The 144,179-nt window shown below is 44.5% G+C and overlaps 7 protein-coding genes across 28 annotated transcripts in view; 2 read left to right on the forward strand and 5 right to left on the reverse strand.

Annotated features, from left to right (window-relative positions):
• Positions 1-4,636: 4,636 nt before the first annotated feature.
• On the reverse strand, positions 4,637-41,254 carry LOC147033767 (uncharacterized). 19 transcript variants are annotated; one of them, XR_015055336.1, is made up of 9 exons: positions 41,123-41,254; positions 36,102-37,815; positions 33,167-33,239; positions 32,470-32,528; positions 25,198-26,128; positions 24,451-24,519; positions 19,949-20,016; positions 19,700-19,852; positions 4,637-7,154 (listed from the first exon to the last, which is right to left on the reverse strand). XR_015055336.1 is itself a non-coding variant. In XM_085870592.1 (5 exons), exons 2-5 carry the CDS (start codon positions 36,960-36,962, stop codon positions 24,508-24,510), a joined length of 1,005 nt encoding a protein of 334 aa, XP_085726718.1. In that variant the 5' UTR covers positions 36,963-37,815; positions 41,123-41,253; the 3' UTR covers positions 24,217-24,507. The 19 variants fall into 19 exon arrangements, 1 of the variants encoding a protein (XP_085726718.1); XR_015055335.1 differs by having other exon boundaries at positions 4,637-7,227; XR_015055334.1 differs by having other exon boundaries at positions 4,637-7,498.
• Positions 41,255-41,788: 534 nt separating this feature from the next.
• Positions 41,789-66,391, forward strand: LOC147033768 (exosome complex component CSL4-like). 2 transcript variants are annotated; one of them, XM_085870658.1, is made up of 8 exons: positions 41,789-41,938; positions 42,034-42,158; positions 46,248-46,322; positions 50,657-50,745; positions 61,048-61,081; positions 61,254-61,304; positions 61,541-61,622; positions 65,737-66,391. In XM_085870658.1, exons 1-8 carry the CDS (start codon positions 41,905-41,907, stop codon positions 65,841-65,843), a joined length of 597 nt encoding a protein of 198 aa, XP_085726784.1. In that variant the 5' UTR covers positions 41,789-41,904; the 3' UTR covers positions 65,844-66,391. The 2 variants fall into 2 exon arrangements, with proteins under 2 accessions (XP_085726784.1, XP_085726775.1); XM_085870649.1 differs by lacking the exons at positions 61,048-61,081; positions 61,254-61,304; positions 61,541-61,622; positions 65,737-66,391 and adding an exon at positions 54,568-61,041.
• A 2,015-nt stretch (positions 66,392-68,406) lies between these two features.
• On the reverse strand, positions 68,407-71,209 carry LOC147033769 (uncharacterized). Its single transcript, XM_085870636.1, has 2 exons — positions 70,533-71,209; positions 68,407-68,618 (listed from the first exon to the last, which is right to left on the reverse strand). The coding sequence occupies exons 1-2, from the start codon at positions 71,162-71,164 to the stop codon at positions 68,495-68,497; spliced, it is 756 nt and encodes a 251-aa protein (XP_085726762.1). The 5' UTR covers positions 71,165-71,209; the 3' UTR covers positions 68,407-68,494.
• A 5,630-nt stretch (positions 71,210-76,839) lies between these two features.
• LOC147033771 (uncharacterized) lies at positions 76,840-105,285 on the reverse strand. Of its 2 annotated transcripts, none has more exons than XM_085870603.1 (3): positions 104,764-105,285; positions 83,531-84,571; positions 76,840-79,550 (listed from the first exon to the last, which is right to left on the reverse strand). In XM_085870603.1, exons 1-3 carry the CDS (start codon positions 104,828-104,830, stop codon positions 79,501-79,503), a joined length of 1,158 nt encoding a protein of 385 aa, XP_085726729.1. In that variant the 5' UTR covers positions 104,831-105,285; the 3' UTR covers positions 76,840-79,500. The 2 variants fall into 2 exon arrangements, with proteins under 2 accessions (XP_085726729.1, XP_085726736.1); XM_085870610.1 differs by having other exon boundaries at positions 104,793-105,284.
• On the reverse strand, positions 76,840-108,559 carry LOC147033770 (uncharacterized). 2 transcript variants are annotated; one of them, XM_085870516.1, is made up of 4 exons: positions 108,416-108,559; positions 81,545-81,973; positions 80,790-81,424; positions 76,840-80,624 (listed from the first exon to the last, which is right to left on the reverse strand). In XM_085870516.1, the coding sequence occupies exons 2-4, from the start codon at positions 81,846-81,848 to the stop codon at positions 79,920-79,922; spliced, it is 1,644 nt and encodes a 547-aa protein (XP_085726642.1). In that variant the 5' UTR covers positions 81,849-81,973; positions 108,416-108,559; the 3' UTR covers positions 76,840-79,919. The 2 variants fall into 2 exon arrangements, with proteins under 2 accessions (XP_085726642.1, XP_085726632.1); XM_085870506.1 differs by having other exon boundaries at positions 81,545-82,004; positions 108,416-108,554.
• A 165-nt stretch (positions 108,560-108,724) lies between these two features.
• Positions 108,725-123,569, forward strand: LOC147033772 (exosome complex component CSL4-like). Its single transcript, XM_085870670.1, has 8 exons — positions 108,725-109,177; positions 109,273-109,397; positions 111,889-111,963; positions 117,195-117,283; positions 121,620-121,653; positions 121,825-121,875; positions 122,108-122,189; positions 122,929-123,569. Exons 1-8 carry the CDS (start codon positions 109,144-109,146, stop codon positions 123,033-123,035), a joined length of 597 nt encoding a protein of 198 aa, XP_085726796.1. The 5' UTR covers positions 108,725-109,143; the 3' UTR covers positions 123,036-123,569.
• Positions 123,570-132,989: 9,420 nt separating this feature from the next.
• LOC147033773 (uncharacterized) overlaps positions 132,990-144,179 on the reverse strand; it is a 17,360-nt gene continuing 6,170 nt past the window's right edge. The window contains exon 4 of the mRNA XM_085870622.1: positions 132,990-136,598. Coding sequence (XP_085726748.1) covers positions 133,296-134,123 — 828 coding nt within the window. The 5' untranslated portion in view covers positions 134,124-136,598 and the 3' untranslated portion in view covers positions 132,990-133,295. The remainder of the gene's footprint in view (positions 136,599-144,179) is intronic.

Genomic DNA, 144,179 nt, shown 5'->3' on the forward strand with positions numbered 1-144,179 from the left:
TGACATCACCACAGGGAGGAATGTTAGTGGTGCGGGACTTGATTGACATCACTCGTCAGATGATACCACAATTAGAGCAAACCCTGGTGGAGGAGACATTGAGGGAGCACACGGGGTTGTTGACGAATGAAACACATTTTGAGCAGGTCCAGCATGTGGAGCTGACAACCCCAGAGGAATGTGGCGAACCGATGATGAGCAACCTGCTGGAGAGAGGCGACCCGACAGAGGTGACTCTGGAACGAAGCAGGTACGTGGGTACATGCTTACATGGTGCGGATGATGAGCTTAAGGTAGAAATTGAATTTTATGTTCACGAAGAGACTCTGTCCGATGGGGTGCACGTATGCGTGACCCCTGAATGTGTGTGTGGAGTGCCTGTGAACGAATGCTGTGAGCCCACAGTCCAGACAACAGCACCGGTATGTGCTGCCGAGGCCGAAGTGTGTGTGGGTACTCACCTGGCGTTCGGGAATGTAGCCCTGGAGTGCGAGGCAGTTGGTCAGTACACAGGCAAGGTTGAAGGTGTGGAATGTCAACACATAACCTTGGAATGTGTGGAGCCTGCTGTGTGTGGGAGTCCTGAGCATGGAATGAGTGGTGACATAGGAAATAGGTTTGAGGTGCGAGGGGAAATAGAAATGCCACCAGGACAGAACTTGAGCCAGGGGACGGAAACCATAATGGACAGCTCCGCATGGGTTCTTAGAGTTAGAGGTGCTGCATCCAGGAGAAGTTTTAGATTGGATTTTAGAAATCCAAGTTAGAAATTGGATTTTAATTTCTCTATCAGCCTCACAGGAACTTGCAGATGTGGAGTGCAGATGAGTGGCGGGTGGCACTGGCGTGTGTCACTTGGTCTTCAGACCTTTCTGAGCACACGAGTGGTTTGGCTAGCTGAGTGGAGTTTATCTGTCTTCAGGGAGTTATGGAGAAGAGGGGGAGGCCGCCTCCCTGATTGGGGTGTACCTGATTTCCGTGAACCCTGGAGAAGAGGGGGAGCCCGTTCCACCTATTGGGGTTTCCCTGATTTCTGTGAACCCTGGAGAAGAGGAGGAGACCATTCCACTTATTGGGGTTTACCTGATTTCCATGAACCCTGGAGAAAAGGAGGGGGTAGATCACAGCCCCCATTGAGGCGTGACCCCTTTGAGCCGTGGCAGAAAGGCGGCGGGGTCATGTAATGGGTAATGAGGGATTCGTTCCCTCACTCCCCTTCCAATGAGCCAAAGAAGCAGGCCATATGGGGATGTGAAAATCTTGATTGGAAATTGCACCGAAAGTGATTGCAAATTGAGAGATGACAGAAGGCATGAGTGGCACGAGTGGATTTGGGTGATTATTAAAAAAAGTGGTGGAGACATCACAGGCAGTGTTAAACACACCTGAAACAAGTTGATGACAAAGAGTGGCTTGTTTGAGGAAGGATTGAAATGCCTGGTTGGAACCATGCAGAGGTTCCATGGGGTTGGTGAAGAGATTTTGATGTTTCGTTTAAATTGTTGGACATAAACGATTAGGGCAGTATGGAGGAGGCCAGCGGACGATGGACGTAATGACAAATTGATTGGGGTTTGATGAAAAAGTGTATTAGTTAAATTTGATGACCAAGTGGGATCCGAGGGACTGGTATGTTTTTGTTTTCACATAAACGTGAAAGGTGTTTGATGGTGTTGTGGACTGGGTGTGTGGCACTGTGGAATGAATGACTAGAGTTTGGGTGAATGGCGTGATTGTGCAGATGAGGAGAGTGAGTGCGAACAATGTACCCTGTCGGTAGGAGTCTCTTAACCAAGTTAATGTAGGTTAGGGGGACTTAGAGGATTTGACATGGATTCTGGCTGCTGTTTCATTGTGCAGGCGGACTGTGAGGGGTAGGTGCAGGCCAAGGTATGGGGTACTGGCTGGTAGTGTAACATGGTATTGGAAGTTGTTGAGTCAGGAAATAGGGCTGCAGGGCTTTGGGGGTTCCTGGCAGGTGAAGGCTGTCAGAGGTGCCAGGAGAGCACAGTATGGGTGCTATGAGAGCACAGTGTGGCTGCTGGGAGGGCACAGTATGGGGGCTGGAGAGAGCCACCCCTTAAATAAGAGCGCCAGAAGCACGCTCAGGTGAAGCCCGAGGTCGCTGGGTGTCCTCCACCCCCGATTGGAAGCAGGCAAAGAGGCCTAGTGGTCGTCACACTCCCCAGCCAGCGAGTTATGCCTGGCACCACCAAATGGAAAAAAAGACAAATAAGGGCCTTGCCCAGGTTTAATAGAATGGAACAGTGTGCCAGGTCGGGAAAAATGGGTCATTAGGATCATTCTAGCCATAGCAGGGGTTGTTGCATTGTCGAGAGCAAAAAGTAAATGGTTATGTTCAATGGACTCTCCTCCGCACCATTCATGTGTGACACCTGGTACGAGTAGTGTTGATGGGAGAAATTGTTGGCAAGGGCCAGGCTGGGTCACCCTCTTAGTGCCAGAGAGGCCACCAGTATGTCATGAGCACACATCCACGGAGATAACAGTTGAGTAAGAAACACACCATCCTGTCTGTAAAAGAAAATAAAAAAGAGGAAGTGAAACTAAGGGGAGGAGTTTGTCGGCTTCGCTGAGAGAGGTGTGCTCTTGTGTCAAAGCGAGCGAACGAAAGAGAAACTGGAGAGAAAAAGGAGTTGTTTGGAAAACAGTCGGGTTTTCGAGGCGTGCTCGGGGTGGCTTCGAGGCGAGCGAACGAAGACTTTGTAAAAGGGTTCAGTGTGTGGAAACAGTTGCTCTCAAGGCATGCTCATGTTTTTGAAGCGAGCGAATGAAGGAGGCAAAGTGTTGGATCTGCCGGGCGAGACGCTGAACCTGCCTGCACGTCAAATCTGCATTTTTGGCAGTAGGAGAGGCTGCCTGCACGTTGAGTCGGCGATCGACTCATGAGGAGGTGATTCTGCCGTGAGAGAGATGGCAGCCGGCTTTGAGAGGCGAGCGTGGAAAAGGAAAGAAAAGGTGATTCTGCGGAGAAAGAAACTGAGGACGGAGTTGAGAAGTCAGGCTTCGAGGCGGGAAGGCAAGAGAGAAAACGACGGAACCTCTGATGGTCCTTGCTCACCTGGCGGCTCGACACGTTTGCCGATCCGCTTGCCGGAGCCCGGCTCCCCGATTTGGGCCTTGTCTGGTGGACAGGCCAGGCCTGGATTTGTGTGCTGGACCTTGGGAGAGATCAGCTGAGGCCCATCGTCGACCTTACGTGAGGTCAGAGCGCGCGGAGACTGCGTGCGGTGCGGAAAAGAAAGAGTACGGCGCCGCCATCTTGCCACGTGGCGCGTTCGAGCTGGGGGCTCAAATCCGTGGACATCCGCTTGTTACGAGTGACATTCGTGCTTTTTGACACTTTCCTCTCATCCATGAAACATCACAAAGTACTCTGTCTTGTCTTGCATGCATGCTGTCTGTCTGTCTTTGTCTGCACGTTGTTTAAGGCATATCTCGGTGGGGACCCCCCTCGAAACCTGTCGTTCATAGTTCTCTAGTTAAGAATGGGTTAAAGATTGGTAATAAAAACATTGTCGTGAATGGTTTGCTTGTGTCGTGTTCCCCAATAAATCTGGTTGGTTCGTATGAAGTTGCCGCTATGGATTAATTCGTGTCGCATCGAGGAACGATCCGTTCCATTGCAAATAAAAACAAAATGGTTACAGACTGGCAGAAAACGCTCAGCATCTGACACAACCAGTCTGTAACCAGGGTTCTATTTCTCCAACTGGTAAGGTGCAAGGATTATGTTGGTATCGCAATTGAAGACGCGTGACCCGAGGCCTGTGCCGAGCCGGCCGACGTTATAAACCCCGGAGACGGCGGTGGTGAGGGTGGCGCCAAGTCGGGTGAGAATCCCACCACCCCGGATCCGCAACAGTATCATAGTCCGATTTGATTTGTTTTGCCACACAACATAAATTTTTGGGATATACATTCTTTGAAAGCCAATCATCACACACTTCTTCTGCCACCACATTACTTGCATCATTTTTGCCAATTTGATTATGTCTCTTTTCTATGGTCCTGCATAAATGAATCATTCGACCTGGCAAGTATATTCCAGGGTGTAGTTTCGATTTTAGTTCATATTCAGTCACTTCTTTGTACGTTTCACTAAACAGTTCTTTCTGGGCGCTGCTCCACATTTTGGAAACACTGGATCTTGATCCAGTTATGATTGATGATTCTGCAATGGGGGCATTCCACGTCAAGTGTACACACCCTCCCGATACTAATACCTCATTTTCTCCCCAATGTGTCATTTATTCACTTGGGTGAAAAAAACTAAAAAAAAAACCAACTTTTAGACCTGTGGGCCCATTTTAGCCCCCCCCGCCAAATTTGGGTGCCCCCGGCTGCCCCACAATCTTCCAGAGGCCATATCACAGGTTGTCGTGGTCCGATTTGGCTGATCTTGGTATCAAAATGGTCATAAAAGCAAGATCTTTCGAATGGCGTAAAGTAAAATCACTCCGAAACAGTAATTCAAAAAGTTATAGTTTGGGCCGCCCTTTGACTTTGGGCCCCCGCTCCACAGCTAAACCGATGGTCCCGATTTTTTTCATGTGAGAATACCCCTTCATATACTCCAACACCTCAGCATAAATGAAAATGGGATCTCAATGGGTTCAAGTGTGATGATGGTTTTATTGTTCGGGGACTCCAGTGCTGGACACACAATATGCCACAATACATAGCACAATATTTGAACACAAGATTTCCAATACACTATATTGTACATAAATTTTACACATGCACATGTAGTGGGGCAGATAACAGCAATTTTTGAGAGGAATCGTTCAAATGATGATACAAGCATCAAATTTGGCACATTTGTTCTCCAGGGGATTCTAATCAAATCTGCCTGATTGGCATTTTGAAAAAAAAAAAAAAACTTCAAAAAAGTCAAATCACGAATCAATGTTGGATGCTGGTTGAGATTGGTGAATGTTTCAGAAACATCATCAAAGACGTTCCAAGTCTGCCATGCAATTTCTTCCCTTTACCGCGGAAGGCAGACACGACGTCACATCCATTGAATGCATGGAAGTATGGGATCCCTCTAGCTTTCTCAGGCCCTATTGCAGAAACTACCTTATGGACTGGAATCCATCACGCCTTGGCTCCTTGGCCAAAGGCAATCCACATGCTCTCAAGACCTATTTCCTGTAAGGATGGCAGTACAGATATTGCTATGACGAGTACGTCCATGTCATTAGCCTTAATGATAATGGACTTGCTACCATCCGTCGTTGCATCCCTGGCGTGTACAAATATTCAAGTGTCAGCTTCTTCATGACAACATGGAGACACAGCATCCAGTGACTTCCTTGTGTTGCTAATGGCATCTTCTCCTTTTGTGACAATGACTGTGCTTGTCGTCTGTGCTTCACACGTCTTTTCCGCAAGGAAGTGAAACAGCTCAGTCTTGTTGCTGTCATCTCGAAGAAAGCTTCTCCAGTTACTTGGGGTCTTACTGGTTCCTGCCACTCTTCTTCTGATTCCTTGCCCCCTTTTCGACCTTGCCTCAGACTTCAGACTTGACTTCTTGTACACATCAAACACTACGTCCACCCTCTCGTACCTGGCACCATAGGATTCCACCTTTGGGATGATGTCTTCTTTAGCATAGTCATCAAATATCTTTGAAGTGCATGGAGGTAGGGCATTGATAAGTGCTGAGCCATCAATGATGACTGCATCTCCCCTTGGTTCTCTGTCTGGGATGTTCACTTGCGCTTCAAGAATTTCAGCCAGCTGTGACTTCAAATTTTTCAAAATTTGGATTTTCAAATGGCCAATCGGGCAGATTTGATGAGAAAGTCCTGCATAACAGAAATGCCAAATTTGATTCTTGTATCATAATTTGCACGATTTTTCTACTATCGACTACACTAATGCAGGAACTGGAAGCGATACAAGTATGAGTCAGAATTTTTCCTGGCATATTATAGTGGAGATCTTAGTGCACAAAACCAACCCAAGTGTGCACATCCGGATAAAAGTGTGAATTTTGGCACACAAGTAGTTTAGACCTTGACAATCAAAAAAAATTGATGGAAGCACTGACACACCCCTTTTATGGCCGCCATCAAAAACCTATTTTATTCTATATCTCCGAAACTAAACCAGCTGGAGAGTTCATTTCAGTGGCTACACCCACATTTATGGGGTCTAGGAATCGTATGGACTAACTCAAAGGGCTCAGGTGGCAGCCATCTTGAACAAGTCGAAAATTCAAAATGGCTGTCATTCGTGACTAACTTTTAATGATATCTTGATAACCAAATAAGCTAGGAAGATAAAATTGGTGTCTACACCCATATTTGTTGGGTCCAGAAATGTGATGAAGTCAATTTTAAATAGCTCAGGTGGCAGCCATATTGAATTTCTAAAATGGCTGCCATTAGCAACATAATTCAATGAAACCCTAATACCTGAACAAGCTAGGAAAAAAATCAATCTAGTATCATCATGCATATTTGTTCCATCAAGGAATCAAAACAAATAAAAAAATCTGTTTGCTTGTTACACAGTTTTATATGGGAAATCAAGATGGCAGCGACATGTGCCATAATTTTCATGATATGTCAAAGATACAAGCTAGTAAGGTCAATGAATGAAAAAATGCCTGGCATGATAACATTTCACTGACTATTTACAATAACAAAGACAACTGACATTCCCAACTTAAAACATATGTCTGCAAAAGGTAATGATGTACCTTACATCAATCTGCTTTAACACCGGGTGTTTAGATTCAGCATCAATGGAGCACATTCAAGTATGACAACTATTCGAATCATTGATCGGCTATCATTTGCACAACATTTTGAACAGTCGGGCGGCTATATTGACCGACTCTGGTCGGCTGAATCATCATTGACAAAGAGATGCAGTTCCAACAAATGTCAACTACCATTAGATGGTATCATTATTGATGCAACCACCTTGGCATCGGCAGAGGAGTGTACATCGCTGACTTGCTCTTGAACATTTGCAGTTGCCCCTGCAAACTTTAGTGCACCCACAATGAAAAAGCAGTGCACATGCTTTACTTGCATCTGGTAGTACAGTCCAGAGTGGAGCATTCACGTTGCTCTTTTCATCCTTCACCACCCCCAGTCTGAGGCATCAGGTAAGTCCTGTTGTGGTGAGACACCGATTCCAGATGTGAGACGCTTGGTAAAGGGCACCGAAAGCATGCTGCAGTAGTGCCTGTTGGGTAGGTGGGATGTTATCAAGTGTTCGAGTTCTTTTGGGAAAAAAAGCTCCTGACGATCAACATTGACACGAGAAGCATTTGATGTCTTGGCATACATCAAGATCGTGAACCTTGCCAAGAGCTCCATGTGGATACTATCAATGCTTAGCTCCTCTGGATGAGCCATCAGCACAGTTAGGGTATCTGTGATCTGCGGGAAGGCCTCCCATGTTGCCCGTGCAGTTCGCTTTCCAATACCGAAGAAGGGTGAGGTGGTATCACACCCTGTATAGGCATGGAACAGAGGCAAAGTGTGGCATTTCTGTGGTCCTAGATTTTGAGCGACTGTGCGCACTGGAATAAATTGACGATTCTTTCCGGTACCAAAGTCTATCCAAAGTTCCTGGAGTCCAAGTCTTTCAAATATGCTTATAGTGCAGCAGATTACTGAAATAATCTTTCACTTGGTGGTACAAGCACCAAATTTGGTATACATGTGCTCCAGGACCTATTCTCTCAGAAAAGTACGTTACCCACGTTGAAAAACAAAATGGCCGCCATTTGAAGTGGTTTGAATCTGTTTGAGATAAATTTTGATGGAATAATGCTATTTTAACATTCTATGCATCGAAATGTATGTTTTTGAGTTAGAAAAATCCATTTCTGCACTTACAAAATCGTAATTATTGAAAACTAAGATGATATGGCCGGAATTGAATGACGACAGGCTCTTTTAGCGCTACATTTTGCAAAAAGAAAAAAATGAAGAATAATATAGCATATACAGCAGGAAATTATTATCTTTTTATTCACGTGGTGGATTAGTCAATCATTTAGTCCTCACATTTGCATGCACACAACTGTGTACACTTGAGACTGAAGCGATAGCATTTACATCGCCCTCGGCATTCCGTCTTGCAGCCACATTTTGTTAACTGCTGACAACTCTGGGCAATGGGTGGAAGGGTCATCCAAAAGACTTGCCAGACCTCACCATCTTTCTGCCACCCCCAGATAGCAGGCAGGGCTTTCAGTTTGCATACTGTTGCCTGGCCCCATATGCAGCCTGCTTGGTAGGCAGACCGTTTGACATGCTGTATGAGAGCTGCGCTTGTCGGTGGAATGGCATCATAAGACCTTTGCTTCCGAGCGAACAAGTCCAGTCTTGCCTCATCACCTTTGTCCATAGTGCTGTTCTTGTCATACATGGTGATGACAAACTTCTCAAGGACGTTGTAGTCTGCATTTTCCATGACTGGTGGGTACTGACTTAACTTCTTGAAGACGGGAGTCACTTGAGGGTAAACCTCCCATGCCTGCCATGCAGTTTTTTTGCCTTTTCCGCGAAAAGCTGACAGAATATCACAGCCAGTGAAGGCGTGAAAGAACAGCATGCCACTGGATTTGTCTGGGCCAAGATTCGCCACCATGTCATGAATTGGCAACCACTTAATGAACTGACCCTGGTCAAATTCAACCCACAGCATTTCCATGCCTGCGTCTTGGAGGGTAGCAAAAACACTGACTGCAACAACGAGAACATCTGTGTCATGCTTTAATCAAAACAGATGTCACCTGTTGCTTGGCTGCATGAAAAGCATGAGTGAAGATTCTGGAGTCAGCTTCCTCATGGTTGCAAGGACTTAAGCCATCAAGACTGATGGATCTTTTGGAAAGAGCCTGATCTCTTTTGGTCACAACGACATTGTCAGGACACATGGTCACTATCTTATCAGCAAGGAACCCAAAGAGCTCTGTCTTGTTGTTGTTGTTGTCTCTCAGGAAACTTTTCCAGTTAGGTGGCAGCTTGGTTTTCTCCATCACTCGGCGTCGATCCCCTTTGCCTCTCTTTGATCTTGTTTCAGCCTTCAGGCTGGAAATCCAATAAACATCAAAAACTATGTCTGTCCTCGCAAAATTCGATGAGTACATCTGAATCTTTGGAACCACATCTAGGACAGCATATTCCTCAAAGGTCTTTGATGTCTTTGGTGGCAATGAATACATAAGAGAGGACCCATCAATGATAACAGCATCACATCCTGGTCTAGTGTCGGGAGGAGTAACTGTAGCTTCCAGAATTTTTGCAAGTTGCGACTTCTGACCAGTGTGGAGTTTCCCACTGTCACTCAGCGCCACAGGGAAAGACTGGTTTTCATGTTGGAAAAACTAAAGCAGGTCCCACTCTCGTGCTTGGCAGGATATAAAGAGTTGCGAGGTCAGGTCAGGTATGTGAGCATGTGCCAGAACAGCGCGTCGCTGCGTCCACTTTCCGCCGGTACTCCAGGGGCCTCCGTCTGGCCATCCCCCAGGCAGATGCCAGGCCCATCCCCATCTCCTTGAGATGATGGTCAACCTGCTGCAACCATGAGGCACGTGGTCGGCCCACTGGCCTCCTCCACTCATGAGACTCCCTCGCTGAGAGAATCTGGTGAGCAGGATCAGCGTCAGGAAAACGAGCCACATGTCCATACAGCCGCAGCTGACGCTCACGGACTATGCAGGTAACAAATCTCATCCGAGTCTCTCTCAGCAACCGCTCGTTGGACACAAAATCCGACCAGCGATAGCCAAGGATTCTCCGAAGAGACCTGGTACCAAAGGAATTAAGTCTCCGTCTCAGATCCTTGGTCAAAGTCCAAGTCTCGCACCCATAGAGCAAGACTGGAAGTACCAAGGACCTGAAGACTCGGACTTTGGTCCTCCCGCACAGGTACCGGCAGCGCCACACCCCATGATCCAGTGAATCCATGACTCCCCAGGCCCGACCCAGACGTCTATTGACCTCCGGCTCACAACCTGCGGAGACATGAATATCACTGCCAAGGTAAGTGAATCTATCCACGACCTCAACATCCTCACCACAAACAGACACAGACAGTACAGCAGCATCCAAGATGTCACCGAAAGCCTGGATCTTTGTTTTGACCCAAGAAATCCGTAATCCCAACGGCTCCGACTCCTCATTCAGCACCTCGAGGGCCCCCAAGAGGATGTCTAAAGTCTCCGCAAAGATGACTGCATCATCTGCAAAATCAAGGTCCGAGATCTTGACATTGCCAAACGATGCACCGCAACTTGATCTCTCCGACATCCTCCCAAAAATCCAGTCCATACAAGTGCTGAAAAGTGTGGGGGCAAGTACACATCCCTGACGAACTCCAGTAACAACTGGAAATAAGTCAGAGGCGGTACCACCACACTTCACAGCACTCTCAGTACCAGAGTAGAGTTCAGACATCAGATCGATCAGTTTCGGTGGCACCCCACGAAGACCAAGAATCCTCCAGAGGACATCCCGATTCACTGAATCGAACGCTTTACAGAGATCAACATAGGCTGCAAGCAGCCCCTGCCGAAACTCTCGTCTGCGTTCGGTGAGGACACGAAGTGCAAGGATACGGTCAATCGTTGACCTCTTTGGTGTAAAGCCTGACTGCTCTGGACGCTGGTGCTCAAGCAGATGGTGGCGAACCCTATCAAGAATTATCCGAGCAAAGACCTTGCCCGGCACTGAGAGCAGCGTCACCCCTCGGTAGTTGTTGCAGTCTTGGCGATCACCCTTCCCTTTCCAGAGAGGGACAACAAGGCCCCTCTTCCAGTCAGTTGGGATGATGCCTGTGTTCCAGGCAGAGCACAAAACTGCATGCAACGACACGAGTGCAGCATTTCCACCAGCCTTGAGAAGTTCGGCATGGATGCCACAGATCCCTGGAGCTTTGCCCCGTTTCAACTGGTTCACCGCAGCCCGTGTTTCCACAAGCGATGGTGGACCACAGTTGATTCGAGGGTCAGCAACAGGGATTGTAACACCCTTGACGTCCAACTCGACAGCTGGGGGATCAGCCTGGTACAACCGCTCGAAGTAACCGGCCCAGCGGGCCTTCACTTCAGACTCCTCTGTCAAGAGCCTACCACTCTCTGCCCGAACTGCAGTGCTCCGAGGGATGGGCTTGGATGAACGTAATGCGCGAATTCCCATGTAAGCGGGATGAGAATCACCTGTCCACAGGTGATGCTCTACCCCCTCACAGATTCCTCGCACATAGGCCTCCTTGTCCACCCTCAGTGCACGTACAGTTTTACGCCTCAGCTCCCTGAACAGCTCAGCTCTGCCATTCAGCCTGGCCCTGCGACTCTGGTCAATGGTATCCAGTGTCCCTTGAGAGACAAAATTCTTCTTTGCCCTGCGGTGAACTCCAAGGCATCCACCGGCAACATCAAGGACGGTGGTCTTGAAGGTGTTCCACAACTCTTCAGGACCCCCCAAAGCACCCAGACCCCCCAAGTGTCCACTCAGCCTGTTCGCAAACTCCTCAGCTACTCTCTCATCCCTGAGCTTGGCAACATCCAGCCTCGGCTGGGATGGTACCATTCTCCAGGATTTAAGGTGCAGCTTTAGAGTTGCTACAACAAGCCTGTGGTCAGTATTGAGGAACTGAGCACTCCGGTAGACCCTGCAGTTCTGGATCATCCTCCAACGAGTCAATGAGGACATGGTCAATCTCCTTTGCCACACCGCCAGCGTTGGAATACCAAGTCCAGCGATGAGCTTGTGGGTGCTGAAACCATGAACCAGCCACCCTAAGTCCATGACTTCTTGCAAAGTCAAGGAACTTAGTGCTATTCTGGTTCATAGTTCCTGACCCATGGGGACCAACACACACCTCATAACCATCCCTATCAGTTCCAGTCGATGCATTGAAATCCCCCAAGACTAGAAGTGTATCTCGTCTGGGGCACTGATCAACCACAGACTCGAGTGTGGCGTAGAATGTGTCCTTCACGGTAACGTCACTCGCCTCAGTCGGAGCATAAATAGAGACCAGAGAAATGACACCTAAGGAGTGGCGAATCCTTAATCTCATAATACGCTCGTTGACCGGTGTTACCTCAATTATCATTGGGGTCAGCTTATTGGACACAGCTACAGCAACTCCTTGGGTATGGTAACCATCAGAGCGACCAGACCAATAGTAGGTGTAACCACCCACCATTATCTCGCCGCAATCCGGTCTCCGAACCTCAGAGAGAGCTGCAATCCCGATGTCCAAACGCTTGAGCTCAGATGATAACAGAGACAGGTGATCATCCTCTCTTAGGGATAGGACATTCCAGGCACCCACCCGAAGGGACCGCCTCAGGTTAACCCAAGGAGACCGCCGTCTGGTGGACGACACATCAGCACCACTCCGACACACTCTCCCGCAATCTGACCCAGGGATGTTACCCCGTGGTTTCCCTCCTATCAAAGATTGGGGGTCCCGAAGGCTTTGCCCCAATCCCATCATCCGGTGAGCTGCCCTGCGAAGGGAAGCTGCACAGGAGGTACTCCCACGGAGTGGGTTTTCAGATTTTTTTGCGTTTTTGCGGAATGAAGCGTTTTACGGTGGCTGGAGTGCAAATCCTGCCACCAACCTCCTAATAAGAAGTAACCCAACTGCAGGAGGACGTCCGCAGACACAGTTGGGCACTAGATATGGATGGCCGTTGGCTCACAAGGAGCTCCTCCGCTCACAAGGAGCTCCTCCGCCCCGTTGCGAGAACAGACGGCAATCATCTTTGAGTACCTGCTGCTTCATGTCGCCAGAAGTTGCAGCTGCCTCTTGGCGAAAGAAGTCTGCTTTGTTCTTTTTGATGGGCTTATAGAAGGAAGCTCAGTCACCAAGACCATTGAAAAATTCTCGGAAGGCAACTTTACCTTTCTCAAGGTGAGTCCTTACAAGTTCAGCAGTACTGGGATGCACGATGGTTTTTGAGTCCAATGTGAGCAGGTCTTTTGATTCTTCCTGAAAAGGATTGCCCAGATCCTTCATTTCACCAAACAATTTCTGGACCTTGTCAGAGAAGGATTTCTGAGATAGGCTGGTTTGCTCATGGTGCGTAATATCTTCATTTGCCACTTTGGCCAGTGACGCCAACTCATACTGTGATATTAGCACGCTAACTTCTGGTCCAGACACCATCCACCTACTCAGTGCAGCTGGATCCTCAGCAAGCCCAATGACACCACCATCACCGTTCACTACTGCATTGGCCTGTTCATGTGCTTGGTCAATGGCCAAGTCAGAAAACTCCCTGTTAGTCTTGTGTACCACAAAATTTCCCAGTTGAAATTCATTAAAGACCTCAGGGTGAGTGTGTTCCAAAGTGACCATGTCTCTAAGATGGATGGGAAGCCATCTGGCATAGTTCACATTGTTGTTTACAAAGAACAAGGGGATTACAGCAGCCAGTGCTTCACAATACAAACCGAAGTTGGCCTCCCTGAAAGACCTGACCAACGAGAACGTCACCTATTCCATTGACAACACAAGATCCCAGAATTGAAATTGAGGACTCTCTTTTCTGCGTTTCTCACACCAGTCATCAAAATCCAGAGCTTCTTCATCATCTTCTACACAATGATGCTCATATGCTTCCTTTTGGAGCAAGTAGAGGCAACACGCTGTAGCTTGGTGCATATGGCGTGTTCTTGTGACACTTGAGGCAGAAAGAAAGGACTCTGTCATTCCAGAAGAAGCCACCCCAGAATTCACAAGAGCACCTGTCCACCCACTGCTTTGAAGTAGGGTTCCAAGAGACCTTAAAGCAGCCATCTCTATGTGGAGGCCCCCAAACATGACAACAAATTTATCCTCACCATACAGGTCAGGCCAGTGCCACTGGACTTGTTTGATAAGTGCATAAATAGGCTGGTCTGTGGTTATCACAGGGACCTGTCCTGGGTTGAGGTGTGCAATAGTATCCCTGACTTTGTTCATGGAGTGCCTTACAGTGGCAACTGAGTGAGCTTCATCATGAAGGAGGGGCAGAAGTGCTGTAATACTTACTTCAAATGCAAGACCTCTCTTTTTCTCTGCATGATGGGCTGACCAAGTGATGTTAACATTGTCATGTACTTCTTGTGTGAGGCTAATCTTCTGCAACCACTCATATTCATTGGTTAGGGGGAGACTTGGCAGAGATTCATATGTAGTCCATGAGCTGAGCCCAGTATTTTCATGAATTGGTACCAAATTGCGGGATAAAACGAGACACTGCTTTTTGGATAGGTCATGACCTATGGTTTGAGAATTTATTTGCTTGCCAGCTCAAACGCGTAGCTTTCTTGGAGAAATCCGCTAGGGGGCGCTTCAAGGGGGGTAAAATAGCGATTCTTTTTTTTTTTTTTTGCATATTTGTGAACTCGATGCCATGTAAAATTGTTCTAACTTCAGTGTCAAGCTGAAACTGTACTGAAAAGGGCAAAGAAAGGGAAATTTATTTGAATTTTTTTAGCTGAAATGAGTAGAAATTTCAAATTTTAAACACAATTTTCTCCAGTTTTTGTTTTCTTGAAGCCAGTAACTTCATAGACCAATTCCTAAAATATTGCTGTGCAGAATATACTGAGAGGTTTTGTTTGGTCTAATACTACACCTGTTAGTTAAAATTTGAGGCATGTGACAGCGTCAAAAATTAACTGGCCGGGTGGGGGGGGGGGGGAGGGTAGGATGTTTTAGAAGTTTACACAGACTTTTACACCGTAGAAGTTTGACGTGATATCGACATTAAATTTGTACTTGTAACTGACTGTGCATCACAGACATCCTTGCCATCACTATATAAATCACTGAAGTCCTTAATCTTAATCATCACTTTCATCGTTATCGGAAGACTCATCATCAGAAACGTCCAGAACTAAGTCACTGTCCTTTGTGTTGCTGCAATCCTTTAATCGGCATTCATCCGTACATGGAAGGTTATTGTCTAAGCAAACGCAATCACCAGGTTTGCACGCTTTGCGGCACTCACAGAACATGAAGTCCAAAACTACCTGGGGCGCTGGCAGTCCTGTCATCCAACATATTTCAAGTCAACAATCGTCAGTTGTGCGCCAGCCATGGTTTTCTGGAGCAGGCACATAAGGCTTTGGATCAAGGGATCGTCTCCATACAGCGGCCTGGTAATTTGCTCTTAGCATGTGTTGGTTAAGGGTGTCTGCACACGGTGGTAGTTTCCCGGATTCTACAACACCCTTTTTAGCGCACCATAGATTGAAGCGGAGTGTTCACTTCTGTATCATGGGTTCGGGATGCATACAGCTGGCATGTAAATGCCTGCAGAGTATCAATAACATCCCTATTTAATGTCCATTCACTCCCCAGCTTAGACAATGCATCCAAGAACTCCTTATTTCCTCGCATCAACTTCAGTCCCTTGATCTTGCCCATACCTGAGAATGCACTGACCGAATCGCACCCTGTGAATGCGTGTAGACCCAGCAACGAATTGCCATGAAGTGCTATTCTCGCTTCAATCGTGTTAATGCTAAAGAGTCGAATCCTTCCCTTAGACGAAAGTCGCATACATAAGCGGGTGCTAATATGAGCATTGAATGCCAAGAGAAGCACAAGAATATCAGTGTCTTCGGCAACAATGACGACTGATTTGAAACCCGATCGAGCAGCGTGTGACGCATGTAGCAAAACCCTAGTGTCCGCTTCCTCATGCGACGAATCAAGTTCACGCACTTCCATCACAGTATCCTGCGTAATTCGGAGGCATTTCAAATCAGCTGTTACGTAGAGTTCTTTCTCACCAATCAATGATTGTCTCTGCTGCCAGTCATTGGCAACGAATCGCGTAAGTTGATGCTTGCTTGCTGGGCTAGAGAGTATTCCTCTCCAGTTTCTGACCGTGTGAGTGGGCACTATCTGTGAAAATAAGATGCCCCGGTTAGCACCACGATTGACCCTTTCCGCATCCTTGATTGATGAGTCTAAGTATATGTCAAACACCACATCTACTCTTTTACTGTCCGGGTGACTTGCGAGAGCCATCTTTAGCAGCCTCTCGGATATATCCACAAATGTTAATTTATTTCCATCAAGTTTCTGAACAAGTCCCATACCGTCGATGATTGCTGCGGAAGGTCGAGGTGTAGTATAGTTTCCTCTGGAAGCACACCACTTTCAAGATGGTTAGCAAGTGCTGCCTTGGCGGTCTTTTTCAGAGATCCATCGTGGTTGGCCAGTACCCAGGGTATTGTTCCCAAAGGGTGCCTCAACACTTCCTGCATGTCCAGTTGCCTACTGCAACCAATGAGGAGCATCCTTCCGAACAAGCGGTTGTCGGCCTTCAGCATGATTTCTCGATTGCCAGCAGCTGTTTTCTTCGTCACTTGCATTGAGGCAAACGTTTTGAGCTTCAGCTTTGTTAAAGGGTCGTAGAACTTTTCTCCTTTACAAAGTCTTTCATCCACAAATTGCTTTGCAGCACTTCGACCGACCTGCTCTGCTCTTATCAAATCCTTTTTAACACCATCTGGAACTATGATTCCAGTCAAAAGGCTGGAGATTTGCGTATCTTCTCTGGCAAACGGGTGAACCCAGCTTGTTTGCAGCAATTGTGAAACTGCCTGGACATGTCTCTCATCCTTTTGCATTCTACGATTTCCAAGGTCTGGGTGGCTCACTTTTCTTTCTCCTTCATCCCCGTCTGTCAACTGTCGGATTTGCCTTAACACCACGCTACGGAACTCTGCGCCAAGGCAATATCTTGCCACTGCAGATGTATTCAAACCGAATCCCTTGGTTCCCCCTGCCGTCTGAGTGTCCTTATTTATGGTCTCCTCAAGCGTCTGATCCACTGGTACACGACCAAAAGGGTTGTTGTCACTCAGGTGCACAGAGAATCCTCCATCCATCATCTGTTTGTATATCTCTGGATGGTCATACACCAGCCTCGACATCTGTGCGAGATACACTAACAAATACCTCGCATAATTCACTTTATCATAAGCGAAACACCAGGGTAGCAGTGACCTTACTGAATGAAGGTGGAGGGACCAGTTGCCCTCGCGTGAAGCGCGAATCATGGCTAGCAGGATTTCAACAATGTCGACAAATGTCATCCAGAATGCAGCCATTGGTCCTCTCTCGTTCCGCATTTCGTCACAATACTGAGAAAACAGGTTCAGAATGCGAACTGTTGGTTGATGTGACAGCAATTTTTGCATTCACTATCTGGATAACTGGAAATGGCACCCAACTCTTGGAGTGCGATGTCAAGAACATCTCTGAGGCTTTGTTGGGATTATATCTCTGAGAAGAAACCCTGCCATAACAACCTGAGTAGAACCTCATACACAATCTTATGAAGACGGACCCCTCTGTTGTAGTGTCTACCATCAAGAACTTTCAATATTGAACCTTCTGTGATAATGTTGTTTTCTACAGCTAGATCACGAAGCCCTGCATCTCCAAAGCGCTTGCCGAGTATTGAAAGCAGGTTACACATAGTATGGAATGTTCCCATCCGAAGAATGATTGGACTGAATTGAGCCTGGTCATTCAACACAATCTTGGCCGCTTTGGCGTAGAGTGCCTGATCAAAAACACAAACTATCTCGGAGAGTTGCAATGAATTCATGTAACTCATGGCTTTAACCAGCACTTGATGCACCGTAGACATATTAGTAGCAGGTGCATTAATTGTTGGGAGGTACCCGATCGTATCCTTTGTGATTGAAGGGATGTCCTGGCGAGTCACAATATTGAAACCGGTCCAGGCACTTATCGTTTGGCCTGTAGGTTGTTGTTGTCGCAAAAGCGACCAAACTTTTTTTCCCAAGCCAACACTGAAGCACTATCTTCAAGAACTGTCAGCTCTCCTAGGGACACTGCTGGTGGACTCTTTCTCTGGCTCGTGTAGTAAGGTGGCATGACAACGTTCTGTGGTGGCAAAGTTCTCTTTCTCTCTCTGGGAAGGTTTTCTCGTCTTGGAGGAGGTAGAGGTCCAATCACTCTAGGCTGCACAATGATACCATTTACGCGATGAGATGTTCCAGCTCCGCCTAAGGTCTCTTCCAACCGATCGATATTATCAAAAGTAAGGACTGTCGGGACATGGGGGAAAATACCGGACGGCAAGGCTGTGCCACTGTGTTCCTCCATCCATAGCTTCTCCAAACACAAGGCAGTCTCCAATTCTTCGAGTTTTGTATATGATACACCATGTCCCAGACGATTTAGCAATCGAATTGTTTCTGTATTTCCTATAATGGACTTTACAGCCCATGGCAAGAGAACGTGTTTTGGTTGCTTGTTTCGGCCACACTCACATGATAAACTATATCCTGAGCAAGGGAGTGTGTAATCCTATAGCTACGGGAACTACATTTTTGGGTGTCTGAATGCCCGGTTAGCAAGACTGTGAGAAATAGTTCAAGTGACTGGGGTATCAGAATTGAGTCCTGTGTCAGTTCTTGTGGATACATGGGCCATTGCTGCGGGGTCTGTGCATCTTTGATATGATTCCGGAGACGCGCAGCAATTCTTGAAATGTCCCCCTTGGAATCAGAAGGATCAGCTAAAAGTAACCGCAACTGTTCTTTCATGGCAAAATTTTCCTTGGCAAGTGTTTCCTTGGTAAGGGCATTGGATGTCATCAGTACCTTGTTATTGTAGTTCACTATGAACTGAAGAGTAGACCCGAACTTTGTCTCAAGGACACGGCGTATGTGCTTTTTTGTCGATGGCTTGATTATGGCTATACCGAGGGTATGCATGTATTCTTCAAGTTTTAAGGTGAGTTGAGATAAGGGCACAATGTAGGGATTATCAATAAGCGATGTTTGGATATAATCAAACAATTGTTCATAACCATCCGATTCTGCAGCCTTGTATGCTGCCTGCTCGGCATCGTCCGTCTCCTGAGTTGGTTTTTCAGGTCTCATCCTTGTGTAGTCTTTATAACAGGAATGGTGGTAGTGAGCCTCCGCAGCGACTATTTCCCTGGATGTCAAGGCCAAAATTCTATTGTCGATTTCGCAACTTTTTCCTGTTCTGCCGGGCATTGCAATATTTCACACCGCAACTGACCGCAATGTTTCATCCACCCACAATTCGCGGCATTTAACGAGTTTTTCACGTGACCGCCCCTTTGCATATTTTGACTCCCGGTCGCAAAATATACATTTGATGGGGTAAACCCGTTCAGAAACATCCGTACATTGTCTTCGAGCTCGAGTTGGTTCTGTTATCGTGGACTGCGGCAAAACACTTCCACATTGACCTGCACGTTGAGCCTCAAGGTCTTTTTTGTTAGTAAAACGATTTCGGCAAGGTGTTTCGTATCTGATAGATTCTGGTACTTGTTCTATAGAATCGGAAAACTGCAATACAGGTTCATAATTACGTATTTTTGCAGCATTAAGCAATGTTAACCATGAAGATAAGTCTTTTGGTCCAGTTAATTTTTCTACTGCAACTTCCTTTTTACAAAGAATGCAAACACCACAATCAGGCTTGTGCCTCTTTGCAGGTTGGGAGCTTGTCGGGTCCATTTTTATGCTGTTCATACTCTGCGTTCACCTGAAAAATAATGCCAAATTTAGTCTTGAGAAAAAAGTAAAATGGATACATAATTCTAAAAAAATTCAATACTCATCTTCGAACCCAAATTCATTGGAGACGAAACACAAAAGAAGATTATCCATACCTCAATGATGTAGTTCTGGTGGCCATCTTGGATGCCATTTTGGATTTCCAACTGATTTTGATGATCAGCAACGACACCTATACAATGTCTCACGACTCTCACAGACGACCAGTATTCATAACATGGGTCAACATCCGTCAGGTTTTGATTATGCTGGAAAAAAATAGAATTTTTTAGAAAATCGCATTTGAAATTTGTAATTTCTATTCATTTAAGCTAAAAAATTGAAATAATTTGTCAAAATTTTACCTTTTACATTACATATATAGCCTCCAACTTGATTTAGGATGATTGTCCATTGCATCTAGTTGCAAAATCTGCAAAAAAAAAAGAAAATCAGTATTTTGTCCCCTCAAAGCGCCCCCGAGCGGATTTCCCCAAGAAAGCTATGCTTTTGAAATGGCAAGCAAGCGGATTCTTAAACTGGCGGTCATAACCTACTCAAAAAATGGTGTCTCGTTTTATCCCGCAATTTGGTACCAAATTTTGGTCTGGCTCATGAACTAATGTAACTTTGCTTTTGGGAGGAGAAGGGTTCTTTGTTGTGAAGAACACAGGATAAACATTTGTATACGAGTCGGGGATTTCTGGGACTTTCTTTACTTTGGTATTCTTAATTAGAATTGGTTCCCGTACTTCTCCTTGATTTCCTGATGTTGTATGTTGAAAGATGGATATGTTTGTTCCATAGAATGATGTCGCCGTTGTGGAAGAGGGATTATGGTCGATGTTATCCATCGCAGATGTGCTGAAAAGACCTTTCCTCAGTTTGGGAGGACAAACCACACCTTCCTCTACATATCTGGCTACAGCTGCATCTCCCAGCTGAGCTGATATGTCGAGTACTCAATCATATGGAATACTGAGACCATGGTCATGGAGCATTTCTACTAGGTGTCTTTCTTGTCTTAGCATGAACAGACATCCCTATGTAGACCGGAAATGGGGTTTCTCTGTCTCTGGAATGCCTGTGTGTGGCAGCACCTTCTTTGTATTTGGCAAAGCAGTTGTATCGAAGGAGCTGAGCCATAGCCAGGTCAGTTGTAGTTGCTCCAAACCTCAGTTGAGACTTTGTCTGCTCCATGCTCAATCATGCAGACAAATTGGAGCAAAGCTGGAGCTAATGAATCATATACTGAAGTCTCATGAAGATTGCCCTCATATTTACATTTGTGATCAAGCATGTGCCTACGCAATATCTTGGCAGCTTTGGCCTGAATGATGGCATCAGAGTAGGTTGATGCTTCTGACATGAGAGGACCTACATCCTTCTTGAATGTCAGAAAAACATCACGTCCATCCTTGTAGGTTTCCAACGCAGGTATTTCTGCCAATAGCTTTTCTTTCAGTCTGGTAGAGTTCACATCAGGTATATCTGTTCCAAATTGTTCAAGTCTTTCCTTGTAAAGACTCACCAAGTTAGCAAGTCGAAACGAAACAGGCCCATCACTGCTGTTTCTTGTCTCAATGACATAGGTAAGAAGTTCAGAGAACACCAAAGGGAAGACTTCCTTTTCTTGGGATGACTGGACTTTTTATTTGTTCTTGGCTGCAATGTGTGCCTTCTCTCTATGATGCAGAGCTGTTAAGCAAGAGTAGTGGTATTTCAGTTCCAGGGCAACCACATCTCCACCGCTCAAGACAGCCAAAAGCTTGCCATCATTAAGATTGCGAGAACATTCATTAAGCCTCTCATTTAGCTGCATGGTCATGGCTTGTCACAACTGTGACTTTGGTTGTATCTTTTCACATAGGAAACACCGTTGCACTTCCATGCTAGTTCTTCGCATTTTTGAGTGCCCTTCTCCTGGATCATTTTGAATTTCAGCTGCTCTTTTAGTGGCACGCTCAAGTTTATAGCTGTCAAACATTTTGCGACAATTTTGGTGGTACTTGGCACTATTTCGCCTCAGTGTATCCTCAATACCACCTCCTTCATACAATCTTGATGGGTCTAACCTGATCGGTAACTGGGGGGCTTATTAGATAACATTTGGGACACTCAAGTATACTACAAACTACAGTTTAGGTTAGTAAACTCCAGCTACAAGTAGTACACTGAACCCCATGCCGAGTCTCACAGCAGTGATGTCACCAGTGTGCCCTGGTTGTGCTTTAACATCACTCCTATTCACATAATGTAATAGAGCTTGACCGCATCTCCTCAATACATGATCACAGATGTTGCCCAGCAATATCTGTTATAATTTTGTAAGACAGCTACAAAAGTTCTGATTTTAAGTCATGCAATGGCCGCCATCTTGAAAACTGGTAACCATTTTCGAATATTAGTGCCAAAATATATTTCTCCAGTCAAAATACAATCTATTTAACATTTGGATCAATAGCATGTTCCTATTTATAGACGTTTAGCACTGAAAACCCTTTTTCCTATTCTATGAGATGGCCATCTTGAAAAATGGTGGCCATTTTGTTTTTCAATGTGGGTAACATACTTTTCTGAGAGAATGGGTCCTGGAGAACATGTATACCAAATTTGGAGCTTGTACCATCAACTGAAAGATTCTTGTGGGATACTGACTTAATCTACCCCACTATAATGGTGATAACAACCACATCACTGTCAACAATACGAACCATCACCTTGGAATGCCCTTCATCAGCTGAGACAGAGTACATGCAACACATGATCTTTGCTGATTAAGATCTGGTTCATTGTTGTTGACATCAGTCTGACTATAGTCCTGCAGCATAGTCTGATATCTCAGATCAATTGTTCAAATTTGCATAAAAGCACGCCAATTGGTACACATGTAGAATAATGTATTCCGAACAACTCCAGATATGGAGCCACCCGAGATTGTGCCTTGGTCAGCTTCGGCGACCATTTTCCAAAATGGCCGCCATTCTACTTTAGCGAAATTGGCTATATGCTCTTATTTTCTTATTGTATTGGTGGTAGATATAAGGAAAGTGTAAAATTCAGTAAATTGACCATGAAAAGGCGTATTCAAATATTATGAGCCAGTATTTTTGGTAAAAAAGCCATTATTTGATTTGTAAATTGCTGCTCTCCTGAAACTTTTTGCTGAAAACTACCCATTATTGCCTGGAGAACAAGAGTCAAATGATATTCATCACATTCAATGGGCTTGGGATCAACAAAAATTGCATTATAGATTACATACTTTACTCTATTTTGAAAAGGGAACTGATAATCGTGATAATGACAAACTCAGAAAATGTAGTCAAATTATTGAACACTTCACTTTGAAGTGGCTACGGTTTACTGTCCACTACCATTCTACCAGGACACATGGTACACGCATACATCAGTCTAGTACAATACGAGTTTCTGAGCTCAAGTGTACTGGCTCTGGATCAAGAAGCCAACACTTTAACAAGTAATGGGACTTTGCATTTGCACATTCTAAGCTAGGCCGATATCTCAGTCTGTGTCTATTGCGTCTGTCTACTGGCATTCTCCTTCACTAGCACACAGTCCAGTGGATTGCAGATTAGCCTTCTTGCATTTGCAGCGGTTTCTACAGCCTTTTTTGCAGCCGCACAACACCAGCTCGAAGCAGCTTTTGGAAGCCTCAGGGAGTGTGGTCCAGAGCGGTTTGAAGGACCCGTGCAATGGACAAAGCTGCCTGTCTGGAAGGAGAATCAAATTGATTCTTGATGGAGGGTCCATGCAGCACCATATTTACCAGTGAAAGTAGCACAGGTGGCACAGCCTCCTGCTGGCAGCCTTCCTTGAACGAGCCAGTGAATGAGTTGGCTTCCTCAAACATGTATCGACGAACTATCTGTGAAGCTCGAGCGAGGTGAACTAATTCACTGTCACAGCCCAGCTCGCAGGCTTTGCCAAGTGTCTCGGCAAAGTCCTCATCAAATGTCAACAGGACATCTCGTCCTTTGCTCTGTGCCCGTAGGCCTGGGAGCTGGGCTAGTAGGCGTTCTTTCAGCCTTGTCGTATTCACTCTCGTGTCCAAGGGAACGCCAAAATGCTCCATTCTGTTCGTGTACAGGTTTGCAAGGTCGGCAAGTCTGAATACAGGAGATGTGTCCTCTTCCAGGTGAGTATCTTCAATGTAAAGGGCAAGTTCTGCCAGCACAATTCCGGAGACCACACTTTCATGACCAGTCTTGTCTTCAGCATTGACAGAGGACTTTGCGCGATTGTAGAGGGACATTAAACACTTGGAATGATACTTGACATCAAGAGCTCGCATATCACCCATGCTGAGTCGTGCCAGCAGTTCGTGGTCTCCAATTTGTGTTGCACACTGCCGCACACGCTGATCAATCTTGAAGGTGGTGGCTTCATGTAAGGTGTCCACACCAGACTGTCTGCAGAAGAAGCATGAGGGTTGACTAGAGGTACTTGATTCTGCACTGAGTAACCTGGTGCGCTTTCCTGGCACGGCATTGCCTTCACCAGATGAGCTGCCTCCTGCTGGCCTCTTCTGTGCTCTTTGCAACTTTGTTGTATTAAAACGAAGCATGCATCGTTTATGATAGACAGCTTTGTGAGCAACCAGTGCGGCCTCGATGCCGTCTCCTTCATCAAGTCTATCAAGCTGCAGCGTTCTGGGTAGTAAGCCCAACTCTCCAAACTGCATCAGATTCCCAGCCAGTGTCTTGTACCCACTCCCTGCGTTTGGGCGTTTCGTATTTTCTGGGCAAACAAGGGACTCTGCTGTGTCCTCCTGGCATATGGCACACAGTTCCCAGTTTGTGTTGGATGGGCCAACAGAGGCACGGTCCATGGAAGAATGCACTACCTGGAACTTCTTTGACATGGTCACTCCTGCTCGTGTTGACTCTGTTCTTGATGATTATCACTCCATATTCTGCAAAGACACAAAACACCTTGTTACCACACTAATACGACTTACTACTACTACTACTACTACTACTACCCAAATATTACCAATTACAACACCACTTCCACCACTACCACCACCACAACAACAAAATACTTCTGAACCTGTCACTGATGCTGTGTGCAAAAATAGATTTTCCGATAAAAATGACCATTTTTTCCCCAATACAATGGTTGGAAATATAATAAATCAACACAAATGACATTTGTATTGTTTTCCTTTGTAAATGCACATCACATGGAGTATTTATCACCTCTGAGAAACCTACAAAGAGAATAACAATGACAGATATCCCATGTTGTTAAAGTGGAATGGTGGCCATTTTGGAAAATGGCTGCCAAAGCTGACCAAGGCAAAATCTCGAGTGGCTTCATATCCAGAACTGTTCAGAATACATTAGTCAACATATGTACCAATTTTGGTGCTTTTATGAAAAGTCGAACAATTGGTTTGCTATGCTGCAGTACTACTAGTACCAGTAGGACCTTGAAGCACCACATTCATGAAAGCCAATAAAGATTCTGGGATTGGTGACCCCAAACAGTCAGGATAGAAGTGTCCATCGAATGGCTTCTGTTCAAACAAAATCTGCTTGCGCAAGAACAAGGCAGTTTGAACAGTCATGCAAGCTTCATTGTCACCCACTTCATTTTGACTTTTCAGTTCAGTCTCAATAGCCGTTCCAGCAGTTTCCTTTGAACACAACATAGACGCACGACCCCTTCCTTGACTGGCTTCAATTATTTCAGGCTCAATTTTCAATAGCTTCTCTTTGAACCTCGTGGAGTGAATGCTTTTGGGGTCAACAATTCTGCCAAGGTCCTTCATTTTAGTGGTGTATCGGACTTTCAGTTCGTTCAAAGGGAAAACGCGCTTTGATTCAACAATATATGCCGCCAACTCTGCAACAAGTGGATGAAAAGAATGTTCAGATTCAGACTGTGTTGCAGATTCAGCTCGCTCCACCGATCGTGCAGCATTTTCAAGTCTGACATAAGTTCGGTGGTAATGGGCGTCCATTGCATGCAAATCTGAAGCTGTGGCTAGTTTGACCAAGAGTTCTGTATTTCTGGTTTTTGTTGCCCAAGACTTGAGTTGAGTCGACAGCATCTGTTGAAGCTTTGTGTAGTCTCTCCCCCTCAATATTCTGTCTACACAGAATGCATTCCAGTTCAACACGACTAACAGTTGCAGTGACCATTGACCTTGTCTTTTTAGTGCTCTGCACCTCAGAAGTTCTTTTCAGTTTGAGTTCAGCACGCTTCACCATCGTTTGATTATAGTTCGTTCTGCAGCTTTTGTGAAACACAGCTTTGTTTGACAGCATGTTGGAGGCCTTTAGCACTTCCATACCCTTTGGCAGTGCATTCACATTTTTGAGATCATACAAGTCCTTTTCCAATGTCTCATATGAAGTATGAAATCACTTGATTGGCAGGGCATCGAACGTCCTCATCAGTCTCTTGCTGACACAAGCAGCACAACTTCCAGTTCAAGGACTCTTTAGATGCAGCTTCCATTATGTACTACCTTTACTTTTCAGCAGAAAACTGTACTTTACACCATGACCAAAGCCCTGAAAAATATAAAATGAAGACATCTTGGTTAATTCTGAGATGATGACAAAACTGAATGTGTTAGACTTCCTAATATTGTATTTATATAAAATTCCTTGAGCTGAGAAATATGGGTATAGACACCAGATTGAATATTCAGCTTGTTTGGTTATTGAGATATTACTGATTGTACTTTGCAAATGCAGCCATTTTGAATTTTTAAGAAAGTCAATGTGACTATCAGCAGAGTTCTTTACAATATACATAATTATATTATTGGATTCAATCAATATGAATGATACCAAATTTATCCTCCTCACCTGTTTGGTGATCAAGATAAGATAAGCGAATTGCTCAGGCATTGAGATGTGATTGTATTATGTTGCTAATGGCAGCCTTTTTTTTTTTTAGAAATTCAATACAGCTGCCATCTGAGCTATTTAAAATCGATTTCATCACATTCCTGAACCCCAAAAATATGGGTGTAGACACCAATTTTATCTTCCTAGCTTGTTTGGTTATCAAGATATCATTAAAAGTTAGTCATGAATGGTGGCCATTTTGAATTTTCGACTTATTCAAGATGGCTGCCACCTGAGCCCTTTGAGTTAGTCCATACGATTCCTAGACCCCATAAATGTGGGTGTAGCCACTGAAATGAACTCTCCAGCTGGTTTAGTTTTGGAGATATAGAATAAAATAGGTTTTCGATGGTGGCCATCTTGAAATCCAAGATAGTGTCCATAAAAGGGGTGTGTCAAAGTGCTTCCATCAATATTTTTTGATTGTCAAGGTCACTACTTGTGTGCCAAAATTCACACTTTTATCCGGATGTGCACACTTCTGCACCAAGATCCCCCACTATTAAAGTCAATATTTTTTGCCAACCAATGTTTTATTTGACAGCTGTGTTTCTTTTTTACTGATTGTGTAGGTTCTACAGAAAGAAGTATATCAGAAATGTCTAAAATGCAGTGATCTTCAATGTCAGGAAAAAAGAAACTATTTGTGGGCCTGTTTGGATGAAGAAAATTAACTTTCACTTCATGAGTGTCCTGAAAGGCTTCCATGATGCAGGCAAGCCACCATTTTCCATCATAGTGCACTGTGACATAACCTGAGAGTTTCCCGTTAAAATTTGGTGTAGATTTTGAAATAGCTGACTCGATACGGTGTTCCTCGCAAAGGCTGAATTCACGTACTTGAAGAGCAGTTTCAGAAATAGGGATGAAAGCATGAAGTTTTTGAGTTCCAGCTATGGTTTTGGCCGTTTTTAACCTTTCTTCCAGATTTCGTTCTTCCTCGTCATACGCCTCTTGGATCCCGTAACCAAACTTCATTTCATTCAAACCATTTTCAGCAAAGGCAAAAAGATCTTTTGGAGAAATAATTTGACTGTTGTAAGGTCTACGCAGGCTCTCATGTGTTGCTTCTCGTTTGACTGTACCGCCTATGCCATGTGAAGGGCCCTTGCCATGACTTGTGGCAAAAAATGCCATTCTGCGTCAATACCATACTCTGATTTGTGACGACATAGGTTTATGAAGGCTTTGCAATTCTTGTATTGGCCAGCGCAACTGTCTGAGAAATAGTAAAGTCTTTACATTTCCAAAGCTAGATTTCAAGTGTTCAATGAGCATTCTTTGGAAGAGGTGGACTGAGACAAGGTCGTGAGTATTACATTCTGATATAATCGTGAACGAATCGTGGTTTAATTTGCCATCGTCCGATTTGAAATAGTAAACCCAGGGGTGAATTGTCGTTTGAGAGCAGTTCCAATGGAATCCTTTTGGCCACATCATGTACGACAAACAAACAGTTCTCTGAGAAGTCTCCAATAATGACAAATTCTCCTTCACCGATTTCATCTTTCTTATTTTTCAGAAACTGAGATTGGGCCTTGGCAATGAAGTCGTGTCTCACTAATTTCACCGCTTGTTCACAGAATTGATTAATGAATTCTTCCAAAGGCAGGACCATGGAGCTCAGTTCAGATCTGTCGGTGGATGTCCACCGTTTAAACTGAATTTCATCAATATCCTCTCGTTCATAAGCACTCAGTAGCTCGGTTTTGAAGTCTTCAATTGATGGGCAACTTTCACAAGTTCTGAAATAACATGCCGGTTGTGCTGGGTTACAAACTATGCGTGCTATCACATGATGATAGCTAGGAAGTTTGGCTATCTGTGGCATTTTGGAACCAAACATCATGAGTTTCACATTTTGATGTATCGTAAATACACATACACTGTGTACCGCCTGAACCGGCCAGGACACACTCCGAGGGACGGAGCATGGCGAACTTCGCAAATCCAACTTTCAAGCCAGGGTTCTTCTCTTTGAATTTCTGAAACAGTTCCTTGAGATTGTTTAGTACAAGGCGCTTTTGAATTTTGTCTTTTCCATGTTCATTCCTGACCATTACACAGTCCTTTTTTCCCGGCATTATTCGGCTGACTTCATCACTTCGGTAAAATTCGGTTAAGGCCCGGTCACACCTTGACGTTTTAGCCAGCGATGGCAACGTGTTAAAATTTATGTAAAACGCTGGCTTACGTTGAACTTTTGATGTTTTTTTTTAAAGATTCGGACGTATTCATAGCGACTTGGTCTTATGTATAACGCATTGGTAACTACACAGAACGTTTCGTTGTGTTATAGATAACTTATACCAACGAATGCTGAACCTTTTGTCGGCCTACACAACCGATGCCCAACGATAGTCTAACTCAGGCATAGCGCGTTGCACGCATCGCCGACGATGTCGTGGCGTAGCCTATTAAAAGGCTGACGCACAACGATTCAAATCATAACTGCCGTAGAAATGGAAGGGTCAAAATCGCGGTCACACCTTGGCGATCTTGCCAGCGTATGCCGACATAACAAAAAGTGTGTCTAAAACGTTGGGGCACGTCGAATACGGTATGGGTAAGTTTGGTATGCGCGAGTAGAACGCTAAATACGCTATCATAAGTCGTAGTAAGTAGAGTACGTCAAGAAATTTTGAACATGTTCAAAATTTTACGACATACTCGGCGTATGACACACGTTCCGCATGCGATGGGGATAAGTTTTACACACGATATGTGGACGCTTACACACGTCCACAAAGGCTACTTATAAGCTACTCATAAGTCGAAACACGTCGCGGTAATGTCTTTTTTACGCGAAACTTATTTCTAACTTATGTTTGACGTGCTTTGAACCAATTCTTTACGTAGTCCCAACACACATCGACGTATGTAGATGTATTCCAATGACGTCTTCCGGTCGACAAAAAAAATAAATGAACGTGTTTCTAGGTTACAACTGCCATATAAAGACGTGTTCCCAGCGGTTTTGGGAATTGGTATATAAAAATGGTGTTCATAAAAGGGGAACCCAACAGTGTTTTCGAGTCCTTTTTGAGTCGATGTCCATGTCAGCAGTAACAGTATCAGTATCAGTAGTAGTAGTAGTTTGTTCATGTTGGCAGTAGTAGGTGGGTGTGAGGGGGAGGGTGTGGGTTATGATGGATCGTCCTTGCGTCCGCGTGTCCACGGGTAGGTTCATAGGCTGCCACTCAACGATTTAAATGGCTGGATCTCCACTATTGAAAGTAGACGCTTGCGCTCAACAATTGGATTTTTTTACACTCAACGACTTTTAAACGGTACCACTCAGCTAGTTTCATTGTTTACAATGAACGATTTAAATTGCTGTCACTCGCCTTTGTTTTTTTTTTTGTTTGTTTTTTTTTGACGCTGGGGTTTGGAAATTTGAAACGTTTCTTCTGAACGTGTTAAAAAGCTCAAACTCGACTATTTTAAATAGACGCTGCTGATGGACAATTGGAATCATAGCCAAGCTAGACATCGAAGTGTGAACATCCTAGTCATGCCCAAGAAAAGTTTGAAGAATGCTGCAAATAAGTGTCCTGGCCGTGGCCGTGGACGCTGACGCAAGGACGATCCATTATACCGACGTCTTTCAGCCTATGAGTAACTTAAAAGTAACGTCTGTCGACGTGTGGCAACGATCGCGTAACGTGCCAACAACACGTTAATCATAGGTAGGAAATAAGTTTTGGGTACTCGAAACACTACCTCGGCGTGTCTCAACTTATGATTAACTTACAAGTAGCATGTTGACGTCTGTCAACGATCGCAGACCGTGCCTACAAATTGTGGTCAGCGTAGCGGGACGTGGGAGTCATACGCCGTGAAATTTCAAGCATGAAAAAATTTGAGGACAACCGAAAAGTACAACGTTTAAAGCCAACGTACAACGACGTATGGCAACGTACTACGACGTATGCCAGCGTGCTCTCAATGTTATCAAAACTTACCCATAACGTATTCAACGTGTGCCAGCGTTTTAGAAAAAAATTCAAAAATTGGCATACGTTGGCTAAAACGTCAAGGTGTGACCGGGCCTTTACGGCGGATTTAACTTCGTCAGGCAATATTTTACCCTGTTTGGGATTTGGAGACGATAGCATACCATTTTCTTCCTTTAATTTTTTGGCTTGCACAGCCATTCTATGGGAGCAACTAAATTCACTCATCTCCCTCTGATGCTCATATTCCTAGCAAATAGTCAAAACTGAACGGCTCGAAACAACGTATTTTTCTTTCAGGCTTTTGATCACCTCTGGCATGCAGTTTTCATCACATTTTGACGCTGTATTTTGTGTTTTCTCCGCAGTGCTTGGTCCAGCAACTAGTTCTAATTTCTTTCACACAGAATCTTCCACTTTACTTCGCTTTTCAGGAACCTGGGTTCCTTTCCACCTTTCGTTTGTCAAATGGGCTCTCACCGATCATCGATAACGACTGGTTTAATAGGTCAACTTCTGCTTCTCACTCAAAAACCTCCTCGTCCTCATCTGTCAAAATAGATTCTGCAATGCCTTCGATAGTACCTTCTGATGATAATTTTGAACTGGTCGAAGATGATTCTTCAATACGCTCTGCTGACAACCGAGTTTTTTTTCTGCACGAAGTACAAAGTCTGTCATCTTTTTTCACCTTTGAAGAAAATTTCATCAACATATAATTTGACACATTGCGAAGATGTTTTCGTTGTTTCGTTTTATGGCAGCTGAACGGATCGCAACAGTATTTTCAGAACTCCTTTCGATCTTCAGTCGCCACACTTACTGCAATATATGCAAAAACTGAGATTAACCCATTTATAACTTAATTTGATGATGGTTATACAAAAAATGTACACTTAAAAATCAATAGACACAATACGCAGAATATTTTTTTGCAAATGATGCAATATATATATATATATATATATATATATATATATATATATATATATATATACATATACATATATATGTTAGTCCAGAGATGATGATTGTCAATTTCAGACATAAAGTCACCTGCCAGCAGGTGACGTCATTGGAACGATGACGGCAAACGTCGCCCAATGTCGAATCAAGAATTAGTGATATGTGGACCCCGAACAATAAAACCATTATCACACTTGAACCCATTGAGATCCCATTTTAATTTATGCTGAGGTGATGGAGTTTATGAAGGGGTATTCTCACACACACACAAAAAAAAATAAAATCAGGATCATCTGTTTGGCTGGGGGGGCGGGGGCCCAAGGTCAAATGGCGCTCCAAACTATAACTTTTTGAATTACTGTTTTGGAGTGATTTTACTTTACGCGATTCGAAAGATCTCGCTTTTACGAGCATTTTGATACCAAGATCATCCAAATCGGACCACTACAACCTGTGATATGGCCACTGGAAGATTGTGGGTCAACCGGGGGCACCCAAATTGGGGGGGGGGGCATAAAATGGGCCCCTTCGTCTGAAAATTGACTGTTTTACCGTGGATATAAGCACTTGCACAAAAAAAGCGAAATCTGAGACGATGTGTCAAAATTTCCCTGAAAAATGTGTTCACTTGACATGGAACAACCCAATGATAAAAAAGTATACTTCATTTTTATTGTGTTTAGTAAACAGTTTGGTTAGCATCCGAATCTGGAAAGCCAAAATGGATAATTAAAATATTCATAATCAGGATAATTTTTGTCAAAAATCATTTTAGATCACATTTTCGGCCCTAAATTACTTTATTTCGGTCTTATGCAGCATCCAATCAATTTGAAAATGTAATTAGCGTATTCCTTGACCTGAAAAACATATGAAATGATATATTACAAGCCTTATTAGTCACATTAGAGAAGGAAAACATGAAAAAGGTCAATTTTTGGCCACCATTTTGAATAAATTAAGGTTCTGGGTGTCAAAGGTCATCGGAGGTAAAAAAAAAAAAAATTGACCAGATTCGGATTCAGCATGGAAAACGGCCGTAGAAAATGCTATGCACAAAATTTCAATCATATTTACCCAACTCTCATTGAGGGCTCCAGAAGCACCCGAGTGGTCGTAGCAGCTCAACTTCCCACCTGAAAGCACACACAACAGAAACACATGAACATTGTAACAATATTGCTCAAAGTGACCTTATCTAATAACAGGGAAGTTAGATCTTGATCGTCCTCATTCCGGGTCAGCGTCTCACGTAAAAAACACACAAAATCATGAACATCAATATTCCTTATTAAACGTAAAGTGACCGTATCTCATCACAGGTCAGTCTGATCACAAAATTAACTTCACCATTCGTTTTCTCATGCATTGAAACCCCTAGAAAGAGATACTACATGATTATGTTTCTAGCGAGCATGAAAAGGACCCTGAGTACGACGCCAATTGTCACCGGAAATCTGTAGTCGCCATCGGAAGTCACTAATAACCACTTCCGGTCGCTTTGAGAGTGTCATAAATGGAGTCAGTATGATCTAAAACCCATAAAACAACCTAAAGATCATGAAAATTGAATGGTTATTAGCGAAGATAGGCGAGGGGTCAGTCCGGGGAGGGGGGGGTCCCCGGGACGAAAAAGGGCCCCCGCATGGGGGTTGAGGGGTCGGAAAATTTGAACCCCATCATTTTCCAGTAGCAGGACTTCAACCCAATACAGCCAAAAAAATCAATTTTAGCACAAAAATCCTACGGAAGCCGTTTCAGTGACTCTTCATACCACACTTCAAGTCAGGTTCCTCCTCTTCTCTCTCCTTACAAATTATGCAAATGTTGTTGTCATTCACCATGATCTGCAAAAAAGAAAATGAGGAAATGGTTGAAGAGAAAGCATTACTCATCTACAAGCCATCACCAACATGTACATTTCAGGGTAAACCATACATTTTCCAGCATGAAATGTGTTTTTCATAATCACCGAACTTGTAACAATGATACCATGGACTGTGATGCAGACATTAACATCAACAATCCAATGATTTGGGGTACAAAGCCAGGGCCCAGACCCGACAATTCGTTCATGGGGCACTCCCCCAACATATGAAAGCATGAGGTCCACAGTTGTGGTACTTTATACGTAAATAAACATTCTGGGCTGTAGGTACAAATGCTTCACCCCACATTTCATATTCCCATCACCAAAACAACGGGTTGTATTTGCTGGTGTCCAATAAAGAAATAAAAATAAAAAACCAAAACAACATTCTGAGTCTGCAATTGGTTCTCTCAAGTGTGAGACGCAACAAGGTGTTTACATAATTACCATGTGGTGGCTCGTATTACCTACAAGAGAGAAATTACTTTTTAAGATAAATAAATAAATATTCCTCATCTGTAATTGGTTCTCTTCTGGGGTGTGATAAATTTAAAACACAAAAATAAAAAAGGCATCATAATAACAAGGTGTTTATTTAATTACCATGTGGTGGCTTGTATTACCTACAAGAGAGAAATTACTTTTTAAAATAAAGAAATAAATAAAGATTCCAAATCTCTAATTGGTTCTCTTCTTGGGTGTTATATATTTAAAAAATAAAAAATAAAAAAGCCTTCATAATAACAAGGTGTTTATATAATTACCATGTGGTGGCTCGTATTACCAACAAGAGATAAATTACTTTTTAAAATAAATACATAAATAAATATAGATTCCTAGTCTGTAATTGGTTCTCTTCTTGGGTGTTATATATTTAAAAAATAAAAATGCATCATAATAACAAGGTGTTCATATAATTACCATGTGGTGGCTTGTATTACCTACGAGAGAAATGACTTTTAAAAATAAATAAATAAAGATTCCTAGTCTGTAATTGGTTCTCTTCTTGGGTTATATATTTAAAAAAAAAAAAAAAGCCATCATAATAACAAGGTGTTTATATAATTACCATGTGGTGGCTCGTATAACCGACAAGAAATTACTTTTTAAAATAAATACATCAATAAATAAAGATTCCTAGTCTGTAATTGGTTCACTTCTTGGGTGTTATATATTTAAAAAATAAAAATGGCATCATAATAACAAGGTGTTCATATAATTACCATGTTGTGGCTCGTATTACCGACAAGAGAGAAATTACTTTTTAAAATAAATACATAAATAAATAAAGATTCCTAGTCTGTAATTGGTTCTCTTCTTGGGTGTTATATATTTAAAAAATGAAAATAAAAATGGCATCATAATAACAAGGTGTTTATATAATTACCATGTGGTGGCTCGTATTACCGGCAAGAAATTACTTTTTAAAATAAATACATAAATAAATAAAGATTCCTAGTCTGTAATTGGTTCTCTTCTTGGGTGTTATATATTTAAAACATGGACTCCAATTAAATAGAGAAGGACTGGAACCTCCCATGCTCAGGGTTTGTAACTTGAGTCTGAAGGATTAACTTGAGTCCGGGGCTAAAATGACTTCTGGAAGGGCTAGAGACACGATCTCGGGATCCATATCGGGGTTTTTGAGGACGGCGAGTTCAATAGTGTCATTTTCAACACCACCTGAGGTCATCTTCAAGGTCAAAAGGTCACATTTCAAATTACTGAATTTTGGTATTTTTTGCCCGTTTGTGTCCAACTCATAAACGGTGAGAGATGGCTGATTGTAATAAGATGCAAGTGTGTAAAGCTGTCAAACTTTGATATTTATTGTCATATATCGTATTACATAAACATTATGTGCACGTCGCAACACTCTGCCTATTACAACTATGTCCAGGTCTAACACGAGTTGGAGAGCTTTTCTTGCCTCCTGGGACATCCCAAAGCTTTTTCTTTGTCACTTACATTGAGGACATGAGCTTTCAATAGAATGTTAGCTGAAGTAGTACATGCAGCATTACTACTAGCTAAAGGTGCATCTACAGAGGATAACTCAGCAAAATGAAATCGGCAACGCATTTTAGTCTTGTCATACAAATTATAGGCATTATGTACAAAAAAGACGGTTGACAGTCGGAACACTCAATCCACCTCTATTAAAATGATCAAGAAACTCAGATGACACCTCGTTACCATCTTTATCATCAATGATCTCCTCCATACTCGTGCTATCACCATATTTATAAACAAGGTGTCCAGCCAAATAAACTACTTTATGCTTAAGGGCATCGTCAGACCCCAAGAGATCCTGAGTGTCTTGAGGAGTAATCTTCTCAATGAGTTCACTTCGCTCATCTGGATTTATGGAAGTTGTACAGTTCTTGTCGCAATGAATCACACGAGAACGAGATTCGGGCATAATGTCATGCTTAATGAGTGTTTGCAAATTTACAATTTTAGCTGCAGCCATAATGTCAACTACGTCAATGTAGAAGTTTCCACCGCTTCAGTGCCTGGCTTGGCCGAAAAACTTTTCCAAGGCTTCATCTGCAAATATGGCAGGAAGAACGTAGTCAAAGTCTTTCTCTGCCAGAAGCAATTTGGCAGCATCCACATTATTACGTGTGGACACAGTGAAGGCTTCAGCAATTTGCCGAGTTAGCTTCAGCTTATGACCACCACCTCCTTGCCATGCGCAGGTAGATATAATTTGGCAGGCCTGCTCCAGCCGAGTGAAACTTGTACAGTCTGTTGTCCAAGGCTGTCTGGATTCGTCGTGCAGATGGATAGCTGAGAAACAGTCTTTCACGTTCATCATCTTGAACCACTCACTCACTATCTGGGTGAGGATGATTGTGCCTTCGCTGATGCCCAGTGAATCCTTGAAGGTCTTAAAAGCAGCGACAGTCTCGTCATTGAACACTTGGCATACCAATGGTACGCTCTGGCATTGAAGGGGCTTGGGGAAAACAGCGGTGTGCGTCATCCTGGTTAAGCGAATAGGAGTAGCCCAGTCGATCTCATAAACCTTCTGAATATCACTCCAGTAAGCTTTGTACTCATTACCATCTACGACAAATGAGAGCGTCTTGCCATCAACAGTAATCCAGTTGTTGCGAACATTTTTGAAAATGTGCACGTAGTCGTACACTAAGAACATAGATTGCTCTTGAATTGACAGCACTTGGCAACTTCCTGGTCCTCCAAGTTTTGAAAAAACACTGTGGTTGGTATTGCAATTGCCACATATCAAAGATATCACAGCACCGCCAGCACCAACTACAGCTGATGCAGCTTCGATAAGGAGTTCCTTCAGCCGAGCGGCAGTTAGTTTTTTGCAGGGCAAAATGCGTAGAATATAGTGTGGACCACCGAAATGGCAGGCAACTTCAACAACCATAGCATGTGAAGCAAGCATTTTGTGTTCACCACCCGCTGCTGCATTTTGAGCATATCCTACAACATGCCCTCCAGAAAATTGCAATGTCTTGACCAGGTTTACCTCGTCAAACATTAAATTGACCAAACGCTGCTGTGGTTTAAGCTGGTCGAACAAGGTTTTGAGGTTGGAGTCCTGCTGACTACAAGCAAGCATCTGTTTTACCTTTTTTGTTGATGGTAGAATGATTAAGCCGGATCGACGAATCATTTTGTATGCACTGGGTGATATGTTGTGAAGCTGCATTGCGAAAATCATAGTATCAGTATAAAATCAGCGACGATCAAGAGGTTTGAACATAAGATGCAGCTGCGACAGAAGGAAGGTGAAATGAGGAAGCTCTTGTGCCTCAGTCATCCAACAGAGCTGGCTTATTACAAGCTGAAGAATTTCCTTCCTTGTTCATTCATAGATGTTTACCTGGTCAGTTATGGATCTAATCTGGGACCATTTTGAGAGCAGGCTGTTCTTCTGCAATGGAAAAAGTCGTTTGGGCACCTCAATTCCATCTTTCTCAACTCTATTCAAGAATAGAAATCTAAAAGGTGAGTGAACTTGTTGGAAATGAAAGAACTGCTTGACAGTTTGTCCAGTAGCATCAGTTCTTGATAGGTAAAGGTTTTCCTGGTCTTTTATGACGTCAAAGCCAGGAAAATAGGAGCTGATTTTAGCACAGAAGTGGTCGAAGTCTTGGATATTGTCTGCAGCCTCATCAGCTGCCTACATCTTCTTAGCTCTTGATTCTGACGTAGAAGATGATGTTGGGCATGGGGCTGAGGTCACCTGCTTCAAAGCTGATTTCCGTACTCCAGGAAATATTGATGGGGGTTCTTTGGGTCGTTTGCCACCCCTGACACCCAATCACAATTGAAATGTGTCTCACAAATATACATCTCCTTTAAGCACCTCAAGCTTTCTTTCTCATTTGGCATTGCCAATATCCATCTCTCCCTCTCCTCAGGATCTTTTGGGAAGGATATGACCTTTACAAAATGATATGGCATCCCATCATAGTTTCCTCTACAACCAAAGCAGCTGCAACGACATGGAATATTGTCACCAAAGCAGGAAACGACACAAAGATCCTGTGAGATCACCAGCTGGACAGTTTCTGAAAGAGAAACAAACAAAACATATATTAGTTAACGATTATAGAAATCAGCAAGTAGGTGCAGTCGGTGCACAATGTCATGTTTTGTCATAGACTTTACAAAAGTTTTCCTCTATGAGTTAGATACAAAAAATACCAAAATTCAGCAATTTGACCTTGAAATATGACCTTTTGACCTTGAAGATGACCTCAGGTGGTGTTGAAAATGACACTATTGAACTCGCCATCCTCAAAAACCCCTCTATGGATCCCGAGAACGTGTCTCTCGACCTTCTAGAAGTCATTTTAGCCCCGGACTCAAGTTAATCCTTCAGACTCAAGTTACAAACCCTGAGATCGTGACGTTCCAGTCCTTCTCTATAGGAGTCTATGATTTAAAACATAAAAATAAAAAGCCATCATAATCACAAGGTGTTTATATAATTAACATGTGGTGGCTTGTATTACCCACAAGAGAGAAATTACTTAAAAAAATAAAAATAAATAAAGATTCCTAGTCTGTTATTGGTTCTCTTCTTGGGTGTGATATATTTAAAAGATAAAAATAAAAAAGCCATCATAACAACAAGGTGTTTATATAATTACCATGTGGTGGCTCGTAATACCGGCAAGAGAGAAATTACTTTTTAAAAATAAATAAATAAATAAAGATTCCTAGTCTGTAATTGGTTCTCTTCTTGGGTGTTATATATTTAAAACATAAAAATAAAAAGCCATCATAACAACAAGGTGTTTATATAATTACCATGTGGTGGCTCGTAATACCAACAAGAGAGAAATTACCTTTTTAAAATAAATAAATAAAGATTCCTAGTCTGTAATTGGTTCTCTTCTTGGGTGTTATATATTTAAAACATAAAAATAAAAAGCCATCATAACAACAAGGTGTTTATATAATTACCATGTGGTGGCTCGTAATACCAACAAGAGAGAAATTACCTTTTTAAAATAAATAAATAAATATTCCTAGTCTGTAATTGGTTCTCTTCTTGGGTGTTATATATTTAAAACATAAAAATAAAAAAGCCATAAAAACAACAAGGTGTTTATATAATTACCATAGGCTGTTCTGCAAAGGTAGTGGTGGCTTGTATTACCCACAAGAGAGAAATTACCTTTTTAAAATAAATACATAAATAAAGATTCCTCGTCTGTAATTGGTTCTCTTTTTGGGTGTTATATATTTAAAACATAAAAATAAAAAAGCCATAAAAACAACAAGGTGTTTATATAATTACCATGTGGTGGCTCGTAATACCAACAAGAGAGAAATTACCTTTTTAAAATAAATAAATAAAGATTCCTAGTCTGTAATTGGTTCTCTTCTTGGGTGTTATATATTTAAAACATAAAAATAAAAAAGCCATAAAAACAACAAGGTGTTTATATAATTACCATAGGCTGTTCTGCAAAGGTAGTGGTGGCTTGTATTACCCACAAGAGAGAAATTACCTTTTTAAAATAAATACATAAATAAAGATTCCTCGTCTGTAATTGGTTCTCTTTTTGGGTGTTATATATTTAAAACATAAAAATAAAAAAGCCATAAAAACAACAAGGTGTTTATATAATTACCATGTGGTGGCTTGTATTACCCACAAGAGAGAAATTACCTTTTTAAAATAAATACATAAATAAATAAAGATTCCTAGTCTGTAATTGGTTCTCTTTTTGGGGGTTATACATTTAAAAAGTGAAAAAGCCATCATAATAACAAGGTGTTTATATAATTACCATGTGGTGGCTCGTATTACCTCCAAGAGAGAAATTAGTTTTTAAAATAAATACATAAATAAACAAGTGAAATCCTTCAATACAGCACGTGTGGTGAATCAAATGAGTACACGAATGTTAAAATATGCAATTTATGCTTTTTCAGTTGAAAAACAATTAAAAAGCGTACTTAATATTTGAAATGTAAAAATCTTGTTATTATTGTGACAAGCACCTTTATATATAACAGAATCAATGAAATCGTTCGATACAGCGTGGCAGGAGGCCGCAAAAGAATGATTGTAAGTAAATTTCAACTACTAATGCATGACGAAACACTTGTTTATGGCTAATATTAAAGACAATGATGGCATAAGAAGAACTTAGCCTGGAATCCTATTGCATAACACTGCCCACACAACACACGTGATGTCCTTTGACCAATCAGGAGCAGTGCAGTTACAGTATCGTTTACTTCAGCTCGATTGGTCTTGTCCTGCACGTGATGTTTTTTTTTTCTCGTTCTTGTTGAATCTGAGATTATTTTTTCGTTCTTGTTTTAAGTAAATTTCAACTACTAATGCATGACGAAACACTTGTTTATGGCTAATATTAAAGAAAATGATGGCATAAGAAGAACTTAGCTTTCTGCGATCGGTGCGAAATGCCATGGTGGATGGAAATGACGTCTTTCGTTCGTTCGTACATGAGGGGAGGGTTTCTTCGTTTTGTTCCGTCAAGCAATAAATTAAGTGGTTTTCACATATATAACATTAGTTTCACAAATTTCCATTGAAATACTCGGGTATTTCCGTCAATTGTCGCCATTTCCGTCGAGGTTACGCACTGCATCAACCGGACGGCCGTCATTGGCTGTCTTGAGGCACGTGGGGGGGGGGGGGTGAACGGGGGTACGGGGGGGGGGGGACACCGGACCCACCGGAGACGTGGTAGACAACGCCGGGGACATTTCAAACTCGGTGCAATTGTATACAGCGCACGCGCTGTAATAAAGATTCCTAGTCTATAATTGGTTCTCTTCTTGGGTGTTATATATTTAAAAAATAAAAATAAAATAGCCATCATAATAACAAGGTGTTAATACAATTACCATGTGGTGGCTCGTATTACCGACAAGAGAGAAATTACTTTTATAAATAAATAAATAAATAACGACTCGGGATGTATTCTGTGGTTTTCTAGAACATTCCAGCGGCCGTTGTCCACCCACGAACTAGGGTTCGAACCATGAAGGGTTCAAACCCACTCTCTGAAGTGGGCTGCACGCACAGACCATGGAATCCCAGGTACCCAGGACGGGTCCAGGACTCAGGTATCCGAGCTTGCTACTCTACCAGCAGCGTAACGCCGACTCGGCCACCACCAACACCGAGAGGCTGACTAACCGCTGGTCCACACAAGGCCTCATTGAGGCCTGCGCACGAGGTCCATTAAAATCCCCCACGACGGACTAAATGTTCCAAATAAACAAAATAAAATGAACAATTTACATTTTAAAGCGATTTACAAGAAAACAAAATCGATGTATATAAATATAATATATAAACCAAACCGAACAAACACCGTCACCGACCTCAAGACATCACGTAAATAGAGAAGAAACAATGAAACCTTCCTGAAGGGACTTTTTACTCGACTCCTCCTACAATGTGACGTCATGGGAAGCGACCAATGAACGTCAACCTTCCTGAAGTTGTTTTATACTGTACTCCTCCTACAATGTGACGTCATAGGAAGCGACCAATCAACGTAACCCTCCGAAATATCCCTTCAACCCAGGTTGTCATGGACATATCATGTATTTCATAAAATCCAAAAATAATAATACATTTTAAATGAAAGAGTCAAAACCCATCACGGACCATTTATTGGAAGATAAAATAGTGGCGGCAAAGTGAATGAAAGACAAAAAAAAGGAATGACCTTCGAACTGTGGATAAAAACCGAAAAGGAATAAAAGATCGAAAGAAGAAGGAATGATAACCGTTCGTTCCGTACAAAGTTAATTGAGCGGTGTAAGAGTGGTACACTAGGAGGGCGTTGACGAACGAATGAATAAGGAAATAAATAACAAGGGCACATTGCTGAAGGAGAAAACGTATAGAACGAATCGTGAAGAAAGACAAACGAATAACATCTTGGCTGGAAAACTAAAAGATACAAGTGATTCAAATATTAAATAATATTTTTGAGGAATTAAGAATTTTAAATTTTTTTTTTACTCATTCCCCATTTCAGTCATTCATTCCTCGTGTCCCAAGCGAGTGATGACGTTTATCAACACAAAGAAGAAGAAGAAGAAGAAGAAGAAGAGGAAGAGTGAGCAGTCATCCGTCCTCGTGTCCCAAGCGAGTGATGACGTTCCCGTTCCCCAAAGTTTGTGTTCCCGGTGAGTCCTCAGTTTTCCCGTCCTTGGTGCCTTTCGACCTGTGTGCCTTGGTATGGTCATTGTATTGAGTTTTTATTTCTCTTGCGTCCTCTCAGGTGAGCGGCTGTGCAGCGTGGAGGAGTGCGCGTCGGGCCGGGGGACCTTCGTGCGTCTTGGTTACGTGTTTTCGGCGCTGGCCGGGTACGTGCGGCGGCGCACCGAGGAGGCCGACGGAAACGGGGTACGTACTTTAGTGGAGAAACCGGCACGGTTACACGGACTCCGTGCTGGGGGTGGTTAAGTGCACGGTTACACGGACTCCGTGCTAGGATGGTTAAGTGCACGGTTACGTGGACTCCATGCTGGGATGGTTAAGTGCACGGTTACACGGACTCCGTGCTGAGAGATGGTTAAGTGCACGGTTACACGGACTCCGTGCTGAGAGATGGTTAAGTGCACGGTTACGTGGACTCCGTGCTGGGATGGTTGAGTGCACGGTTACGTGGACTACACACTGAGGATGGTTGAGTGCACGGTTACGTGGACTCCGCGCTGGGGGTGGTTGAGTGCACGGTTACGTGGACTCCGCGCTGGGGATGGTTGAGTGCACGGTTACGTGGACTACACACTGAGGATGGTTGAGTGCACGGTTACGTGGACTACACACTGAGGATGGTTGAGTGCACGGTTACGTGGACTCCGCGCTGGGGGTGGTTGAGTGCACGGTTACGTGGACTACACACTGAGGATGGTTGAGTGCACGGTTACGTGGACTACACACTGAGGATGGTTGAGTGCACGGTTACGTGGACTACACACTGAGGATGGTTGAGTGCACGGTTACGTGGACTACACACTGAGGATGGTTGAGTGCACGGTTACGTGGACTCCGTGCTGGGGGTGGTTGAGTGCACGGTTACGTGGACTCCGCGCTGGGGGTGGTTGAGTGCACGGTTACGTGGACTCCGCGCTGGGGGTGGTTGAGTGCACGGTTACGTGGACTACACACTGAGGATGGTTGAGTGCACGGTTACGTGGACCCCGCACTGGGGATGGTTGAGTGCACGGTTACGTGGACTACACACTGAGGATGGTTGAGTGCACGGTTACGTGGACTACACACTGGGGATGGTTGAGTGCATGGTTACGTGGACTACACACTGAGGATGGTTGAGTGCACGGTTACGTGGACCCCGCACTGGGGATGGTTGAGTGCACGGTTACGTGGACTCCGCACTGGGGATGGTTGAGTGCACGTTTACGTGGACTCCGCACTGGGGATGGTTGAGTGCACGGTTACCTGGACTCTGTTTAGTCCATGGACCCTGACAGCTCAATTCCTCCATCTCCTAAAATGACTCGACATTTTAGTGCAAGTTCATTATGGCGGAAATATTGTTGCGGGCCGGGTATCGGCTGCGAGCACGACTGCTAGGTGGAGCAGTAGGGTCGACTCTACCGAACACCCAGAATTTATCGGTCGTCACCCCGGATAACTCCGGAGTCGATGGTTCCCTTATCGGACCGAAGATCGCCAATAGGTCGACCACGTGGGGGTAGGGTCGATTGCCAATTTCAATTTGCCTAAATTCCCACGTCGTCCCATTACCGGGGAAATTCACCCTCGACGGCCCTCGTACGAGTCGAGCCGTTAGTGTGCCCGACCTGTGCACAACCCGAACGGACGGTTGCCGAAGTTCCGTCAATCCGAATGTACATTTACAACGGCAACAGCCTTTATAATTCACCAACACGCGTCCTGCTAAGCCAATGGAAGAAATACAGCAACGAACTGATACATTTTTACATGTTTTAAGTGATTTCCACCCCCCCCCAAAAAAAAATTTGTTAGAGAAAAAAAAATTAGCAACTTTGTTTTCAACAAAATTTTGATTTTTTTTTTTTTTATTTTTTATTTTTTATTTTTTATTTTTTTTTTTCATTTCTGCATGTTATAAGTGATTTCATACAAAAAACATTCCAAAATTATAATTGCGGCTGATTTTGGAACTTCAGGTGGATATACCCACGTAAAATCAATTTCTGTCTCGAGGAATCTAGTTATGACGAATGAATCGAGTATGTAAAAGGGAAAGTTGCAAACTATAACCCTGTGAGCACTGTTGACGTCAAATTGAATGAATAGGATATCAGGTTCACTTGAGTGACCTAGCAGTATTGGCGGCGGAGGTTTTGCACTCTACCGAGTGCTCCCCCCCCCCCCCGCTAGTTTTTCCTGTGTTTATTTGTGGGATTTTTCACGATGTCCCTCTCTGGAGTTATTTTTGAATTTGTTTGTTTTTTCCTGTGTGTGTTTGTGGGATTTTTCACGATGTCCCTCCCTCGAGTTATTTTTGAATTTGTTTGTTAACCTCCGCCATCTTCGAAGATGGAAGGAGGTTACTGTTTTCACCCCTGTCTTGTTTGTTTGTTTGTTTGTGAACGGTATTACGGAAAAACTCCTGGACGGATTTCGACGAAACATGGTGGGGGGATTAGGTATGGGCCAAGGATCATGCCATTAGATTTTGGACTTGGTCCAAAGTGCAATATGGCTGCGATGGTGGCCACTTTGAAAAAAAATATTTGAATTTTTGTTTTTGCATTTCTCCATGTTTTAAGTGATTTCCAACCAAAAAAAAAAATTCGTTAGAGAAAAAAAAAATTGCAACTTTTTTTTCAAAAGAATTTCGATTTTATTTGAAAAATATTTGAATTTTTTTTTTTTTTGCATTTCTACATGTTTCAAGTGATTTCCAACCCCAAAAAAAATTAGAGAAAAAAAACCCAGAAATTTTGCAACTTTTTTTTCAAAAAAATTTCGATTTTTAATTTTTTTTTGTTTTTTGGCATTTCTACATGCGCGTCGATCTCATTTAGTTTATTCAATCGTGGTTCAGTAGAGTCTGATCCGTTTTGACCTACAATGAATGGGATATCAGGTTCACTTAAGTGACCCAGCAGTATTGGCGGCGGAGGTTTTGCACTCTACCGAGTGCTCCCCCTCTAGTTTTTTCCTGTGTTTGAGGATTTTTCATAACGTCTCTCCCATGTTGTTTTTGAATGTTTGTTTGTTTTTTTTCCTGTTTTTATTTGTAGGATTTTTCACGATGTCCCTGTAGAGTTATTTTTGAATTTGTTTTTTCCTGTGTGTGTTTGTAGCATTTTTCACGATGTCTCTCTCTCTCGAGTTATTGTTGAATTTGTTTTTGTTTTTAAACTCCACCATCGAAGATGGACTGTTTTCACCCCTGTCTGTTTGTTTGTGAACAGTATTATGGAAAAACTCCTGGACGGATTTCGACGAAACTTGGTGGGGGGATTAGGTATGATCCAAGGATCATGCCCTTAGATTTTGGACTTTGTCCAAAAAAAATTTTTTTCCAAAAATATTTCGATTTGAAAAATATTTGAATTTTTTTTTTTTTTTGCATGTCTACATGTTTTAAGTGATTTCCAACCCTCCCCCCAAAAAATTTGTCAGAGAAAAAAAAAACAAATCTTGCAACTTTTTTTCAAAAAGATTTCGAATTTTTTTTTTGGGCATTTCTACATGAGTGTCGATCTCGCTTAGTTTATTCAATCGTGGTTCAGTAGAGTCTGATCCGTTTTGACATACAATGGATAGGATATAAGGTTCACTTAAGTGACCCAGCAGTATTGGCGGCGGAGGTTTTGCACTCCACCAAATGCTCCCCCTCAAGTTAACCTCCGCCATTGAAGATGGACGGAGGTTACTGTTTTCACCCCTGTCTGTTTGTTTGTTTGTTTGTGAACAGTATTACGGAAAAACTCCTTGACGGATTTCGACGAAACTTGGTGGAGGGATTCGGAATGGTCCAAGGATTATGCCATTCGATTTTGGACTTGGTCCAAAGTCCAATATGGCGCTATGTCGGCCATTTTGAAAAAATATTTGAATTTTTGTTTTTGCAATTCTACATGTTTTAAGTGATTTCCAAACCCCCCCCCAAAAAAAAAAAATTGTTGGAGAAAAAAAAAATTTTGCACCTTTTTTTTCAAAAAAATTTCGATTTTATTTTTTGGCATTTCCTCATGCGCGTCTCCAGTTTAGTTTATTCAATCGTGGTTCAGTAGAGTCTGATCCGTTTTGACCTACAATGAATAGGATATCAGGTTCACTTAAGGGACCCAGCAGTATTGGCGGCGGAGGTTTTGCACTCTACCAAGTGCTCCCCTCGAAATTTTTCCTCTCTATTTGTAGGATTTTTTCATGATGTCTCTCTCTCGAGTTATTTTTGAATTTCATTGTTTTTTCCTGTGTTTGTTTGTAGGAATATTTTTTTAACGATTTCTGCTTCTTTTGCAGCTGCCTGTGATTGAAGTGGTCTGCGATACGCAGGCTCGGGTGGTGCCTGAAATCGGAACCGTCATTACAGGAAAGGTATGGCATGTTGATTTTAGTGACTAACTTATTGGTTCCCAACCTGTGGGCCATGGACCAAATGGCAGGTGGTCTGTTCATCCCAACCCAACACCCCTCCCTCCCCAAAAGCAAATCTTTCAGGTTGTACATGCTTTCTTAATCAAAGGAGCTCATTCAATTTTCATCTTTTTATACACATGTTCTTTTCACAGTACTGTTCTACATCTGCTCGCTTTTGATGCAATTCTCAGCGGAGCATTCAAAGCGGCCATTTTAACTGAAATCGATACAAGTATTAACTTTCTGTTCATGTTCAACAATGATGTACGTCACATCCTGTACACTGTGAAGCCATTTTATACTTTCATATTGCATTCCACCTAACTCATCTCCATATTTCCTGAATGTATTTAAAGAAAATAAAATCACGACTGATTCGACTCGGTGAGCAGTGTTAGTGGGAGTTAGTGGGAGTATTCCAGAGAGGAATAACAAGGCCCCTCTTCCAGTCAGTTGGGATGATGCCTGTGTTCCAGGCAGAGCACAAAACTGCATGCAACGACACGAGTGCAGCATTTCCACCGCCTTAAGAAGTTCGGCATGGATGCCACATATCCCTGGAGCTTTGCCCCGTTTCAACCGGTTCACCACAGCCCGTGTTTCCACAAGCGAAGGTGGACCACAGTTGATTTGAGGGTCAGCAACAGGGATTGTAACACCCTTGACGTCCAACTCGACAGCTGGGGGATCAGCCTGGTACAACCACTCAAAGTAACCGGCCCAGCGGGCCTTCACTTCAGACTCCTCTGACAAGAGCTTACCACTTTCTGCTCTAACTGCAGTGCTCAGAGGGATGGGCTTGGATGAACGCAATGCGCGAATTCCCCTGTAAGCGGGACGAGAATCACCTGTCCAAAGGTGATGCTCTACCCCCTCACAGATTCCTCGCACATAGGCCTCCTTGTCCACCCTCGGTGCACGTACAGTTTTACGCCTCAGCTCCCTGAACAGCTCAGCTCTGCCATTCAGCCTGGTCCTGCAACTCTGGTCAATGGTATCCAGTGTCCCTTGAGAGACAAAATTCTTCTTTGCCCTGCGGTGAGTTCCAAGACATCCACCGGCAACATCAAGGACGGTGGTCTTGAAGGCACTCCACAACTCTTCAGGACCCCCCAAAGCACCCAGACCCTTCAAGTGTCCACTGAGCCTGTTCGCAAACTCCTCAGCTACTCTCTCATCCCTGAGCTTGCCAACATCCAGCCTCGTCTGGGATGGTACCATGCTCCAGGATTTAAGGTGCAGCTTTAGAGTTGCTACAACAAGCCTGTGGTCAGTATTGAGGAACTGAGCACTCCGTTAGACCCTGCAGTTCTGGATCATCCTCCAGCGACCGTCAATGAGGACATGGTCAATCTCCTTTGCCACACCGCCAGCGTTGGAATACCAAGTCCAGCGATGAGCTTGTGGGTGCTGAAACCATGAACCAGCCACCCTAAGTCCATGACTTCTTGCAAAGTCAAGGAACTTAGTGCTATTCTGGTTCATAGTTCCTGACCCATGGGGACCAACACATCTCATAACCATCCCTATCAGTTCCACTCGATGCATTGAAATCCCCCAAGACTATAAGTGTATCTCGTCTGGGGCACTGATCAACCACAGACTTGAGTGTGGCGTAGAATGCATCCTTCACGGTGAGATCACTCGCCTCAGTCGGAGCATAAACAGAGACCAGGGAAATAACACCTAAGGAGTGACGAATCCTTAATCTGATAATACGCTCATTGACCGGTGTTACCTCAATTATCATTGGAGTCAGCTTATTGGACACAGCTACAGCAACTCCTTGGGTATGGTAACCATCAGAGCAACCAGACCAATAGTAGGTGTAACCACCCACCATTATCTCGCCGCAATCCGGTCTCCGAACCTCAGAGAGAGCTGCAATCCCGATGTCCAAACGCTTGAGCTCAGATGATAACAGAGACAGGTGATCATCCTCTCTTAGGGATAGGACATTCCAGGCACCCACCCGAAGGGACCGCCTCAGGTTAACCCAAGGAGACCGCCGTCTGGTGGACGACACATCAGCACCACTCCGACACACTCTCCCGCAATCTGACCCAGGGATGTTACCCCGTGGTTTCCTGAGGATTACAAAGTCTAAATATCCCCACACAGTTTGGGAAGTTCTTGTGATGCTCTGTGTTAGGGATGTGTGTAAATGTTTATTGGGCCCAAAACACAAAAACAAACAACTCGTCTCCATTCCAATTTCAAATAATACAGTTTGTTGTCACATTCAAGACATGTCACTCTATAGAAGAGGAACTTGTTCAATGTCATCGAGGAAAGAGATTCACCGTTCAATTCTGAATCCACAGACCTTGCTGGTTGAGCTCAATTACTTTTTCTTTTTTTTTTAAATAGTTTTTTTGTTTGTTTGATTTAAAATGTGAAAGTGGTCCATTGGAAAAAAAAATATGGACACCATCATGGCCATATATTGAAAAAGGTTGGGAACCACTGCATTAAGGACAGGTGATGTGAAGAAAACAGAAGAACAATCCAGAAGCACCGTCCACCCGAATGCCATGATATTGAGCATGACAAACGCTTTGAGAACGGTGGACTTTAGTTTGGACTGAAGGGAATAATAGGAGTCGGCGTAAGCAAGGATCAGCATAATTGTAAGGCATTGTTAATAACGCTTACGGAGTTTGACTCTGCACGAAGTGGTGAGAGAGGAGCTGGTAAATGGGACAGACAGGCAGACGTCCACCTCGTTTTATTTATGAAGATGAGTGCGAGCGAAGGAATGCGATTTGGTTTTGGTGTCTTATTTATTTATTGGAATTGAGCTCGCTGGATGGCAAGTTGATTGACAGAGACCATCCTTGCTCATTCAACCCCTATTACTACATCTTGGTTGGCTGTGTTGTACCGTGTTGTACCGTGTACGTTCCTGCTGGAGTGATTCCTTATCATCACGGCAGGGCTGTAGTTGTGCACACCTGGTTCGGTTTGTCATTGTGCAGCAAGGTGCTTGCCCACTCATTCTCTTTTTCCATTAGTTGTTTGATAACACGTAGAACGAGAATTGATCACTAACAATGGTGATGCTGTGCAGAGTTGGTGATCAAAAAGTTTATTTATTTATTTATTTATTTATTGATTTAACATGATATGGATTGTATTTCCTTTTGGATTGGAGGTCATGTACCATTTCCAAGATAGTTACTTATTTCAAATTCTCACCTCCATGTACTGTACGTATTTCGAGTGTCGTGAGGTGTTCTTTCTTGGTTTGAATCCAAACAGCCTTGTGTGTTCAGGTGTCAGGGACTTCCCCACTTGTGAAAATTGGTGTCTATTGAATGTAAAATGGGTGTCTGCTGAACACAGTGAGGCTTGAGCTGTGTTCGAGTCATCACAATCCACTCCACATTAATTAGGATACCAGGCTGGTGGGATGGCCTTGAGGTACGTGTAATAGCCTGGGTTTGAATCCCAACCCAGCTATAAACTGTTTATCCCGGTGTTTCACCGGCGGGGTGATTCATCAATGTGTGCCGTCCCTCGGATGGACGTTAAACTGGCGTTCCGACTCGCAGAATTGGTGGTGGATGTTAATGATTCCACAGTGTCCTTCACGAAGAGTAGGGAAGCCATCGCCGGTACCCTGAACAAATTACAACTTCCTGCCACATTCGACCGTCAGGCCAAGCTCGTCGGTTCCTCCACAGAAACCACTTGGGTCAGAGTCGTTCTCACTCGGGAGACCCCACAAGCTGGGTGTAATTGAGCTGAATGAGGGAGAAGAAGAAGAAGCTTCATTAGGAGAGCATTCAGGCAGCACGTGATCAGCTGCAGTGAGTTTTTTTTGTTTGTTTTTTTTTCTCACCTCCACTCAATTTGGGTGTCGTTATGATGGATCGTAAGAAAGCTTGTAATGAAACCTACACGGACTTCGTTAACAGTTTAGTAACAACTTTTTTTAAAGCACAAGAGGAGAAGTTTAAATAATAATTTCAACTTTGATGATCCTTCTATTTTGAAACTCCATCAGTCACAGCCGGTGGTGTCCTGCTCCGTATGTTTTGTAAACCACGACCCGCTCACTTGTACGGATAACAATGGTGCTGGTGGTGTTACCCTTGGAGAATGGACGAGTGTAAATTGGTTTATCGAAGTTTTCAGGTTATTTTGTTTGGTCTACCCTCGAGCAGTTTTCACGGTATATGTAAAACTCGGCGTTTACATAAACCCATAATGCCCGCACGACTTGCCAGGCCTGGAAACCGATGGTGGTTTTTTTTTTCATTTATGGACGTGGTTTTGTGTTTTCGTAGATTACGAGCATCACCCCAAAGCTGGCCCGTTGTGAGATCGTATTCATCGAATCCACACCGTTGAAGGATGTTTTCCGTGGTGTCATCAGGTGAGCTTGAAGTGATTGCTTGTGGGACTGTGATCCGCTTTGTTGTTTTTATAAACTAATTTTGTTTTGATTTTTGGGCAAAGAACCATATTTTCTTCACCATTATGTTCCATCCATTTATTACATTTTCTTACGATTGTGGGAGTAGATGGAGGAATTTCATCGGAAAGATAGGATCGTATCGTTTCTTGGTTCATGGACGTGTAGGAGACATCTCAATATAAATTAAGTAGGGAAACTGTGAGCTTAAATGTTGCTCGTCACCGCACGGTGGGTGGTGCTGTGTTAATTAGATTGGGATTAAGGCCAATTTCCCCCAGTATGTGATTGCCCCTGTGACCTTTTCCTACGTTTTTGAATTTACAAGCCAGCAATAAAAGAATTACATTCTTGTAATAACAATAACAGAGCCACATGTCCAAACAGACAGAAAGCCCTGCCTCCAAGGGTGACGACTGGCGAAACCACGCCCCCAGAGTGGGTGATTAATGGGTGTGACGTCAGAGAGCCAGTGGAACGGAGAGGACACGGTTATCGAAGAGCAGGGAGTTGGAGAGGAACGTGGCTGAGAAAGGATTTTTTTTTTTTTTTTTTGTATACCTTGGTCGAGGCTCGTATGAGAGCTAACACACAACTCACAGCAAGGAGGCATGAGACAAGAGGGGCGGGAGTGGAAGGGACAAAACAGTGGGGAACAGACACATTAGGTGAACTGTGGAAGGGAGAGGGATGGGGATGGGACGGGGAACATGGCGAAGAGAAGATGGACATTTCAGGGACTTTCAGGAAGGAAAGCAGGAGAAATGAAGGAAGTGGGCTTGGGTGGATTATCGGGGGTAGAAAAGATCGAGGATTTGGATGGGGGAAGATAAGAGGTGGTGGTGAACAGCTGTTTTGAAAGCCTGGAGGGAAGAATGGGAAAAATAGAGTGAGGAAGTTTATTCCAAAGGCGAGAAAAAAGAGGAATGAAAGAGTGAAGATGAGCAGTGATTCGTGATTTTGGTAGTTTTACCAGAAGGGGGTTGTTGGCGGACCTTGAGCGCCCTGTGGAAATGTGGTGGGGACAAATCGCAGAGAGAGCAGGGGGGGCAAGGCTGGAGAGGAGTCGGTAGAAGACAGAAAGACCACCGACCAACCTGCGGTGATTGAGTGAGAGGCCCAAAGACTCAGCTTCATTGCGGGAGATGCCGATGATCTTAAATGCCCTGGTTTCGACAGCGTGAAGCCGAGAAAGGTGGGAGGCAGGAGCACCAGCCCAGAGGGGAGAGCAGTACTCCATCAGGCTACGTTTTGCGCTCCTCTCGGCACGACGAAATGACAAGGATCTCGTTTTGCTCTCCTCTCGGCACGACGAAATGACTGCGTGATTCTCGTGTTCGTGCTGGTGAATTTGCAGCATGCTGGGCAAGACGCTTGCCATTAGGGCAAAAAAAAATAAAATGTTGCATTGGCGTAACCCGCCCGACCCTAAAAATTCCGCTGACCCTACGTTTTTTTTTTTGTTTGTTTTTTTGCTATCGAAAAATTTTGCCGACCCTATTTTATTGCTATTTTTGTTGTTTTGCTATCGTTTTCAAGTATCTTGTTGATTGCGATCGCGATCGCAAAAACCCGGAAGTGTTTCGGACAGAACCCGCCGACAAAAAGGGTGGTACTCGAGCCGGGGGAGATTTTGGGAGGGATTTATTAGGAAAAAATAAAAAATAAAAATAAAAAGATCCCGACCGACCTACCCTATTTTTCAGTGACCCGTTACGCCAATGCAACATTTTTTTTTTTTTTTGGCCTTATTGCCGTGATGTGTGTACGTTTCTGAGGAGGGAAGAAGAGCGTGCCTCGTGGCCTTATTGCCGGGCCTCAGAGGTCGTCTCTTTATGTGGTCGAGGAGGAAGGTGGACGATTGTTGTGAGCAAACCTGGTGCAAGAGGGAAACATTCGGCAAATTTGTTCATGAGATGAAGCCGCACGCCGGTTGGTGAGCCCCGGCATTGAATACTGCCTCACGAATTACCTCACGTACGTTTCCCACCCAGAGTGGCTCAGCACCATTTTTGGGCGCATCTTCCCACGCAGGACGACTCAGCTTGACCCCAAGTTCAATAAAGACAATCTCTGGACAAAGCTAAGTGCCAGAATATAGGGAGGATTGTCTTTTCTTTTGTTGTCTGTACTAAGGTCCGCATGTCGAGGCACCTTTTGACATTAGGCTTTAATTTACGTCACGTTTTATTATTCCACTTTTAAATTATTACCCTTGTAAATGTGTGATCTATTTTCATTAAAACCCCGTGTTTAAGTTGCTGGTGTTCGTGTATCTGTCATGGGTTCGAGTATAAACCCCTTGTGCTGTGCTTTCATCTGCTCCATCCGTGCCGCCCTTTCCCTCCTGCGTGCATCATAATCTCTGAGGATCACGTGTTCACCTCCAAGGAAAACCGCTCGCCGATCCGGCCTGGTCGGTTAACCGCCCATCCACGACAATTGGGTCGGGGGGAATTAAATTATCCGTCAGGGCCGTGACAATGCTTTAAATTTTTTCCATTCCTCTCCCCATAGTTCTTTATTCACATTCTTCCTTCTCTTTCCATTCCTCCTAAGGTCTCTGTCTCTCCGATCTCCACCCTTCTCCCCTGTTCGTGATTCAGTTCCCTCGCCCTGTTCCACCCTCGTGCTGGATATCAGTAAATAGCCTCACAGCTGGTTTCCTCATGTCGGCATGCTTGCAGTGATGTGAGAGCAAGGCGATAAAGTCAATTGCTTGCACATTGTGAACGACAAAAGCACAACACTCAAAAGTGTGTTGGGGATCCTTTTCCACAGCCCTGTATATTGCCGATGAGGGTTCTGTTGTCATCGCCTCCATCGGCCTGGTACCATTCACAAACCTCATTCAGTTTTTCCCTGTGATCTCCATACTCTTCGATGTACGTCATCCGGCAGTCAAACAACTTCTTTTGTTTTATTTTGGCACGGGATCCTTCCCTCTAATGTAGTGGACGTGTCTGTGCTCACCCGCGTTTCCTGCCAGTAAGGATGAATGCTACCGCTGGTTAAGTGGAAGGAAGAATTGGAAAAGAAAACTAAATCTTCGGTAGATTTAATTTGCATTTTTAACTGCCCCACGTGGCAGGTCTAGAAGAGCTCTGCATTGCTGTTACTGTTGTTGTTGGGGGTCAATTTTTGAAATGTGCACCCATTGGTTGGACAGCTGCCACACCCATATTGGTCACTTGACGCCACCCACCACGGCACCCAGATGAAATATAGCCACCATCTTGGTTTTCTGGTGGGCCGAACACATCAGGCCTGTAAGCCTCTGCTGATTACACACTGTCCGGGTTTGTTGCGTCAGATTTCCATTGGCTTTGTTTGGAGCGAGTGTTGATCGCGATGAGGGACCCATCATTTGTCGAATAACAGTAATGTTTAATCGAGCCCGTCAGAACGCATGGTAATGAAGTGTTATGTTACATTCCATAATCGAGCGTTATGTTGTGGAATGAAACGTAAAGGTTCGTAATCGAGCATTACGTAACGTAAATTACAAAAAAGAAAAAATTGCGTTATGTAGTTTTTAATGGCCCCATGTTGGGGTTCAACGATGCGTGACCGTGTGAATCGGCTCGTTCTGATATATCCATGGCGGCGAGTGACATGGATAAGGTGTCGAGTCGAGTTAAGTTTTTTTTTTTTTTTTACTCTCTCTTAATATTTTGAAAGAGTGCTTGAAATTCGTTTTTCGCAATTGACCTGTTACCGGATTTTTATCACAGGTTGTGACCACAGTGCTGTCGTTTTTGTTCTCTTCTTTTGCATCACCAGGAATTTAATGATCGTCTGGATGTCTTCTCTACCAAAGCTGTTGGCCATGGCCGTATCTTCGGTCGTAGATACCATCGATGTAAATGAAAGGGCACTGTCTGTCTTTGGCGCTTTGTATCTCCTCTCGTTTCACCGCTTCGCACATCTTCAGCATAATTATCAATGTCTTACAATTCCGCTTATGGCGTCTAAATTTACTTCCAAATCTTCCTTTTATTCCCTTTGGCCCAGTCGAATGGAGACTGTTCAAAAAGCATTTGCCATGCTGGATAACGTCTCGGCGTTCCGGTGGATGGCTCTTCCAGCCCAACAATTGTGGGATTGTCTGTGTCTGGTTGGGGTTGAGGGTAGAGTAGTGCAGTTGAAATGTGAATCTTATCCAGGTTCCCCCTGATGACTTCATCTTTGCTTTTTTGCTTGTTCGGATTCCCTCTGATTACTCCATTGCAGGACCATTCCTATTTGGTCTTCCATTTGATTTGAATTTAATTTCGTCCAATTCTAAATTCAATTGAATAATGAATGATAAAAAAACATCATAGGTCAGGGTCAGGTGTCTGATCAAAACGGGACGTCTTGTTACCCGGTTATAACTACCAGCAGTTATAAAGTAGCAATTCTAATTATGTCTCATTAATTATGTAACACTCAGTACACAAACGCCACATAAAATATACCACATAAAAGAAGTCCTGGTGAGGGTCTGCAATCTCTGATTGCTCTTTTTCTTGTTTTCTCTGAGTTTTTTTGCAACCGCTTATTCGATTGACAGAAAATTTTCATCGTAGGTGCGATGACTCATGTGGAATGTTGTAAATGATCATTGTGATGTCGTAGGTCATTTGTTGTCGCAGCCATGTTGGAAAAAGGGAAAAACTTTGGACTTCTGTATCTCTGAAAGCGCTCCATGGAAAAAATTGAAACTTGGCAGATTATATTGTTACGGCCATGGATACCGGGTGTATTATGAGGGGGTTTAATCCCCGTTTGCCCTTGGAAGAGCCGGACCTGGGGCCACCGCTCACAATTAACTTCGTGGTACCGGGGGTTGCTTTAGAACCATGAACGCCAATCAGTTAACCACGAGTTCCAGTGTCCACCGTCTAATTTTGCCATTTAGCTAGAGGTCACGTGGTTTCCTGAATGGGGAGCGTCTCTTAGCAAAGCACCAATCTTATCTTAATTAGGGCGGCCGAGCGTTTAACTGCTGGTGTGTGCCGACTTTGACGGGTCAATTAGTTTTGTAATTACCTCCCAGTCTGTCTAGGTTCGGACAATGCTGGATTAATGGAAGAAAAGGACAAGCACGGACAGGTTGGAACATCAACAAAGGAATTCATTAATAAGAAAATAAATAAATAAAAAGAACTTTTTATTTCCTTGTGGTAAAAATAAATAAATTCAAATCAAGCAAATAAATAATTAATCGGGCATTGATAGAAAAAGAGACAAAGATCAGATGCTTATCATTATGCCTTAACAATTAAACACGAGACAAGGGTACCCAGCAGATCATTCAGGGGGGAAGAGAAATCCAGTCTCGCTCACGAAATAGAAATCATCGTACGTCAAATAAAGTGTCTTGAAATGTGTGAGCGTGCCTTGTTCGTTGCTGGTGCCCTGCCTTGCCGTGCACCCACTCGCAAACAGGCTTGAACGCCAATCGACGTCACATCGTCACCCCCAGGAACCAAGTACGCCAAAAGCAGGTCTTGAGCAGAACCAGCATTAACGGTCCGAGTGTCACCCACCACCAGGAGCCACAACCAACGGACAGCTGTGAGGAGCTGTGAGGCGCTGAGGAGCTCTGAGAAACTGTAAAGCTGCAAGGCCGTCACCAACTGTCACAAACTCAACTGTCGCTAGCTCACCAACCGTCGGACTGGAACTGACTGGAGCGACCTTCCGACTGGAACTGACTGCAGCGACGGTCGGACTGGAACTGAAAATAGCCTTCGCGCAGCAGTCGCAAAACTCTCAAAGCTGTCAGAAATGCAACCCGTTATCGCCAACTGACTGACAAAAACGGTCCACTCGTCCTTTTTATAGGCGGCCCGTCTGGGTGGAGCTTCAAGCAGACAACATTTGATGACAACATCGTCACGTGGTTTAGCAGCCTTTTTATTTTTTTTTTTCACATAAAAAGCCTTCAAAAATCTTCTCCGAAACGGCTAAGCAGTTTGAGGTGAAACTTTACAGGCATGTTTGCCTATCCATGAACAAAAAGTTCTCCACCTATGATGTCAATGGTCCCATGTTTTGGCAGTTATGCTTTTTTGAAGAATATGCCTTTAAAAATCTTCTCTACAGAATGGCTTGACAGATTGAGGGGAAACTTCACCTGTTCCCCCAACCCTTGGGGATAGCAGGGTGTTCACAAATAATTAATAGGTCACATGATCTGGCAGCCATATTGGATTGAATGAAAATCTTAAAAAAAATTATTTCTCTTGAACCACTTGTGGTGGAGATTTCCAACCAAAAGAGAAAACCCTTTATAATATAACAGATTGTTTATTATACAAAAACACATATATGTGGAAAGAAGAGCTCGTCTCAAGAGTCCAAGCAGATCTCTGCCTCTGAGCCAGAATACATGGCTTTTTATACAATTGGAAAATGGGAAGGGGGTCTGAACATTGCAGGACACTTTTGGCCAATCAAACTACAAGAAAGCTTTGTTTGCACACGAGGTCCATTGAGCAAAAAGAAAACAATCTTGTGCGTAATTAAGCAGATTGTATTGTGAAAGAATGCGTGTCTTTGGTAGGGCATGTATGCACAGAAAACCTGCATTTACTTTAGACAATGATAAGCATTTATCTCAGCATGCAGATTGAGAATCTGGTTTGCACAGTTTTTGCAGAACAATTAGAGGTCAATGACCTCTGCAGTTCAATGAGACTCCTGTTGATAATAAGGCAATGTGAAGACACAGTTCGTGTTTGTACAACTTTGCAATTGAATGGGAGGGCAGAGTTAATGAGACTAATGCCTCTGGGGACCAGACTCTCCGGCGTTACCAAAGTAATTCTCCCTAATTTGCCAACCAAGTGGAAAATATAAGATTATATTGCTACATAGTTAACTCACATACTATAAGTATTTTTTTATTAAACAAACTTCAGTACGCGATGATTTATCAAATATTTTGATGAAAATTGGGTGTTTATGCAAATGAAAATGGTGTTCCACCATCTTGGTAAGGCTTATTTTGATTTTTTTTGTGATCAGGTCAGGTATGGGAGTATGCACTGGAGTAGCGCGTTGCTGCATCCACTTTCTGCCGGTACTCCAAGGGCCTCGGTCTGTTCATCCCTCAGGCAGATGCCTGGCCCATCCCCATCTCCTTGAGATGCTGATCAACCACGAGGCAAGTGGTCGGCCGACTGGCTGCCTCCACTCATGAGACTCCCTCGCTGAGAGAATCTGGTGAGCAGGATCAGCGTCAGGAAAACGAGTCAAATGTCCATACAGCCGCAACTGACGCTCACGGACTATGCAGATAACAAATCTCATCCGAGTCTCTCTCAGCAACCGCTCGTTGGACACAAAATCTGACCAGCGATAGCCAAGGATTCTCCGAAGAGACCTGGTACCAAAGGAATTAAGTCTCCATCTCAGATCCTTGGTCAGAGTCCAAGTCTCACATCCATAGAGCAAGACTGGAAGTACCAAGGACCTGAAGACTCGGACTTTCGTCCTCCCGCACAGGTACCGGCAGCGCCACACCCCATGATCCAGTGAATCCATAACTCCCCAGGCCCGACCCAGACGTCTGTTGACCTCTGGTTCACTGCCAGCAGAGACATGAGTATCACTGCGAAGGTAAGTGAATCTCTCCGTGACCTCAACGTTCTCACCACAAACAGGTACAGACAAGACAGCCGCATCCAAGATGTCAATGAAATCCTGGATCTTAGTTTTGACCCAGGAAACCCATAATCCCAGCAGCTCCGACTCCACATTCAGCACCTCGAGGGCCCCCAAAAGGATATCTGGAGTCTCCGCAAAGAGGACTGCATCATCTGCGAAATCAAGGTCAGAGATCTTGACATTCCCAAATGATGCACCGCAGTTTGATCTCTCCGATATCCTTCCCAGAATCCAGTTAATACAAGTGTTGAAAGGTGTGGGGTTAAGTACACACCACTGAGGAACTCCAGTAACAACTGCAAATAAGTCAGAGATGGTACCACCACATCTCGCAGCACTCTCAGTACGAGAGTCTAGTTCAGACATCAGATCGATCTGTTTTGGTGGCACCCCACGAAGACCGGGAATCCTCCAGAGGGCATCCTGATTCACTGAATCGAATGCTTTACAGAGATCAACATAGGCTGCAAGCAGCCCCTGCCGAAAATGTTCTTCTGCGTTTGGTGAGGACCCAAAGAGCAAGGATACGGTCAATCATTGACCTCTTTGGTGTAAAGCCTGACTGCTCTGGACGCTGGTGCTCAAGCAGATGTTTGCGAACCCTATCAAGAATTATCCGAGCAAAGACCTTGCCCAGCACTGAGAGCAGTGTCACCCCTCGGTAGTTGCGGTCTTGGCCATCACCTTTCTCTTTCCAGAGAAGGACAACAAGGTCCATCTTCCAGTCAGTTGGGATGATGCCTGTGTTCAAGGCAGAGCACAGAACTGCATGCAGCGACACGAGTGTAGCATTTCCACCAGCCTTGAGAAGTTCAGCATGGATGCCACAGATCCCAGGAGCTTTACCCCCATTTCAACCGGCGGTTCACTGCAGCCTGTGTTTCTCAAAACGAAGGTGGACCACAGTTGATTGGAGGGTCAGCAACAGGGATTGTGTCACCCCTGACATCCAACTTGACAGCTGGTGGATCAGCCTGGTATAACCGCTCCAATTAACCAGCTCAGCGGACCTTCACTTCGGACTCCTCTGTTAAGAGCACACCACCCTCTGCTCTTACTACAGTACACCGAGGGATGGGCCTGGAGAAACGCAATGTGCAAATTCCCCTCGAAGCAGGATGAGAATCACGTGACCACAGGTGATTCTCTACTCCAGATTTGGGTGATGCACAGATTCCTCGCACATCGGCCTCCTTGTCCACCCTTCGTGCATGTTCAGTTTTACCCCTCAGCTCCCTGAACAGCTCAGCTCTGCCATTCAGCACGATGGCTTCAGGGTGATGAGCACCCCCAAAATTATCTTCAAAAGGGTTTTTATTTATTTACACAAACACCCAATTTTCATTCTTGCACTTCCTTGGAGTTTTCTTAGGATGCATGCAAACTTTCAAGCTGTTAGGTTTTATAGTTTTGGAGTTGTGGAGGACACACACACACACACACACACACACACACACACACACACACACACACACACACACACACACACACACACACACACACACACACACACACACACACACACACACACACACACACACACACACACACACACACACACACACACACATCCTTTTGTTCGTACAGATTTTGAATCTGGGTTCAGGGATTTAAATGAAACTTGTACAATGACTGAATGTACAGGTATGTATAATGACCTAATTCTGTGGGCGGGGGCGAATGTGGCGATGTTGTGCCCTTGTAGTTTTTGTAATGCTGTGTTGTTGGCTGATTTCCAAGCAGATGGAAGATGACCAGTTTATGATTTTGTCAAGGTCTGAGGAGAGGGAAGAGGCTGCTGCCTGTCAGAAGGATGAGGGATGTTACGCCCGATGTTGGAGTATTCGGCAAAGAGATAGAGGATTTTCCAGAGTCAGTGAGATCATTGATGAAGATCAGGAATAGGACTGGGCCCAGAACACTGCCATGGGGTACCCCAGCCTTGACAGGGAGAGGAGATGAAAGGATTCCATTGAGTGCCACACTTGGCTATGAGGGTGGAGGAAGTGAAGAAACCAAGAGTGCAGTTGGCCTTGGATTCCACAGGCAGACAGTTTGGAGAGCAAGGCAAGATGCCAGACTGTATCGAAAGCTCGAGATATGTCCAGAGCGACGGCCTTGATCTCAAGTCTGGTATTGAGGGCCTCCATCCATTGTTGAGAGAGTAGAACCAGCATGTGCAAGGTAAAGTGACCAGGTCTAAATCTGACTTGATGATGTGAGATGTCATTTTCTGTTGGAGAAAATGAATGATTTTATGTCAACTGCACTGATGGATAAGCTAATTAAGCTGTAGTTAAGGGGATCAGTTTTTTTTTCCACCTTTTTAATGCATTGATGTGATAGCTGATTTCCCAGCAGATTGAAGATGACCTTGGGCAGAGAGAGGAAGTGCAAGAATTTGTTGAATAAAGTACATACTTCCAACCCGTGCCTTTGTAAAGTGGGATCTACATATTTTGAATGCAATGTGGTCCGAGAGGACTTGTGAGTCAGGGGATGGAAGGGATACGTATGGGAGTGGGATGTTAAACATAAAATGGGGAATGTAGCAAACAATGTCATTTATTGCAAACGTGGAAAAACCGAATATCTCACCCTCAGAAAGGAAGATGTACGAGCCACAGAGAAGGACAAGGTGGGTCATGTGACAGCAGAAGTGGTTTCAAAGTGAACCTTCAAGTAAATATAAAGGGTGCTTTGGGGGTGGGGGGTTGTGTTTTTGAATGAAACGTTTTGCCACCGTTAGGGTAGACGAGGCTTTCTGTGGGTTTCTTTTTGAAAGAGCTCAGCTCGGTGTGTCTGTGCAGGTTGAGATCTACAAGTCTTTCCGCCCTGGGGACATGATTCTTGCCCGAGTGGTATCCTTTTTTTGAGATGTGGTTTGAGATGTTAACTGTTCGTCATCCTGCAGGTGCTTGTGCAGGCCATTGCACTGCGTGGGTTGGTGCACTGCTCTGTCTGTTCCATCATGGTGTTCTCACGGAAGTATTTTTACTTTTGTTTTTATTTTTCCCAATTTTCAGGATGCTCATGTGTGAATGCCCGTTTCCCGCCATTTGTAAGTTAGCTATTCCTTGACTCCATTGCCCTGGAGATATCCCTCGGTGATTCTCAGTCATACCTGCTGAGTACCGCAGAGAATGAACTGGGTGTCGTCGTGGCCCGCAGCGAGGCCGGTGAGAAGGGTCGGTCTTCGGGCGGATCTTGAATATTGTTGTAAATTATTTATTCCTCGTTTTGGGTTTGTTGGAGATTTTAGCCTTTGTGATGAGAGATTGCATCAGGCCTTTTTATTTTATTTTGAATGAGGTCAACTCAACCAGGTTTGATGAAATGCATGATTGACGAGTCAATCAAAAATGGCTCGATGCCATCAACACGGAGAGTCTATTTTGGAATTGCCATTCTTTGTTACCATATGAGCACGTGTTTAAAAATATTATGATAATACAAACCCAGCAATGATAGTTGGTTGGTAGCAAGTGTGCCAATCCTTTTGGCCATGGTGTGCCTCGACCCCCACGGTGCGTATCTGATATTGTGCAGAGGTTTAACATTTGTCTTTGATCTTTCGACTTGAACATAACCATCAGACTGTTGCTGAGCGAGCAAGTTGTTCCGTGAAAAAGCATGACGTCTATCAGATGGGACGTCAACCTGAGGACCTGTCTTTTAACCTCGATTGCTGGTGGACGATCAAGATGTCTCGGTGTCTTTCGATGAAGGGTAGGCAAATTATTGCTGGCACATTGGCAGAATTCCAAACTGTTGCGCTGAACAGCTCTGTGCAACCCCAAGGGGTCCAGGCTATGGCACTCCATCACCCACTGTGGACCATCACAGAGGTCAATGCATAGCTGGGATGAGCATCAACTTCAGGTCAGGTCAGGTATGTGAGCATGCGCCAGAGCAGCGTGTCGCTGTATCCACTTTCCGCCGGTACTCCAGGGGCCTCCGTCTGGCCATCCCGCAGGCAGATGCCTGGCCAATCCCCATCTTCTTGAGATGCTGATCAACCTGCTGCAACCACAACGCATGTGGCCTCCTCCACTCACGAGGCTCCCTCGCTGAGAGAATCTGGTGAGCAGTATCAGCATCAGGAAAATGAGCCACATGCCCATACAGCTGCAGCTGACGCTCAAGGACTATGCAGGCAACAAATCTCATTTGAGTCTCTCTCAGCAACCGCTCATTGGACACAAAGTCCGACCAGTGATCGCCAATAGTTCTCCGAAGAGACCTGGTACCAAAGGCATTAAGTCTCCATCTCAGATCTCTGGTCAGAGTCCAAGTCTCACATCCATAGAGCAAGACTGGATGCACCAAGGACCTGAAGACTCGGACTTTCGTCCGCATAGGAACCGGCAGCGCCACACCCCATGATCCAGTGAATTCATGACTACCCAGGCCTGACCCAGACATCTGTTCACCTCTGGCTCACAGCCTCACAGCCACAGAGACATGAATATCACTGCCAAAGTAAGTGAATCTCTCCGTGACCTCAACATCCTCACCACAAACAGGTACAGACAGGATAGCAGCATCCAAGATGTCATTGAAAGCCTGGATCTTAGTTTTGACCCAGGAAACTCGTAATCCCAGCAGCTCCGACTTCATTCAGCACCTCGATGGCCCCCAAAAGGATATCTGGAGTCTCCGCAAAGATGACTGCATCATCTGCGAAATCAAGGTCAGAAATCTTGAAATTCCCAAATGATGCACTGCATCTTGATATCTCTGACATCCTCCCCAGAATCCAGTCTATACAAGTGCTGAAAAGTGTGGTGCGGGGGGGGGGGGTGGGGATGGGGATGGGGGGAGGCTGTACACACCTCCGACGAGCTCCAGTAACAACTGGAAATAAGTCAGAGAGAGTACCACCACATCTCACATCACTCTCAGCACCAGAGTAGAGTTCAGACATCAGATCGATCAGTTTTGGTGGCACCCCACGAAGACCAAGAATCCTCCAGAGGTAATACCGATTCACTGAATCAAACGCTTCACAGAGATCAACATAGGCTGCAAGCAGCCCCTGCCGTACCTCTCGTCTGTGTTCAGTGAGGACCCCAAGAGCAAGGTGAAAAGCCTGACTGCTCTGGACGCTGGTGCTCAAGCAGATGGTGGCGAAACCTATCAATAATTATCCGAGCAAAGACCTTGCCCGGCACTGAGAGCAGTGTCACCCCTCGGTAGTTGCGGTCTTGGCCATCACCTTTCTCTTTCCAGAGAAGGACAACAAGGTCCATCTTCCAGTCAGTTGGGATGATGCCTGTGTTCTAGGCAGAGCACAGAACTGCATGCAACGACACGAGTGTAGCATTTCCACCAGCCTTGAGAAGTTCAGCATGGATGCCACAGATCCCAGGAGCTTTACCCCCATTTCAACCGGCGGTTCACTGCAGCCTGTGTTTCTCAAAACGAAGGTGGACCACAGTTGATTGGAGGGTCAGCAACAGGGATTGTGTCACCCCTGACATCCAACTCGACAGCTGGTGGATCAGCCTGGTATAACCGCTCCAAGTAACCAGCCCAGTGGGCCTTCACATCGGATTTCTTTGTCAAGAGCCCACCACCCTCTGCTCGAACTGCAGTACACCGAGGGATATCCAGTGTCCCTTGAGAGACAAAATTCTTTTCACCCTCCGGTGAGTTCCAAGACGTCTACCGGCAACATCAAGGATCGTGGTCTTGAAGGCACTCCACAACTCTTTGGGATCTCCCAAAGCACCCCGACCCCCCAAATCTCCACTCAGCTTGTTTGCAAAACCTCCTCAGCTACCCTCTCATCCTTGAGCTTGCCAACATCCAGCCGAGGCTGGGATGGTACCATTCTCCCGGATTTAAGCTGCAATATGAGAGTTGCTGCAACAAGCCTGTGGCTGGTATTGAAGAACTGAGCACTCCGGTTGACCCTGCAGTTCTGGATCATCCTCCAGCGACCATCATTGAGCACATGCTCAATCTCCTTTGCCATACCGCCAGCATTGGAATACCAAGTCCAGCGATGAGTCTGTGAGTGCTGTAACCATGAACCGGCCTTGCTAAGTCCATGACTTTCTGCAAAGTCAAGGAACTTAGTGCTATTCTGGTTCATAGTTCCTGACCCATGGGGACCAACACATCTCATAACCATCCCTATCAGTTCCAGTCGATGCATTGAAATCCCCCAAGACTAGAAGTGTATCTCGCCTTGGGCACTGATCACCCATAGACTCGAGCATGTCATGGAATGTGTCCAGCACGGTGAGATCACTCGCCTCAGTCGGAGCATGTACAGAGACCAGGTAAATGACACCTAAGGAGTGACGAATCCTTGGTCTCACAATACACTCGTTGACCAGTGTTACCTCAATTATCATTGGAGTCAGCTTATTGGACACAGCGACAGCAACTCCTTGGACATGGTAACCATCAGGGCGACCAGACCAATAGTAGGTGTAACCACTCGCCATGATCTCGGCGCAATCCGGTCTCCGAACCTCAAAGAGTGCTGCAATCCCGATGTCCAAACGCTTGAGCTCAGATGATAACAGAGACAGGTGATCATCCTCTCTTCGGGATAGGACATTCCAGGCACCCACCCGAAGGGACGGCCTCAGGTTAACTGAAGGAGACCATCGTCTGGTGGACGACACCTCAGCACCACCCCGACACACTCTCCAGCAATCTGACCTGGGAATGTTACCCTGTGGGTTCCCTCCTATCATCAAAGATTGGGGGTCCTGAAGGCTTTGCCCCAATGCCGTCATCCGGTGAGCTGCCCTGGGAAGGGAAGCTGCACAGGAGGTACTCCCACGGAGCGGATTTTCAGATCTCTTTGTTTTTATGATTCTGGAATGTTTTGCGGAATGAAGGGTTTTACGGTGGCCGAAGTGCAAATCCTGCTACCAACCTCCTAATAAGAAGTAACCCAACTGCAGGATGTCCGTAGACACAGTTGGGCACTCGATATGGCTGGCCGTTGGCTCACAAGGAGCTCCTCTGTCCTTCGACAGGTTTTGTTCTTCATCCTGCTGAGTGTCCATGTCATACACCCTCCTCACCAGAAAAGCTGGTGGCGGAGGCGGTTTAGTCGCCGACAACCAAACCATGGAACAGGTTAGTACAGGTTTACGTGATACCTGCAGCAAGTCACAGATCTGATCTGGGAAGAGAGATCCGGTCACCCGGCAACGCCGGTACAATGCAATACTAGTGATACAATACAGACCTGACAACAGGTCAGGCTTGACCTGAGTATCAAGGACACCCCAAAGATGTGATTTGTGTTGTTTTTGTGCTCCACAGGGGGCCATATGGTGCCCATCAGCTGGTGCGAGATGCAGTGTCCTAAGAGCCACGTAAAGGAGCTGCGGAAGGTGGCCAGGGTGCAACCGCAGTTTTTGCAGACGTAGCTCATTGTGAGCACAGAGATGGACTCCTGGCTGCATTTCCAATAGGCTGGAGATGATGTTGCTTTGCTGCAGCTCATCACGACCTCTCAGTTGGTGTGTGGTGTTTTGCTTGCCATCTCTTGTTTGTAATGCACTGTTTGTGGGGTTCACTGATTTTGGGGTTGAAGTTGGGTTGAAGTTGTGCCTTGTTGCGGTACATCAGTGATGATGGACCAGCACAAGGGTTTTAATTTGTAAACCTCCACTGGGCATATACATCGTTTTTTATGGTGAAAATGACGTGAGGTTTATGTATGGGAACTTTTTTATTTAAACAAGACCAAGTTGCACGACTCATTGCTGCAGGATATACGAGGTCTCTCTCGATCCTGTGGTTCGTGGCTCCTCGTCAGGCAGGGAGCAGTTTTATGAATCTATAAAGTGCGACATGTTCGAGGAGAACGATTTTTTACGCATGAAGTTGTGTTGATACTTGTACAACCACCAAACTGATTGTATTTGATATCCGGTTTATTTATTGATTCAGTATAAAAGCAAATCGGTTGTTGTGTCATGCGTTGTCGTCATTCGATCACTTGTGCCAATTGTAGTTTGACTCGGGGGGGGGGGGGGGGGGGGGAAGAGTTGGACTAAAAGCAGTACATGTTATCTTAGCAAAACTTCAAATCACTCAATGTTCCTCACTCTCTTAATTAGTAAACACCAAATATGGTTTGTGTGTGAACATGGGAATCCATCTCCCACTCATTCGTGGTTTCATTACAAGCAAGCAGTTTGATCATATGTTGCAATTGTGTTGAGGCAAATATGTGGGCTGCTTCCTCTCTTCAAGGACGTGATAAACGTGTGTCGTTTCTAATACAAAAACCCTTTCATTTGCCTCAGCTCTGGGTTGTGTTGGACATTTTACCCACGATCCTTCTTGGTAAACAACTCCATATATGGTGACAAAACAACTTTAGTTAATTACAGTGCTTTACAATTGACTTAAAACCTTTCCAAGCAAAGTTTTTGAAAGCAAACAAGAGGCATCACCTTGCATGACAAACTGGTTGATGCAGCATATTAGCCGAACATTCCAACTTGCTCAGCTTACTGGGCGAGTGGGTTCATCATCGAAGACCCCACTTTCACCCGACATAAGTATTTTGTTAGCTATTAGTTTAAGTAACAATAAAAATACAGTGCTGCATCATTTATGTCCCTATGGACCTGATATGCATGTCCATGCGGTTCATATTCGTAATCACACAAGCTTCAATCAAGTCAATTAATACTCGTACATGGGTATAATTAATACCGGATCGCAGAAACGTACTCATAAAATGAATGCAATAATCGTGTTTCCAATGAGCTTTTAAATCGATCATTGTCTGTCATCCAGGTTTTACTGATGTATGTATTAATATATTTATTATATGGATGAAAAGATCCAATTACGCACTGTTCTTTTAATCATTCAAGGTTGACCATACTTATCTCATGCATAATGTTACTGTGGAACAGCAAGCAGGAATATATTTTAACTGCAGGTGAGTGAATTGAGTTGAAGAAATATAAGCTTTAAAGAAAAAGGTACAAATCCCAACATATAGACTTCATTTTATTTTATTGTAGTCAGTTGGCAGCATTCCACTGTGTGTGTGTGTGTGTGTGTGTGTGTGTGTGTGTGTGTGTGTGTGTGTGTGTGTGTGTGTGTGTGTGTGCGCGCAAACAAAAATTTTGTTGGAGCTATTACCGTGTCCCATGTTCATTGACTTGTGCATCACGTTCCCCTCTTTTTGGAGATGACAAGCCATGTATGCTGATATCGCACTCCATTGTTTTTTTTTTTTTTTCTCCTGGATGGGTTTAAAATGGAAATAAAACTTATAAACTGGGAATGAATGAATGTACGTGCATGTGTATAATCATCGTGTTGCATGTTCTGAGAGTTTAGAATTTGAAGGTCGGGGTCATTTGGGGAAAGAGTGTGAGAGTCCTTGTATCTATGTAGGACTGCTGAGCTCTCACACACCCATTTAGTTGGGGAAGGGAGTGGGGCATTGACGTGCACCAAAACTGTGGTATTTTCATTTACTTCACATATAATGTAGTTAAATGTTAAACGACCATTATCGACTTTGAAAATCTTTAATATGCATGTAAAAAAAAATAAATGGGTCAACACCAAAAGTGATCACATGCTGTTGGCATGGGTGCAGGATAACAACATGCAATTAAAAACAAGTTCATGAGAGAAGTCTATGCTTGACCACACGTCAGACAGACCACAGAGAAAACCTTTATTATTTATTTTTCTGAAAGCAAATTTAATTGGCCGTTGTTAAATGGAGACGGATCAGGTACGTTCGCACTACAAATCGATAGTGTCGATAACCTAGGCCACTGTGATGCTGTACTTCTAAAAGCGCTGTCCTTCTGAAAGGCAAACTACGATCCTTCAGAATATCGTTCTTGGATGTCACATCCGAGCAAACAAATAACAACGATGAAAGCCAAACAAGTTTGATGGAAGCGAGGAACGTTTCAACTTGAAAAACAAAACAAAAATAACACCGGCTTAACTTTGGTCCACAATTTGGGGCTAAATTAATTGGATTGTCTCTGGGACATTCAAAGGAGCATCCCTTGGACTAGTACAAGATGAGTCATTCTGTATCTTCCACTTTTATCTTCTTGGTCAGTCGTTCCTTTACAATTTTCAGCTTTATGCCACTGTTCTCCTGTTGTACCATCTCGTGATCACTCGATCCCACCTTGTACATCGTTTTCCTGTGGACAACAAAAAGGTTTTCGAGTGGATCAATGAGGCAAGATCCACGAACCTGTTTTAAATCGAAAAATAAGTTTCAAACGACACTTGTTTTAAGTTGTTGTGGTTGATGAAGATGAAACCCTGTTGGTCTGCTTTGCCGATCCCTTATTTCCAACACAATGGTTAACGATAAGGGTGCACAGCTTGAAGGTTGACAACTACCTTTGAACTACACCAAAAGAGAAAAAAAACAATGGTTGAAGAGATTTTTTCTTTCCTCCAATACAAAGTTTCTGAAAGAATAACACTTATACCATCTTAAAAGGGTGTAGATACACGTATGGACTGTAGTCCCAATTAAGTCTCTGAACCTATCAACCAAGAGGTTGTCTTTCTGCTTCTGGCACGACTGTATTTTCATCAATAAATGCCTGTGTCTCAATGAGGATGTAAAATGAGATGAAATGCACAAAGAAAGGATTACACCATGTTCTTGCTGTAATCGTGGCTGTGGTGGTGGTTGTTGTTTGTGTTCTTTCCTTGCATGATAATGGTTACCTCCTCCACCAAAGGTGCACGGACATTGTTTTCATCCCTGTCCGTGTCCACGATATCTCAAAGTTATGGATGGATTTGTATGAAACTTGGAAAGGTTGAGTGTGTGATAAAGAATTGATCAGAGTTTGGTGAACATCTGGATCTGGATACTAGAATTAAAAGAAAATTTTCTTTGATTCTTCACCCTTAAGAGACGGGGCCAAAAAATAGTGTGTAGCATATAGTCTCAAAATATCGTGCATGTGGACAAAATTTGGTGGATGAGTGGGTTAGTGAGATGAACAAGCCGATTAGATTTTTGTTCAGGTCCCAATGAAGATCCAGCCTATCAGTGGGATGTAAAACGTAAACCGTTCAGCTTGGTGGAGGTATGTGTTCTTCAGAGTGCCGATCTCGTTTTCTTTTGCTTTGCAAGGTCCATCCATCCATTGGGACCATACTGTGTGCAGAGTGTTGATGCTGCCTAACCAGTCTCCTTGTCTATTGGGTACAATCCTGGACCGGTCGCCACTCTGACACAGGATACCAGCAAGCTCGCACTTATTTTGCTGACCTCAGAAGGATGACAGGCAGAGCAACCCCACCTGGTATTAATTCCACAGCCGAGTGCAATTTCAACTCAGAATCCAAGGATCCCAAGCCCACCACCCTAACCATTAAGCCAACACCAGGCATTTGAGAGGTGTTGCTCTAGTATTTTAATTTTGTTCCCCTCCTGTGTCCGTTTGGCTCTTTTATAAAAGGGTTCCTGTTGTCTTACCGTCTGAACCATGAGATTGAATGAAGCTCCAGGTCAAGTTTTTAAAAAGGGCATTTTTATTATGTTCAAACGGACATGTATTTTTGTTCTAAGTAAATCGATTACATTGGGTAACAAAAAATAAGTAACTTTTCGATTCCAAAGGGAAATGCAAATGTTTTTGACTAAATCTGGCTTGCCAATTTCAAATCTGTCATCAGAATTTAGCCAGCATGTCAGGTTTTCAAAATATGTATATTGTATATGTATTGATACCCAGCATGCGATATTTGATCCTTTATGATTGCAGATCGCCACATTGTACATCTAATATCTGTGCTTTGTAATTACTTTCACATCATATTTATATAATGATCGTTCTCTGTGTATAATGTGTACGGAAATAAACAAGTTGCAGAAAAAGAAGTGAATAAAACATTAGAATATGATAATCTTAGGAAGGGTGTAAACTTGATTGGGAAATCTTCCCCATTGTGGTGAATCAAACAACACTTCAAGTTTACACTCTTCCTTTCAATGTAGTCAGCGTAGGCACTGTTTAGACGTGTGAGACACTTGCTCTTGCACTTGTGTGTGGAATTGGTCTCCCATTGTAGGACCCAGCAGTAATCACCCAATTTTGGTTCCTTCCTCTCGGTCTAGGAGATTCCATTGCTGTAGTCTGGAGCCCAACACTTCAGCCTTCTCCTTTGATAATGACAGGTCTCTCACCAGATCGTTTAATTCTACTTGATTTAGCAAGTGTGGCTTCTTTTCTTCAGACTCAGGTTTGTGCAGTTCCTCCATACCACCCATTGCATTGTCAGAGTTATCATCGCTTCCATCTGCAGAAGCTTCTGGTGGAACTGGCACAGGAGAATCCAAGTCATGGGGGACTGGTTTCAGAGCAGACTTGCAATCTGGATATACAATTTTTGACTTGTTTTTTGTTGAGAAACCAGCAATTTTTGTCATACAAAAGTAGCAGTCAGTGTCATGATTCGTTGGTTCACGCCATATCATTGGCACAGCAAAAGGCATTCCCTTCCTTTTGCCACTCAACCACTGCGTGAGCCCCGAGTTACACACTGTGCAGCAAACATGAGGTGCCCAGCTCTTGTCTTGGTCTCCAACTTTATATTCAAAATAATACTTGTAAGCAGCTTTCACCCTTTTGGTAAGGTTCTTGCGCTGGCTACGTGGAGTGTATTTCCCACAGATATAACAAAAGTTATCAGGGTGCTTCACACAGCCTTGCCTATTCATGATGCCTGGAGTAACATATGCCTAACCTGAAAATATACAGAAAAATATATTAGGTTATAACCTGAAAATATATAGATACGATTAGCATGATATGAATTCCAAACTTGATGCATTTACATATATATATATATATATATATATATATATATATATATATATATATATATATATATATATATATATATATATATATATATATATATATATATATATATATATATATATACATATATATATATATATATATATATATATATATATATATATATCTTCTTCTTCTTCCTTCGGCTGCTCCCGTGAGGGGTCGCCACAGCGGATCATCCGTATGATCCGCATAGAGATTTGGCACATGTTTTATGCTGGATGCCCTTCCTGACGCAACCCTGGTCGCCTCTTACGACACAGGGATATGGTACACCTATTTTAACCGGGGTATACACCGGCCCAGTACACTGGTACTCATTTCGCCGACCTCGGAAGGATGACAGGCTGAGTCAACCCCCTGGTGTATTAATTCAGTGGCTCAACGGGGCTTGAACTCAGGACCTTTTGTATCCCAAGCCGCTGCCCTAACCACTGCGCCAACACACCAGGCCATATATATATATATATATATATATATATATATATATATATATACATATATAAATATATATATATATATATATATATATATATATATATATATACATATAAATATATATATATATATATATACATACATATATATATATATATATATATATATATATATATATATATATATATATATATATATATATATATATATATATATATATATATATATTGCATTTAAACATTTTAGTACAAAGTTAATTCCTCTCAACACTGAAACACACACAAAGCTGTCATGCTGTGTGGAAAATATTACTTAAAGATTCATAGCTTGGTCAGTTTTCATCCATTTTTAATAATTTAAAGTGCATTCTAAAACTTTTTATGAGAAATAACATTCTACAAGTTGTGTTGCTGTAATTGAAACCAAAAATTTAATAATTTATGATCACTCAAAATCACCCACCAAGGCAAGCTACTGTAATTGGACCATATGTCTAACTCGAAATCCTGATGTGCTGAGAAAATTCGGACTTCAGATTCAGAAGCAACATACTCGATTTAATCTGGCTCAGTAATTCTTAACCTGGTGGAAATTTTCAGATTTCAGGGGGGGGATTATTTTTTAGGTTGAACAATTTTCAAACTATTTATTGCATTGAATAAGTCATCCGAATACGCTTCCCAAGCAATGAAAAATTAGCGGAACAAAAATTCACTGCAAATTAACATGCTTATTTGGCAATACTATAAAAGAAAATATCGTACTTCGACAGTCAACATGACAGGTTTTAGGAATGCTGTTAAAATAATATAAGTGTTAATGTTATGCAATAAATTGTGCATCAATATTTTAATGGAAATATTTATTGGAATAAGTTTTTAAAATAAATTTTTTTTTTTTAATTTCGTGTTGTGGTGGGGGGGAAATATCATTATTCGGCAATTTCAAAGGGGGAAACAATACTAATAAGTGGTGCCAGGCACAAAAAATCCCACCCATTTAAGGCATCAAATTATTTTGGGGATCAAATTTAAATTTGATACATCCTTAACCTGAATGTTGATTATAAGGAATATTTTAGTCTCAGTTTTAAGTCAATTAAACCATTTTTGACGAAGTTATGACCGTAAAATGATTTTGACCTTTCAAGACCACGTAAGGTCAAAGGTCATGGTGTCAAATGAAAGCCAATAAAGGACTTGATATATGTCTTCCATAGTAAACACGCATATTCCTAACCTTTTTTGATTTATAATGGAAAATATGTAATTTTGACCGATGACCATGACCCCCAAAACTTCGGACCCTACCGATCTTCACAAATATGCATTTTTCACTATAGGAATGGGAAGGATTATAAGTGACAAATAGAATAAGGTTCACTATAAGCTTAGTTTGAAGTAAATCAGATCATTTTTGACGAAGTTATGAGCGAAAAACGATTTTGATCTTTTCGTGACCTTGACCTTTGATCCAATTGGACCCAAAAGTTAATGGGGTCGTCCAAGGTTCATTGCCCACCTGTGGATTAAATTTGATAGTGTTTGCTAAAGCCGTTTTGCCATAAAGTTGCTAACAGACAGACAGACAAACAAGCCGGTAGGTGGACATGGGTAGTCGATCAAGTCAAATTTAGTCGTTTTTCAGCCGTTACTAGCCAACAAAAGCGTCCATAGCAACGGTTCCTTCTCACACATAACTAGGTCATACCATGAACCCACCATACCAGTTTCATGTATATCTGACTCATAGTCTCTGAGATATAACGAACTTCGTTTTTTTCGACCAGGGTTCATTCAAAGTCTATCTTCGACAGTTTTCATAGGAGCGGGCTGAATTTTTTTGTCAAGGAGGCTGAATGTGTTGCCCACAAACGATCGTAGTTTGATTTTTTGAATTTCGATATTTTTATTTCTTTAGATTTTTTTTGAAAATTTCAAAGGCCCGTTGCTAGGCAACCGAGAGGTCCACAGCAACGGTTCTCAAACGCACACAACTAGGTCATGGTATGAACCTACCACCAGAGTTTCATCAAAATTGGCCTACGATTAACGGAGTACTGGCCTGGACAGAAAAACAGAAAAACAGACAGACAGACATAACGATGGAAAACCTGACAATAAGAGTAGATAGATCGACTACCCAACAAACAGACAAACAAACCGGACGATTACAATATCCCGCTCCCTCCCTCTGGGGGGGGGGGGATAAAAAAAGTTTAAGAAACACTGGTCTAGAACATGTTATGTTTGTGGGGAAGACTGAGGAATTTCATAGAAAAGGTAGGATTGTGTTGAGTGGCTTGGTCCGTGGACGTGTAGGAGACATTTCGATGCAACTAAAGAAGGGAAACTGTGAGCTTAAGTGTTACGTGTCACCACATGGGGGGGTGATGCTGTGTTAATGAGGTAGGGTTTGAGGATAATTTCTCCCAGAATGCGATTGCCCCCCTGTGACCTTTTCCTATGTCTGCATTTCCAAGACCAGCGATAAAAAGGAATCACTTCCTTAAAACAACAGAGCTGCACGTTCCAAGCAGGCAAGAAACCCCGCCTCCAGGAATGACAACTAGCAAACCACACCACGGGAGTGGACGATTAATGGGCGTGACGTCAGAGAGGAGCGCAAGGATCGGAGTTCGGACACACATGTGGGAGTGTTTGCTGGGGTTCTCGGAGGTACATGCTTGGAGACGGAGGTCTTATGTTACTGGCTTCCCCTCGACATATTGTAGAAGAATGCACGATTCTCATGTTCGTGCTGAGGCGGATTTGCCCTCATGATGGAGCAAGACGCTAGCCATAGACTTCGGCTGGGTCATGTGAGACGGCGTCTCAAAGCCTCATGTTGTGCCATCGGGAAAGAAGGTGGTGCCATTTTGCAGACTAGCGGCATTGGCAGGTGCGATCGTGAAAAGAAGCTGCATGGCAGTCTGAGCCCTGGTGATGAATCTCACTGCCAAAACTACCTCCTGTACACTTCCTGCCGAGCATGGCTTGGTGCCATTTTTAGGCACATTTTTCCATGCAGACGACATGGCTTGGCAAACCTCAAGCTCCAGAAACTCATCTGTGGGCACACAACCAAGTGCTGGAAGAAAGGGAGGATTTTTCTTTTATTTATCCTTTCCTCACTGTATTAACTTCTATGTGGAGGCACCTCAAATCGGAATCAAGTTGTACCTCACGTTCCGTTACCAGCATTGTAAATATTTAATTTATTTTCATGAAACACCCGTATATATTTAAGTTGCGTGCGTTGTCTATTTGTCGTGGGCTCGAGTATAACCCCGTGTGCCTCCATCCTCACCGCCCTTCCTTCCTGTGCACATTAATCTCTAAGGGAGAACTGTTTGGCTGTCCATCCAGGTCGGGGTAAACCCCCTGAACATGACATGTTTCCACCCCAGTAGCAAAATCTTTGTGGTCAAGTGTATTAGCTTTCTTTTGTTCCATTTTTTAGTCACAGGTCCACAAGAGCTCTGCATTTGCATAGTGGTTGTTGTTGGGGGTCAATTTTTGAAATGTGCACCCTATTGGTTGACAGATACAGGATCCCACCCACATTTGTCGCTCGACTCCCCCCACCATGGCATCCAGACAAAATATGGTCACCATCTTGGTTTTTTCTGGTGGGCCTAAGCCATCAGGCCCATAGGACTCTGAATATGCACTGCCCAGGTTTTTTTTTTTTTTGCATCACAGGTTGACCATAATGTTGTCATGTCTCAATTATTCTTCGACAGCAGGAACCCTTCAGAATAAAGTGACGGGGCAGACGGACGCTGCGCCTTTTAGTAATAGATACACGTATTTGAAGGTTAAAGTTAGGCTGATTTTTATTTATTTTTGCTTGACGTCACAATAACCACCTCAGGTTTATTCGAGGTACCACAGTATATGAAGGTTCTGTGTTAATGGTATCATTTTCACCCACCACACCATCGATGGTGAGAGGATTGGCACACCACAAATGAACTGTCGAGTAGCGTTCATTTTCATCGTCCAAACATTTGCAGACTTGGATGCATGACTGGTTGTGCTGTATTGTGTGTGTTCACCAGAGGAGTATTCATTGTGTTGTGGGTAAGACTGTTGAGCATCATCAACACATCCCTCTCCCCAACCCCCCTCCAGGAAGCAGCTGTTTGGGGCTCGAGAACCTCGGCACAGACCCAGGGAGGGCAAGTGACATCACATCTCCTAAAAGGTTCTCGAGCCCTGGGGAGGCCCTGCCGACGAGATCCCATCTGCTTCCGGGATCGACCCGGAGGTTCAAGGGCTCCATCCGGTTTCTCCACAGAGCTCTCGAGCTCCACGTACGGGATCCCACCTCCTCCTAGGGTCCACGATAAGGTCCCAGGTCCTCTTATTGATGTCCTTCACGTATCCATGATACGCACACTCTGTCGGGTCTGACATGCTGCGTATCCAGAGAACCTCGTAACTCCTTCGTGTGATTATGAAGTTGGAAGCCGTTATCTGTTGGTAAAAACATCTTCACTACAATGTTCTTTGTCATAAAGAAGAGCGATGAGGGATTCACATTATTTTCCATACATGATAGGAACCTCTTACAAGAAAGATTCTCTTGTTCAGAAATCTGCGTGGATGATCCTCGAGTTGAGATGCTGAAACATTTGGTTATCACATCACCAATCTAAAAGCTGATCTCCAGCTGTGTCTATGGAAGGCACTTTCTGGTCACTCACACACACGCACACGCACACGCACACGCACACGCACACACACACACACCATGATATTATGCTGTTTGTCACCATCTTCATCTTTTGTATGCAACACATGGCTGTGCATAGCATCATTTGCTGGGAGGTGCTTGCTTTCACTGATACAATGCCCCCCTGTCTGGAAGAGCAGGAATTTGTAGTTTGTTCAGGGAGTGGGAGCATGGGGTGGTCGCATGAGGTGGTCGCTTGCAGACTCTTCACAAAGGACACTGGTGGACACTGATCTCCAGGCGGTCTCCATGTGCTGTTTCAAAGTACCCCATTTTGTCCAACTAGTATAGGCGATGGGTGCAAAATACAGCTAGAAATGCTCAGTAAGTGATAAAAGCATGAGACTTGGCACAATTATTCTTCAACCCATACTGTTTATTTTCAAGGGTGGAGCCATTGAATACAGCATGTTCCTTAGCAACGGTTGCTAGGTAACAAATTTACCCTAGCAACAGGCTTTTTAAGCCTATTTACTACATTCGGAAAGGTTGGTGCTATGTTACAGAACATCAGAACTATCAGTAGACATGTTTTAAAGACAATTAGTGTCATTAGAAAACAAAACAACACAATAATTAGTGTCACCACAAAACAAATTAGCATTTATTTTGTTGCTTGGTAATGGATACACAATGCCAACTGTCTATGTATATATTTATCCTCTATTTGTAAATGATGCTTCTACTTCACATTGCCTAATGGCCTACAGAAGAGGAATGTTTTGGGTAAATAATCTATACAGGTTGTCATAATTGTTATCAAAAAGTAACAAAACATTAAATATTTAGTTGCTTAGTAACCCATTTACCATGGCAACCATCTGAGTACATATAGAAGACTACCTGTGAACATGGGATTCACTTCACTCATTAACTCAACTTGAACATAACAGTCTTGTTATCAATAGAAGACCTCCTTCCTGGAAATATAATGAAAGCAATGGTATTTTACACCATACATCAAATCAAAACATTGTTGCTACACAATACATTCGCAGTAGCAACCAGCAACTGTCAATTATGTTGTCACCTTGGACTTTCTTTGGACCTTCACCATAGCTTTAAACATTGTCACAATCTCTCCTGCATGTGCAGTAAACAGTGCATTGCAAGTGCGCTCGTACACATTTGCAGTCTCTACACCTGCTCCTCCATGCACACTTCAGCAGCTCTGGGCAGGATGCGCTGGCTTCTGGCAGATTTGTACACAGGGGCTTCCACTGTTCTGGGCAAGTCCATCCCCACTCAGCAGGAGAGGGTAACTGGCGATATGGCATGGTAGTACACCCCCAGGAGTGCCCACCTTGCAATACTGCCCTCCTGATATGTTGCTGTAGGGCAGCCTTGGTGGGAGGAAGGGCTGACATCTGACATCCTTTGCGTGTGAATAGAAGCTTCCTAACTTCGTTGATTGAGGCACATGTTGATGTCCTGTCATAGAGCACAGTGAAATACTCTAGGGAAGCTTCTGTCTCTTCAGATATTTGCTCTGGTGAATCGTGCAGCTTGTGCCCTGAAATGATCCGGTGGAGGTAGCTGAGCTTGGATTGTGGTCAATATTGTCCGCCGCTGCGGTGATAAACTGACCTTTCTGGATCTGGGGAGGACAGACTGTGCCAATCTGGTGATAATACTCACAGACATTATTTGCTAATGATGTGATTATATCCATGATACGATCATATGAGGCTGACACACCAAGGGCAAAGAGGCGATCAACCAACTGCCGTTCCCTTGTTAATGCATGGGCCTTAAGTCCCAAGTAGACTGATAGTGGCATCTCCCGATCTTTGCTGTGATAAACTTGTGGTACTTTCCCATAGTCCTGGCGCCTCTTGATGCAGCTGAACACAAACAGCTGAGCAATGGTGAGCACTGGTTGACTGAGGTTTGTGTTGCTTGTTTGATCCTTAATATTTGACCCATTGATGAGCATGCTGACGAGTGACAAAAGCGACTGCGGCACTGATTCCACTTGACTGGTCTGGTCAAACGACCCTGAGAATGTCACCTTTTGCGTAAAAATGTCACGTCGGATCATATCGGCAATTTGAGTCATCATGACACTCTGTTCATCTCGATCAGTCTGATATCCTTGTCGCAGGACAGTGCCAATATCATCCTCATAGGCCATGAACACATCCCTCCCTTCCTTGTAAGCTTTCATACCTGGGAGATGCATGAAAATTCGGTCTTTAAGGTGCGTACTATTTACTCGTGAGGCAACAGCCACACCAAGCTGATCCAGCCTCTCGGTGTATAGCTTGGTAAGATCAGCAAGCCTGAACACCTTAATGTCCTCATCTTGTCTCCTCTCCTCCATGTAGGATATCAGCTCCGCTAATGCGATGCCTTTGCATGTTTGATCACTTGAGGTACCTGGCTCCTGCGGGACCATTCCACGTGCTCTGTTGTATAAGTTGGTGAGGCATCTTGTATGATACTTTGCCTCAAGGGCAATAAGGTCTCCTGCACTTAATTTTGCCAGAAGATCCTCATCTTGGAGCTTATGTGCACACTTCCGCACACGGAAATCTACTTGAAATGTGGAGACTTCATGAAGTTTCTCATTTGTTTCCAGTTTGGAACAAAAGAAGCACACAGGGCTTTTGCTGTCTTCAGGTATGTAGGTATGTGCTTCTCCACTACTGCTTCGTGTGAAAATCTGCTTAGAAGTTGTTGCTTCTTCATTAGATTTGCGCTTCCGCTCCTTGGCACGTTCCAGTTTACTTTTACCAAACTTCAAGTAACAGGATTTATGCCACTTTGCATTCTGTTCCTTAAATGTGGACTCCACACCATTTCCATGGTCCAATCGTGTGACATCTATTTGTACTGGCATGCAGTGGAGTTCATTAAATTGAAGGATGTTCTCAGCTATGGTTTTATAACCTGCATCAGTGGGACATGTCAATTGTTCTTTGCTGTCCACCTGACAAAGGACACATTTAGACCAGTCAGTTGTCAGGGTATCTGAAGGCGAGGGGCTTGCCATTTTTAAGCATGCAGGGGTAGGTTAGTTGACCATTACCACATCTTCCACCACCCAATAGAAGCTATACAGACCTGCAGAGAAAAAAAAACAAAATTCAGGGATATGATTGAATACTGGTCTGCGTCATTTCAGAGGTCTAGGTTTTCTCAACGGTTCTCGTATGCTTTTTGCATGCTGAATTTAGAAATGTAACTCATTTCGCTCAATCAGGTCAAGTTGTCATTATATGTATAATTTGTACATCTCAATTTTAAGGAAAAAAAAAAATCAAAATTTGTTTTTTTAATTAGCATTTTTTTAAATTCAAAATCAGACTTGCATTGACAGAAAATGTACAAACTATATATAAAATGATACACAAGTTCCGTTAATGTGAAATTCAACATTAAAAAGACGAAGGAAAACAATTAATGCGGAATAAATGGCTTTCACAAAGATTTTCATCTGTGTTTCGCATCTGTAACATCTCTCTTGAGGCACCAACAGTAGTCTGCAAGCATGTTGACATCCCATCGGCCCTGGCACCTCTCTTCCATCAGTCGAATATCCTGGTGAAACCGTTCTCCTTGCTCCTCGCTGACATCACCACAGTTTTCCGGAAAGTAGTCTAAATGCGAGCTGAGAAAATGCATCTTTATGGACATGCGTGCACCAAGAGCCTGAAAGCTCTGCAGGAGCCCTTCCACAACACATTCATACTCTGGAGTTCGGTGATTGCCCAGAAAGTTCGTCACAATGGATTTGAATGAGAGCCAGGCATTCCTCTCATTGCTCTCCATACTTTCGTCGAATTTAGGATCTTTCATAAGCTCCCTGATCTGAGGGCCATCAAAAATGCCTGCTTTCAGTTTGGCCTCATTTACGCGAGGAAATTTCTTGTTCAGGAAAGCAAAAGCTTGACCTTCTTTGTTCAGTGCTTTGACAAAATTCTTCATAAGTCCGAGCTTGATGTGCAGTGGCAGAAGTAGAATCTTCTGAGGATTCACAAGAGCGTGTGACACAACGTGGGAACCTGGTTCCAGGCCAGATCTTTTTGGCCAGTTGCGTTGTACATAGTGCTGCTTGTCTGCTCGGCTGTCCCACAGACAGAGAAAGCAGGGGTATTTGGTGTAGCCGCCTTGTAGACCCAGCACCATGGACACAACCTATAAATAATAAAGAACACACAAATTTGTTTTAAAATTTGTTATTCCAGTTTATTAAAAATATACAGATACAAAAAATATACAAATTAATATTTTAATCCATGTTAAGAATATTTCAATAAATAAAGTAGAAAAATATATGCAACTAGGTTGACACTAACATACCTTTAGGTCTCCGCAAATCATCCAATTGTGATCTTTGTACTTCAAAGCAGTCAGCAAATGCTCCATGTTACTATAGTTCTCAGTCATCTGTACAGAGTGACCCACCGGAACAGACGCGATCTTGTTGCCATTGAAGAGTAGTACTGCTTTCAAGCTTCTGCTTGAGGAGTCGATGAAGAGCCACCATTCTGTAGGATCATACACTAAACCCATAGCTGCAATGAGGCCGGTGATGTTGCTACAGTAAACCAGAGAAACTTCATCGTCCGAACTAAAATATTCTCGAAACTCTTCTTCACGGCTGCGGTACCAGGAGAATGTAGTTTCAGGAGCTAACAAACAATTTTCACGAAGTCGTGACCCTAGCAACTGAGCAGATTCTTTGGACAAACACAAATCTCGTGTCAAATCGTTCAACTCCGCTTGGCGAAAGAGTTTGGGTTGACTTGTCTCGCCCGTAGGTTGATATGTACCAGATATGTCACCATCTTCCATTTGTTCATCGGAATCGGACGCTGAATGTCTGCAATTTTCGGGCGGTGCTGGAATTGGAATTCCTGGTCCATGAGGCACTGGTTTAATGGCAGATGGCACGTCTGGATACTTTAAGTGTTGCTTGTTTTTTCGATTTATGCCTAAAATGAAAGAGATAGACATACCGTCAAGAGGGTGACATGATATATAAAGTGAAACAATTTAGAATGCTTGGGAATTTATTAAACATAAAGTTAAACTCAAACAAAATTGATACTCACCTTGTAGGTTTGTCATACAGAAATAACAGTCATTAGTATGATCTCTTCCCTCCCTCCACACCATTGGGATACCAAAAGGCAGACACTCAATCTTCTTGTGGCGCCAGCGCCGCAGACTCTCAATGCACGTTTTGCAGCATATGTGAGGGGCAAAGGCTTTGTCCTGGTCACCAAGTTTCATTCCAAAGTATGCGTGATAGCTTTTCCTTACAAAACGTGTGATGTTAGACTGCCGGTCTGGCATGGTCACTTTACCACAGATATAGCAGAACTTGTTTGGGTCATTCTTGCACTTTCGATTCATCGTGAATCACAGTAATGTTATAGTAGGAGGACACTACGCAGGACGTACTGCCGCTCACGTGCACCTAAGTGGACAGCTCACACCAGACTGAGCCACGCAGCTGCTGGAGCGACTGAAGTTGGGTGCTGCCAGAAACAACGATTTATCTATATTTTTCTGAAATTGAAATGAAAGTAATTGAGAAGGCACTTTCTTCCACATTAAGTGTACTTGTGTGTCATTATATATATATATATATATATATATATATATATATATATATATATATATATATATATATATATATATATATATATATTTTGTACATTTTCTGTCAATGTAAGTCTGATTTTGAATTAAAAAAAAAACAAAATTTTTTGATTTTTTCCTTAAAATTGAGATAGCATAAAAACTTGACCTGATTGAGCGAAATTAGATACATTTCTGAATTCAGCATGCAAAAAAACATATAAGAACCGTTGAGAAAACCTAGACCTCTGAAAAAAAATATTTCAAATGCAGCCCAGTGTTATCAACAGGAGCATGCATTCATTGTTTATCATTATTGTCCTCTACAAATAGGCAAAAATAAGCGAGATGGGAATGCTCAGATGGTGATACAAAGAGGGAAATATGTTGCCTTCTGCAGTGAACAATTGCTCCAGAGTAATGTTAGCATCAGGAGTAAAATTTTAGATATTAAAATACATTATGATTGTTTTGAAAAATTCGTATGCAGACATCCTATATACTGGTTGCTAAGGAAAATATGTTGCCGAGCAACCAGTTTAAGCCTTTTGCAGTTGACAATTGCTCTAGAGTGATGTAAATATGATGGGTAAAGTTATAGATAATAAAGTATGTTGTAATTGATAATGTAAGTAAAATTGGTCTGCAGGCATCTTTTGTGCTGGTTGCTAAGGAAAATATGTAGCCTAGCAACTGAAATTAAGCCTTGTGATGTTGACAATTGCTCCAAATTGATGTTTATATGAAAATTGAAGTTGTAGATATTAAAATACATCATAATCATTCAATAAAATTGGTCCAGTCATCCTATGTGCTGGTGGCTAAGGAAAATATGTTGCCTAGCGACCGTTGCTATGCAACTATATACAGTGAACTATATACAGTTCACATTGGCTCCACCGCTGACAACGTTTAGAATGTTGTGTTGAACATTTGTGCAAAGTTTCATGCTTTTATCACAATCTGAACAATTTTTTCACCCCTCGCCTTGACTAAACCCTGTACTTCTCCCCCAACCAAACCCAAGACCAGAACCCTATCCCCTCCTGTTCATCTCCTCCCAAACCCACTTCCCCCATCCTCCACGAGTGTATAGAAATGTTTGCCGAGGCATCCCTCCTTTCCCCCTTACCCATCCTCTGTCCTTCCCTCCCCCTTAATATTTCTCTCAGCAAAAACGAGTTGTATTTGCTGGTATTTAAAGAAAAAAAAAATTAAGATTCCTAGTCTGCAATTGGTTCTCTTCTTAGGTGTTATATACAAGGTGTCCCTAAAAAATGACATCATTTGAAACGTGAATATCTAAGTAACTACATGTCCCAGGCAAACGAAAGTAAATAGGCTTCATGTTGAACAATAAAAGATTTATTTATCAAAAGTCAAACAAGAGAGTCAGAGGGATGTAGATTTTATAACCGTTTTCTCAAAACTTCACAAAGGTTCAATATGCGCACCGCCTGTGACACGACACACGTCAAGTCGGTGGTCCAGCTCCTGCCAAACACGCTGTAGCATGTCTTGCGTAACATTCTCCAGCGCCTCAGTGATTCTCTGCTTAAGTTCCTCTAGGCTTGTAGGAAGAGGGGGGATATAGACCAGTCCTTTCACATAGTCCCATAGAAAAAAATCACAAGGTGTCAAGTCAGGTGAACGTGGTGGCCATTTCAACAGCACATTGTCATTATCACTGGCACGCCCAATCCATCTTCCTGGCAGATTCTCATTGAGATAAGTCCGCACAGTCAGCTTCCAGTGAGGTGGAGCCCCATCCTGTTGAAAAATGAAGTGTTCATGCTCATTAGCAATGAGCTCATCAAATAACCAGTTCTGAAGCATTTGCAGATAAACATCGCCGGTCACGTTTCCCTCAAAGAAAAACGGTCCATAAAGACGATTCTTGGAGATTGCGCAGAACACATTCACTTTCAGCGAGTCCCTCATGTGCTCAACTGTGGCATGGGGATTTTCTTTCCCCCAAATGCAAAAATTATGCTTGTTGACTTTGCCACTCGTATGAAATGTAGCCTCAGCACTGAAAACAAGACGCTTTTCGAACTCCTCATCTTCAAGTTTCTCTTGCATAGCGACACAGAATTGCTTGCGCCTTTCCCTGTCATCCGTGTTTAAGGCTTGAACGAGCTGCAGCTTTTGGGGTGTCATTTGCAAGCGTTTCCTTACTACACGCCAAAGTGTCGTACGAGGAATCTGGGTTTCCATAGATGCTCTTCTTACAGACTTTCTGGGGCTTCGCACAAATGTTTCCCGAATCTGATTAACGATATCTTCCGGAACTGGTGGTCGTCCAGATCCCTTTGCCCTGCACAGACAGCCTTCCTCTTTGAATTTTTTGTGCCATGTCCAAATCTGTTTTCCAGTTGGTGCATTTTTATTGAATTTTCTTGAAAATGCACGCTGCACACTCTTGTTTGACTGTGTTCGAGCATATTCCAACACACAAAATGCCTTTTCATTTCTAGTGAACGTCATTCTTGACCCTGAAAAAAAAAGAAAAAATTAAACATTCAACTTAGTGAGTTTTTACACATTTTGTTAAAATTTGAGATCATTTGAGCAAGAATGAGCTGTTATTGGACTACGAAATGATGTCATTTTTTTAGGGACACCCTGTATTTAAAAAATAAAAATGCCATCATAATAACAAGGTGTTTATATCATACAATTACCATGTGGTGGGTTGTATTACCGACAAGAGAGAAATTACTTTTTTAAAATAAATAAATAAAGATTCCTAGTCTGTAATTGGTTATCTTCTTTGGTGTTATATATTTAAAACATAAAAATAAATAAATAGCACCGCAAAACGGGCGTAACCCCTCAGCCCCCTGACGCAAACCAATTTCAAGATAGAGGCCACATTGAAAATCGCAGTGCGCCCATTTTTGAAAGGAGCCTTCCTCTACTCAACCCCAACACACCCAGCAAAAATGGATTTAATCGGACAAGCCGTTCTCGAAATTGACGGAAACCAATTTCAAGATGGCTGCCGTGGCGGCCACAGTGAAAATTGCAGCATGCCCATTTTGGAAAGGAACCTTCTTCTACTCAACCCCATTATACCTCGCCAGAATAAAATCAATGTGTGAAGCCGTTCTCAAGTTATTGTCCGGAAACCAAATTCAAGATGGCTGCTCTAGCCGCCATATTGGATATCGGATTGTGCTGAATATCGAAAGGAACCTTCCTGTAAACACCCCCCATGATATCACAAAAATGAAATCAATAAGTCAAGCCGTTCTCAAGTTATTGTCGGGAAACCAAATTCAAGATGGCTGCCCTAGCCGCCACATTGGATATCGGATTGTGCTGTATATCGAAAGGAACCTTCCTCGAACCACCCCCATTATACCCCCATGAAAATAAAATCAATCTGTCAAGCCGTTCTCAAGTTATTGTCTGGAAACCAAATTCAAGATGGCTGCCCTAGCCACCATATTGGATATCGCATCGCACTGATTATCGAAAGGAACCTTCCTCTACCCAGCCCCAACACACACTGCAAAAATGGATTTAATCGGACAAGGCGTTCTCCTCAAAATCGACGGAAACCAATTTCAAGATGGATGCCATGGAGGCCACATTGAAAATCGCAGTGCGCCCATTTTCGAAAGGAACCTTCCTCTACTCAACCCCAACATACCCTGCTAAAATGGATTTAATCGGACAAGGCGTTCTCCTCGAAATTGACGGAAACCAAAAGTTGACAGACACCCGGACGGACAATGCAAACGACGACAATACCCCTTAGCCAATTCAGGCTGAGGGGTAAAAAGCCATCATAATAACAAGGTGTTTATATAATTACCATGTGGTGGGTTGTATTACCTACAAGAGAGAAATTACTTTATAAAATAAATAGATTCCTCATCTGTAATTGGTTTTCTTGGGTGTTATATATTTAAAACAAAATTAAAAAGGCATCATAATCACAAGGTGTTTATATAATTACCATGTGGTGGCTCGTATTAACTACGAGAGAAATTACTTTTTAAAATAAATAAATATTCCTAGTCTATAATTGGTTCTCTTCTTGGGTGTTATATATTTAAAAAATAAAAATAAAAAATTACCCCCGTGTGGGGGTGATGGTCATCTCAATAATGTTTTTTACTTTCATAATCGATGAACCGTTGCCATATATCTCCTAAATGACAGACTAGATAGGTTTTGAAAATGGCAACTTTCGTGACCTCGACCCTGACCTCGAATCCAGGAAAAATATGTCGTTGGGTATCACTCATCGACCTCTACCCACATACCAAATTTCATCAAGATTGGAAGTAAAAAGTTTTCTTTGCACCGGGAGGTGTTTTTGACTGAGTATGGGTCACCGTGTCATGCCGTGGGAATTGCGTGCCAAAAGCGATTTTATTGTTTAAATGCCATCTATAGGGTGTTAATAAACAGAAAAATTTGGGTGGCAATCTTACTTTTGGGAATTTGGGTTTTTGTGGGGGCTTAAACGGGGGTACCGTCATTTCGCAGTTTATCGCCCAAAATGAAAGCACTAGTATTGTTATAACTATTTTTATCTTTCAAAATATTAATCGGAAAATTATGAAAAAAAAAAAAAATCAGGTGTCTTCCTCATATCATTCATTTATATACCAAATATTTAGTTGATATCCTGAATAATTATCGATTTATTAACAAATATATTATTTGTACATGCAGAGTATGTGAACCACGATATCCGCCTTCTCTGAACCAGGTTAAGATTTTGTCCATTTCAGCACCTTTGATTGTCTCCTACTATAAAACAATTCTAACTTAATACAGAGATGCCAACTTTTGGAAATCAGAATTAGGGAGGATTTTCAACCGACACCAAATAATGTGCGCAAAGCGCACATCTCGAGCGCGGAGTGCTCGACCCTCAAGTGGGTCCAGGGCCCGCCCTTAGGGCCCTGGAAGCTCTGGGGTTCTAGACGCTCTCGTGCCCTCTGAGCCCTATTTTGGAGCATTTAACATGTTAAGAATTCCCACTTTTGAACAAAAAAAGGGGAAAATTGTGCACTTTTTAATGTTACATGTATGTTAATATTAGTAAGTTAGGGGACAATCAAAGATTAACAAAAAGCACAAAAGAAGCAATATTTTTCTTACCTTACTGGCTGGTACTACTGCTGCTTGCTTTTTCCATGGCAGCTTTGCTGAGTGACAGCTGTGTGGCTCTTTAGCCCTTCTGATTATGTCTTTGCTGTATTCTCTCTGGTAGCAAGGGGTGCTATGAGCTAGTTTTTCAATTAAGAGAGCTTCCAGGGTTTTGACACTCAAATTGGGACGAAATTCAGAATGATTCTTCCGTACAAGACTGAGTGCCCGCTCACATGATGCGTTCAATGAGCAATGACCAAGATTCCCTTCATCACTTTGCTCAAATTAGGATACTTCTTGGCACCAGTGCAGGGATCTGTGAGCTGTGAAATCCGATGCCACTGCTCATCCACTCTCACTGTCTCAGTAGCAATTGTAGCTATGGAGGCGTCTGCCTGGTAGTGAGCGAATTCACTCTCAAGACTGTCTATGTCACTATCACCGCCACGAAACAGACAGGGAATTTCTTGATGAAAACTCCACACAGTCAAACCCCACTTCTTGGTGTAGCTTAACATCCAGCACCTGAGCATGCTTGGCTAATTCATCATCTAGCGGCCAGGTTTTGAAGATATAATTGCAGGCTTTCACATAATATGAGCGAACTGCACTGAAGAAACCTTGGATGTCTGACTCACTCAGAGTGAAGGTGGATTTCTTGAGACTCCTTTGTTCCCTTATATACAGTTTGGCATCGTTCCCAATCATGAGGTCCTCATCATTCTTCTGATGATTTCTGTCAGAGAAGGGTACATTTACCAGAGCAACCGATGACACCGATGGTTTCAAAACCGTATGAAGATATCTTTCAGAAGATCATTCAATTCTCCGTGCAGGAGATGAATACAGGGTTCGTCTCTTTGGAGCAGAAGATTCCCTTCTCAAAAAGCTTGTTAGCATATCGAAGGAAGAAACAATAGAGTTTTGTTTGTGGAGACAAGAACATCCTGTTGACACGTTTTTCTCTAGATTCCTGCACAGTGTTTGAGGAAGATGCGCTTTTAGTTGTAGAACTCGTAGTACACTTAGCCGCAGGGCGATCACACTTGCGTTTACTGCCAGCAGAAGAGGTCAGACTCGTAGTACCAGATCCAATTTTACGTTTGAGGAGAGAGCTTGAGGTAGGTGCAGCCAAGGAAGAAGACCTCTGATTCGAAGGTTTTGCTGAGCTTCTATCAAGTGATTTGGCAAAAGCAGAACTTAATTTGGGTCCTTCTTTGCCTGTAGATGGGACTATCACAGTCTTTCTCGACTCTGAAGGGATCTGCTTTGTAGATGAACGTGATGAAGGGCCGGTGATGCTACCTGCTCTCAGCATTGGTTTTGGTGCTGTCCCTGCTGTCTTCTTCGCAGCAGATACTGCAGTGGTAGTGGTGAATGCTGCTCCACTAGTGCTTGATCCTGCAGTGCCAGTACTGGCAGTAGATACAGTGCCGTCCTTCTTGCTCGTTGTTAGAGTCTTGGCTACAGTTGGTTGCATTTTTCTTCGTACTTCTTCTTTGAAGAAGAGGCGAAGTGGCTCCCACTGTTCAATCAGCCTGTCTAGGCACTGACCAAGGGACAGCCACCTTGTTGCGACATGCTTCAGAATCTTGTGTGTCGGGCATCACAGAGTTCTTGTAGTGCTTTCACTCCTTTGACGCGTTTACTACTTTTGTCCAAGTAGTAGTAAATATCGATGAGAAAGTCATCTAATTCAATGGGTAAGGCCTGAGCCGCGTTCTTGGTCAGTATTGTGCATCATATGGCAAGGGCATCCCATGATGTAGCACTCTGGATTTTGTTTGTGGATATAGCAGCGACTCCTTTGTGCTTGCCCACCATGACAGAGGCATTATCAGCACAAAAGGAAACACAATTTCCCACGGAATTTTCCTGTCACTGAACTCATGATCAAGCAGTTTGAAAATGTTTTCTCCAGTGGAATCTTGTTTGCACGCAGGCAAACTTAGCAAACCTTGCTTCACAATCCCAGCACTGTTGTCATGGTACCAAATCAGGACAGGATATAGCTGGGCCTCACCACTGTCATTGCTACCGTCTGGAGCTAGGCTAAACGGAGCGAGTCTAGCAATATCGGCAATAGATGAAGCAGTAACATTTGACAACTCACCACTACACTGGTCAACAACAAATTTGTTGTCTGCATTTTTAAGCTGATTTAGGACGAATCTGATGCGCTGAATCCAAAACTCACATTAGTTTTGTTCAATCAGGTCAAGTTTTTGAGATATGGCCACATGTCGTTTTTACATTTTTGTTCACATGTACGCATGTGTGGAGCATTTTAGAAGAAGTTGGTGGGGGTAAAATATCATGTCAAATAATTGTTTTAATTGGAAATAATATGACAAGAAGTATTCAGGTACGATAGTTCTGGGTGATTATGTCGAAAAGGGATCAGTTTGAAGTCATAAAACCTCAAAATCTTCCAAAAATTGGTGAGGCAAAGCATAAAGTTCGTGGATCAAAACTAAAGTTAATGGGGCAGATTTTGTAATAATGTGATACAAAAAAGTTGTATTTCTTGAAATAACGAACTCTGAAGAATGTACAATACCTACATGCGCCAATTTATGACATGCGCTTCTGCTCAAGCTTGGAGTGCCACAGTACGAACCCAAAGATTGGAGACTGTTCATTGACAGCAGCAAGCGATCACTGAAATGTGTTCTGCTACACAACGGCAACCATTTTGCCTCTGTACCCATCGCTCACTCGACTACACTGAAGGAGAAGTATGAAGCGGTGAAGTACGTGCTGGAGAAAATTGGTTATGATCAGCTTAAGTGGTTTATTTGTGTTGACCTGAAGATGGTGAACTTTTTGTTGGGACAACAGTCTGGCTTCACCAAGTACCCATGTTTTCTGTGCATGTGGGATAGTAGGGACCGTGCTCAGCATTACACGAAGAAGGACTGGCCTGTGTGGGAGGAATTGGTGCCATGCAAAGAAAGGAACGCCATCAACGACCCTCTGGTGGACAGAGACAGAATACTCTTCCCACCGCTGCACATCAAGCTCGGCTTAATCAAGCAGTTCACCAAGGCTCTGGACAAAGATGGTGACTGCTTCACTTACTTGTGCCAGGCTTTTCCAGGATTGACCATGGAGAAGTTGAAAGCTGGCATCTTTGATGGTTCTCAGATCCGTCAGCTCATCAGAGATCCAGAGTTCAAAAACTCAATGAACGAAGTGGAACTGGAAGCGTGGAAGACATTTGTTTTGGTAGTGAAGAACTTTCTTGGCAACAATAAGGCCAGAAACTACGCAGAACTTGTCAACAACATGCTGACTGCTTTCAGAAACCTGGGCTGCAACATGAGCATCAAGATGCACTACCTATTTTCACATATGAACCGGTTTCCTGAGAACCTGGGTTCAATGAGTGACGAGCAGGGGGAGAGATTCCATCAGGACATGAAGGAGATGGAGACCAGGTATCAGGGTCGCTGGGACGCAGTCATGATGGCTGACTACTGTTGGAATCTGAAGAGAGACCTCCTGCCGCTGAACATTCCAGGAGTTCAAGAAACGGAAGTTCAAGCCCTGAAGTTTGAACAGTGGTGACGCAACATGCAATTTACTTGTACTTACCTTTATCAATGCCCACCATTCAGATGACAGTAATCGATGTTTCTATCATGTAATCAATAAATGTTGTTGGCAAAACATTTTTTTTTCTTAAAAACATGTTTAGGATGATATGTGTTGACAAAAATCAGCTGATAATGCCACAAAAATGTAATTGATTTTGTCACAAGATCTGATTTTTTCAAATAAACTTAGCACAAAAACCTGACCTGATGGAGAGAAACGGATGCCATTTCCTGATTCAGCAGTGCCAGAATACCCTAATTCACTTGTAGAAATCTGGACAACATTCAGAAAGTAAAAAATTGTTGACCAGTGTTCTTTTTTTCTTCTTTGTTCTTGTTTTTTTATTTTTTTATTTTTTTTTTTCTTGCTTTTTGTTCTTGTTTTTTTTTTTTTTTTTTTTTTTGTTCTTGCACATCTTGCACATCTTGCAAGTTTTTGTTCTTGCACATCCATACTTTGAAGCAACTTTTGAATCTGGAAACATCTTTTGAAATAGAGGTCCAGCATGATCTGAGACTGATATGGGCAAGTTATGTTCCACAATAAATCCACTAAAGAGAAGTTCCGCTCGGGTAACATCCTCTTCCTCGCTTGTCCCTTGTTTGGTGAAATAATTCAGAAGTGTACCGGTACTCGTGCTCGAAGATCTCTCCTTTGCAATGTCTGTGTGCCGTTTGCTTCCAACGTGCTTCCGAATATCATCGCGACCTCCGTGCTCAACTGAAATATCAACGCTGCATACTGTACAATACGCATGATGAATTCCTCTTTCAGACTTTCGAATACACGGGTATTGGAGACTGTATTCGGTCTTGTACTTCTGAGACCATTTCTTGGTCTTCGTAAGCTTCTTTTCTGCCATTCTGTAATCAACATCGAGGGTTTGAAGCATCGGTAACTTCGAAGTCGATGTTCCACAGCTGCAGCGCGACTCGTAGAACTCTAGCGGCTGTTAAATTAAACACCGCACGGTGGTCGCGACCGCCGGGCTGGTACGGGGCCCAGCTGCATGCAGTGAGCGTATCGCATGCATATACACTGTGCATACATACCGCATGCACTGTATTGCACACATACCGCATGCACTGTATTGCACACATACCGCATGCACTGTATTGCACACATACCGCATGCACTAAATCTCAGTGCATGATCGCATAAGCGAGATCCAGACCCAATGTTTCGCTGCTCCTCATTTGAATTTGCAATTTTTTACGTACAATTTGGTAGCAGCGAACGTTATGGAGTTACCACATGCTATACATAGCAGACGATGCTTTTCATTCAATTCTCATACTAGTACATTCTGATGAGTGAACAGTGCAAAAATATCAAAATTTCGGGAGGATAAGGATAGTGATCGTAAGGGCGGGAGTTTGGGTGAATTTTCGGAAGCCTCCCGATGAAATCGGGAGGGTTGGCATTGCTGTTAATATATGTACAATAAATGAATGCTTGACCTAATCGATGATAGTAACGTAGCAATATTTTATGAAGTATGTTCTTCCCAGATAAGTATCCAATGCAGAAATAAGTCATCCGTGACTAGAAGATTTTAACAACCTCAGCACCAGTTAGTGTCAGAAATTGCCTTTCCTTTGCTACATTATATAGGCATATACTGTGATATTTACACGATATGATTGTTTGTTTATATAAGACGATTCATATATATATATATATATATATATATATATATATATATATATATATATATATATATATATATATATATATATATATATATATATATATATATATATATATATATATTGTTGCGGATTCGCGCCCGCCGGCGTGCGAGCGGCCACGTAACTCGAATCGCGGCACGTCGCCCACCGGACGGACAATCCCGTCGTGACCCTCTCGGACTAACGCCGGGAACTAGTCACGGGTGGGCCTTTCGGCCTCACCACGATCGTGCCAATCGCCCCCCCCCCCCCCGCGTGGGATAGGGTTGTTCGCCAAATTTGACCTACCTAAGTACCCACACGGAGGGTAGACCGGGCGATCGCACCTCGCCGCAGGTCGACTTCGGACACAGGACACTTTAAGCGACCCGTTCCGTACTATCGGGATAACCGAGCGGTGTTATCGTCAACCTCGACGGTTCCGATTAATTATTGGGCGTATTTAGCCCACGACCAACCCTTTACGTGAAGTGAGATGGAGATTCAATTAAAGAAAAGACGAAGCGAAACGGGAAAAACAGTTCAACATAAAGCACATTTATTCCGCGGCAAATGGAAAGCACACATATACAATTATAACAATTATGCACCAAAAGCAAATGTAAAAGTAACACAACAATTATGCACAAAAAGCAAATGCAACAAAAGAGACACAATGCAGATCTACTACCGACTACGCGAGCACACGGCAACACTTACACAGTTTTACTTCACAGACGGCGCCGACAACACATATACTCCAAAGCAAAAGAAAAAGGAAGAGGCCACCCTCAACTACAAGGGGGCAGACGTGGTCTGTGGGCGCGAGACCGGGCAGAGCCTACCCGTCTTGGCTGCTGCTGCCACGCTTCGCCGCCGCCACCACAACGCGCCCGAGCCCGAAACAGAAAGTCTTCTCTCTGTCGCTGCCACACCTCTCCAACCCGCCCGATTCGCTCCGCGCTCGGCGCTTTCAATCTCGTTTCGCCGCTCTCGTCATGACCGTCCCAGGGAGCTCGCCGCCAGAGAGCCAGAGCGCGCGCGATCCAGCAAGCGCGCGCAATGCAGAGCCCAGAGAGAGACAAAAAACCTCAGCGTACGCACACACTAGAGCCTGCGCCTCCTCCTTATATCTCGAGCTCCGCCTTGGCTGCTGCCACGCTTCGCCGCCGCCCCTTCTTCCAGCAAGCGAAGGAAACTTCCAGAAGAACGGCGTTTTTTCTCCTGGATCGGGGCCTTTCTTTTGCCTTTTCCAGAGCTTTTTGTTCCTCTCGCAGGGTTATTCGTTGGGAGGAGGGGGTGAGGCCGTCGTCCATTCTCCCTCGATGAATGCCAGGCTTCTGGCAACCATGTGCTGAGATGGAAATGCGATGGCGGTTGTGGTTGAGGCGGCTGTGATGGTGGTGTGATTGGGCGGTTTTGGTTAAAGTGGTTGTTGTGAAAGCGGTTGTGGAGAAGGTGGATGTTGTGAAGGCGGTTCTGGAGAAGGTGGCTGTGGTTGTCGAGATGCGGTTGGTGGTGGTTGTGGTGGTAGTAATGGCGGTTGGTCCAAAATAAAGATAGTAAAAGAAAAACGGCTATCTTGAAGGGTCGCAGCCCGAATGAATGACATTTATTCCCTCCAAACAACGGGTTTGGGCTAACTACACATATACTTACAGAGATATCTCACCTACGGGACCTGAATGGTGGTTTGCGAATTTCGTCAACCACAACAATATATATATATATATGTATGAAAAAAACGACAAATGTATTATATGATAAAACATGTAATATTCATGACATGACTTCATCGCATTGATACAAATAAAGGAAATAAAAATATACTTTTCTGTAATCATAACAATTCATACCACCTTTTACCACCAGTAATTACTCCACTCAACATCTCAATGAATACTAACAAGAGACTAAATGAATGTAAAATCTTATTGGGTCATTTGCTGATCTTAATACTGTTGCGGATTTCGCGCCCGCCGGCGTGCTGACGGCCACGTAACTCGAATCGCGGCACGTCGCCCACCGGACGGACAATCCAGTCGTGACCCTCTCGGACTAACGCCGGGAACCAGTCACGGGTGGACCTTTCGGTCTCACCGCGATCGAGCCAATCAGCCCCCGCGTGGGATAGGGTTGCTCGCCAAATTCGACCTACCTAAGTACCCACGCGGAGGGTAGACCGGGCGATCGCACCTCGCCGCAGGTCGACTTCGGACACGGGCCACTTAAGCGACCCGTTCCGTACTATCAGAATAACCGAGCGGTGTTATCGTCGACCTCGACGGTTCGATTAATTATCGGGCGTATTCAGCCCACTACCAACCCTTTACGTGAAGCAAGATGAGGATTCAATGGGAGAAATGACGAAGCGAAGCGGGAAACAGTTCAACACAAAAGCACATTTATTCGCGGCACACGGGAAGCACACATATACAATTCCACCAAATGCACACAGAAAAGACACAATGCAATTTACACAAAAAGCAAATGTAAAAGCGAAAACACAATGCAGAGCTAATACCGACAACCGAGCACACGGCAACACTTATACAATTCTACTTCACAGCCGGCGCCGACAACACATACCCAAAACCAAGGAAAAGAAATACCCTCAAGGATGAGGCGGGCCTGAGGCCGAGACCGGGTCGCGCCTACCCGTCTGGTGATGAGACGCGGAGCGGCGATGGCGCCTCAACTCCGCGGGCCTCGCGGACAGTGTCTGGTAGGGGGTGGGAAAGGGGCCCCCTTGGTCGCACTATCTCAGCGCGGGGGGAAACAGGAGGGGGTTGCTGATGCTCGGGGTATAGAGGATCTTTATTATCCCGCGACGAGCGTCTCCACCTCGGCCAGGTCGCGCTGTCGGCCTCCCTCGGGTGCAGCTCCCTGCACGACGCGAGCACCCCCTCGTCTGGTGTCGCCGCCTTTCCACAGCTCCGTCCCCTCCGTTCCGACTCCAACGCACACGACGAGCAGCTCCACCGCCCGCGAAGTCTTGACTCTCTGTTTCCGACTCTCCTACTCTCCTACTCTCCGCCTCGGGACTCTCCGACTCTCCTACTCTCCGCCTCTGGACTCTCTTCTTCCTTCTTCTCCTCCTCTGGACTCTCCTGACTCTGCTCTTCTTTTTTTTCCTGACTGACGAACACGGTCCTTTTATCCCCCCGTAGCTTCGCCTTTGACCCCCTCCCTTTGACCTTTCACCTCGCTCCCCATTGGCCCGAGAAAAAGTGGGCGTGAAGGCTTTTTGATCCATAAATCTGCATATATCGATCGCCCTGGGGGCGGGGCCAATTCGCCCCTCGCTCACCGATTGGACGGCAAAAAGTGGGCGTGTGTCGTTTTTGATCCGTTTTTGAAGCACAAAATCCGTGATTTTGTACACGCTGTTCGACGCGCGCCCTGCACGAGTCCAACACCGGTACCCACAGCGGGGCAAGAACGGTGGCGATGCTACGGTTGCGAGGTGTGACGGGAAGGTCGTGGCGGTTGTGGTGAAGCGGCGTTGTGGTTGGTGGTTGATGTTGTGGTTGTGGTGGTAATCATGGCGGTTGGTCCAAAATAAAGATAGTAAAAGAAAAACGGCTATCCTGAAGAGTCGCAGCCCTCATGAATGACATTTATTCCCTCTAGACAACGGGTTTGGGCCTAACTACACATATACTTACCGAGATATCTCACCTAAGGGACCTGAATGGTGGTTTGCGAATTTGGTAACCACAACACTACCCCCTCCCCTTTTTACAGACTCGTCCCGAGTCGTCAAATTTTCGTGTGCCATCATGTGTAGTTTTCCCCTAGTACATTTTACCTACGGATCCCTGAGTGCGACATTCATGGTATTCGTGTCCCCAAAATAAATAACCTGAGGGCTGCGTAACTATCTAAACAAACTCACTCATACGGACGACTTAAATAAAATTGCCGGCGCTAAGACATACATGCCGGGGGCGCACTCATATTTACAGTACATCTTAACCTTAACTTACAAATTTTACACTAAACCATGGCCCAGGATCAATGAACTCTGCAAAAGAAAGCAGTTAGCAGGGAGCCAGGCTGCCCACATGCAGTCTCTGGCTCAAACAATGCAGGTGACAGGGAACGTGGCTGGCTGCTCACACGCAGTCCAAGGCCTTCCCTTTTGAACTGAACGCAGTGAACCACAACGGTGCATGGGCTGCACAACGCAGTCTCCGTGCCAGCTCAAGTGGCACACGCAATGAGCACAACGAATGGATGGATGAATGGATGGACCGAATGCAGTGAACCACAACGGTGCATGGGCTGCACAAACGCAGTCTCCGTGCCAGCTCAAGTGGCACACGCAATGAACACAACGAATGGATGGATGAATGGATGGATGAATGGATGGACGCAAACACGGTGCACGGGCCGCCACTGCAGGCCCGTGTTGTAGCTGCCAACAGGGCAGTTCTTGCAGCTTGCAAACTGTTGCTTTGATCCTGGCGCACATGGCAATGAACAGGGGGGGGGCAAAGCAAAATTGAACGGGGCTGGTGAACGTGGGCAGTGGGCATGGCATGGCAAAGGCAGCAGGCAAACACAGCCCGCAGATGAACTGGCCGGCACAGGCCTCGAAGTACCACAGCTGCAGACGATCCGGCCGGCACAGGCCTTGCAGCAACACAACAGCTGCCGATGAAGTTAGCCGGCCTCTGCCTTGCAGCAAAACACGGCCAGCCGATGAAGTTGGCCAGCCTTTGCCGTTCAGTGGAGGTTGGTGGAGGGAGTGCGGTTGTGCTGGCCACTTGGAAGGCGGGCTCGGACCTACCGACCTGTCTCCCTCCCAACCTATCGCCTTTGCCTGTCACTGTACATACCCACTCCCTTAATTTGTCAAACCCCAATTTAGCCCCAACTTATTTTTTTGTTGTTTTTATTTTTACTCCCCCACTATAAATCGTCCCCTAACCCCCTTTATCGTCCTTGTTCGGCTACCCTATCCTGTCACCTAGCCTACTCCCAACCCCTACGTTCCCTTCCCGGAGGGGAATAAGGGAGAGCTGACGTCCTGCGTCGAGGCCCAACGAAGCCTCAGAATGGCCTCCCCAGAGTTCGGCGATCTTAACACCAAGTGGGTCCAGCGGCCCACAACGACAGCGAGGGGATGGATGGTGCGGAGGGGTACACTTCCTAATCTACCCTATCCATTTAACCATTAAACTACCCCGGGGCTTTCAACAAGCGCCTCTCGCTTAAACTATTGGTTCTAACAACCCAGATTCCCGTCGCCTGTGTTGGTGTCCTCACAATTTCGGGCCTCGCCCCCCAATTTTCTCTCCGTGCCCTCACACGGTCTCCTGGCTGGGACACGTGGCTCCCTTTGGCAGGCACGACCCTCTGCCGAATCTCCCGCTATGGCACCCCCGGGCACTACACTGCCTCCGAGCCTACCAGCTCCCTAACACCGGGGAGTGCCCCCCATGGCACCTCCCCTGAAACGCACACGTGGCAGGCCGGCCTCCCGGGCCCCTTTCCGAGGGTCACCCGTGCCCACAACACTGCCCACGCGGCTAATGGCGCCCCGGGCCCCCGCACCAAGCAGGCGCACCCGTGCCCACTACGCTATCCCGGCCCCCATGGGCCCTTGGCCTACCACGGCCGACTAGCCTGGTGCCCGGGGTACCCACTCAGCGATACTCACCTTTCGCAGCCACGCTCCCAAGCCCGTCAACAGGGCTCCTGCACCCCTCCAAATGGGTCTCGAGCCTACTTTCCCACCAACAGCAAAACGACCTCCATTTTTCAATTTGACTAACCCCCTAACTCACTTTATACCGACCCCGGGGTCCCTTGGGCGGGAGTCACTCCTCCCCCCAATCACTCATCGCACCATGCATTCCCCATTCACTCCACACACACAGACCCGCTGGCCTCACTCACTCACCAAGCACATGCCTCACAACTCACCAACAACTCTTCAACACACACACCACTGAACTCTGCCATCCTCCGAACTACATCCCCTAACTAACTCGTGCTCCCACGTCGTCCCTTAAACTACAGCACGTTCCTTTTAACCTACGTAGCTAAACTACATCCCCTCTACACATCCACAAGTCTGTCACTGTCTCCTAACTCAAAAATTCATTTTATTTCCCAACCTAAATCTGGCTACAATCCCTCTAACTAATCCATTCCACGGACTCCATGAGGACTTACCCCTGCCCCATGAAGTCGGTCTAGCTAAGCTAACCCTTCCCCCGAACTAGTTTCCATCCTGTGCCCAGGTAAGGGGGTCTTCCACCCCTTACCCAGGAATCCTTTGCACCCAAAAGTGAGGCTTGCTTTTTAATTTTTTTTCATGCGCAGCACCTGCGCGGCAACTCGCGCACTTTGCACCTGCCCGTGACGTCATGCAGCTGCACGTGTTCCTCGTCCCTCCTTGGACGGTACCATCCGGCCGAGATACCCCTCCTGCCGGATTCCAACCACACGTGCAGCCATGACGTCACCGTGCGCAATAAAAAAAAAAAACACAAGCCCCACGTCTCGAGGGGTTCCCCACGTGAACACATGTGCTTTGCCCGTTGGAGCTTAACACACACGATCGCGTGGAGAACCCGTCCGGTCCAAATCCGTTTACCTGCCTAAACTTTGTCCGTCCGCGGGATCGGCAAATCCACCGCTGGCGTTTCCGGACCGGGACTTCACTCTCGCAAGCGAGCACGTGGCGGTCTCGTGCGTTGCACAGCACGAACCTCGTGCTCACTGCTGGGTGAACCCGGCACGGTCCACGAAATAGCTACAGCCGCTACTCGGCTTTCTCTCCTCTGTCGCCGTCTCCGTCTCCATTCCACACACGCATACCTGCGTGTTACGACGCACACAGTCCACTCCATCACATTCACACCGGGAGACGCGGCTGCGTGCTCCCGCATGCCAACCGACATCTCCCTCACATACCGCTCTCTCACACACACGGTCTCCCTTGCACACGGCCGTTCACTCACGCATGCGGGGGCACTCACCCGCGGTGCCTCATCCACACACCGTGCCCCACTCATACACGCGGGGGCACTCAACCGCGGTGCCTCATCCACACACGCGGGGGCACTCAACCGCGGTTCCTCATCCATACTCCGTGCCTCACTCACACACGCGGGGGCACTCACCCGCGGTGCGTCATCCACACACAGCGTGCTGGGAAGCACACACTCCGGCACACTCGCCACCACACCACTCACACGTGGTGCCTCACTCATACTGGCCGTTTCACTCACACACACGGCCTCACTCACACACGGTGCCTCACCCACACACGACGTGCTGGGAAGCACGTACTCCGGCACCATCGCCACCACACCACTCACACACGGGGTCGCTTCCACACACGGGGACGCACTCACACCTTGCACCACACACACGGGGACAACCACACTGGGGATTTGTGTCCCCACAAGGGTCTCCGGGGCCTCTATACCCCCCAAGCTCTCCGTGCACCTGTCCACAGCACTCCTCCCCTCAACCTCGCAAAGCACGACCGAACTCACCTGGTCGTGACTCACCTCAAGGGGGCATACTCCCTCCCCTCGTTCCTGGAGGAGGCCATCCAGGTGCTCGCACTGGGTCTCTACCCAGTCCGCCAGCTCACCCCCATTGTCCTCCACGACCTCTGTGTGTGTGTGTGCGTCACTTACCCCGTCCAATTCACCCTCTATCTCCCGTGTCTCTGCCAACTCTTCACCCTTTACCTCCCTTGTCTCAACTATTATTTCCGTTGTCGTCATTTCGTGTCTCGTCTCACACGTTTTGGTCTCCCCATTTAATTTTTCCCTTTTGGTCACCGTCGATTCCTCTGTCACGACCCTCGTCCAACACGCCCCCCGAATTATTTTTTTACCCGCCTCCACCGCGGGCCTGTCAGCCGTTGCACCCCCTTCCAGCTCGTTTGCTCCCACACGTGGAGTCGCCATTCCCAGCTCCCTGGTCAAGGCCTTCATGCCCGCCTGTAGGCATCGGCCCATGTTCTGCGTCTCACCCCTTAGTTCTTTCATTTCCTCCTTCATGTTTGTTTCCATTCCGTTCATTTGTTGTGTATTCGCATCCAATTTTTGTGTATTCGCATCCATCTTTTCGTTCATTTGTTGTGTATTCGCATCCATTTTTTGTGTATTCGCATCCATTCTTTCGATCATTTGTTTGTTCATGCCTTTCATTTCGTTTTTCATTTCATTTGTCATTGCCGCCAGCATGGCGCATAGCTGGGCCATGTCGGGTGCGCTTGAGTGAGCCGTTTCGGCAGGGGTTGGGGAAGGGTCTTGGTGGAGAGGGGGGGGGGAGGTGTCATACACCGCGGCCGCTGCCGCACCCACCTCGGGCCCTGGGTTCAGTTGGGCGAGTCCGTGTTCCTGCACAATCAACATTTCCTGCTCGGGGATTCCATCCTGGACCATGGATTCTACACATTCTACATCCATTTCTAATACCCCCGGCTCCCGCTCGCCTTGATACGCCATCTTGCTTCTCGGAAAGCGTTAATTTTGCTCGCTCGTAATTTGGAGGGAATCGGGGGTCGCTTCTCTCACCCCTGGACCGATTCCCGTGAATTTAGCCGGAGACAGGAGAGCCCGTTTTCCTGTTCTCCGATACCAGTGCCGCGAGGAGGGCGATGAATTTGTATCCCACTCCTGACACCAGTGTTGCGGATTTCGCGCCCGCCGGCGTGCTGACGGCCACGTAACTCGAATCGCGGCACGTCGCCCACCGGACGGACAATCCAGTCGTGACCCTCTCGGACTAACGCCGGGAACCAGTCACGGGTGGACCTTTCGGTCTCACCGCGATCGAGCCAATCAGCCCCCGCGTGGGATAGGGTTGCTCGCCAAATTCGACCTACCTAAGTACCCACGCGGAGGGTAGACCGGGCGATCGCACCTCGCCGCAGGTCGACTTCGGACACGGGCCACTTAGCGACCCGTTCCGTACTATCAGAATAACCGAGCGGTGTTATCGTCGACCTCGACGGTTCGATTAATTATCGGGCGTATTCAGCCCACTACCAACCCTTTACGTGAAGCAAGATGAGGATTCAATGGGAGAAATGACGAAGCGAAGCGGGAAACAGTTCAACACAAAAGCACATTTATTCGCGGCACACGGGAAGCACACATATACAATTCCACCAAATGCACACAGAAAAGACACAATGCAATTTACACAAAAGCAAATGTAAAGCGAAAACACAATGCAGAGCCTAATACCGACAACCGAGCACACGGCAACACTTATACAATTCTACTTCACAGACGGCGCCGACAACACATACCCAAAACCAAGGAAAAGAAATACCCTCAAGGATGAGGCGGGCCTGAGGCCGAGACCGGGTCGCGCCTACCCGTCTGGTGATGAGACGCGGAGCGGCGATGGCGCCTCAACTCCGCGGGCCTCGCGGACAGTGTCTGGTAGGGGGTGGGAAAGGGGCCCCCTTGGTCGCACTATCTCAGCGCGGGGGAAACAGGAGGGGGTTGCTGATGCTCGGGGTATAGAGGATCTTTATTATCCCGCGACGAGCGTCTCCACCTCGGCGGCCAGGTCGCGCTGTCGGCCTCCCTCGGGTGCAGCTCCCTGCACGACGCGAGCACCCCTCGGCTGGTGTCGCCGCCTTTCCACAGCTCCGTCCCCTCCGTTCCGACTCCAACGCACACGACGAGCAGCTCCACCGCCCGCGAAGTCTTGACTCTCTGTTTCCGACTCTCCTACTCTCCTACTCTCCGCCTCGGGACTCTCCGACTCTCCTACTCTCCGCCTCTGGACTCTCTTCTTCCTTCTTCTCCTCCTCTGGACTCTCCTGACTCTGCTCTTCTTTTTTTTCCTGACTGACGAACGCGGTCCTTTTACCCCCTCGTAGCTTCGCCTTTGACCCCCTCCCTTTGACCTTTCAACTCGCTCCCCATTGGCCCGAGAAAAAGTGGGCGTGAAGGCTTTTTGATCCACAAATTTGCATATATCGCTCGCCCTGGGGGCGGGACCAATTCGCCCCTCGCTCACCGATTGGACGGCAAAAAGTGGGCGTGTGTCGTCTTTGATCCGTTTTTGAAGCACAAAATCCGTGATTTTGTACACGCTGTTCGACGCGCGCCCTGCACGAGTCCAACACCGGTACCCACAGCGGGGCAAGAACGGTGGCGATGCTACGGTTGCGAGGTGTGACGGGAAGGTCGTGGCGGTTGTGGTGAAGCGGCGTTGTGGTTGGTGGTTGATGTTGTGGTTGTGGTGGTAATCATGGCGGTTGGTCCAAAATAAAGATAGTAAAAGAAAAACGGCTATCCTGAAGAGTCGCAGCACGCATAAATGACATGTATTCCCACTAGACAACGGGTTTGGGCCTAACTACACATGTACTTACCGAGATATCTCACCTAAGGGACCTGAATGGTGGTTTGCGAATTTGGTAACCACAACAATACATTGGCTAACTGATTGGCTACATGTCATCTTCGTCACAAATACTGTCGTCATTCACGTTTCCACAGTCGGTGCATTTATTAGCCATTTTTCTATCTCTATCGTTATTTTGGACCATTAAGCCACCAACAACTCAAACACCACCACCTTCGCCTCTTTACCCCCACAACTCCATCCTGCAAACATTGCTTCACCGCCATTCCCAAACGATGCCCGCCAACAACCAAACCACCACAGCAAACCCCCCACCACCTTCGCCTTTCTCCTTCCACAACCATCAACCACACCACCAGTCCACACCGAACGTCGTGTTGTCCAGGGCCCGTTCGGTAATTGTTGCCGAACACGTCGAGCCGCGAGTACACCGCCTTTGCAAGAGGGAAATCGGATCAGGAGAGGCTCACGCCCCTTTTTGCCCGACCAATGGCTAAACGTCGGGTGGTGTGGCCCCGCCCCCAAGCGCGATGCATGTGGACTCCTTTTAGGAGGGAATTCAGATCAGGAGAGGCTCACGCCCCTTTTTGCCCGACCAATGGCTGAATGTCGGGTGCCGTGGCCCCGCCTCCAAGCGCGTTTTGATCCGCGAATCTGAATACAAGCTCCTCCCCTGGTCTATAAAGACGCGAGCACAACGCAGCTCGGGTGTGCAGAAAGTGGTGCTAGTCAGAAGTCATGGAGTCCGAGTTGTGTGTTTGCGGGGATCGGACGGCGAAGGGGACGGAGCTCAGAGTGGAGGTCGAGGGACGAGTCGCGGAGTGGAGCAGGGACGCAGAAGAGGACTCAGGGGCGAGAGTTCGCCGGAGTCGGTGCGGTCCCGCGACCCCGCTAGTGGGACGGAGCGTCTGCCATTCCCCTCTCCCGACCCCGAGCATCAACAATGCCCCCCCCCCAATCCGCACTGAGATAGCGCCGGAAACCCCGTCCGTTCCCCAACCCAACCGTGGTGCCGACCAACACGTGCCTGCGCAACGCACGCCAAAGGAGCTCACCGACCATACCAGGGGCACGGAGTCAGGCACGTTACGCGGACATTGCGGATTGCCCGCCATCGCGCCACGAGGGTGCGGGTAAGACCCCTTCGGTCTTGTGGACCTGGCCGATCACCCAGGTTCCACGTTCATTTGGTCCACGGACCTGTCTGCCTCCTTGCCTGTGAGCGTGGCTTGTATTTTCTTTGCTTTTGGTGTAAATGTGTGTGTGTGTGGCCCCAGTCTATTAAGTAAACCCGTATAAGTGCTTGTACATTGCGTTATTCGGTTTTAACTCTGCGTATTGTTCTTGCTTTGACTGTGTACGTGCATTTTAGTATGATTGTAAAATACGTGCTTGTCTGAGAGTGAATTAAAAGTGCTTGTCAAACTGTTTCCTGTTTCGTTGCGTCCTTTCCTCTGGTTGACATTTCCATCTTGCATCACGTAAGGGATTGGTAGTGGGTGTAGACACCCAATAAATAATCTGAACCGTCGAGGTCGGCGATAACTCCGCTCGGTTATCCCTTTAGCACGGAACGAGCCGCTTAAGCGGTTCGTGTCCGAAGTCGACCTACGGCATTGTACAACTCCTCGGTACGCTACCCACGTGGGTACTTAGGTATATCGACATTCGGCGATTCACCCTATTTCGCGCAGGTAGAATGCGGATGGGTTGTGGTGAGGTTAAACCCCCACCAGTGACTGGCTCCTGGCGGTAGTTCCAGGAGGGTCACGACTGAATTGTCCATTCCGGTGGGTGACGCGTCGCGATTTGAGTTACGTGGCCGATCGCACGCCGGGCGAGCGAAATTCGTAACAATATTATCATCGACCCCAGTACAATCAAATCTGAAAGAATAGCATTGGCGTTCAACATTTCGTAAACAATCTCTGTGATACCACATTTCATTTGCAGCGGCATCACCAACTTCAAGCAACAGTGACAGGTTTGCTCGGACTTTGTCATCACGTGTCTTCGTTTTTATGTCCAGAAAGCGGGTCCCCATCGTATCTGTCAGGACAAGATGCAACTCTCCATCTGTCGGATTATCACAGAGAAACGCACAGGACTTGGTCTTTGGCTCCATTGGGCGACACCTGCGAACACGTCTGACAGAATCCTCATCATGTGCCAAGGATGGACGTCCGAGTTTAGCTGGTCGCATTTGTGATTCACTCGATGATGTTTCACAAAATCTCTTCAGCTCTCTCCAGCATACCTTTGTGCACTACGAGTTTGTAACATTCTTTGTGGTAATGGATTTTTTCTGTATCAGATGCAGACAACTTTGACAGATTTTCAGCCCGAGGTGCATACTGTGTTTCTCCATACTGTGCTCGCTTGTGCTCGCTTCTCGGCAAAGTTCTTTATGTTACCAATAGAATCTGATGTAACATTCTGTACAAAGGTGTAGCCCTTCCGCTTGCCTTTATCGCAAATGAAATTATGCAGGTGAGCGAGTTCATTGTCACGTCCGTTATAGTTGAATATCAACAGGCCTTGCTTCGAAACGGGTGAACTTCTTCATAAGTGCATATCTGGAAATACATAAACATCAATAATTATTTCAGATATCAACTAAATATTTGGTACATTAATGAATGATGATACGAGGAAGACACCTGATTTTTTTCACAATTTTCCTATTAATATTTTAAGAGATAAAATTAGTTATATAAATATTAGCGCTTTCATTTCGGGTGATAAACTGCGAAATGATGGTACCCCCGTTTAAGCCCCCACAAAACCCAAATTCCCAAAAGTAAAATTGCCACCCAAGTTTTTCTGTCTACTAAGACCCTATAGATGCCATTTAAACAATAAAATCGCTTTTGTCAAGCAATTCCCACAGGACCACGTTTCAGGTGCATGGTGAACCTGACAAATCTTCCAGGTTACGTGGCGGCCAAACGGGACGGAAATTCAAAAATCTGTCCAGTTAGATACAAGATAATATTTTTTACTATCATAATCAATAAACAGTTGCCGAATATCATGAAGAATGGCAGACTAGATAGGTTTTGAAAATGGCGATTTTTATAACTTACGTGACCTCGTCCCTGACCTTGAACCCGGACAAAAGTTATATCGTTGTGCAACACTCATCGACCTCTACCCACACACTAAGTTTCATCAAGATCGGAAAGAAAAATTGTTGACGGACGGACATTTGGTCCGGCTTTATCAGGTCACCTCGGAGATGCCCTAAAAAGGCATCATAATAACAAGGTGTTTATATAATTACCATGTGGTGGGTTGTATTACCGACAAGAGAGAAATTACTTTTTAAAAATAAATAAATAAAGATTCCTAGTCAAATTGGCTCTCTTTTTGGGTGTTATATATTTAAAAAAATTAAAAAGCAATCATAATCACAAGGTGTTTATATAATTACCATGTGGTGGGTTGTATTACCGACAAGAGAAATTACTTTTTAAAAATTACCCCCGTGTGGGGGTGATGGTCATCTCTTTCATACCACAAGTTCTCAATGTTCAGTTCAGGTAACCGCGAAACAGTCCAAACTAACCGTTTAGATTGAAATAGTTCACAGAGATACATTAGGATAATACTACCAATGACATAATTAATAAATATGTATTGTTTATTTAGTACCCGGATTAACACATCAGAATCACCAGTCAGTGCAATACGTGGTTTTCCGGTCCGTCCACTCTCTGGGGACATTTCACTTCCAGTTGTAGAAAAAAAAACAAAAAAAAATAGGCTTAGCTCTCGGAGATTATGATAATCCTGTAGATTATAATGCAACTTTCAGAATGAAAATTGGTCAAGTATTTATAGAGATATTGAGGTTTGAAAAATCGTTAGAGCTAGCAAATTCATTAATTATTAATTCCACAGAAGTTTCGTGACACTGCACAAAGTAACATGTCAGGTATGAAAAAACATTTTGTATGCCAGATTCATTAATTATTAATTCATTAATTCTGGAATGGACTCATTGATATATTAATCAGAAAGCCCAAAGCATGTATCATAATTTATCACTTATCCCCTCATCCGGGATCCGTGGCCTCGCCCCACAGCCTGCAGCCCTATGTCCGCCGGTGATTATGTTTTGAAAAAGCGGCACGATCGAGAGTAGCCTGCGAATCATCCCTGCTGATGCACTGAATTGATGCAATCGTTCGGCCAGAATATTTGTTGTCAAGATGTTGCGTGATTAAATCACCAATACAGTCACTCGAATTTATACCGCCGACATACTTCTTAACAATCACCTTCGCCCCAGAAACCACAATCAATCTGAACCACGCTGGCCACTGCTCAGACGCCATGACCGGACTACTGCGCAGTTTGGTTAAAGATGACTCGGGCATTTTGGCACGCACGCACGAAATTATATTTTGAAAATAAATGCCGACGTTTACATTTCGGGTTTTGAAACTTTCACACCTTTGGCGGAAAATGTATAAATATAAAAGGTGAAAAATTTGTTTTATATTTATATTTCATTTCTCCTTCCTTCCTTCTTTGCGAATCACATCGGCGTTTTTGGCCATCTTCCAGATCATGTGACTATCAAACGGGAAGGAAATTCAAAAATCTGTCCGGTTAGGTACAAGATAATATTTTTTTACTATCATAATCAATAAACAGTTGCTGAACATCTTGTAAAATGGCAGACAAGATAGGTTTTGAAAATGGCGATTTTTATAACTTACGTGACCTCGTCCCTGACCTTGAACCCGGACAAAAGTTATATCGTTGTGCAACACTCATCGACCTCTACCCACATACTAAGTTTCATCAAGATCGGAAAGAAAAATTGTAGACGGACGGACAGACATTTGGTCTGGCTTTATTAGGTCATCTCGGTCGAGATGACCTAAAAAAGCCATCATAATAACAAGGTGTTTATATAATTACCATGTGGTGGCTCATATTACCAACAATAGAGAAATTACTTTTTAAAATAAATACATAAATAAATATAGATTCCTAGTCTGTAATTGGTTCTCTTCTTGGGTGTTATATATTTAAAACATAAAAATGGCATCATAATAACAAGGTGTTTATATAATTACCATGTGGTGGCTCATATTACCAACAACAGAGAAATTACTTTTATAAATAAATAAATAACGACTCGGGATGTATTCTGTGGTTTTCTAGAACATTCCAGCGGCCGTTGTCCACCCACGAACTAGGGTTCGAACCATGAAGGGTTCAAACCCACTCTCTGAAGTGGGCTGCACGCACAGACCATGGAATCCCAGGTACCCAGGACGGGTCCAGGACTCAGGTATCCGAGCTTGCTACTCTACCAGCAGCGTAACGCCGACTCGGCCACCACCAACACCGAGAGGCTGACTAACCGCTGGTCCACACAAGGCCTCATTGAGGACTGCGCACGAGGTCCATTAAAATCCCCCACGACGGACTAAATGTTCCAAATAAACAAAATAAAATGAACAATTTACATTTTAAAGCGATTTACAAGAAAACAAAATCGATGTATATAAATATATATATAATTATATATGTATAAAACATGTAAACTGAACCGAACAAACGGTTACCAACCTCAAGACATCTCGGTTGGAAGAGAAGAAACAATGAAACCTTCCTGAAGGAACTTTATACTCGACTCCTCCTTCAATGTGACGTCATGGGATCCGACCAGTCAACGTTAACCTTCCTGACGAAACTCCTCCACCTGCAATATGACGTCATGGGAAGTGACCAATCAACGTTCAACTTCCTGAGGTTACAACATACGAAACTCCTCCTACAATATGACGTCATGGGTAGCGACCAATCAACGTTAACCTTCCGAATTATTGAGAAACCATTTGTTATTTAATAAACCTGGTTTAAAATCCTCAACCGATTCAACATGACCGGTTTACATCCTTCAATGCATCGTCTGGTGAGGCGTGCACTGGATCCATTTCCTCACCGAGCCGGATGTTCCTCGACTCATGAAATCGGCCCTAAAATTCATCAGGGAAATTGAGTGGACAGTATCAAGTTTTTATTAATTTTTATTTATTTTATCATTATTATATTTTATCCTTTTTGGTTGTAACCATGAGTTCGGGTACGTGGCGTTTATAGAGCCTCGCGGCTCTGACAACGTTATTCAACACAAAGAGAGGAAGAAGAAGAAGAAGAAGTCATCAGTTCCTCGTGTTCCAAGCGAGTGATGACGTTATTCACCACAAAGAGGAAGAAGAAGAAGAAGGAGAGGCGGAAGAAGAAGAAGAAGAGGAAGAGTGAGCAGCCATCCGTCCTCGTGTCCCAAGCGAGTGATGACGTTCCCGTTCCCCAAAGTTTGTGTTCCCGGTGAGTCCTCAGTTTTCCCGTCCTTGGTGCCTTTCGACCTGTGTGCCTTGGTATGGTCATTGTATTGAGTTTTTATTTCTCTTGCGTCCTCTCAGGTGAGCGGCTGTGCAGCGTGGAGGAGTGCGCGTCGGGCCGGGGGACCTTCGTGCGTCTTGGTTACGTGTTTTCGGCGCTGGCCGGGTACGTGCGGCGGCGCACCGAGGAGGCCGACGGAAACGGGGTACGTACTTTAGTGGAGAAACCGGCACGGTTACACGGACTCCGTGCTGGGGGTGGTTAAGTGCACGGTTACACGGACTCCGTGCTCGGATGGTTAAGTGCACGGTTACACGGACTCCGTGCTGGGGGTGGTTAAGTGCACGGTTACACGGACTCCGTGCTGGGATGGTTAAGTGCACGGTTACACGGACTCCGTGCTGGGGTGGTTAAGTGCACGGTTACACGGACTCCGTGCTGGGTTGGTTAAGTGCACGGTTACACAGACTCCGTGCTGGGATGGTTACGTGCACGGTTACACGGACTCCGTGCCGAGGATGGTTACGTGCACGGTTACACGGACTCCGTGCTGGGATGGTTAAGTGCACGGTTACACGGACTCCGTGCTGGGATGGTTAAGTGCACGGTTACACGGACTCCGTGCTGGGATGGTTAAGTGCACGGTTACACAGGCTCCATGCTGGGATGGTTAAGTGCACGGTTACACAGGCTCCATGCTGGGATGGTTAAGTGCACGGTTACACGGACTCCGTGCTGGGATGGTTAAGTGCACGGTTACACAGGCTCCATGCTGGGATGGTTAAGTGCACGGTTACGTGGACCCTGTTCAGTCCATGAACCCTAACATCTCGAATCCTCCATCTCCTAAAATGACTCGACATCTTGGTGAAAGTTCCCCGTTGGAAGAAATGTAAAGTTGGTCCACGTGAAGTAATCCCCGTGAGAAGGAAGTGTGATTTGTTTTTAATTTATTTCTTGTTATGATGTCATAACTGCATCGGGCTACCGCTTTATCCGTTCAGTATGAAAGATTTTGAGCATCATCGGGGGAAAAATTGCTGATTTCATCAGTCACGTGGTTTGGCAGCAATGTGTTTTTTTTTTTTTTTATTTAATTTTTTTTTTTTTTTTAAAACAAAAAACATTCAAAAATCTCAAACAGCTGAACAAATCAAGGCGAAACTTTCCAGGTTTGCCGATCCATGAGGAACAAAAATCTCCACCAATGATGTCATCGGTTGAGGGGAAACTTCACTTTAGGCCCTGTCACACCTTGACGATTCAGCCAGCGTATGCCAACGTATGAATAATTTGTCTGAAACACTGGCACACGTCGAATACGTTATGGGTAAGTTTTGTATACGCCGAGCTCGTCGACATTTTTTTCATGCTTGAAATTTTACGACGTATGCCAGCGTATGACTCACACGTTCCTCATACACTGGCATAAGTTGTAGGCACATTACGCGATCGTTGACACACGTCGACACACGTTACTTGTAAGTTGCTCATAAGTCGAAACGCGTTGAGGTAATGTTTAGCGTCGGTGTTCCAGACTCCATGTTTTTTTTTTTGTTTGTTTTTCTTCTTCTTCTTCAGCATGACAGTGATGTTGACACTTCGATTTATAGTGCGACTATAATATAATTAATAGGCTGCCGCTCCAACGATTTAAATCGTAACCGCACTAGAAATCGAAGTGTCAACATCACCGTCATGCCGAAGAAAAAAAACAAACAAACAAAAAAAAAACATGGAGTCTGGAACACTGACGGGTTCCTCCTGTGAAGCCCATTTTTATATACCAATTCCCCTAAACGCTGCCAAATCGCCATTATACGGTAACTGTAAGTTAGAAACTCGTTAAGTAAGTTCTGTGGTCGTCCGGAAGACGTCAATGTGCGTTGGAGACACGTTACACATAGGTTCAAAGCACGTTACTCGTAGGTTAAAAATTAAGTTTCGGGTACGCTAAACATTACCTCGACGTGTTTCGACTTGTGAGTAACGTGTGTCAACGATCACGTAACGTGCCTACAACTTGTGCCAGTGTGTGCGCCATACGCTGGATACGTCGAAAAATTTTCAACATGCTGAAAATTTGTCGGCGTACTACAACGTATGCCAGCGTGCTCTTAACGTATACAAAACTTACCCATAACGAATTCGACGTGTGCCAGCATATTCGGCAAATTTTTCATACGTCGGAATACGCTGGCTAAACCGTCAAGGTGTGACAGGGCCTTGACCAAGCCTCAGGTATACCAGGGTGTTCATGTTTAATTAATAGCTCACACAGTCTGACAGCCATTTTGGATTGAAAGAAAATCTTTTTTTTTTTTAAATCCTCTCTTGAACCCCATCATCAGTTGACATGAAGCGTCACAATTATGATTTAGTTGTGATGGGGAATCGATGTTTTAAATTTCAAACTGTTCAGACGCATGGTCTGGCATCCAGAATTATTTAATATTTTTCATCTCGGTTCAGGAATTTAAATCAAACTTGGTACAAGTATGTTATAACATGGGTGGAGGTATAACTGGTTGTGTCGAAAAGTGTCCTTGTTTTTTAAAACTATCTTTAAAATCATACTTATTAGAATTGAAATATACTCCAACATTGAACTCTCTCGAGTTATTTTTGAATTTGTTTTTTCCTGTGTGTGTGTTTTGTGGGAATATTTTTTTTCACGATTTCTGCTTCTTTTGCAGCTGCCTGTGATTGAAGTGGTCTGCGATACGCAGGCTCGGGTGGTGCCTGAAATCGGAACCGTCATTACAGGGAAGGTATGGCATGTTGATTTTAGTGACTAACTTATTGGTTCCCAACCTGTGGGCCATGGACCAAATGGCAGGTGGTCCATACATCCCAACCCCAAAAAAAATCTTTCAGGTTGTACATGTTAACTCAATAAAAGCAGGTTATTCAATTCACCTCCTTGACTTCCGTCATCTTTTTATACACAAGTTCTTTACGCAGTACTGTTCTACATCTGCTCGCTTTTGATGCAATTCTCAGCGGAGCATTCAAACCGGCCATTTTAACTGAAATCGATACAAGTATTAACTTTCTGTTCATGTTCAACAATGATGTACGTCACATCCTGTACACTGTGAAGCCATTTTATACTTTCGTATTGCATCCCACCTAACTCATCTCCATATCTCCAGAATGTATTAAAAAAAAAATCATGACTGGTTCGACTCGGTGAGCAGTGAGCATGGTACATCGCAAAATGGAGAGATTTCTGATACGAGCGAGTGGTAGCGGGGACCAGCCCAGCCTGGGCTTCCGACTGGAAATGAGGAATCTGATCAGCCACCTTCAAAGAAATGAAACCCTCCGTGTCGAAAATGTAATCCAGAATATTTGGAATTGAGATTTACATTTACTGGACCGAGGATGTACCAAAGCTACAGTGCGTTATTTTTCACGAGGTATTGTCGAATGAAGCGTTTCAAACTTTAACATTTCCCCGCCATTTATCTACAAATCATCCAGAATGTGAGAAGAAGCCACGTTGAGTTTACCCAACAAAAGAAATGGAACTTTGCCATCGGGAGTTTCCAATGTGTAAAATGAAAAGTTGATTTAAGTGGTTTGAAAGCATCTTTTCTCATTTTGCTGATATGAGGATTACAAAGTCTAAATATCCCCACACAGTTAGGGAAGTCCTTGTGATGCCCTGTGTTAGGGATGTGTGTAAAAGTTTATTTGGCCCGAAACGCGAAAAAGAACACAAAAACAAACAACTCGTCTCCATTCCAATTTCAAATAATACAGTTTGTTGTCACATTCAAGACATGTCACTCTATAGAAGAGTAACTTGTTTGACGTCATCGAGGAAAGAGATTCACTGTTCAACTCTGAATCCACAGACGTTGCTGGTTCAGCTTAATTGCTTTTTATTTTTTAGATCCTCGTGGAGGATCTCTAAGTCTTACTCACGTTGTTTTTCTTCATCTTCTACTTGTCTACTTTTTTGTTTCACAGCCTACAGTTTTCATCGAAACTTCCTGAAACTTGGCATATATATGTAAAAATACCCTGCGCAGACAGTACCCATCTCCGATTTTGAAAATTCCTCCTAGAAAAAAAAAGTTATGACGTCAAAATATTTCTGCTAATGGAAATTGCCGAAAAAAAAAAATTAATCTCAAACTAGGCAAGCTTTTTGAATTCTGTTTGTGGGAATCGAACAGGGCATGAGCAGAGATGAATTACCGCACATAAGATACATCACTATGACGTCGTATCAATTTTTATGACGTCATTCCTATTTTTTAAACATTTTTTTTGTTTCACAACCCAGAGTTTTCATCGGATCTTCGTGAAACTTGCCATGTATATGCAGAAAGCCCACGCGCAGGCAGTAACCATCTCCGATTTTGGAAATTCTTCCTAGAAAAAAAGTTGACGTCATAATATCGTCGCTAATGAAAATCGCTTATACCATTATCTCCGAAACTAGGCAAGCTGTTTGAATTTTTGTTTGCGGGAATCAAGCCTGGCATTAGCACAGATAATTTATCACAAACCTGATACGTCACAATGACGTCGTATTCGTTTTTATGACGTCATCATCAAGAGGACGAGGATCTTAGCTCATTTGAACTTGTTGTTTTTTTAACCTCCGCCACCGAAGATGAAGGAGGAAATGTTGTCACGTGTGCGTGCATGCGTGCGCACGATATTTCAAAACATTGTGCACGGATCTGGATAAAACATGGTTGACACGTTGTGTTTGTGACGAGGACGAATTGATTTGATTTTGGTGAAGATCCGAATCTGGACACGAGAATTGTTTCATTTTTCAAGTGATTCTTTTCCATTGAGAGATCGGGCCAAAAACGATATACAGAATGATATTTCAAAAATTTATTGGGCCCGATATGTACTCATGGATCGGGCAGTACGTGGCAGAGCTATGCACTCTACCGAGTGTCCTCGTTTATGGTTTGTTTTCGTTTTGTCAAAAAAATGTGGTTAGTGGTCCATCAAGAAAATAGACACCAAAGTGGTCTGCAAATTTATTTGTATTTTTTATTTTATATACAATGTGGAGGCTCATAGACGAGCTGACACAGAAAATACAAGGGGAGCAGGAGATAAGAGGGTGTTTTTTTATTTTTTTATTTTAACTTTTTTAATACACTGATGATGCTCATATGAGAGGAGACTGTGGAAGACAAAGACCACCAACCTGCCTGCGGTGAGAGAATGATAGACCCAAAGACAGCTTCATCACTGGAGATACCAATGATCCTAAATACCTTGGTTTCCACAGCGTGAAGCAGAGAAAGGTGAGGGGCGGAAATGCCAGCACAGAGGTGAGAGCATTATTCCATCAGGTCTTGGATAAAAGCTTTGTACCTGGTCAGGAGCTCAGGTGTTCCAAGGAAGGACTTTGCACGACGGAGGATGCCCAGTCTGTGACTGGCTTTGGAGGCCAGCTTGGAAATTGGCTTTCCCAGGAAATATAATGGCAGATAGTGAGACCCAGAAGCTTGAATGAAAGTACTTCTTCAAGAGGATTGTTAAGAAAGTAGATGGCGGGGGGTTCCAGATGGTCCTTTTGGAGAGATGTGAGGATGTGATATTTGTCATGAATGACAGGCATGTTCCACGTGTTGGACCAGCTCGTGATTTTTATCCAGATCTGCAGAGATCTGCCTTTTCACATGCAGTGTCACATGTGCGGCCATTTGAGGTAAGTGAGCGGATGGAGGGGGAACATACACCAGAAACAGACTTGACTAGGTGCCACCAGGATTTGGAGGAGGGAGAGAGGTTTGAGAGTTCAGACTTGAGAGAAGGAAGATGTTGTTTCCTGGCTCTTCTGAGGGTAGACACACACTTGTTCCGAGCTTTATGGAAGGAACTGAGATTGCCTTCAGAAGGATTTGCCTTCCATGAGGCGAAGGCAAGTTGTTTCAGGAAAACTGCCTCGCCACAAGCTTCAGTGAACCATGGGCGGGAGGAAGGGTATGACAACTGAAGACTCGAGTGGATAGGTTTGTGCATGAGAGAGAGCAAGATTCTTTGAAAGAATTCCCAGGACGAGGTGATGTTGGAGAAAGTAGAGATGGGAGACCAGTGTATAAGTTTGATGGCTGCTTGGAGACCCTGCCTGTCGACCTGAGTGAAATGCCAGACTCGAAGGCGCTGATTGAAAAAGGTTGGGAACCGCTGGATGAACTAATGTACCTGTCGAGGACAGGTAACGTGAAACCATGGAATCAAAGAAAATAGAAGAACAATCCAGAAGCACCGTCCACCCGAATGCCATGATATTGAGCATGACAAACGCTTTGAGAACGGTGGACTTTAGTTTGGACTGAAGGGAATAATAGGAGTCGGCGTAAGTACATCAGCATAATTGTAAGGCATTGTTAATAACGCTTACGGAGTTTGACTCTGCACGAAGTGGTGAGAGAGGAGCTGGTAAATGGGACAGACAGGCAGACGTCCACCTCGTTTTATTTATGAAGATGAGTGCGAGCGAAGGAATGCGATTTGGTTTTGGTGTCTGTTATTTATTTATTGGAATTGAGCTCGCTGGATGGCAAGTTGATTGACAGAGACCATCCCTGCTCATTCAACCCCTATTACTACATCTTGGTTGGCTGTGTTGTACCGTGTACGTTCCTGCTGGAGTGATTCCTTATCATCACGGCAGGGCTGTAGTTGTGCACATCTGGTTCGGTTTGTTGTCATTGTGCAGCAAGGTGCTTGCCCACTCATTCTCTTTTTCCATTAGTTGTTTGATAACATGTAGAACGAGGATTGATCACTAACAATGGTGATGCTGTGCAGAGTTGGTGATCAAAAAGTTTATTTATTTAACATGATATGGATTGTATTTCCTTTTGGATTGGAGGTCATGTACCATTACCAAGATAGTTACTTATTTCAAATTCTCACCTCCGTGTACTGTACGTATTTCGAGTGTCGTGAGGTGTTCTTTCTTGGTTTGAATCCAAACAGCCTTGTGTGTTCAGGTGTCAGGGACTTCCCCACTTGTGAAAATTGGTGTCTATTGAATGTAAAATGGGTGTCTGCTGAACACAGTAAGGCTTGAGCTGTGCTCGAGTCATCACAATCCACTCCACATTAATTAGGATACCAGGCTGGTGGGATGGCCTTGAGGTACGTGTAATAGCCTGGGTTTGAATCCCAACCCAGCTATAAACTGTTATCCCGGTGTTTCACCGGCGGGGTGATTCATCAATGTGTGCCGTCCCTCGGATGGACGTTAAACTGGCGTTCCGACTCGCAGAATTGGTGGTGGATGTTAATGATTCCACAGTGTCCTTCACGAAGAGTAGGGAAGCCATCGCCGGTACCCTGAACAAATTACAACTTCCTGCCACATTCGACCGTCAGGCCGAGCTCGTCGGTTCCTGCACAGAAACCACTTGGGTCAGAGTCGTTCTCACTCGGGAGACCCCACAAGCTGGGTGTAATTGAGCTGAATGAGGGAGAAGAAGAAGAAGCTTCATTAGGAGAGCATTCAGGCAGCACGTGATCAGCTGCAGTGAGTTTTTTTTGTTTTTTTTCTCACCTCCACTCAATTTGGGTGTCGTTATGATGGATCGTAAGAAAGCTTGTAATGAAACCTATACGGACCTCGTTAACAGTTTAGTAACAACTTTTTTTAAAGCACAAGAGGAGAAGTTTAAATATATAATAATTTCAACTTTGATGATCCTTCTATTTTGAAACTCCATCAGTCACAGCCGGTGATGTCCTGCTCCGTATGTTTTGTAAACCACGACCCGCTCACTTGTACGGATAACAATGGTGCTGGTGGTGTTAATCTTGGAGAATGGACGAGTGTAAATTGGTTTAACGAAGTTTTCAGGTTATTTTGTTTGGTCTACCCTCGAGCAGTTTTCACGGTATATGTAAAACTCGGCGTTTACATAAACCCATAATGCCCGCATGACTAGCCAGGCCTGGAAACCGATGGTGGTTTTTTTTTTTCATTTATGGACGTGGTTTTGTGTTTTCGTAGATTACGAGCATCACCCCAAAGCTGGCCCGTTGTGAGATCGTATTCATCGAATCCACACCGTTGAAGGATGTTTTCCGTGGTGTCATCAGGTGAGCTTGAAGTGATTGCTTGTGGGACTGTGATCCGCTTTGTTGTTTTTATAAACTAATTTTGTTTTGATTTTTGGGCAAACAACCATGTTGTTGCGGACCTGGGGTCGGGGGCGAAGACCACGAGCGATGAACTACCTCGGGTTTCCACCAGACTCACGGGAATCGCAGGCTGTCTCTCACGAATAACTTTGTGACGCGGCGGGTCGCGAATCGACCGCAAACGCCAATAACTCGACCACGTGTCTGAGGGTCCTCCATCGAATAAATAGTGTTTACTTATAGCTCACATGATATAATTACTGGGGAACATACCCTCGGTACGCACTTGCTCAAGCCGGATCACCTTACCAGATTAGATGCAGCCGAGCAGAACTGCCAAGCACGTACCAGCTTGGAAACAGATTCGTTGGGGAATAGCTTCTCAGCTAAACTAGGGTGTGGGCCTTGCTGGACCAATGGAAGAAAACACAAAAAACAAGCTGGGAACATTTATTTACAACCAAGCGAGGAAAGGTATGTGGCACAGTGAATGGAGTGTATTTTTATATACAGCAGGGGATAACAAGGAATTTGTGGGGTGCGGCAAAAGGCAACTTACAAAAGAGGACACAGAGCAGGATTAGCCTGACTATTTTCGACAATGTTACTTACTCGAGGACAAAAATAAGGACTGACAGATGTAATGTCTTTCCACATCCACGTAAATGACTGTTGGTGCAGTTTATCAATGCCCAAACTGCCATTTTACAGACTGATGGATGCTAACACTTGTACAATGTGTCAGACCAATGAAGGAAAAAAAAACTGAGACAGATTGGAAATAACAACAAACAATTACTTATCACACACCACACACACACACACACACACACACACACACACACACACACACACACACACACACACACACACACACACACACACACACACACACACACACACACACACACACACACACACACACACACACACACACACACACACACACACACACACACGGAAAGTTAGATAGCCAAGAGAGAGAAAGGTGAGGATGAGCGCCCTCTAAATACCTGGTGCGGTCAGCTTACCATTGCGGCCGAGCATGCTTGGGGAGGGGTAGGTGGAAAGGGACTGTTGTCGATGGTGTGGGAGTGGGTTGGTGCGATGTATGTGACGTGAGGGGTGCGGTGTCGTGCCAGAAGAAAATGGGATTGCGAGTCAGTAACACGTTGTTCTTTGTGCGCCCACAGTCGACGGGATAGATGTGTGAGAAGGAGGATTCCTCACCGAACGGTGTAAAAGTCTGTATGTGAAAGCATGTACCTCCATGGAACGCTCCGCCTGAGCGTTGCCACCTCGTGATATGGCGCATTATCTCCTCATTTATTTGTCGGGGCTCATGGCAACGTGCGCTCTGCACTGGTGCGCCGGCAGTGAGTTTATCTGGCTTCATGGGGGTGGCAGCACGTCGATAGCACGGCAGGGAGTCCACTGTCTGCTCTCAAAGGACTGCAGTCACACACAGATGATGTTCTCAAAGAAGCTCTCTTCACAGCCCCATGCTACCATCTTTTATAAGCCCCAGGCGAAGGGTGTGGTGAAGACTGGAAATCGACAAACTGTGGCCCAAATCCTGTTCCTCTATTGGGCCACAGCGGCCCTAGCCGTGTCCTGCCAGGCTCTGGGACGGGAAACCGGCTCGTATGCTCAACCGCTTCGACATAGCTCGGAGCTTCTGACTTAACATGGCGAGCATGCTCCCCGAGCTGGCACCCCAGCCCCGAACATGCACCTAGTGTAGTCTGTATGTTGGATGGTAGCGGACTTTCTCCGCCACCCACAGGCTCCTTCATGAGCCAAAACGCACACCCAGGACCCGAACCAAACCTCGGGATCGCCCTTCCCGTGACCACCTCCTTGCTTACGGTCTTGCCGTGGTCTGACAACTGGATGAGGGCTGCAACAATTGCGGACGCTCACCCGGGACATTCCCGGTGAGATGCGATGGAGCTATATAGCATCTGTAGCGTGGTGGAGCATCGTGTGGCACCGAGGACAATGGCTGACACCAGGCGGTGCTCGAAATAGAGTGGCAAATTGTAACGATGCAGCGGAACGAGGGGGTGCGGGAGTATTTTTCCCGTGCGCGGGAGGCATTTGTGGTCAAAGTAGTGAGATTTGGTGAACGAGGTGTGGAGTAAGGTGAGGTGTCGGTTGGGAATTGGCGTGCAGGTTTGAATGGAAAATGGCGCGCAAATTCCCGGGGCAAGTTGTCTTGTGTGCCGAGTAAACAATTGTCGATTGAATGGCGTGTGTTTCCAGGCTTGTGTATTATGGCTCAAAGGAAAAGATTCGAGGAGAGGTCAGAGTAGGGATCAGAGATGTATTTATCAGACCTAACTACGAGTCCCACGCAACGCAATTCGTCCCGTTAACCCACTCGACATGAGGGGAGGTCGAACTACACACATACTAATGAAATAACTGCCTGGGATTTCAGGTTTCCGATGATCAATCTTGTATATTATTTCCGAGTTGTGGTTTCGTGTCGCGCTATCTTCAACTTTGTTCTGCGCTCGAGTAACGTGATATTCGGCTTACATTATCTCAAAGACCATATGAGGTGCATGGTACAAAAAAAGTAAATAAAATGGTTCTGAAACAGTGAAATCGTATTCCACTTACTGCATTAAAGTAAAATTACTATTGATACTCTGCATCAGTTTCTTTCTCAAACACACCCACCCCAACATGTCGCGCAGAGCGCGGGTTATGCTAGTTTGTTTTCATACCAGGTCACTCTACCCTGGATATGCTGCTTCTGCTCTACCAACAATGGGTGGAGGTCCTCAATGCCGGACATGAAATTGGAGCCATATCTCGAGACGTATCGTGTGCTTTTGACACTGTCTGGCACCCTGCCCTACTCACCAAACTCTCTTCCTATGGTATCCAAGGCCATCTCCACTCATGGCTTGCAGACTTCCTCTCCTGTCGCAGCCAACATGTGGCCCTAAATGGAGTTCTTTCATCCCCTCTTCTTGTCCAGGCTGGAGTTCCTCAAGGCAGCGTTCTGGGTCCTGTTCTTCTGCTTTTCACCAACGATCTCTCCAACTCTCTGGAAAATCCTCTTTATCTCTTTGCTGATGACTCCACTCTCTGCCGTACCATCTGTCATCCCTCAGACCGGCAAGCCGCAGCTTCTTCGCTCACTGCAGATCTGGGTAAAATCACAAACTGGTCCAACACGTGGAACATGTCTTTCAATCCGGACAAATCTCACACTCTCACAATGTCTCTCCGAAAGGATCGACTCGAAACTCCCCCCCCCCCATCTACTTTCTCAACAATCCTCTGGAAGAAGTCTTCTAATTCAAGCTTCTGGGTCTCACTATCTGCCATGACCTTAACTGGGAAAGCCACATTTCCAACCTGGCCTCCAAAGCCAGTCGCCGACTGGGAATCCTCCTTCGTGCAAAGTCCTTCCTTGGCCCACCTGAGGTCCTGACCACATACAAAGCTTTCGTCCACAGCCTGATGGAGTACTGCTCTCCCCTCAGGTGAGACACGGGAGCACCAGCCCACCAGCTATCCATTTTTTTTACACCTTTTTTGCTCACCTGAAACGTAGTTCTGTGGAGCTTTTGTGATGGCGCGTCGTCCGTCCGTCCGTCCATCCTTCCACAAATACTTGTGACTTCTTCTGTGAAACTACACGTATGGTTTCAATGAAACTTTACCACAACGTTCATCACCGTGTATGTTCCAAAGTTTGTTCATGCCATGAAAGAAATCTGGCCCTGAAGGGGTCGATGGGGGTTGTTCCCCAAAATAGGTATTTGCTTTCTTCTCAGAAACTACACATGCAATTCCGATGAAACTTGACCACAACCTTTCTCACCCGTCCGTGATGTTCCAAAGTTTGTTCACGGCATGAAAAAAAAAAATCCAAAGGTATTTACTTTCTTCTCCATTATATATTTTGTGGGTCATCTATGTCGACCTGTGGTTCCCTGGTTATCTTATCCAGCCACAACCAGGTGTGAGCACCCAGGTGCATTGCCCCTATGTTTTTAATATATTGCTGTGATAGCTGATTTCCCAGCAGATTGAAGATGACCTCGGGCAGAGAGAGGAAGTGCAAGAATTTGTTGAATAAAGTACATACTTCCAACCCATGCCTTTGTAAAGTGGGATCTACATATTTTGAATGCAATGTGGTCCGAGAGGACTTGTGAGTAAAGGGATGGAAGGGATACGTATGGGAGTGGGATGTTAAACATAAAATGGGGAATGTAGCAAACAATGTCATTTGTTGCAAACGTGGAAAAACCGAATATCTCACCCTCAGAAAGGAAGATGTACGAGCCACAGAGAAGGACAAGGTGGGTCATGTGACAGCAGAAGTGGTTTCAAAGTGAACCTTCAAGTAAATATAAAGGGTGCTTTGGGGGTGGGGGTTGTGTTTTTGAATGAAACGTTTTGCCACCGTTAGGGTAGACGAGGCTTTCTGTGGGTTTCTTTTTGAAAGAGCTCAGCTCGGTGTTTCTGTGCAGGTTGAGATCTACAAGTCTTTCCGCCCTGGGGACATGATTCTTGCCCGAGTGGTATCCTTTTTTTGAGATGTGGTTTGAGATGTTAACTGTTCGTCATCCTGCAGGTGCTTGTGCAGGCCATTGCACTGCGTGGGTTGGTGCACTGCTCTGTCTGTTCCATCATGGTGTTCTCACGGAAGTATTTTTACTTTTGTTTTTATTTTTTCCAATTTTCAGGATGCTCATGTGTGCCCGTTTCCCGCCATTTGTAAGTTAGCTCTTCCTTGACTCCATTGCCCTGGAGATATCCCTCGGTGATTCTCAGTCATACCTGCTGAGTACCGCAGAGAATGAACTGGGTGTCGTCGTGGCCCGCAGCGAGGCCGGTGAGAAGGGTCGGTCTTCGGGCGGATCTTGAATATTGTTGTAAATTATTTATTCCTCGTTTTGGGTTTGTTGGAGATTTTAGCCTTTGTGATGAGAGATTGCATCAGGCCTTTTTATTTTATTTTGAATGAGGTCAACTCAACCAGGTTTGATGAAATGCATGATTGACGAGTCAATCAAAAATGGCTCGATGCCATCAACACGGAGAGTCTATTTTGGAATTGCCATTCATTGTTACCATATGAGCACGTGTTTAAAAATATTATAATGATACAAACCCAGCAATGATAGTTGGTTGGTAGCAAGTGTGCCAATCCTTTTGGCCATGGTGTGCCTCGACCCCCACGGTGCGTATCTGATATTGTGCAGAGGTTTAACATTTGTCTTTGATCTTTCGACTTGAACATAACCATCAGACTGTTGCTTAGCAGGCAAGTTGTTCCGTGGAAAAGCATGACGTCTATCAGACGGTGTTCGACGTCAACCTGAGGACCTGTCTTCTCGATTGCTGGTGGACGATTAAGATCTCTCGGTGTCTTTCGATGAAGGGTAGGCAAATTGTTGCTGGTACCTTGGCAGAATTCCAAACTGTTGCCCTGAACAGCTCTGTGCAACCCTGAGGTTCGGGCTACGGCACTCCAACACCCAATGTGGACCATCACAGAGGTCAATGCATATCTGGGATGAGCATCAAGGACACCCCAAAGATGTGATTTGTGTTGTTTTTGTGCTCCACAGGGGGCCATATGGTGCCCATCAGCTGGTGCGAGATGCAGTGTCCTAAGAGCCACGTAAAGGAGCTGCGGAAGGTGGCCAGGGTGCAACCGCAGTTTTTGCAGACGTAGCTCGTTGTGAGCACAGAGACGGACTCCTGGCTGCATTTCCAATAGGCCGGAGATGATGTTGCTTTGCTGCAGCTCATCACGACCTCTCAGTTGGTGTGTGGTGTTTTGCTTGCCATCTCTTGTTTGTAATGCACTGTTTGTGGGGTTCACTGATTTTGGGGTTGAAGTTGGGTTGAAGTTGTGCCTTGTTGCGGTACATCAGTGATGATGGACCAGCACAAGGGTTTTAATTTGTAAACCTCCACTGGGCATACATCGTTTTCATGGTGAAAATGACGTGAGGTTTATGTATGGGAACTTTTTTTATTTAAACAAGACCAAGTTGCAGGATATACGAGGTCTCTCTCGATCCTGTGGTTCGTGGCTCCTCGTCAGGCAGGGAGCAGTTTTATGAATCTATAAAGTGCGACATGTTCGAGGAGAACGATTTTTTTACGCATGAAGTTGTGTTGATACTTGTACAACCACCAAACTGATTGTATTTGATATCCGGTTTATTTATTGATTCAGTATAAAAGCAAATCGGTTGTGTCATGCGTTGTCGTCATTCGATCACTTGTGCAGATTGTAGTTTGACTAGATTGAGTTGTTTTTTAATCCTATTGTTTCCTGGAAATACTTTTCTTGGTAGGTTGGTGTTAGACGAGTTCCGATTCTGGTTTTTGAGTGACGGTTGGTTCTCTCCAATGGTCTCTGCCGGTTTTCTCAAAGATTAGTTTCCGGTCGGTGTTTGTCACGTTTCGACTGTTTATTTTGTTGCCTCCGTGTTTACTGTGTGTTCCAGGTTGGGATTTGTTTAAAAACTTGTGCTATTTGGTGAGTTTTCTTCGGTCTCGTCATTCGGTTTCCGAGAGGCCTGCCTGTCTCCCGTCTATGTTCACCATCGTGTTTATTTGTATTTTCTCGTCATTATCATCAGTTTTTATTTTTGCCACTTTTCCCTCCACCCTCCTATCCCTCCCAATTGTAGCCCCTGTTTCATGTCTTAAAATGTAAAAAATTAGAAAAAAAACAAAACCTTTTCCCTGCTCACCTTGTACCCCACATAACCATGTGACTAACTCTACCGACTCTTCTTCCTCCTTACTTCTACTTTTGCTGATCCACATTCACCATGTACCTTGATGGTTTATTTTTCTTTAACCTTTCTTCATTTTTTTACCCTTCCCCAATCCAATCCAATCTTCCATAATTTTAAAAGAAATAAATAAAAACAATCTCTTAAACTGTTACAACTTCCTCTCACATGTGTGGTCCTCTGTATTGCATCATAATTCTTTCTTCTTCTTCTACTTCTTCTTCTACTTCTTCTTCTGACCATTTTCAATTGGATCTTTCCTTCATCCCATGTCAAACTCCGACTGTTACGTTTCTTTTCTCCTTTATTGCATCCCTCACAGGTCAGGTCAGGTCAGGTCAGGTATGGGAACATGTGCCAGAACAGCGCGTCGCTGCGTCCACTTTCCGCCGGTACTCCAGGGGCCTCCGTCTGGCCATCCCCCAGGCAGATGCCAGGCCCATCCCCATCTCCTTGAGATGATGGTCCCCTCATCCCCTCACATTGTGTCTTTAATCACATCTCTGACTGAATACATTTTAAATCCCAGTTTGCAATGCGTGTTTGTGTTCCATCAATCGTCCTTTTTTTTTTTTTTTCCTCCCAACTTCAGTGCCAATTCACCACACCTCCTTAAACCTACCTCCTAACCCCTTACCTGTTATCCCTTCTCCTTACCCCTCCCATCTTGGTCCTCATCCCACCTCCGCTCTTGACACCTCTTCACTGGCTTCTGCTTCAGTATCAGCTCCTCCTCTGTTGTCCCAAACCTTGTGATGTTCTAACATCTGTGGGCTCCATTCTAACCTCACAGATATCTCTCAATCAGTGCACTTCTCAACATTTCAAATCTGCTCTTTCTTTCCTCTCAGCACACCCCCCCTCTCTTCCCAACCCCTGGAATCTTGCACCTCCCTCTGTTGCTCCATTCTTCACCATACCACTACCAAGTCTCATCCTTCCCCTCTCCCCACTTCTCCCATCACCCTTCTGCCCCTTGGCCATGCCAACTCTCATCATCTCCCTCCCCTCTCAAAGCAACCTTCACACTCTTTCCATCTCACCTTTCTCAAAAACTCTCCTCTCTCATCCTTCTCACTCCCCCTTCTCAAAGTCCCCCTCATCACATGCACAAACCTGCCTCCTTCCATCTCATCCCTCCGCCTCACCCAATATTCGAATTCCCTGTGGCCCCTCTCTTATTACTCCCCACTGTGCCTCATCTCATCACCACCAAGTCTTTTCTCCTCCTCATTCAACCCTCTCCCCAAGCTCTTCTGCAATCCCCCACACTCTGTAACCAACTCTCCCTACCTCCCCCTCCTCCTCCATCTTCCTCAACAATGTGGACCTAAAATATCTGGGGCCTTCGCTCAAACTGACAGGTCTTTCCACAAAGGTTGCCATTGACAAACCAGACATAATCTGCTTAACAGAAACTTTCCTCCTTCAAGACATCTCTGACTCCCTCGTATCGCGCCCTGGTTACTCCCACTTCTGGTATGACAGACCTGAACCACGTCCTGGTGGAGGAGTTGCTGTCTTCATCAAAGACTCTATTCCTCACTCTCCATGCACTGTCCTCACTCCCCCACACTCCCAGGAATACTTTTGGCTATGGCTTCCCCTCCCCTCCACTCCCACCTCATGTTTATATGTGCGTCGTGCTGTCCACCAAACAGCGATGACTCCATTTACACATTGCTCACCGAAAACATGGACCAACTTCTATCCTCTCATCCCAATTCTCTCTTCTTCAATAGTCATCATGCCAGTTGGCTGGGTGTGGGTACCTCTCTCACCTGCCATGGCACTTCAGCAAAAGACTTCTGTGACTCATTGGGACTGACTCAATCGATCAACTTCCCGACCTGGATCTCAACCAATGGGACTCCATCTCTTCTGGATCTGATTTTATTTTATTTTTTTTATTTTTTTTTTTGTATACCTTGGTCGAGGCTCGTATGAGAGCTAACACACAACTCACAGCAAGGAGGCATGAGACAAGAGGGGCGGGAGTGGAAGGGACAAAACATTGGGGAACAGACACAGGTGAACTGTGGAAGGATGGGGAAGGATGGGGATGGGACGGGGAACATGGCGAGGGGAAGATGGACATTAAAGGGACTTTCAGGAAGGAAAGCAGGAGAATTGAAGGAAGTGGGCTTGGGTGGATTATCGGGGGTAGAAAAGATCGAGGATTTGGATGGGGGAAGATAAGAGGTGGTGGTGAACAGCTGTTTTGAAAGCCTGGAGGGAAGAATGGCAAAGAATAGAGTGAGGAAGTTTATTCCAAAGGCGGGAAAAAAGAGGAATGAAAGAGTGAAGATGAGCAGTGATTCGTGATTTTGGTAGTTTTACCAGAAGGGGGTTGTTGGCGGACCTTGAGCGACCTGTGGAAATGTGGTTGGGACAAATCACAGAGAGAGCAGGGGGGGCAAGGCTGGAGAGGAGTCGGTAGAAGACAGAAAGACCACCGACCAACCTGCGGTGATTGAGTGAGAGGCTCAAAGACTCAGCTTCATTGCGGGAGATGCCAATGATCTTAAAAGCCCTGGTTTCGACAGCGTGAAGTCGAGAAAGGTGGGAGGCAGGAGCACCAGCCCAGAGGGGAGAGCAGTACTCCATCAGGCTACGGACAAAAGCTTTGTAAGTGGTCAGGAGCTCAAGAGGGCCGAGGAAGGACTTTGCACGACGGAGGATTCCCAGTCGGCGACTGGCTTTTGAGGCAAGGTTGGAAATGTGACTTTCCCAGGAAAGGTCATGGCAGATAGTGAGACCCAGAAGCTTGAAAGAAAAGACTTCTTCCAGAGGATTGTTGAGAAAGTCGATGGGGGGGTTTTGTAAACGGTCCTTTCGAAGAGATATAGTGAGAGTGTGAGATTTGTCTGGATTGAAAGACATGTTCCACGTGTTGGACCAGTTTGTGATTTTATCCAGATCTGCAGTGAGCGAAGAAGCTGCTGCTTGCCGGTCTGAGGGATGACAGATGGTACGGCAGAGGGTGGAGTCATCGGCAAAGAGAAATAGAGGATTTTCCAGAGAGTCCGAGAGATTTTGACAAATTCCCCTAAAAATATCTGCTGTTCTTCCTTTGCTCCAATCGGTTCATCTGACCATATGCTTGTTTAAGTAAACATCTCTCTGGCTGTTATTAGAGAACCACCTCAGTGTTCTCGAGTCTGGAATTTCATTCAGGCCGACTGGCAGGGTCTTCAAGCAGCCATCAAACTTCGAGACTGGTCTCCCATCTCTACTTTTTCTGACATCAACTCGTCCTGGGAATTCTTTCGAAGAAACTTGCTCTCTCTCTCATGCACAGATTTTTCCCCTCTCATGATCAGTTGTCCTACCCTTCCTCCTGCCCATGGTACATGGAAACTTGTGGCAAGGCAGTTGTCTTGACACAACTTGCCTTCCCCTAATGGAAGGCTAACCCAACTGAAGGTAATCTTAGTTCCTTCCACAAAACTCGGAACAAGAGTGTGTCTACCCTCAGGAGATCCAGAAAACAACATCTTTGGAATCTCAAGTCTGAACTCTTAAAACCTGTCTCCCACCTCCAAATCCTAGTGGTGTTCAGTTAAGTCTGTTTCTGGTGTATGCTCCCCCTCCATCCCCTCCCTTACCTCAAAAGGCCACACAGCTGACACTGCACGTGAAAAGACTGAATGCCGAAACTCCGTGTTTGCTTCTAAATATTGTTTCCGAAACCCATCGCTTTCTGTATCCACCTTACCCAGTCATTCCTGGACTCTGTGTCCTTTTCTCCTGACAAGGTGGAGAGCATGCTGTCTCAGATTCAGATTGATTCTGCAATTGACTTGACTCAGATTCTGCAATTGGTCCAGCCGGCATCAGCCCACGTGTCCTAAAAACCTGCTCCGCTGCTCTTGCTCACACTCTCTCTGTTCTATTCACCCTCTCATTTGCTCAAGGTCATCTGCCATCTGCTTGGAAATCAGCAGACATCACTGCCCTGCATAAAAAGGTGCAAAAACAGATCCCTACAACTGCAGACCAATCAGCCTTCTCCCAATCATGAGCAAGGTTATGGAATCCATCATCGCTTCAGACATTAAATCCTTCCTCTTGTCAAATGCCCTGATTTCCGATCAACAATTTGGATTCAGACCAGGTCACTCTACCCATGACAAGCTGCTCCTGTTTTCCCAACAATGGATGGAGGTCTTCAATGCCAGGCATGATATCAGAGCCATCTCCCCAGACATATCACGTGCTTTCGATAAGGTCTGGCACCCTGCCCTGCTCACCAAGCTCTCTTCCTACAGTATCCAAGGCCATCTCCACTCATGGCTCACAGACTTCCTCTCTTGTCGCAGTGAACGTGTGGCCCGAAATGGAGTTCTCTCATCCCCTCTTCCTGTCCAGGCTGGAGTTCTTCAAGGCAGCGTTCTGGGTCCTGCTATTTTTCTGGTTTTCATGAATGATCTCCCCGACTCTCTGGAAAATCCTCTTTATCTCTTTGCTGATGACTCCACCCTCTGCCATACCATCTGTCATCCCTCAGATCGGCAAGCAGCAGCTTCTACACTCTGCAGATCTGGATGAAATCGCAAGCTGGTCCAACACGTGGAACATGTCTTCCAACCCTGACAAATCTTACACTCACTATGTCTCTCTGAATGGACCATCTGGAACACCCCCCACCCCCAATCTACTTTCTCAACAATCCTTTTGAAGTCTTGTCATTCAAGCTTTTGGGTCTTACTATCAGCCATGATCTTTCCTGGGAAAGCCACGTTTCCAATCTGGCCTCCAAAGCCAGTCGCCGACTGGGAATCCTCAATTGTGCAAAGTCTTTCTTTGGCACACCTGAGCTCCTGACCACATACAATGCTTTCATTTGCAGTGTGATTGAGTACTCTTCTCCCCTTCTGGTAAAACTACCAAAATCAAGAATCACTGTTGACCTTCACTCTTTCATTCCTCTTTTTTTCCCTGCCTCTGGAACAAACTCCCACACTCTCTTCAATCCCACTCTTCCCTCCAGATCTTCAAAACAGCTGTTCACCACCATCTCTCATCTTTCCGCATCCAAAACCACGATCCTTTCTACTCCCGTTAATCCACCCCAAACCCACCTCCTTCAAATTCCCTGCTTTCCTTCCTAAAAGTCCCTGTAATGTCCATCTTGTATAACCCATGTTCCCTGCCTCATCCCTCTACCATGCACAGATCTCCTCATGTCTCTGTTCCCCACTGTTTTGTGCTTCCCTCTCCCACCACTCTTGTCTCCTGCTCCCTTTGTTATACGTTATGTGTGATTGTTCTTATACGAGCCTCAACATTGTATCTTAAAAATAATTTAAAAAAAAAAGAAGACATGATTGGGTTATTATGGTTTGTGGAGGGAAGCATTTTGTGTTTTTAGACTGTCTGTGGTGTCCTGCTTTTTGGAAATAAAATAAATAAACAAGCAGTCATAGACTGGTACTTATGAAATCGTCAACTTAACCTCTGACCTTGTCTAATAAAAGCTGTCTCTAGAGAAGGTAGTGACGCAAACCAGAAGTTTCTACGATGATTCTGTACCAAACCATCAAAAATCGAATGTTTGACCTCACTGTGACCTTGACCTTTGACCGATTTTGACCAAAATCTAATCGGCACTACCCATCACCCTCCTGAATCACGTGGTGTAATTTGACATTGGTAGCTTCTTCCGTTCTCGAGTTATCGTGCCTACAAACAAACAAACAAGCAGTCATAGACTGGTACTTATGAAATCGTCAACTTGACCTCTGACCTTGTCTAATAAAAGCTGTTTCTAGAGAAGGTAGCGACGCAAACCAGAAGTTTCTACGATGATTCTGTATCAAACCATCAAAAATAGTAACGTCGAGCGAAGCAAAAATCTACATTTCTCCACGCAATTATATTATACCTTAACGTAACTCAACGACGCGTCTGCTCGAGCGCACTGCATCATGGGACGACCCGTGACGCGTCGAGTGAAATATTTTTTATACAATCTTAAAACGTCTCCAAAACATCTGATTTTTACCAGAATTTCGACAACCGAGTTTTAAGCGTCCGAAGCGATCGCAAAAATCGAAGTTAAAACGAACTCGTAACGTCGAGCGAAGCAAAAATACTCCATTTCTCCACGTGAATTTACGGAATTATGTTTGACCTCACTGTGACCTTGATCTTTGACCGATTTTGACCAAAATCTAATCAGCACTCGCCACCACCCTCCTGAATCAGGTGGTGTAATTTGACATGGGTAGCTTCTTCCGTTCTCGAGTTATCGTGCCAACAAACAAACAAACAAACAAACAAACAAACAAGCAGTCATAGACTGGTACTTACGAAATCGTCAACTTGACCACTGACACTTGTCTAATAAAAGTTGTCTCGAGAGAACGTAGCGACGCAAACCAGAAGTTTCTAAGATGATTCTGCACCAAACCATCAAAAATCGAATGTTTTGGATGTTTGACCTCACTGTGACCTAGACCTTTGACCAATTTTGACCAAAATGTAATCAGCACTAGCCATCACCCTCCTGAATCACGTGGTGTAATTTGACATTGGTAGCTTCTTCCATTCTTGAGTTATCGAGCCAACAAACAAACAGAAACGGAAGGCATCAATATACTTACGAAATCTTTAGATTTCGTAAGTAACAAACTAACAAACAAACAGTAACGGAAGTCATCAATGTACTTACAAAATCTTTATATTTCCTAAGTAACAAACAAACAGAAACGGAAGTCATCAATATACTTAAGAAATTTATACAATATTAAAACGTCTCCAAAACATCCGTTTTTTACTAGAATTTCGACAACCGAGTTTTAAGTGTCCTAAGCGATCGCAAAAACCGAAGACAAAATTAAAATCGAAGTTAAAACAAACTCGTAACGTCGAGCGAAGCAAAAATACTCCATTTCTCCACATTAATTTACAGAATTATGTTTGACCTCACTGTGACCTTGACCTTTGACCAAAATCTAATCAGCGCTAGCCATCACCCTCCCGAATCACGTGGTGTAATTTGACATTGGTAGCTTCTTCCGTTATCGAGTTATCGTGCCAACAAACAAACAAACAAATGCACAAACAAACAAACAAATGCACAAACAAACAAATGCACAAACAAACAAACGGAAGTGATCAATATACTTACGAAATCTTTAGATTTCGTAAGTAACAAACAAACACAAACAGATGACGGAAGTCATCAATATACTTACGAAATCTAAAGATTTCCTGAGTAATAAAGTTTGTTTTCAATATGAAGTAGAATTTCAAGTGCGAGTCAGGTTCACTGTTTTTTCATTCAAAATCTTGGTAGATTAGCAAACCTATACATTTTCGAAAATGTTATGACATGGGGAATCTAAAAATAGGGTTGGGCATACAACCATACTTTTTTTGAAAGGAGTGTTTTTTTATGGCCAAATTTCACGCTGATCACGAATCCGTTGAACTTTTTGACATCGGATGATGTCTTGGGTTGGTAAAATGCAAAAATTCAAAATGGCCGTCAAATTTACCCACTTTTCAGGTAAAATTTGATAATTATAGCTTACTAGGGCATGTAATATTTGAGTTGGGCACACATCGACTTTTTCTCTGTTGTCCCGTTGAAAGGAATTTTTATGGCCATTTTTCACGCTGATCACGAATCCGTTGAAATTTTTGACCTCGGATGATGTCTTACTAAGACTTTCTTAATTCCTTCAATTACTAAGGTTTTCTTAATTCCTTCAATTACGGTAACACCGTTGAAATTTTTGACTGAGGATGATGTCTTACTAAGACATCATCCTTGGTCAAACATTTCAATGGATTCGTGATCAGCGTGAAAAATGGCCATAAAAAACACTCCTTTTAACGGGACAACAGAGGCAAAGTCTGTGTGCCCAACCCTCTTAGGTTAGTAAAATGCAAAAAATCAAAATGGCCACCAAATTTACCCACTTTTCAGGTAAAATTTGATAATTATGGCTTACTAGGGCATGTAATATTATCCTTCGATCGTGGGAACGCCGTCTTTCCTGATTCCTTCGATTGCGGAAACATGGGCTTTCTTGATTCCCTCGATCGCGGGAACACAGGCTTTCTTACTTCCATTTAATCTTTAATACACAGTTTCATGTCCTGAATCGAGTAAGTTTTGAAATGCCAAAATATTATTACATGCCCTAGTAAGCCATAATTATCAAATTTTACCTGAAAAGTGGGTAAATTTGGTGGCCATTTTGATTTTTTGCATTTTACCAACCAAAGACATCATCCTAGGTCAAAAATTTCAACGGATTCATGATCAGCATGAAAAATGGCCATAAAAAACACTCCTTTCAACGGGACAGAGAAAAAGTCGGTGTGCCCAACCCTATTAAAAATACATGTTTACATTTGCGGACATTCCTGCATCGCTGCCATTTTGAAAATCCAAAATGGCCGCCACGGCGGTATGTCCGTAAATGTAATCATTGATTTTCGGATTCTCCATGTTGTGACGTTTCCGAAAATGTATAGGTTTGCTAATCTACCAAGATTTTGAAGGAAAATTAATTTACTGACAGAGTGAACCTGACTATGCTACCAATTGGCTAATATTAAGAGTTGGCTATATCAGGAACCACGAGCGATCTCTGATCGCAGCCCTCAAGACACACCATGATGACACCCATGTTGTCATCGTTCATAGAGTGAAGATACTTGCTTTACCCCATTTGGGAATGAACTCTGTCAGGACCTTTCGGTGAACGATGTAACAAAGTGCTTCAATTAAATTAAACTTGGGTTCTTCACGGTGTCAACTGAGCTAATTTGTAATGGTGACCTAAAGGTCATGCTGGACAAAGTTAGGGTATCGGTGGACACTAATGCAAAGTTAAGGTATATAGGTTGACGGGGGGGGGGGGGGGGGGGGGGGCAACAGCCTTTCTCACTTCGTTGATAAATTCCAGCTCCCCCTCCCCCCATTTATTTGTGAAATGATAAATGAAAGGTCAAGGCTCCATGAAGCCAATTATTCCATTTACAGCATTTCCTAGGCTGGGCTATTTGAAAAAGAAAACCGACAGCAAGTCAAATGCACGTCATCACCAGCTTTCTTAATTCCTTCAATTACGGTAACACCGGCTTTCTTAGTTTCTTCAATTACGGTAACACCGGCTTTCTTAATTCCTTCAATTACGGTAACACCGGCTTTCTTAGTTTCTTCAATTACGGTAATACCGGCTTTTCTTAATTCCTTCAATTATGGTAACACCGGCTTTCTTGATTCCTTCAATTACGGTAATGCAGACTTTCTTGATTCCTTCAATTACGGAAACACGGGCTTTCTTGATTCCTTCGATCAGGGGAACACGGGCTTTCTTGATTCCTTCGATCACGGGAACACGGGCTTTCTTGATTCCTTCGATCACGGGAACACGGGCTTTCTTGATTCCTTCGATCACGGGAACACGGGCTTTCTTGATTCCTTCGATCAGGGGAACACTGGCTTTCTTCATTCCTTCGATCATGGGAACACGGGCTTTCTTGATTCCTTCGATCACGGGAACACCGGCTTTCTTGATTCCTTCGATCACGGGAACATCGGCTTTGATTCCTTCGATCACGGGAACACCGGCTTTCTTGATTCCTTCGATCACGGGAACACCGGCTTTGATTCCTTCGATCAGGGGAACACCGGCTTTCTTGATTCCTTCGATCACGGGAACACAGGCTTTCTTGATTCCTTTGATCATGGGAACACGGGCTTTCTTGATTCCTTCGATCACGGGAACACGGGCTTTCTTGATTCCTTCGATCACGGGAACACCGGCTTTCTTCATTCCTTCGATCAGGGGAACACTGGCTTTCTTCATTCCTTCGATCAGGGGAACACTGGCTTTCTTGATTCCTTCGATCACGGGAACACGGGCTTTCTTGATTCCTTTGATCATGGGAACACGGGCTTTCTTGATTCCTTCGATCAGGGGAACACCGGCTTTCTTGATTCCTTCGATCACGGGAATACAGGCTTTCTTGATTCCTTTGATCATGGGAACACGGGCTTTCTTGATTCCTTCAATCACGGGAACACGGGCTTTCTTGATTCCTTCAATCACGGGAACACGGGCTTTCCCGATTCCTTTGATCACGGGAACACGGGCTTTCCCGATTCCTTCGATTGCGGGAACACGGGCTTTCCCGATTCCTTCGATTGCGGGAACACGGGCTTTCCCGATTCCTTCGATTGCGGGAACACGGGCTTTCCCGATTCCTTCGATTACGGGAACACGGGCTTTCCCGATTCCTTCGATCGCGGGAACACGGGCTTTCTTACTTCCATTTAATCTTGAATACACAGTTTCATGTTCTGAATCGAGTAAGTTTTAAAATGCCAAAAAACGAGCTGATTCAGAGTGGACGATGTCATGTCTCATCCTTTTGTTTTGCCAAGAACGCTTCGGTAAATGAATCCATCACACCCACACTCTCAGAAAATGACATCACCCACAGCCATGTGCCACATACAAAAGGAGATCGAGTTCATGACAAACCACAGACACACCTGTACATTTATAAACATTTATTTCGTTATGATCGGAGATCGGTCTCAAAAATGACACTTTGATGCAGTTGAGAATTTGGAGCTGCCATTCAGAGGTGTGCTATCACACGCTTCACTGCAAGGCTTCAAACAGGGGGTGCACCTCATTTCACCCCCTCCCATTCCTAATCCACAATCTTTGAACCATTAATCCTTTAGAACCCAACCCTTTTACCTGTGACGTCACATGTTCCCATACCTAACGTAACCTCTTAATTACAGGTTGCTGTTTCCTCACTTCACTCACTCATGCCCTTGAATGGAGTGTCCAACTGTTCCCCACTCAGTTTAGCCCTCCGTGACGTCACTCTTCAATGAGACTCGCTCTTGTAAAGAAAAATAAAAGATTCGTAAACAGACTTTTCAAAACCATCATTTAATTTACAAACACACAAGTGCTCCTCCACAGCTGTCACCTGACACGGGGGTGCAAAGTCTGCTCCGAGTTGCGTATTCGCCTTTGAGCCGTCTGTAATCTGGGTTCGATTCCTGAACAGACTATAAACTGTCACCATGTGCCTTGCTGGCAGGACATTGCATCCTCTTGCAGATAAGGTGGATGTCCCAGATAAATGGTCATGGATGGTGACCAACCAAGTGAGTGAATGAGGGTGGGGTCAGGGGGGGTGTGGGAGGGAAAGAGGATGGAGAAAGAGATGCCATATCAGCTTTCTTTCTCAATTCCAGTTATTGAACTTGTTGGATCCCAGAACTCCAACTTTGCTGTAATGAAGACCTCATTCCCAACAAGCACAGTTACATTCCATCAATTTGTGCTGACAGTGTATCACTTATATAGACTTCGTTTTATTAAATTGTAGTCAGTTGGCAGCACTTCATAATGTGTGTGTGTGTGTAAACAAATTTATTGGAGCTATTATCGTGTCCCATGTCCATTCACTTGTGCATCACGTTCCCCTCTTTTTGGAGATGACAAGCCATGTATGCTGATATCGCACTCCATTGTTTTTTTTTGTTTTTTTTTCCTGGATGGGTTTAAAATGGAAATAAAACTTAAGCTGGGAATGAATGAATGTACGTGCATGTGTATAATCATCGTGTTGCATGTTCTGAGAGTTTAGAATTTGAAGGTCGGGGTCATTTGGGGAAAGAGTGTGAGAGTCCTTGTATCTATGTAGGACTGCTGAGTTCTCACACACCCATTTAGTTGGGGAAGGGAGTGGGGCATTGACGTGCACCAAAACTGTGGTATTTTCATTTACTTCACATATAATGTAGTTAAATGTTAAACGACCATTATCGACTTTGAAAATCTTTAATATGCATGTAAAAAAAAAAAAAAATGGGTCAACACCAAAAGTGATCACATGCTGTTGGCATGGGTGCAGGATAACAACATGCAATTAAAAACAAGTTCATGAGAGAAGTCTATGCTTGACCACACGTCAGACAGACCACAGAGAAAACCTTTATTTATTATTTATTTTTCTGAAAGCAAATTTAATTGGCCGTTGTTAAATGGAGACGGATCAGGTACGTTAGCACTACAAATCGATAGTGTCGATAACCTAGGCCACTGTGATGCTGTACTTCTAAAAGCGCTGTCCTTCTGAAAGGCAAACTACGATCCTTCAGAATATCGTTCTTGGATGTCACATCCGAGCAAACAAATAACAACGATGAAAGCCAAACAAGTTCGATGGAAGCGAGGAACGTTTCAACTTAAAAAACAAAACAAAAATAACACCAGCTTAACTTTGGTCCACAATTTGGGGCTAAATTAATTGGATTGTCTCTGGGACATTCAAAGGAGCATCCCTTGGACTAGTACAAGATGAGTCATTCTGTATCTTCCACTTTTATCTTCTTGGTCAGTCGTTCCTTTACAATTTTCAGCTTTATGCCACTGTTCTCCTGTTGTACCATCTCGTGATCACTCGATCCCACCTTGTACATCGTTTTCCTGTGGACAACAAAAAGGTTTTCGAGTGGGTCAATGAGGCAATATCCACGAACCTGTTTTAAATAGAAAAATAAGTTTCAAACGACACTTGTTTTAAGTTGTTGCGGTTGATGAAGATGAAACCCTGTTGGTCCGCTTTGCCGATCCCTTATTTCCAACACAATGGTTAACGATAAGAGTGCACAGCTTGAAGGTTGACAACTACCTTTGAACTACACCAAAAGAGAAAAAAAACAATGGTTGAAGAGATTTTTTTTTCTTTCCTCCAATACAAAGTTTCTGAAAGAATAACACTTCTACCATCTTAAAAGGGTGTAGATACACGTATGGACTGTAGTCCCAATTAAGTCTCTGAACCTATCAACCAAGAGGTTGTCTTTCTGCTTCTGGCACGACTGTATTTTCATCAATAAATGCCTGTGTCTCAATGAGGATGTAAAATGAGATGAAATGCACAAAGGATGACACCATGTTCTTTCTGTAATCGTGGCTGTGGTGGTGGTTGCTTGCGTGTTCTTTCCTTGCACTGTAATAGTTACCTCCTCCACCAAAGGTGCACGGACATTCTCATCCCTCTCTGTGAGCACGATATCTCAAAGTTATGGATGGATTTGTATGAAACTTGGAAAGGTTGAGTGTGTGATAAATAATTGATCAGTTTGGTGAACATCTGGATCTGGATACTAGAATTAAAAGAAAATTTTCTTTGTGATTCTTCACCATTGAGAGACGGGGCCAAAAAATTGTGTGTAGCATATCGTCTCAAAATATCGTGCATGTGGACAAAACTTGGTGGATTAGTGGGGTCGTGAGAAGAACAAGCCGATTAGATTTTTGTTCAGGTCCCGATGAAGATCCAGCCTATCAGTGGGATGTAAAACGTAAACCTTTCAGCTTGGTGGAGGTATGTGTTCTTCAGAGTGCCGATCTCGTTTTCTTTTGCTTTGAGAGGTCCATCCATCCATTGGGACCATACTGTGTGCAGAGTGTTGGTGCTGCCTAACCAGTCTCCTTGTCTATTGTGTACAATCCTGGACGGGTCGCCACTCCGACACAGGATACCAGCAAGCTGGCACTCATTTTGCCGACCTCAGAAGGATGACAGGCAGAGTCAACCCCACCTGGTATTATTTCAACAGCCGACTGGGATTTGAACTCAGGATCCAAGGATCCCAAGCCCACCACCCTAACCATTAAGCCAGGGGTTATTAACCTTTTGATGATTCCAGACCAATGGATTGCCCAACATGGTCCCATACCCCCTTCGCTTGACTGGTGAAATCCTCATCATCACCAGCCCTATTAGTCAGGTCAGGTATAGGAGCATGTGCCAGAACAGCGCGTCGCTGCCTATTAGTTGACAGTATGAATTCCAAAGATGTCAATAGCTTGAATTTATTTTAGATATGGATAGCTCGGAATAGAACATGAAAGGCAATCATAAGCTACAAATTTAGTTCCCATGCCCCCAAGGGGTATGGATAGCCCCGGTTAAGAACCCCTGCATTAAGCCAACACCAGGCATTTTGAGAGGTATTGCTCTGATATTTAATTTTGTTCCCCTCCTGTGTCCGTTCGGCTCTTTTATAAAGAGTTCCTGTTGTCTTACCGTCTGAACCATGAGATTGAATGAAGCTCCAGGTCAAGTTTTTAAAAAGGGCATTTTTATGTTCAAACGGACATGTATTTTTTTTCATTTAAATTAATTATTGGCTTTCTAACGATGCCATTTTTTAGTCACAGGTCTACACGAGCTCTGCATCATGGTTGTTGGTGGGGGGGGGGGGTCAATTTTTGAAATGTACATCCCATTGGTTAGACAGCTGATGGACTCCACCCACATTTGTTGCTTGTGTCCACCCACCATGGCACCCAGACAAAATAATATGGCCATCATCTTGGTTTTCTGTTCGGCCGAAGCCATCAGGCTAGTCGGCTTCTGCCAACTTTACACTGCCTGGGTTTGTTTTTTTGCATTACAGGTTGTGACCACAGTGTTGTCATGTCGCACTTGTTATTCTTCGACAGCAGGAACCCTTTGGAATAAAGTGATGGGCAGATGGACTCTGTGCTTTTTAGTAATAGATACATGTATTTGAAGGTGTAAATTTAGGCTGTGATTTATTTATTTTATATGTTTTTGCTTGACCCCCTCCTAACCCCCTGGGGTGTTTATTAGAGGAACCACGGTATGTGAAGGGTCTGTGTGTAAATCGTGTCATTTTCACCCACCATGACATCGACAGTCGTGGCCAAAACTATTGTCACCCATGCACTTTTTCCAAATAACTCGCAATTTTCTCCAAAAATAAGTTGAAATTGATAAAAGTATTTTGTCTCCACAATTCTCTATTTCACTGTTCATATTACAGAACCTTTTCTTTTGATTCAGAACTTAATATATCCTTTTAAATCAGAAAATAAAAATAAATGGCGTTGACAATTATTGACACCCTCAACTTGATATTTGGAATCACAGCCTTTGGATAAAATACCTGCAGTCAAGTGTTTCCTTTCACCGTGAATGAGCTTCCTACACCTCCACTGGCAGGATGGTCCACTCTTCTTATGCAAACTGCTCAAGTTCTCCTAGATTTGAAGAATGCCTTCTCCCAACTGCTGTTTTCAGATCTCCCTTTAGGTGTTCAATGGGATTTAGATCTGGACTCATTGCTGGCCACTTCAGAACATTCCAGTGTTTTGTTTTGAACCATTCGTAGGTGCTTTTTGAAGTGTGTTTGGGGTCACTGTCCTGCTGCAATACCCATGACCTTCGACGGAGACCCATCTTTCTGACACTGGGTTGAACATTGTGCTCCAAAATACCTTGGTAATCTCCTGATTTCATGATTCCATGCACACATTCAAGGCACCCAGTGCCAGAGGCAGCACAGCAACCCCAAAACATCACTGAACCTCCTCCATGTTTGACTGTAGGGAAGGTGTTCTTTTCTTTGAAGGATTTATTTTGTTTTCTGTAAACATTGAGATGATGTGCTTCACCAAAAAGCTCTAATTTGGTCTCATCTGTGCACAGGACATTCTCCTCGAAGGATGTTGGCTTGTTCAGGTGTGTTTTGGCAAACTACAGTCGGGATTTCTTACATCTCTCTCTCAGCAGTGGGATCCTCCTGGGTCTCCTACCATAGAACCCCCTTTCATTGAGTTGGCGACGGATGGTGCGAGTTAACTGTCGTACCTTGTGTCTGAAGGTCAGCTTGAATCTGTTTGGCAGTTGATCGAGGTGCTTTCTCAACATTTGAACAATCCTTCGCTGCAATCTTCGATCAAGTTTTCTCTTGGGGCCACGTCCAGGGAGGTTGGCTCCAGTGCCATGGACCTGAAACTTCCTGATAACATTGTGTAAGGTGGATACAGGAACATCAAGGTCTCTGGGGATGGGCTTGTAGGTTTGAGAATGTCCATGCAAGGCAACAATCTTGTGTCTGACCTCCTCAGACAAGTCGCTGGTTTTCTTTCTTTTCTTCATGCTCATTGTGGTACACACAATGACATAAAACAGCAGAATGACTCCTTGTCTCAATTCAAACTGGTTGAATGAGTGATTTTAATATTGCAGGCATCTACAACTCATCACAGGTGAGTTCAATTCCAAAGTAAAGGAGAATCACCTGCTTGAAATCTAATAATTTCAAACAACTTCTGAAAGGGGCCAATATTATTGTCCGAACCATTTTAGGATTTGTGTGTGGAATAAGCATAGATTTAGTAATTTTTTGTTTTGTTTTGTTCCACTGCAAACCAAAATATTTTTTAATTTCAACAATTTTTCTGGAAGAAATGGTGCATTATATGAAAATAGTGCAAGGGTGCCAATATTGTTGGCCACGACTGTATGGCGAGAGGATTAGCAAACCACAAATGAACTGTTGAGTGGCGTTCATTTTCATCGTCCAAACATTTGGAGACTTGGGTGCATGACTGGTTGTGCTGTATTGTGTGTTCACCAGAGGAGTATTCATTGTGTTGCGGGTAAGACTGTTGAGCATCATCAGCACATCTCCCTCCCCAACACCTCTCCAGGAAGCAGCTGCTTGGGGTTCGAGAACCTCAGCGCAAACCCAGGAGCAAGTGACCACATCCGCGAAAAGGTTCTCGAGCTCTGGGGAGGCCCTGCCGACGAGATCCCATCTGCTTCCAGGATCGACGCGGAGGTTCAAGGGCTCCATCCAGTTTCTCCATGGAGCTGTCGGGCTCCATGTATGGGATCTCACCTCCTCCTAAGGTCCACAATAAGGTCCCAAGTCCTCTTATTGATGTCCTTCACGTATCCATGATGCGCACACTCTGTCGAGTCTGACATGCTGCGTATTCAGAGAAGCTCGTAACTCCTTCGTGTGATTATGAAGTTGGAAGCCGTTATCTGTTGGTAAAAACATCTTCACTACAATGTTCTTTGTCATAATGAAGAGTGATGAGGGATTCACATTGTTTTCCATACATGATAGGAACCTCTTACAAGAAAGATTCTCTTGTTCAGAAATCTGCGTGGATGATCCTCGAGTTGAGATGCTGAAACATTTGGTTATCACATCACCAATCTAAAAGCTGATCTCCAGCTGTGTCTATGGAAGGCACCTTCTGGTGAGGTAATACACACACACAATGATATGCTGTTTGAGTCACCATCTTCATCTTTTGTATGCAACACATGGCTGTGCGTAGCATCATTTGCTGGGGGGTGCTTGCTGTGTCGCTGATGCAGTGCCCCCCTGTCGTGCAGAGCAGGAATTTGTAGTTTGTTCAGGGGTGGTAGCTTGCCGACTCTTCATGAAGGACACTGTGTGATCTTTAACGTCTACCAAATAATACCGGCAGATGGGACGTCCATCTGAGGAACGCCGCACATACATTTAATTGCACCTGCCTACAAAACATCATGATGACCGTTTGTTTATAGCTGGGCCGAAGATTCGAACCGAGGAATGACAGCGAGTGTGCACACCACTCTGCTATCCTTCCAGCCTCTCGAGTCACCTGGAATTAGAGGTGAACTGGCACACCATTGTCTGGATTAGAGACGACTAGTGTCTTTGCACCTTGGTCTGCAGTATGCAGAGCCCAGAAAACTTTGATTGGAAGGATAAGACCCCACATATCCAGTGACAGAATTCCTATTTCTTCCACTAGCAATCTTGTCCATCAATGAGACTTGAACCACCGTTCTGTTTTAACTCCACATGGAATTCACAGCCACCGCTGCTTCTATTCTCACCTTTACCGAGAAAGTTTCCAGTTTTAGTACTGTGACATATGGATCACATATGCTCACGTACCTCAACTCCGCTCTTTTCTCATGCGAGATCTTTGTTAGCTCACCTGTAACGAAGCTCCGAGGAGCTAATGAGGTAGCGCCTCCGTCCGTCCGTCCACAAAACACTTGCAACTTCTCTGAAACTACACGTACAGTTTTAATGAAACTTCACCACAACCTTCATCACCGTGTGTGTACCAATGTTTGTTCATAGCATTTAAAAATAAAAATCAGGCCCCAAGGGGTTTTGCAGGGGTGTTGGGGGAGGTATTAATCAACTGACAGTGGGGCAGCAAGTGGAATCAAGCAAAGGAATGAGAGAAAGAGAGAGAGAGGCGGGAGAGAGAGAGAAAGAGATGGGTTGGAAACCTGCAAGTGTAGGTTTGGGTGAGGTAGGGTTGATGAGAGTATTAAAGATCATGGGAAGGGTTGCGGGATTTAAATGCTACACGAAGCAGTGGGCAAAAGACAGCATGGCTTTCGGTTCCAGGATTCATTTCACCCAGAATGTGGTTCATAAAACATGATCCCATAATCCCTAAATGGACTTCCGTCTGTATTATGCATTACCAGCAATACCAGAAAGGCTGTATTGACATCCTCAAGATGGTGTTTATGTCCCACTCGACGGGCGATCTCGTTCTTTTGACACATCCCTATATTTGGATGGTGTATAGGCGACAGACCGCTCCCTTGATCGCTCCCGAAAATAAGATTCACCCGGGTTACGTATATGAAGAGAAAACATACATACTGCTCATGTGCATCTATAATACATCGTGGTTGTATAGACTGGATCATTCCAATTGCACCCCCTTACCCCCTCCACCCTCTACCCCCTCCACCCTCTACCTCCTCCACCCTCCTCCACCAGCCCCCCCTCCTCTCCAAAGGAAGAAAATGAGCAAAATTTTATTCTTCAAAATTTGATCAAAGAATCAAATAAACTTGCACTTGCACATCATTGTCACACAAACACATCATCATAATCATTTTAATAGATATTTTTGAACATCTATTACACTTTTACAGAATGGTGAGGAAACCAACCGTTGTGGCCTGACATCGGACTTCATCTCTACCGTATACTGAAGTGGCTGGATTTCTCCCTCCGTCTGTCTGTCCTGCCTGTGTCACGCTCTTTTCGCTGGGATGGCATTACGTCTCGTGATAGGCTAGGCCTCTACAGACGTGCACGTCATCCTGATGTCCAGCACTGAATGCATCCCGTCCTCATGTCGTTCTTCAAAGTTTTTTTTTTTTTTAATCTTTGTTTTCGATGGGTGCATAAAGGGATAAAATGTGCATCGACCCCGATCGTAGTAGCGGTAGTTTGGGGGTGGGGGAGGGGTGGGGATGAGTGTTGTGTTTTATTGTGGTGTTTCTGGCCTTGCGAGCTGCCCTGGGGCAGCACTTTTTGTACGGACGTTTCATCATCTTGATAAAAGCGTTCCTGCACGGGCTTATTTTACCAGTCAAAATGATCCCCCTCAAGCTCAGGATCCTCAACCGAAGAGCACGATGATGCAGGAGAAGTGGCAACTGAGATGGGACGAAGTTTTCTCGCGATTTGCATGAAAAGCGAGTGAGAAAGGTGTTCCGCATACATCTTCTCCTTTTACGGAGACCATCGTGTCGTTATAGAACGAGTCCATAATCGATGAAAAACATGTCGAAATCTTCATTTTAACTTACCCCACCCAACTCTTTCCATTATCGAATGTGCCGATGCATGGACAGTTTGAAAAATGTAATATCCCGTTGATATTTTATCAATATCTTCGAGCCGATGATAGAGAGAGTCACCCAGCCCGACAACATACATACAACACAACACACTTTCCCTCCATTATATTAAGATGATAAGGAGCTGCCAGGCACTGCCTGGAGGGGGATACGCTGGGTGTTTTTCTGGCAGTTTCTGGAAGTGGACATTGAAAAGTGATGGAGTTATTGACCTCATCATGGTGACCGTTGCCTGCAGGCCCTCAGCAGCATTGCCTGACCCCACATCCCAATATACACTTTATGGGGGCCTTTGGTGGCTTCAAAACTCATGCTTACTTTGATTAAACGATTATATTCCGGTTGCTCTCCACCGAGGAGACCAACATGGTTTCTCCTGCAGCACCAATGTAAGCAGAAGGGCACGCGGTAGAGCGCGTACCTCCACCACGGCGACTGAACAGTTTACGTTTTATATCCCACTGATAGGCCGCATGTGCATCCGGACCTGAAACTAAATCTAATCTGGTTGTTATCGTCATGTAACCAAGTTTCATCCCAATCCCTCCCAAACTTTGCGA

The sequence above is a fragment of the Eptatretus burgeri genome, chromosome 1 (genome assembly GCF_056783735.1).
Source record: "Eptatretus burgeri isolate ZD-2024b chromosome 1, Ebu_testis_v1, whole genome shotgun sequence".
Taxonomy (NCBI): Eukaryota; Metazoa; Chordata; class Myxini; order Myxiniformes; family Myxinidae; genus Eptatretus; species Eptatretus burgeri.

Bases quoted from the DNA above. Each gene is read 5' to 3' on its own strand.
- LOC147033767 (XM_085870592.1), bottom strand. From the start codon at position 36,962: ATGATTTTCGCAATGCAGCTTCACAACATATCACCCAGTGCATACAAA. The intron at 33,240-36,101 runs GTGAGTGAGTGG...TCTTTTTTGCAG, and splicing joins CAATCATCCTCACCCAGATA to ATCATGGTGAATGACAACAA. The intron at 32,529-33,166 runs GTATGAAGAGTC...GTGTGCTTTCAG, and splicing joins GGAACCTGACTTGAAGTGTG to GTGGGAAGTTGAGCTGCTAC.
- LOC147033768 (XM_085870649.1), top strand. From the start codon at position 41,905: ATGACGTTCCCGTTCCCCAAAGTTTGTGTTCCCG. The intron at 46,323-50,656 runs GTATGGCATGTT...GTGTTTTCGTAG, and splicing joins GAACCGTCATTACAGGAAAG to ATTACGAGCATCACCCCAAA. The intron at 50,746-54,567 runs GTGAGCTTGAAG...TTGCATCACCAG, and splicing joins GTTTTCCGTGGTGTCATCAG to GAATTTAATGATCGTCTGGA.
- LOC147033769 (XM_085870636.1), bottom strand. From the start codon at position 71,164: ATGAATAGGCAAGGCTGTGTGAAGCACCCTGATAACTTTTGTTATATC. The intron at 68,619-70,532 runs GTGATTACTGCT...TGTTGTCCACAG, and splicing joins GAGGAAGGAACCAAAATTGG to GAAAACGATGTACAAGGTGG.
- LOC147033770 (XM_085870516.1), bottom strand. From the start codon at position 81,848: ATGAATCGAAAGTGCAAGAATGACCCAAACAAGTTCTGCTATATCTGT. The intron at 81,425-81,544 runs GTGAGTATCAAT...CTTTCATTTTAG, and splicing joins CTGTATGACAAACCTACAAG to GCATAAATCGAAAAAACAAG. The intron at 80,625-80,789 runs GTATGTTAGTGT...TATTATTTATAG, and splicing joins TGATTTGCGGAGACCTAAAG to GTTGTGTCCATGGTGCTGGG.
- LOC147033771 (XM_085870603.1), bottom strand. From the start codon at position 104,830: ATGACAAAGTCCGAGCAAACCTGTCACTGTTGCTTGAAGTTGGTGATG. The intron at 84,572-104,763 runs GTATCACAGAGA...TTTTTTTTTCAG, and splicing joins GCCGCTGCAAATGAAATGTG to GGTCAAGAATGACGTTCACT. The intron at 79,551-83,530 runs GTGCGCATATTG...TTTTCTCTGCAG, and splicing joins CGTGTGTCGTGTCACAGGCG to GTCTGTATAGCTTCTATTGG.
- LOC147033772 (XM_085870670.1), top strand. From the start codon at position 109,144: ATGACGTTCCCGTTCCCCAAAGTTTGTGTTCCCG. The intron at 111,964-117,194 runs GTATGGCATGTT...GTGTTTTCGTAG, and splicing joins GAACCGTCATTACAGGGAAG to ATTACGAGCATCACCCCAAA. The intron at 121,876-122,107 runs GTATCCTTTTTT...ATTGCCCTGGAG, and splicing joins ACATGATTCTTGCCCGAGTG to ATATCCCTCGGTGATTCTCA.